General features: G+C 40.8%; 2 protein-coding genes across 3 annotated transcripts; one reads left to right on the forward strand and one right to left on the reverse strand.

Annotated features, from left to right (window-relative positions):
* Window positions 1–12,302: 12,302 nt before the first annotated feature.
* Window positions 12,303–99,352, reverse strand: lcor (ligand dependent nuclear receptor corepressor). Of its 2 annotated transcripts, none has more exons than XM_078273896.1 (7): window positions 99,115–99,352; window positions 47,360–47,425; window positions 39,997–40,076; window positions 34,664–34,778; window positions 29,351–29,821; window positions 23,483–23,573; window positions 12,303–16,630 (listed from the first exon to the last, which is right to left on the reverse strand). In XM_078273896.1, exons 1-7 carry the CDS (start codon window positions 99,209–99,211, stop codon window positions 15,490–15,492), a joined length of 2,061 nt encoding a protein of 686 aa, XP_078130022.1. In that variant the 5' UTR covers window positions 99,212–99,352; the 3' UTR covers window positions 12,303–15,489. The 2 variants fall into 2 exon arrangements, with proteins under 2 accessions (XP_078130022.1, XP_078130033.1); XM_078273907.1 differs by having other exon boundaries at window positions 99,119–99,138.
* A 3,791-nt stretch (window positions 99,353–103,143) lies between these two features.
* LOC144532925 (uncharacterized) lies at window positions 103,144–124,868 on the forward strand. The gene is made up of 5 exons (XM_078273921.1): window positions 103,144–103,264; window positions 105,801–105,872; window positions 118,129–118,243; window positions 120,655–120,764; window positions 123,599–124,868. The coding sequence occupies exons 2-5, from the start codon at window positions 105,806–105,808 to the stop codon at window positions 123,733–123,735; spliced, it is 429 nt and encodes a 142-aa protein (XP_078130047.1). The 5' UTR covers window positions 103,144–103,264; window positions 105,801–105,805; the 3' UTR covers window positions 123,736–124,868.
* The last annotated feature ends 17,086 nt before the right edge of the window (window positions 124,869–141,954 follow it).

Here is a 141,954-nt window from a genome sequence, read left to right on the forward strand (position 1 = left end):
CAAAGCATGAAACCGCACACACAAGCAGGTGCACACACACACACACACACACACACACACACACACACACACACACACTATCTAAAGAGGGAGTCCTTTTGGAGCCTTAGGCACAGTATGAGAAATAAATATTTGATAGGAGGATGACCTACTTCCTGTGCCCTGAAAAGTTATTTGTCTTCTTCTGCCTCCATCCACGGCAGAGGCCTCACTCTTTCCTAAGGCCCCGCAGCAGAGAAAGCCACAGTAAAGGAGAGAGAGAGAGACTTATGTAAAAAGTGAGAGAGAGAGAGAGAGAGAGGAGGAGAAACAGAAAGACAAAAGAATTGGATTGCAGAGCGAGAGCTGAGCTGGAGAGGGAATACATGTTCGATTGGAGTTTTAGTCCCTCAGAGGAAGAGATAGTCCACTGGTTGAATTACATCTTCAAGCATCAGGGCTACTGGCTAAATAAGACGGATGTGAAGCCCAGTGACGCAAGAAAAATATGATAAGTTGTGTCTTTCTTCCATTTCCTTAGCCGGATAAAGATCTTTTGTCTACAGGGGCCACCAAAATCAACACACAATGAAAGTATCTTGTAGTTGCTTTGAGATGATCGCATCCACACCAATTTCTCACCAACTATCATTCATATCACATCAATAATTAAAGGGGAGACACTACAGGTGAACAGGTTAAAACGTTTTACTAATTATTGCCAATCTTGGGCTACTAACAACGTTTTTTGGACCAAAAATTATTGCATTTATTTGCAATTATTGTTTTTATTTTACAGCTTAGAAATCTACACACGTCATGTCGCCCCCATGACAGGTCAAACACTCTCTGACTCTCAGTATGGGGATACAGTAGATCCTGGCCTGGGTCCACTGCAACATTACAATAACAGCTTTTATATGAATGCATCAATACTGTAACAAGGGGGTCAGTGTTTCATAATGAAGGATTTTCTCTTGGATAGTTTTACTCATGTAAATATTGTGCAGGATGTTAACTTGTAAAGGAGTATTTTTCTGTTGTGGTGTTGATACGAGTAAGTGAGAGGGATGCTGGGGGTTGTTCCCTCAGAGGGGCGGTACTTAACCTTTGAGGACCTTTTGCTTATTCAGGCTGTTTACCCAGGGAGGGGAAGGGTCAGAGGTCAACCATGAGGCTCGGCCCTCCCTGCATTCAGTCAGGAGTGGAGGAAGAGATGTACAGTACGGCCGTCTCAGAAACTCTCACACACTAACTGGAACTTTCACCTCTTCAACATAATAACACGCGGGACGTTTTATTTTCACAACAAAATTTATTAGAAGAATAGTGGTTTTGAAAAGAAGGTTCTAGCATCCAGTGAATACTACCTCACACAACATTACAGCTGAAATGTGTGGCAAAAATGGCAATTTATTTAGTTTTGTTTTACCAAATTGAATATAACATAACCAGTAAAATATTTTACACATGCACAAAGACAGATCTAATCAGCGCCGCCTGACGTTCAATGCAAAATGAAGTTTAAAAAATAACAGTAGGAAATAAAATCATCATCTTTCATGTTTTTGTCCAACAACAACAAAAAAATCACGGACATTATGAGACAATTTATTATTCATCAGCCAAATCAGAATATCAGATTTAGCATTCAAAACAGGGCGAGAGAAAGAGAGAAATAAAATAGTGCAGTCAATCAAACAGAATTATTGTGATCCTTGTTAAGTGCTCATTTACACGGACATAGATAATATAAGCCTAGAAGAATAAAAGTCCAACTCACAAGGTACAAAATAAGAACAAAAACAAAACAAAATTATTGTACATAAATAAAACTACAACATGAGAAAAATATTTTTTAAATTATACAATTTTTTTTTTTGTCAAACTGTAAACAGTAGATATTGAAAAAATGAGGTCCATTTGGGGTATTTGGAGAACCTGTGTGTAAGTGTGTAGGTGTGTTTATATGCGTTTGTGAGAGGTACAGTCCAAGTGGGACCAAATCGTGAAAGAGGGCTTGGGCGTCCTGAGCATCGGCACAGCGACCCCCCTCCCCCCACAGGGCCCGCCGGACTGAAGGAATGAGGTATATCGTCAAACCCAAAAACTAAATCTCAGCGGGAAAGAGGAAAAAAAAAAAAAGCCCAACAGGCCCTGCAGCGGGGCGTCCAGCCACCCGTTAAGAACCAAGATGTGATAACGAAACGTTAGAAACCTCAGCAGGACAAAAAAAAAAAAAATCAAGACCTCTTGTTTGGTTTTACCCAAACAAGACACACTTCCTGCGTTTACCTAAATATTTCCAACCCAATCAGAGCTACGTCTATCCCAAAAAAAAATCAGGTTACTACCAAAACCAATATCAGGAATGTAAAAAGTAATCTTAAGAGTTCTTACAACATGAAATACAACTTCTTTTTTTCCCAAGAGTCTTAACACAGTTTTCACCAAAACGTCCACTGATTTGATTGTTGTAAGAGGTACAAAATTTAGGCAAAATACACTCCTGTCGTCCCGACCAGGCCGATAAATAACTGCTTTTGCATGACTAGTTCTTATTACGTACTCTAAAGTCTACAGGAGACTTTCCAAAAATCCATGGCATGGACCAAGCTGTGTGCAGCAACACAAACAAACAATCACAACAGAAGAAGCGTGGCTGTCTAAAAGAGTCAAAGAACAAATTAGATCAATTTCACCGACAACTGCAAAAGCAGATCTTTCTGCTCCGGTTTGACTCTCCTTGTTCCTTCACAGCTCTACAGTTCGGCAGGTTTTGATCACACAACGTCCAGCTGAGCTCTGACATTTTGTCCTGGTTTCCGTTGCGGTGAGAGAGGCTTACTAAGTATTCCCTGAAGCGTAAGAAGAACTGAAGGCAGATCTGTCACATTCCTCTGTGTTGTGTGTAACTCCATTAGCGACGGAGAGATCAAACTTAGCACTTAAACCAGACGGATCCCTGAACGTAAACCAACATACTGCTGTGAGGGATTGTGGAGGCTTAAAACACTGTTAAAAAGCCAACCCACTGTTTTGTGCGCTTGTATGAATGTTTTAAGAGGTCAGCCTGGTGTAAGTCATCGTTACGTCGGTGCTTTGTAGTCACGCAACACCAAATGCCAGCGTCGATGCTCGGCACAGAGTAAACGTCATGGCACCTGACACAAGTCAGCTAGAGAACTAGGGTGCGAACAAGGACTCTGCAGTCCTGAACGGAGAAGAAGATTAACATTCGTAAAATACTTAAAATATCCAAAGATCAGAAAAAGAGACAGAGACAGCTAAAGTACAAAAGGAGAGATGTAATCCCGTGAGTAGAAAATAAAATAACAAAATTCTGACGATGAGAAAAGCTGCATCTGATCGTTTTAAGATTTTGGCGGGGTAATTTCTGTCTTCATCAGAATTAAGGTTGATCACTGCTAAAACTCGGTGTAGATTAAGTACCTGAATAAGAGTGAGAGCAGTGTTGTTGAGGGTCCCTGAGGGTGTGCGGGTGATGTCATTTGGGGTCTATAAGTCGCCCAGAGATAGGCGTCCTTTCCTACAGACAGCCAGGATACGTTCAGAGATGCAATTCTTCAAACTTGTACACGGTTCCATTGGGTACAGGTAGATCAATGTTCCTAAAAAAAACTGCTCTGAGGCAAGAATATGGTTAAAGAAAAACTGAGGAAAAGCCACACAGACTCACTCACACATACTTTTTTTTGTTACTTTACATGAAAAAAAAAAAAAAAACGATTGAAAAAGAGCTTTAGCCAAAAACCACTACGAAAGCTGTTGCAGTGACAAACAAACATCTTAGGTGCTCCTTCTTCTCAGGAAAGGGAATTTTTTAATCTTAGGGGCAATATTTCATATTCAAAAACATCAGAATCGGTCCTGCGGACAACATCCAAAAAAAGCGCTTTTGGATTAATCAGCCTCTTCAAACAAAAAGGACTGATACAGGGGTATTTACAGCAGCATGCAAAAATATCGAGAGGGTCAACCAGCGAAGCGTAGAACGACTTCATTGTCTGTTCAACAGGGTCATCACCTAAACCCCCCCTCCCCCCCCCCCCCGTCTTTACTTTTCTAGACATAAAAACACACAAACCGTTCCTCCGCAGTGCCTTCAATATACAGTTCCACCTCACCTGCGAAAAAGACAGGCAAGGGTTGATGGGTAAAGCAGTTCTATGTACAACTATACTGAAGACCCCCACCTCCCCCCCCCCCCCCCCTCCCCACAACCCCTTCAAACCCCCAAATGTGACTCTCACGTCCATGTCATCTTCATAAATAAGTCTCTACAGTGTCCACTTTAGAAAAAAAAAACATCCCCCGCCCCCCCCATTTTCACAGAATCAGGCTTGAAAAGACTACAACTACACTAGAACCTAGTTTCACTACTACTCCTTCTGTTAAAAAAACTCAAGTCGCCCTGCCCCTTTGCCCTATGCTACATTATGGGGAAATAACAAGCAAGAACAGAGTGGGAGTGACTTTACCTAACATACTGCACTGGACTTCTGTATTAGTTCCCTGAATCATCAATGGAAAAGGCTCATCCTCTTCCTTTTCAAGATAAAAGTATATGACATTAGAGATTTGTATTTACATATGCATTTGTGTTTGTGTCTGTATTGGGCTTGTATAGTTATATCTATGTGCACATATAGAGTATTTCTTATTCTTAAATATGTATAGTTAAATTAGAGGTTACTTGTGTTTGCCTTTTTTTTTACATTCAGTTTTTAACAACAATAAAGACTAGATAAGTAGATAAAGAGGTACAGAAAAGGAACAACGTAAGGGGTTGTGTGGTTTCAAGTGTTCCACGTATTGGCCTTCATTCTTTCAGCAAATCCACTTTTAAAAATCAAAAGACTGTATTTTTTGTTCCGATGCAGATCCATCTTTTGAAGCGATTCTAAGAGGATCTTGTGTGGATCTTTCCGAGCCGTTTGGAAGTTGCGCAACGCATTCTCATGAACGGGTTCATGAATACTTATGAAAACGTATGCACAACAATTCGTATGATATCCTTTGAAATTACTGAGACTGCCATGTGATGACCGGTCACATGACAGTTAAGTTTAGCGGTCTTTACAGTTCAATTTAGCCGAGAAACAGTGACTGTGAGCCGGGTTACAGAGCACCGTGAAGTGATGGTCGTTTCAGAGGCCGTTGCAGTTGAGTTTAGACGACAAAAAGTGACGTGATGCAGCGAAAAACTAGCCTGGGAATACCCTGACAAACTTCCGGCAAATTTGAGATTTGCTCTGCAAGACAGTCTGGCCAAGAGCCCATTTCCAATTTTTCCAAATCGAGGCACCAATCACAACCGTTGAGGCGGGCTTTACACGATGACGATAGCACAGCGACGGCAAGCAGCTTTTTGTTTACATTCAACATGACGGCCACCGAAGCGCAGCAACCCGTTGACGCCGCTGTCGCTGCTACATCACCTGGAACGTTGGTCTGATTGGTTGAAGGACTATCCAATTGCGCCCAGAGGCATTTGAGCGGCGTCAGTTGGTGACGGCCCTTTGGAAATGAGCTGTGGATGAAGCTTCCCCAGACCCGCTCTCAGTTACAACTGGTGTCAACCAGGCTAGCGAAAAAAACAGTGAAGTTTAGGCACCAAAAACTAGTTAGGATTTGAAAAAAAAAAAAAGAGGGTTAGGGTTACAAACACCCGTTTCCTGGCTGACAGTCTTGTGTTCCATCCACCCCGACCCTGTCCCTACGCGGACCTGAGCGGTCTTATAAAGCAGCAGTTACAGTGGGGCATACAGTAATAAATACGTGGAATACATACGAATTACAGTGCATTACTTTTCGTATCCATATGTACGGATGGTTCATGAGAACAGCCTGATTTCAGATGCATCAAATTGTCTCAAAAACAACCACCTTTCCGTCTTTAAATGAGGAACGCAAGGTGGGCTGCGAAAAGAGACCAAGAATGATCACAAATCAAAAGATCGATCATGTGATTACAGATGTTACTGGTTCCATTTGACGCACTTGCTGCCACTTAAAAAGCTTTACCGGCGTGACGGTGATCACGTGACATGGAACCTGTGATATCTGTATGTGAAACCAAAGCGGTATAAAAAGCTATGGAACCTCCATTGGGCGCTACGCACTGCATGGCAAAAGAAGCAAGATGGGGGAGGGGGGGAAACAAAGACAAAGGACAGGAAATGAAAGTGCCCAGGAGATGAATGTTGATGGTCAGGATCTGACAATATGTGGAGGTCATCAAGGTTAGATGGATTTCTTTTCTGAGGTATTCTGTGTTGTAAGTTTTTTTTCTTCTTCTTCTTTACATTTTTGCACACCAAGAAACACCAAGATGGAAACTATTATCAAAGAGTTAAAAGAAAGAACAAACACTCAGCGTTACTTTCTCCTGAACGCGGATTCAGTCAAAGCGCTCATGTTTCTGTTATTACGAGCAGCTTTTTCTTAATTCGGACATTCGGGAAGGCAACAGTCCCAAGTCTTGTAAGTTAGATCTGCAGAGGACCAACCAGGTGGACCATTAAGTGAGCTCCGTGTGAGCCTCCCCTTGCTAAGAGTTAATCATATTTACAATCCTTGCTGTTTTATAAAGCACTGAAAAAAGTATTTGGCTGAAAATAATGTACAGAATCAGTCAAAAATTATAAAAAAAAAAGACCCTTTTAAGTGGTGTTGTTCTGGCTTTTCATGAGTCAACTTCTGCCAGATGAGTTTGAGGTTGTTCCATCCAAGAGTTTCTGAATAGTTTCTGTTTTGGCAGTGGGAATCATCTGCATGACATTTAATCTTCTGTACTGCCAAACTTCCTGGCTGAGGACCGAACTCCGGTATCTGCTCGCCGAGTGCCGGTCTGTCTGACCTGACTATCGATCGTGCTCATAAGCTAGTGTTGCTCCTAAGCTCTATAAATACACCGGCTGGTGTGGTTATCTGCATTTAGTGTAGACTTCACAACTGATAGGTAACAGAGGAGGTATTACACGGCCGTCAAAGACACAAAAGCTCAAATGTTGCTCAAAGACTGCAAAAAGAAGCTACAAGAGGATCACAGCAATGCACTGGCGATTCCAACAAAACACAAGCCGATTTTTTTCCTTGTTTTTCAGTTTTTTGAAACACAGAAACTCAAAAGTCAAGCCCATTACCCTGAAACATCAAAACAAGAGACCAGAGACATCATACAACATTAATGACCAAACCTTTAAAATCAGCAGGAGAGTATATGAAACTTTCACCAAGCCTGAAATATTAACCAACTGCCAAAATACTGTGTATATGTGGCGTGTGAGTGAGTGTTTTTTTTGTTGTTTTTTTCTTTTTACAAAAAGGTTCTCAAAATTGCAGAGGATAACAACCCCCTGTTGCTGCAGAAAGAACTTCAAGCCCTGTCTCAAAAAAGATCTAGATCTAGATCCTCATCAGAGGAGAGCGGGGCAAAGCCTCTGTGAAAAGATAAAAGAGAAAGAAAAGAGAAAAGTAGAGGGAAGACAGTGTTCAGAGGCCTCTGGGTCGTTTATATAATCCCAAGAGGTGGCAGTGAGGTTTATGAAAAGGTCTGATGGGAGGTGAAGGACCTGGGGCTGCCCAGAAACACCCCATCTCTCCTGGGGTAAACGAGGGCCTGTCAGCCCCAAGGCTCCACGCTCCGCTGCCCAAAGATGCCGAGAGGATGACAAATAGTTAGGGGGCTGTAAATGTTTACATTTACAGAGGTGCAGTGCCCCCGCATCGTGCTGAAACATCTCCAGAAACTTCACACTTTTGAGTGACAAGACAATTAAGATCGGACACATTTTTGAAGGGAATAACGAGAAAAGGAGGTGGCCATGGTCAGCAAATGCTCGAATGCAATGCAGGAGATGAACCAGTGTTAGCAGAGCTGGATTTGAGTTCAGAGCAACAGAGACCAGCTGGTCCATGTAGGTGGCTCTAAAGGGCCACAAAACACCTCCACAATGCTGCAAGATTGTCATGGCAACACACAAGGGCACCTCATGAAATGCACTCCATCACAGAGCATTTTGACCACATTTCCTTTACTAGTCTGTCTTTTAGTTCTCTGAATTTCCTGTTCAACCTGCACTCAGCTGCATCAGATCTGATATTTGGTCCCTAATAATCCCCTTCCCCCTCTCTTAAGTGGAGTTTCAAAGCAGCCGTGGCTTTTAAACGTAGACGCCATGTGCCAAAGTAACGCTCGTTTGCGAAGTGACGTTCCATTAAAAGCCTGTTGTTTAACTGCGGCGTGGGGGTGGGGACGGTGGCCTTCAGTGGCTTTTATTCTGCCATACTTTACTTAGATTTCATCCCTGCACTCCCATCAACCTCCTCAGACTGCCAAGTCTATCAGACTGCCATCTGTAAGGAGGGCTTTCTGCCGAGGCGGAGGGGCGAGACGCGCGCCAGCACCGCCGGCTCGGCGGAGGCGAGAAAAGCCAGAGTGAGAAAATGTCTGCTGCGAGTTTTTCACAGTGCAACATAATCACAGGGGGGGAGGCAGGCTGGGAATTTAAGCCAACAAATTTGACCTGAATCTCACGACATTTTTTTTGCTTCGACAAGAAAATGTTGATCTCCATGATTTCACTCGGGTGGTTAGATTACACGTGATTAAGAAACCTACCCTAAACGATTACATTTTAGATTGTGATTAGAGTCTCCAAAAAGGCACTCTTGATTCCACTGATTGAAGAACAACAAATATATAATCACGTCCTGTATAACATTGAATGCGTGTACGGCGTGTGGTTCAAGCAGTAGATGACTGAGCCAGGATGGGAATCTTTGAATAATGTCAAAGTACAGGGAAACCAGGCGGCAGTCAGCAATTTAACATTCAGCCACATAAAGATATTCAAAATTTAAGCTGTAATTATCACAATCTTAATCTGGTTTCCAGAAGGTTTTGACCAATAGGTAACACCAATAGATTAGAATAGAGTGAAGGTGTCTGTTGTGTTGATTGCTGCAAATGAGCATTATTCCAGAGGCGTGTCTGGCCTTTAAGATTTGTACTCCGCTCTGCTTTCAAAGCCAGACTGCTACTGAGCGACTGCTTGTCACAATCTCACAAATGCTTTGACATTTACAGCACTTGGCATCACACTCCCTGGCAAAGGAGATGCACATTTTAGATCTGATCTGTTAGCGCAGCTTTGACAAATGTCTGGTGGGGTAAAAACAACAGCATGGCGAAGCTTAGCTTATGACACACGAGCCAAATTGTAACTGTCAGTAGCTGCGCCAATTATTATCTTTTTAAAAAAATGGCCCTCAAAGTAAGATGGATGTTGTTGCAAGAGAGAGACAGTCTTCTTGAATACGCAGTTAAAAGAAAAATGTCTCAGACAGAGATTTAAGCGTAGTCCTGGACTGACAACTTCAGTCAAAGTCTCTGGAGATGTTCTTTGCAGTCTTGCATCTATTTTGTAGCTTGTTCTTGTGTCTTAAGATGGAGAATTACATTGTTTAAGCTACAGCAACCTCGATGGACCAGCATGCAATGTAGCCACAATACACTTTGTTATCTTAACTGGAAAATCTTTGTGTTTTGTTTTTTATCACAGGGAAATGTGGGATTTCATTCTTCAAACTCAAAGCATTAGGCTTTCTGAATATGAATTAAACAAAATACCGTGAAAAGGGACAGTCGCAGTAAACCATTAACACATTTTTTCAAGATTGTAGATTTTTAACACTTCTAAATTCAATTTCTTGTTTAAAACAGTTTAATTGAAGTCAAATGTGCTTTTCAGCAGATGGATAAAACACCGCAGGTGTCTTTGTGTTTCGCTCCTTTGGTGGCAGCTCGTACACACAGAGGCCTGTAACGGCATGCGTCACTCCCAAAACAACTGCAGGAATCACAGACTGGTCACATAGAGAATGGAGGAAAGACAGATTGGTAGGTTGATTTAAAAGGAAAAGAAGAAGAAAAACAGTTTTTTTTTTTCCACAGAGGCAGTGCCTGCAGAGTCCCAGATCAAAATGAGCCAGCAGGGCTGATGTTCTGCAGGCTGTGAACAAAACACACCCACCTGCTTCTAAATGAGAAACGGCACACTCCCTGCTTCATAATTATACATATAACCCACCCACACAAAGTGTGGCTACCTGATGAGGAGGGAGAGTCTGTGTGTGTGTGTGTGTGTTGCTGTAGGTGCGTCATGTCTCTACGTGCTCTTCCACGGATGTACAGTATGTGCTAGAGAGAATACAGCGTTGTATTCACAGAAACCTGGCTTCTGGGTTTTAAACAATGTGTCTTTTCTTGTTTTAGAAGAAAACAGAGAGAGGAAAAGAAGATGCCATCAGAATAACAACAGTATACGAACGACGACAAGAAACAACAATTATTCCAAAACTCCTTCCGTCAGTTACATCTAAAAATCTGGAAACGAGCCGTACTAAAAATCCTGATTCTTCTTCTTCTTCTTCTTTGTGTGTCTGTGTGTGTGTGTGTGTGTGTGTGTGTGTGTGTGTTTCTAATGTACAATCAGCTGCTTTGAAGTGGTCGGACCTGAGGTATAAATGACAACCAGATGTGCAGCGTGACATAAACAGAAGAAACCTCTCGGCAGAGAGGAGCATGGCAATCGTATACATTATGGGTCTTTCTTTCCTGGTAGCACGCAGCATCACATGCCATCCTGAAACAAAATAGCACGTCATGTGGCGTCTACTAAGTGAGGTTACAGTAGTTGCTGCTCGACATTTTTTTTTCTTATTGACATTGTCGTTCACTCAGAAGAAAAAATAATCCAATCAAATAAAAAAAACAACCTGAAAAGCAAAAGAGAAATCGATTGGCTTACCTGAAAATGCAAAAACAGTAAAATAAATACACATATATTCATAAGTATATAGTTTTTCTCATTTTCATCATATAAAGGTACATTTTCCTGTGTGTGGTGTGTTTTTTTTTTTTTGGAATGCAGTGTAAAAGATTTTGGATGTATTGTTCTTTTACAAGACAGCAGATAAAGGAAGGTTAACTTGCCCACCTGTCCCCCCCCCCAATCTCCCCTCTGGGTCTCTGATTTCTCTGGGTGTGAGAAATAAAAAATTAAGTCAAGTTTCAACCTGGAGTTATGTTACACCTAAAAAACACAATAAAGCATAAAATAAAAGAAAAAAATAAACCCTCAGTTAACAAAAAGACTGTTCTTTCTCAGACCAGGGTGGGACCGACCTCCTCGCCTCCAGGGTGAAATCAGACAACTGAATCCCAAAATGTTTTGACTTTTAGAGGAAGAAATGAGAGGTTTGCAGCCCTCCCATACCAACCCCATCCAGTGTTAAGAACAGGAATAGCTGTAAAGCCCCTGTGGGTCTTTTTTTTCCTCAATCTGTTGCTCATTATATACTTCTATAAGGTTTTGTTGTTGCGAAAAGAAAAAAATACCTGAAAAGAGGTAGGGTGGCAAATATTGGTCAGTCAGACACTTGAAGCGTCTCCCTCCTCCCTTTGCAAGAGGGAGGCGAAACAAAGAAAAGAAAAACGAACAGATAACAAAAGAAAAGAAAGAGCGGAGGATACTATATTTCCCAGAGTATCAGCTATCCCTTCGCCAGGCTCCCAGGTAAGGTATACGTAAAAGTACGAGGCACAGAAAGGAGTCATTATTCTGGGATTGAGGTATAGCACTTTGTCTCTGCTCTATAGTTTTTTTTATATGTTTATACGTCTATAAATTACGTCTTGTACAGGTAGTTAAGTCTGCGCCATTTTCCGACTGACAAATATTGCTGCCCATCCCACTGGCTCGATCCTGAGACATTTACAGTACTGAAGGCTACTGTCGCACGCCCGCGGCAGAAAACGACTGCGTTTCCAATGCAAGCAGCGTAAAGTCAAACTAAAAGCAAAAGAATAAAAACAACAGTCTGGTAAAAAAAAAAAAAAAAAAAAAAAAAAATGAACTTACAGTGCAATCTTTTTTGCAGATGACTGTTCTGGTTTTGTAAGTTTGAGATATTCATTTCAGTTCACTACATTCATTATGCGAGTATTTGTTAATATATATGTATATAAATAGATATATACTGATCTCTTAAGTATATAATATAGTATGAGGTTTCTTTAAAAACAGCAGTGAGACTCAGTTGCAAGAAGGAGGACTTTTTTCGGACAGGGGGAGCCGTTAACCACATGACTTTAAACAAGAAAAATGAAATATAAATAAATATACCTCAAATGGCATGCACCTCAGTAGATAAGGGCAGGCTGAAAATGGGATTTTTTTAGAAAGCATTGGCAAATGTATAGCAAGAGCCACATGTACAGTAAGGGTCAAGAATTTCTTGAAGGAAGAGAGATTTCTTTTATTAAAGGATTTAGAGATTTGTGTAAATTATACACAGAGATAGTTTGGCCCATGAGGAATTGCCCCTCTCAGGGGAATTCGTTCTAAGTGCTGTTGGAGTTCATCCATGCAAACTTGTGCATTAGGTGCCAATTACACTATTTCTACACATTATTTTTTTAGCACAAATCAATGCTTTACATGAAACAGGTTAACAGGCTTTTCTTCTTTTAAAAGAGGGGGGCACACTACATCACGTTTTGTCTAACTGTATTCACAGCTGGCTAAGTGAGCAGTAGCCATGCCTTTTATCAGAGGCGTGTTCATAACAAGTGCTTTATATCGTCACTGTTGGGGCTTCGATCCTGTTTTAACTATCAGATCAGTGCATTGTCCTCCGCTGGGTCCAACTCAACGTGCACAACTACCCTTTTAGACACTTCGAATGCTGAGCATTGTCAAAGTGTTGGGACGCATTTCATGCATGATGGCCCCCGGGAATATTGTTGTCCCAGAGGGTCTCTTCTAAAGCTCTTCTCATTGGCCGTTCATATCTGCCAATCAAGCCAAGGGAGCTACAAAGCTTAAGGTGGATAACCAATCACCACAGAGAGGAAAATTAGGATTGTATGCAACAGGTAGTATTCTAATGCTAATTAGATTGTGATTCATTCATAACTTAGTAAGAGTTTGAGATTAATTGTGTTGAAATCCTCCAAACATATATTCAATTGGTCCAACCCCAAAATCAGCCAAAGAAAAGTGGTGCATGCCATTTTTAAGAAAATAATCAAAGAAAAAAACCCAATCAAATAAATAAAATGTACAATACATTTCAAAAGGAGTGAATCATCATCATTTCATCTGAGCAGAGAGGTACAATTCTCATGTTAAAAATCTCACAGACTGGGTGAGCACCGGGCAGTGTTAGGAGCGAAGAGCAACATTTACCACAGAGCACAAAAACATTTGGACCAAAAAAGCTTTTGGCATCTCCTTCAATCTTTTCCTGATGTAAAATCCCAGAGGAGCATTGTTTTCCTTTCCACCTGTCGCCTCTGAGGGATATGCTTTCCCCGCCTTGTACAACGTGATGATAGTTTTTCTATCTCTATAGTGGCAAGGGGAGGGAAAACAACGAGACAACACTACACAAAACTCAACTTGTTCAATCTGTTGACCATTTTTTTCTTCCTTTTTTCTTCTTTTTTTGTCTTTAATCGTGGAGGTCATTGAGAGGAGAACAAAAGGAGTAGTTTGGGTCCAAGCTGCAGCTTTCCGAAAGTCCTCACACACTAAAGCTTTTTTCTTCCATCTCTGCACTCCTGATCGCTCCCTGCTCTGTATCCCACAGAGCAGAGCTACACTACGTGCATAACCTCAAACAGCTTTCTTTCTCTTGTGTTTTTGCTTACTTTTAAAAAGTGCTATTTTAGAAGTTTAGCGCCTTAAGTTCGATCCCCAAAACCATTAGCATTAGTGAGAGGCGCGTCTTGTCCTCCTGTCTGTCTACTATAGGTCCAACAGGAGATAACCATATTTGAAACCCACATCATCTGTCTCAGTTACCCTGAGTTTAAAATAAAAAAAGAGGAGAAAAGAAATCATCCAGAATCAAGGATTGGCTTTTACATCATCAGTCATAATAATTTATAATATATTAAATCTGCTTTTTCCTCGCTTCTATCAACTACCCCTCCCCACTGCATATTGCCCGCCCACCATCCCAAAATGAACCCTCTATAAATGCACATTGTCGTTGTAAACTGCCGTTCAAACTGTCTTTGAGGTTTGAGGGTGAAGAATATATTTTAAAACTTGTCAGCTAAGCCGCTTCTGCTTAGTTTGATTAGAAAAAAAGAAAAGAAAAAAAAAACATCAGCAATGTTAGCTAAAGACTAGCTAAAACGCATTAGCTTAGGCTAGCTAAAGCCTTGTGTAGGAGCTAGATAATCAAGTGGATAGCAGCAGAGTTTCACATTCTGATCCTAAAAGGCCTTCATCCAATAAAGATCTCCATGTAAGGGATGAGCTCACTTCAGCAAGCGTTTGCAGGGCAACCTGAAGGTGGCTCCAGCATTCCAGGATCAGCAGTGAGACACTGATGGAGGTCCATGAGGTAGCATTCGCCTTAAAAACAGCTGATCCATAATCAGATTCCCCCTCAACTTGTCTCTTGGCAAAAAAAAGAGGGTTTTAGAGCTTCCCGGGATCTGATTATGGATCAGCGTACGCAGACGATGTGCACCTCTGACCCGTTACAAGGTTGCGACTGGGCTTCAGAGACAGACCATAATAAGTGCATGATGCATGGGCAACAATGCCGAGGTAACCAGGTCTGTAAGCGCCAGACCCAAAAGTGTAGTGCAAAAGAAAGCAAAACAAATCAAATGAAAATAAAGGAGGATAATAAGTTGATTATAGAAGTCAGTAGTGTCCACGAAACTCACAAACATGCATCCCTGAATGACTTTTGTGTGTCTTTTCTCATTCAAAAAGGACGGGTTAATGTTGCTTTCGTCCACACAGAGATTAGCAGAATATCTTAAGGAGGAAAGAAAAGTGTTGCAGTTAAAGCGTCATGGCTACCTGGCAATAAGAGAATGGGTTTTGATTCAGAACCCTGGTGAGGAACATCAATGGTATGATTAAACCTTACAGTTGGCTTCAAATGTAATAAACAGTTCACTTACCAATTTTCAGCTAGTACTCCATGAGAGAGGGGAGCAGTAAAGAGACTAATTTGTCAGTTTTTTAAGGAGTTAATTTTCAACCTTCCCCTTGTTTTTTTCTTCAAATTGGAATGGTCCAACGCCCAAACTGCATTTATAAGCAGCAATGGATCAGTGTGTCAAGTTCAGAAAAGAGGGGGATCGGGTTTTGGGGTTTAGGATTATCAGCATGCGTATGGAAATTTCATTAATTGTCATTTAACTGTCTTTAGCTGCATTTGCTAAGCCCCTGGATATAAAAGCTAAACAAATCCTTATACAGCATCGCTAAAACGACGCTAGTTTAAAACCATCCGATTAGTTTATCTCCAGTGTGTTTTAAGAATCCTCCTCATATTATCCCTGCGTTTGTGCTCACCCAGATACTGCTAAGTAAATTGGCACAAATAAAGCCCCATCCATTTTCAAACTACTTAAGTCATTGACTGAGGTTTACATGTGTAAGTCGTTTAGTCGATTGGTTTGAAATTGTCATCAATCTCTTCTTTTACATTGTCCTTGAGCTCAACAGCAGCCAGCGGCGGGCCGTTGTCTCGTGGGGTTGCGGTTGGCATGTTCTCCGACTCCGCGAGAGGAAAATCCTGGCCTCCTGCTTCCATCTTCATCATCAGCTTGAGCTTCTTCTTTGGGGGGTTCTTCAGGGTTCCCATGCGCTCCTTGACTTTGTACTCCAGGGTGCTGTGTGGGATCCCGTACATGTTCTGAGCCTTGGACACACTCATCTTCCCGCTCATCACTACGGTAATGGCCTCCTCCAGGATCTCTGTGTTGTACTGGCGATAACGGCCCCTCTTCTTCCTCGGCTGCTTGGAGTTTGGGTCCCCTTCCACGTCGGAGGTGGAGTACGCTGGCCCGGAACTGGAGTGGTCCAAGTCCGAGCTCCAGTAGTCAGCCGCCCCATCCAGCAGGCTTCCAAGGCTTCCTCCCCGGCGGTTCTGCTTGGGCAGGATGGCCCTCAGCTTCCGACTCAGGTTGTTCTCCCCATGGCCACCACCCCCAACCCCCATGGCACCATAGCCGTACAGATCAGAGGCATGGGAGTCCCAGGAGAGATCCATGCCCCGAACTTGAGGGATCTTTAGGTCGACAGGAGGTGAGTGGCCCTGGTCCCGCTTGCCTTCATTGTGGTGGTGTTGGGCCTTGGACACCTGATTGTGGTGGTGATGGTGACTTTTAAAGGAGAAGGCTCCGTGGTGGTTGTGGTGATTCTCCAGGAATGTAGGGAGGTCTTTGAGGTCACTGAGGGCCCCGCTCAGAGCTCCACTGGCCTGCTTTAGCTTCATCAGGCCTTCGAGGTGGGCCTTGCTTCCCCAGAAAGAGGAAGAGCCCTTTTGGCTGAGCAAGGAGTAGGTCTGCGCATGATTGAGCAAGCCGGCTGATTCTAGATTAGCCAATGAAAGAGCAGCAGGCTGGCTCAGGAGGCGGTGCTTCTGGCTGAGGAGCTCCTCCTTGATACGCAGCGATTGGGCTAATGGAGGCTTGAAGGAATTGGAGTTGACGTAGTTCTCCCTCAGTCCGTCCCGCAAGCTTCTCTGCAGCAAGCCGTCGTCATCCACCTCTGGCAGGGTATGTTCCACTTTGATACATCGTCTGGATGGAGAAAAAAGAAGAAGAGGACTAATCTTTATTGGATAATACTAATTCATTTTTACTTTTTCAGACCCTTAAATATAACAATCCAAAAAGACAACATCACTTCTGGATTTAACCGTTCACATCTGAACACACCAAAACATACGCAACCTTTTACAAGGGGTTGTAAGTAGACATTGCTTCGTTCACAAGCAATGTCATGGCTTTGCATGTCTTGCAAAGCCATGCCTTGTTTTTGATGATTATTTACATTTTAAATTGTGATTTCTTGAATTGCCCCATGTTGGATAAACAAACATTCTTGCCAAGTACTGCTCTGCGAGCATCTTACATTTCAATGATTCAAATTTCTGAAAATCCTCTCTGCTTCTGAAACAACCGCTTACATGCAAAGTGCCTCCACTTGAACTGCTGCAGCCAATGTTCCTACTGCGAAGTAACTATAGCAACAAAATTGCTCCCATAGGTTTATAATAACAGAAAATAGCTTGTCAAGTCAGCGGATGGCACAGGGGAGAAAAAACTTGAGAGAAAGATCTCTTAGTTGGAAACAGTCTGAGCTACTGTGCAATGTGGAGAGTGTTCAGCAGGAGCTTTAAGACAGATTAGCACAGTGGGCGGTCTCGGGCTCGTTGAAGACAATACAGGGTTAACGAGAGGCTTTGGAGTCGGCACTCTTAACAGAGCGTTCTGTTACAGAGAGCATACAGTCATCAGGGAGGCTGCGCCCGACAGTAATGGTGGATCTGAGGATTCAATGTGGGCATACATTTGTAAAAGTAAAAAGAGCAAAGAAATACACATACAGTGGGGCAAAAAAGTATTTAATCAGCCACCAATTGTGAGAGTTCTCCCACTTAAAAAGATGAGAGAGGCCTGTAATTTTCATCATAGGTACACTTCAACTATGAGAGACAAAATGAGAAAAAAAATCCAGAAAATCACATTGTAGGATTTTTAATGAATTTATTTGCAAATTATGGTGGAAAATAAGTATTTGGTCAATAACAAAAGTTCATCTCAATACTTTGTTATATACCCTTTGTTGGCAATGACAGAGGTCAAACGTTTTCTGTAAGTCTTCACAAGGTTTTCACACACTGTTGCTGGTATTTTGGCCCATTCCTCCATGCAGATCTCCTCTAGAGCAGTGATGTTTTGGGGCTGTCGCTGGGCAACACAGACTTTCAACTCCCTCCAAAGATTTTCTATGGGGTTGAGATCTGGAGACTGGCTAGGCCACTCCAGGACCTTGAAATGCTTCTTACGAAGCCACTCCTTCGATTGCCCTGGCGGTGTGTTTGGGATCATTGTCATGCTGAAAGACCCAGCCACGTTTCATCTACAATGCCCTTGCTGATGGAAGGAGGTTTTCACTCAAAATCTCACGATACATGGCCCCATTCATTCTTTCCTTTACACGGATCAGTCGTCCTGGTCCCTCTGCAGAAAAACAGCCCCAAAGCGTGATGTTTCCACCCCCATGCTTCACAGTAGGTATGGTGTTCTTTGGATGCAACTCAGCATTCTTTCCCCTCCAAACACGACAAGTTGAGTTTTTACCAAAAGGTTCTATTTTGGTTTCATCTGACCATATGACATTCTCCCAATCCTCTTCTGGATCATCCAAATGCTCTCTAGCAAACTCCAGACGGGCCTGGACATGTACTGGCTTAAGCAGGGGGACACGTCTGGCACTGCAGGATTTGAGTCCCTGGCGGCGTAGTGTGTTACTGATGGTAGCCTTTGTTACTTTGGTCCCAGCTCTCTGCAGGTCATTCACTAGATCCCCCCGTGTGGTTCTGTGATTTTTGCTCACCGTTCTTGTGATCATTTTGACCCCACGGGGTGAGATCTTGCGTGGAGCCCCGGATCAAGGGAGATTATTAGTGGTCTTGTATGTCTTCCATTTTCTTATAATTGCTCCCACAGTTGATTTCTTCACACCAAGCTGCTTACCTATTGCAGATTCAGTCTTCCCAGCCTGGTGCAGGTCTACAATTTTGTTTCTCATGTCCTTTGACAGCTCTTTGGTCTTGGCCATAGTGGAGTTTGGAGTGTGACAGTTTGAGGTTGTGGACAGGTGTCTTTTATACTGATAACAAGTTCAAACAGGTGCCATTAATACAGGTAACGAGTAGAGGACAGAGGAGCCTCTTAAAGAAGAAGTTACAGGTCTGTGAGAGCCAGAAATCTTGCTTGTTTGTAGGTGACCAAATACTTATTTTCTTAGATAAAAAATTCCCAATAAAACATCTAAGTAATAAAATAATGTACAAACCTTTTCTGAGGTTTTCACACAAATGTGATCAGATCACTTTTTTTGATGAAAGCAGGTCGAGGAGCTATATAAATACTGTGACAGTATAAAAACGCAACTCATTGAATTCTCTGTCAGTCCACAGACAAAGGCACAAAGCCCATATTTCAGAAAATGTGCCTTTAAACGAGCCGTCAGGGCTTTTGTAACGTTGTGATGGCACAACTATACAATATAAATGTAGAAAGTGTCGCATCATTGCTGTTACAGTCATTCCCCGGCTGCAATGACGGTGCAGAGACTCCAAGAGTGCAGATGCAGATCACTCGGAAATGCTGACCAATCAGAGCAGACTGGGCTTTTTCAGGAAGAGACAGGCGCTACAACGGAGTGTTTCAGACAGAGGTTGAATACAGGTATATAATGTTTTTTTTTTTTTTACATTAAAGCATGTAATGTTCTAGTAGAAACACAAAATACAAGTATGAACCTGAAAATGAGCATAATATGGGACCTTTAAATTAAAAGCCAGTAACCTGTAATGCACACAGTGTGTGGTGTGTGCTTTAGGGATTGTCGGAGTTTCAAAGCCTGTAATTCCACCTCCACAATACCTCCTCCTGTAGTTAATATTACATGAACTGATCATTAGAGACTCCTGGTGAGGCTCGGGGCCTTAGGGTCTCAAGGACCCTCAGGCAGGAGTCCTTTCCTAAGGGGTTTAAAGTGCTGTTTCTAATTTTACTTTTGGTCCAAGTACCATTTTGAGGTTTATTCGCTGGGCCCTCGCTTGTAGAGTGTGTCAGCAAGCTTCAAAATCTGTCTGCAAATGGATTACATTAAATGGAGACTTCATTCTCCTGGGAAACTGTCAATTCCTGGGAACATCGAAACATTAATGGTGACCTCACCCTGCTCGACTTGGTGAAAACAGGTATGACAATCAGTAAAATATTAAAAAAAATTAAGAAATCTCACTTTTCTTTCAATCTTACTAGAACTCCTTAACCGACACAGTATATTGAACAATTGAACTGTTCAGAATGATCCTTTACTGCAATTTGTTTTTACAACTTGGGTCTTCATACTCAATTCTATCAGTCGTAACACTGCACTTACTTACTAATTGCTGGGATCTGGAAAAATGGGCACAAGGTCCAAGGTAGCAACAAACAGGGGCTAAACTTGTTTACAAACCGCCGCATATCTAAATATATACTGTACATATTGTATGAAATGTCGGTAATAATCCCTCATTGGACAGGAAAATTGGGTACTCACAATACCTCAATTATAGAAGGTAATATAATTTAGACCCAGAGTGTAATAGACCAGAAATATCCTTTCAAGCCCCTGGTTAAATGGCAGGTGGCTGCTGTTGCTGCTCCATGGATAACTTCCTTTCTTTTTCCTTTCCTCCGTTTGTTTTAATCCAAAATTAGTGTGGTAAACACTGGCTTTGTTTGGTAGCTTTGTATCTAGGCAACACTTGCTTTCAGCAGGAAGTGGCCATTTGGGATTCTAGTCAACTGTAATGTCAATGCAACACTTCTCCAATCTCAGTTCAGAAAGCAATTAAAGGTGTATTTACTGCTGGATCAGAGAGCCCACATGGTGGGCGCAGCTTTTCTATGCCCACGTCTTCCACTACTGAAGCTTCGCCGCAACCCGGCGTTGGGGCCGCTCTGTTTCGAACCTCTACTGAGCCATCGCATTGCTGGAAATGGCAGCCATGATTAGCGTTGATTGTTTATTCCCTCTCAATACAAGAAGCAAGTATGATGGCTACTGATTCAAACATGACTTCAAGGCAGAGTACATATTAATCAATAAATGGCCGTGCTGCAATGCTAAGGATTGTCAATAAATGTACTGACATGGAGACAAAAAAGAGAAAAGCAGCCAAAAGAGAAAGAGAAACCGAGCAAGGGCAAGGCCCTTTAAAGACCTGCAGAGGTTTACTTTAACAAAGTTGATTATTAAAGTTAACACTTCCAACTACCAACAGATTGTTTATAGCCTTTCTGCGACCTCTGAAACGTTATCTACCTAACACCACATATTACTAAAGTGATAGAAAGACGCACAATGGAATATTAACAACCTACAGCACAATGGGGAGACAAAGCAAAAAAGATTTAGATGAGAGTCAAACCCAGTTCAACAGAGCTGCTAGTATTCTTTCATAGGTTTGATATCCTAAAGCAGTAAAATCTTATAATATATAGAATACAGTATTTGACTATTGGGCTACATTATATTACTGACTGAATACATTATAAACCCATTCAAAGTTTATAAACGTTTAACACTGACACGTTCAAAAGGTTTTACAGTTTCAGTTGTTGACAACTTCATTGTCATAAAAAATCCACAGAAAAGAAATGAAATGCGTGGCTGATAAACACGGATATCTGCAACAGCTTTTGTCTCTTTTCAGGTTGGAGAAACATATTGCATTCTTCAGTATGGCATGAGCAGAGGTGAATAGAATGCTTACAAACGTAGTGTATCGTCCTTCTGTTGGAGGTTAAACTCACGCCCTATGGATCTGCTTTAAGCTTCCTTTATGAAAATGTTCAAGGATCTTACTGGTGCTTGAGCATGCTTTCTCATATTTACCGCATTTGATTTTAAGTCTTTTGGAAGCTGCTCTGTGGTTGTTGTGAATGATGCATTTGTGTGCTATGAGAATGTCACACTTTGATTTGAATACCTTGTTTGATACAGGAAGCAACAAAATTGACATTCTGTTTCATTTTAGTTTACTTTGGGTTTTTTTTTTTCTCCATATCTTTGGACGACATCATTTTACAACCTAAGTATCAAATGTTGAAGCTCCCCACTGGCACTTGAGAACACCGCACACACAGCTACACAGAAACAGAGAATCTTGCATCCACGATCATGAGTACTGGTTCTCAGAGTCACACTTATCATTCACAAGTGGCATTACATAGTGATGCCGACAGCTACATACTGTACATGTTCAATTATAGCTGCAGTATCAAAGTCAAGATAGTCAAGTCACAAAAAAATCTGATGGCCTAAAACAAACTGTGAACAGCTCTCCACCTTAACCAATAGTTAACACTAGTTTACAACATGACAGGCTACTTGACAGTCACAAACGTTGGGATGTCCTAAATCTGAGCCATAGCTCATACCTGAAAATCTGTACTGGAGCTACAAAGTGGAGCCTAGTAGTAAGCACCTGGATTTTTCCCCTAGAAAAATAATAAACACACTCTCTTTTTGTTGTCTTTTAATTAACAAAAAGATGCAGTGTACTCGTAGCTTGTTGCATACTAAGAGCAGAGGTAAAGTAGACTAGGGCTGTTCCCTCTTAAGGCCGTTACAGACCAACCAGACGGCCGACCGTTGGCAGAAAAGGCAGTTGGACTGATCAGTCTCACCGAGTTGGTCAAAAAAATGCCTCGGAACACACCAAAGCGACGAGACGTAGTACGTCTCCATAACAGCAGGCGGCGCTAATCTGTATTTTCGCCCAAAAAATGAAAACCGGCAGCTGATTGGACAAACGCCTCACGTGGGTCTGGCTGCTGCTTCCGGATTTTGTATTTTTCAACCGGCCATTAATGGCGACTCATTCAGAATACGATCTCATATTTTTCTAAAATAGTTCACCGAAACGGGTTTTTGAAAACATTTTAAGCGAGAAATAGGCCATGCAGTTGAATCTGCTGATGAATCTGTCTTCATTTCAGATCGACAAAGGTCAGTTTAAAAGATTTTCGTCAGATTTTGAGAGGCTTAGTCACGGTCATCCCACTTGCCATTTCCGGGTGAGTCCCGACTGCCCTGTCTCCGACTGAGCATGTCAGGTCAGCCAAAATGAAGGCCGACAGCTCCTCCAACGGACGACGGCACGGAACACACCGAACAGACTCGAGTCACTGACCTCGCCAGACTGTCCAACTGCCGATTATTCGGTTAATTGGTCGTTTTGGTCTTAGTCGACTAAGATTTCTTTAGTCAATTAGTCATGTTTTATGTTTTTCGCATGTTGTAGGACTTATTTTTAAGAAACTTATAAGCACATCTCTGGTTAACGATTCTTTGCTGAGAAACAGAACTGCCGTTAAATTAACTAATCCGATTTAGAATTTCTTCTGTCGAGGACAGCCCTAAAGCAGACACCTCCGAATATTTCACAACCATTATTGAGGGTTTCAGGAACCCCAGGTAGGGAACCGTCTTTGGTTAAGTCTGATGGGTATCTACATCCCCATGCAGGCCACATTTATTGGACAACTTGGCAAATATGACCGAGTTAAATAACGACAGCTGATAAAGTCTGCCTGTGATGGCTGTCATATGCTTTCGAAATCAATCTTTCTCAGCTTGACTGCGGTTTGGCATCTTGATCCCGATCTTGCGAGTGTAACATCCTCCCCTCAGGCCAAATCTCCTCACACCATTTGGTGTTAGACTGCCAAGTGCTCTCTGGCAGGAGCGGTTCAGAAACGCAACAGCCGTGACTGCTTAAACCTCTCCAGTGTTGTTTTAGGCACATGACTGCGCTGCTACGTGAACAGAGGCCAGTTTGACTAATCCTGTTGTCTTACCCTTTGACCCTGGGCTCAGGGGAGAAGCCGGGGAAGGTTTTGAGGTTGCCTGCGCTGTGGTTCTTCTTGGTGGAGAGGTCCAGGACGCCATCTGAGGATACACAAACACAGGAAAACAGATTTAACACAACTGAGGTCAAATCCTTTTCGAAGCATTACCTGCTTTAAAGAGTCAGAGTACAACACGTCAAGTCACATACCTAAATACTTCTGATCATGAATGTGTTGTAAACTGAAGGTTCATCATTTTGTATGCTTATTAAGCAGTATGTAGTACACTGCATTTCAGAGGAAGGCCCTTTTTTTTTTAATTAATTTGTCTCAATCTTTGTTGAGTTTATGAAGTTTAAAAGTTGTAAACAAACTTTAACAACATTTCCTGCTGCTGTCCGATGCAAAACAACCCAAAATGGACACTTATAAAACTAGTTCACAAACATTTCATACTGTACAGCGGAAAATGTGAAAAACTGTGAAACCAATTTACAGTCAATACATTTATTTTCAACCCCCAGTTTTTATGCACATTTTCATTGCAACAAAATGCGACTAAGTGCACTGGAAAAAGACGCCAACAGTTTTTCTCGATGCATTCAACTCCTAATATTCACATAACAGTAGTGGATGAAAACATGCATTATTTTGCTTTTTTTTGGGAAACTTGGCTAAATGAAAATGTGATGGAAACTTGACTATTACTACTTCAGTATTAAATGATTCAGAAGCTTATGTTATGTCAACAAAGTCACATCAAGGAAATCTGTTAATTAACCTTCACAAAAATATATCCTTAGAAAAACACTGCTCTTTCTTGCTTTTAAACATTTGTCTTGTCAAGCTTTTGCTAGGAAATGTATTCCATAAATGAAATTATGACTTTATAAATGAGCTTTCGGTCCTTCATTTTGTCAGAGGTAAAAATGAATTACAGGTTGTGGATCAATGCCCAGTTTGAATGTTACTTATATCCTTAAGAAATATTCTTACCTCCACTGATGAACAGTATCAAAAGTCCGTGCTTAGAGACCACCGTGTCAATAGTGTATTATGTCTGTTATTTCTGATGACATTTATAATGTCTTCTTATACAACAATAATAATGATCTGGATCACAATCAAGATTTAAATAACCTGAGCAGTTCACTATATTGGCAATTATTCTACATGTTAATTTTGTGTATTACTGTAATTATTAGCTAAGAGAATAAATGTTCAGATTATTTACCTTTAAAACAACACTCTTCATAATGAAGGCGAACAAAATGAACCAGAGGGAAAAGGTAACAAAAGAAGCCTATTTCAGATAATCATGTGTGTTTATGAGAGTTATATATGAGGTAGTCGATCTGTTTGTACTGTTTATTAATATAATCTATCGGCATCAAATACATGTTAACAGCTTCTGTTAAGCAGCTGCCAGTTTATGCGTTGTCTGCATATGAAAATGACTGAATTAATGAATGAATGAAGTCAAGTTTTTTTCCTTTTTCTGTAGTTAGATGGCAAAAAAGCTTGAGATACGTTGTGTATATTCTGTGTGCTACAGAACAGGTGGGCTCTCTGTGGCACTTTAGCAAGGAAGTCTGGAAAATATGGCAACATGCTGTGTGAAATCTCAGTTTATTTGTGAATATGTTTGTCAGGCAAATCAGGTCACCACAAACACATGCAGAAAAGATATATTATCATGTGTGGGGAATTTAAAGTTGGGTGAAAATTAGTTTGAACTGATGAGTTCGTTTTTATAAAAATCTGGTTATTTTTCAGTCAAAATTTGTAAAAACAGAAAAGTATGAACCTTATTAATATTAGAGTTTTTGTAAATCATTCATCTTTTACCAGGAACCTCACTGTTTTAGTTTTTCCAGACTTTTTCCTTTCATGACTAGAAAGCTTTCACATTTTTTGGGGTATGCAGTAACCCTGCAAGATGGAATATGGATAAGATATTATTAGTATCGTAGTACCATAGTATGATGGTTTTGCCAAACAAATCTCAAAATGATTGCTTTTTTTGAAAGTCTGAAATTGAAGAAAACAAAAACATTAAAAAGTATACACACAGAAATGTAAATGCATAATGACAAATTCATCCCAGTCATTGACCTCTGTGTTTTTCTTGTGTAATCCCTAAAGTGCTGCCGACCTTCTGACCCCTCTAACACAAACAACCCTATATGAGCACAGGACTCGCTAATCTTCAGAGGATTTCTGTTGTTTAATCGGACAAAAAAGAAAACATTAAAATGAAAAACAGAATCCCTGTACAGCCCAGAGGAGACAAAAATACTGTAGATTAATCTCATCATGTAAATGGTAGTATATATACACATTATACACACGTGGCCCACAGTTGTGAAATTGCAACATCTATTTGAAACTGTCTTGTAGTACCTATTCCTGCCTGAATGTGGGTTAACACTAAATATCCCAACAGCCCAGACTCTAAACTGTATCATAGCAACATTTTTGGAACTAGGATCCAAGGACCATGTATGCACAAAATATTTTGGCTCTGACATGAATCTTAATCAAAATACACTCGAGTCACAATATGCCCAGGGATAACAACCATGATAAATTACACTAATGAGGTCCTTCTCTGAACTAATGAACACGTAAATTAGCATTTCCATCTACGTTAGCATGCTTGTTTTCATAGAACACATTAACAACTCTCTATGTTTCAGTATTAAAGAGTTAAAGGAAAAAAAACTCATCAACATGCAGATTTACGCAGCCAAGTAGCTTCATATATCATAAACTGCAACTTCACACTTACAGTGTGATGGTTTAGTAATGTTTTGTTGTGAAGTTATTTTGTTTGCTAGAATTGAGTCACCAAAATCCTCCGTCATACTACAGGACCTTATGTACTGAAGTATATAACATAATTTTTAAATAGACTGTGAAAGTACTGCAACCGATGTGACAGGAAAACATGCTACTTGCAGGGGTCATGAGATATGATAAACGTGCACATATCCCCAGATCCTTTTAAATGTACTTCTGTCACTATCAAAATATGTCTACATGCGATTAAAGGTCCCATATTGTAAAAACTTTTTTGATATCCAAGCAGGTCGAGGTGCTATATAAATACTGTGAAAGTATGAAAATGCTCAATCCACCGAAAAACGCACACAGCCGTGTTCAGAAACTGTGCCTTTAAACAAGCCTTAACAGACTTCTGTACGGTTGTGATGTCATAACTATGATATATATAGGTACAAAGTGCAGCTACAGTGCAGGTACAGTCGTTCCCCACCTGTCATGACTTTATGAGTGCATATGCGGAAGAAATGCTGACCAATGAGAACAGACTGGGGTTTTCTGTGAGGGGGGCTCAAAGATAAAAAACATGTTCTAGTAGAAACCCAAAATACAAGTATAAACCTGAAAATGAGCATAATATGGGACTTTTGATTATTAAATGTTTTGTCATTATTTTATTTCCATAATTTATAAATTGGTTGAGTAGGCAGTCAGACAGTAAACTGCAGAATATCTGATTTTGTCTCGAACCAACTGAGAAACATGTCTGGCTCTTAAATAAGCAGCTAAGTGCTTCGCTTTGTTTACCTGCTAGTGTTTAACTGTGTCTGTCTGCTGTTTGCTGCTGGGCAGGTAGTAAGTGGGTCTATCAGAGCCTGTTTGCTGAAATAGCTGCCTGCAGCTGCTGCTGGATACAGAGTCGATGAGTGCTGGGACTGAACCGTAAAATAAACGGGCCTTAACACCAAATCTATGAGATACAGTAAAAGAGACTAAAACAACATTTGAACGTACATACATATGTTCCACAAAAACAAGTTCCTCCCCGAGGCTATTTTGCAGGGGAGCCGTTGTCCCGTACGGCGCTCAGCGCCACCCAAGACAATTGTGATTGGTTTAAAGAAATGCCAATAAACCAGGACACGTTTTTCTCCCATTCCGGAATGCTGTGTGGACTAGCCATACCCTCCTCCGTAGCACTGTGGAGGAAGGTCTGGCAATGCGAGACTACATTTTTCCTAAAATTACATCTACTGTGTAATTCAAACAATTGCGTGCCTGTGCTTACAAGATACAGCTTTGAGGATAATCTGAATTTGTCCAAACGGTGTGTCTGTGTGTGTGTGTGTGTGTGTGTGTGTGTGTGAGTGTGTGAGAGAGTGTGTATGTGTGTGTGAGTGAGTGAGTGAGTGAGTGAGAGAGAGAGAGAGAGAGAGAGAGAGAGAGAGAGAGAGAGAGAGAGATACAATGTGCAAGCATGAGGTGGATGTATGTGCCTAAATCTTTTTTTTTGCAAAAATTAAGGAGGCTTACTGTAAGCAGATTCCAAAAAGCTGGTATTAAAGTGGGTGACCGGTCACACTGTGGTTGAGGGTTAAAATAGCGAGCTGTGGCTTCAACTCTGCAGCCTGCTCGGTCATCGAGAGGCCTACCCCCTGCTGGTTTAGTTTGATTAAAAGTACATTGAGCCTTGAGCTACATGCCAAAGCTCAGTATAGTACTGCAAAGTCTCAATCCAAACGATGATTGCTTTTCAGTGATCTGTGCATGAGCCGAATGTGTTTAATGTGAGTCTCGATGAGTAGAAAGTGTGTCCGCTTGCTGTCAAAAAGATAAATATGACCATGAATCAAGAACACAAAAATGCAGAATAATCATAGTACAAAAAAATAAATCCAGAAAAATGGACCTGAACGAGATGATTAATACTATGATAAAACTTGGATTAAAGACTAACTTTGTGCAAACTTAAAAAAAAGCTTAAAAGCTTAAATTCTAAGCTGAATTATAAATGTGTCAATTTAAAAAAAAAGTAAAAACCTGAAAACAATGGGAGTTCCTTGTGTATACAATCTTTCTCTTTTTCAAAAGCCATTTATCTTTTATTTTTAAAACACCCAATAACAACCAGTAGCCACATTGAAATTTCGATGGACTACCACCACATTACTGCAAAATGTACAGATAGTTTAATTACTGATGATAAGATGCTCCTGATTACCGTGTGTGTGTGTGTGTGTGTGTGTGTGTGTGTGTGTGTGTGTGTGTGTGTGTGTGTGTTTACAGTAGGCTAACCGCTTCAAATCTTTTTTAATTTACTATTTTTTTTATCCTTGTTGGCTTGTCTCCTATTTCTTCCACTAGTTCATCCTAAACAGTTTTTCCTGTGTTAAACCATTGTTTTGAAAAGTAATAACCTCTATCAAAATAGGTTGGATCAAAATCTTGGATGTTAATCCAAGATGTGTGTTCTGATCATTATATTAAGCACTGTAAAAATAGACAATGTTATCAAAACAACATTACAAAGTGTTTCACAGATGATTAAAACTGGCATGACAATGAACACCGGAAATGTCAGACATGTCACATGAAGAAAAAACTGGAGTCAAACACGGCAAGAAAACATTAATTTAAAGCCTGTATGAGATGTTGTAAAGACAGCGCTCCTCATAAGCTCCTTTAAATCGATAATTTAGTAAAACATGACACTTACAAGTATATATTTTATTAGTATTTAGGCACATGTCACAATTGTACAAATGTGTATAACACTGAAAGTTGTGTGTCTGTGTGTGTGTGTGTGTGTGTGTGTGTGTGTGTGTGTGTGTGTGTGTGTGTATATATATATATGTGTGTGTGTGTGTGTGTGTGTGCATGTTTATTAACCGCAATGTGGGGACTATATATACACAGTGACATTGTGGGGACTGCCCTATTTGGGAACAAAAAGCTGGTGCCATGATGTTATTGATTCTTTTTTTGTTGGTTTAGGTTATTTTAGGTTAGGGAAGGCCTCCAACGAATTAATGAAAATCAACACAATGTCCTCCTAATTGACAAACACGAGTATGTGTGTGTGGTTGCTCTCACCCTGCTGGCTGGGCTCTGGGTCCGCCTCGTTCTTTTTGACAGAGAGGTCCAGCGGGCCGTCCTGGTCAGCCATGAGAAGCTTGCTGAGGACGGGATTCTGTGTGGAGGCAGCAGCCTTACCTCCTCCACCGTTACTGGCTCCTGTACCGTTGCTGCTCTGGGTGCAGGCGGGTGCTGAGGCAACAGCAGCGGCCGAGGTGGGGCTGAGGCCAGGTCCCGGGGTCGGGGATGGGGAGGAGGAGACAGACGATTGAGGGGAGCTCGGCACGGGCAGGGGCCCATGCGGGGAGCATGGGGCCACGACCAGAGACGCCGCTCTCGACAGGCTTTGGTCCTTCATGGTGCCGTTGGGCAGGGGCGAGTCGTCCTGAGTAGTTTTTGAGGTATATTCGGCAGCGAACTGGCGGATCATTCGCTGCATGATCTCACGAGCCACTAGAGGAATGTGAGGTTCTGAGAAACTTGGGAGGTCTAGAGAGAAACGAAACAGAGGAACAAACATGTCAGCATCCCGTCCTCCAGGAATTCTTTCAGTTATTACCATGTTTATTTATCCCATTTCATCATGAAAATGTAATCCTGATGCTATGGTAAAATAATCCAAAAATCGCTTGGAAAAGCGCTTAATCCTGCCTATTGACCACGATAAAAGCACAAGGATATCAGTGTGTACAGCAGATAATTTTGCCTGCCATCCCTCAGCTGGAGCTTTCATACCTTCTCCCTAAATTTACCTGGGATTCTCTCTTGTATTCACCTTTACATTAAGCACTTAGTAACAACTTAAAATTGTATATCAGATCAATTTATGCATGACGGTTCAGCCATGATTTGTTCTTGAATTATTGTGTTTACCAGAATAGAGCTGAAGAACACTTAATTAATCAGTCGACTGACAAAACATTTATCACCAACAACTTTCATACATTACAGTTAGTAAAGAGAAGGTGAAGTTTTTGATGATATTAAACTTTGGACAAGCTGTTAAAGAACAACAAAACATCCTTAGTATCGCACTGTACTTATACAGAATAGTATCATTTGATTATCCTCTTGCATTCCTGATGTATCATTAATCAGAGCATTTTGCCTGTTCCATTTGTAAAACACATCTATCCATTACAGTAAAATACACAGTATAAATAAAATAAGAATTTCAAAGTGCAACAACTACCAGGAGACCCCTAGTCTACACGCTATACCCAAACTTCCCATTATTACCTGCTACAAAACAAACCCACATCAAAACACTGTTCATTGATCTCATCGGTTAATACACATTGGGGAAAACAGCGACAATGACGACACTCATTTGTTATTAATGCATTAATCTGGCATTGTCCCAGATCAGTCAACTGCACTCATCTCTTTATAACCAGCAGCTTTATTATTTGGATACTTTCATGCGTGCCATTGAGTCAAACCCTAAATCCTCCAAACAATACATTAGCCCAAAAATCTAATCCTGAAGATATGCTGAAATAATTCAAAAATCACATACATTCTGCACTTTATATACAGCACTTAATCTTTCCTATTGAGCCTGGTTAAGGCACCATAATATATGTGTGTGCAGGTACCTGCATGCCTTACACTTCTGCTTTCCCAGCATGATTCCTGTTTTTCTTTTTAAACTCTGTACTGTTTCTTCAGTTATTTCAAATTATAAGCCAGTTTTTCTAAACTCATTTGCACCAGTTACATAGCTTGATTGCCATTTTATCACAGTATGTGCTCCAACTTAAGGAGCCATAAAGTAAGTGAAAAATACTGTAAAACCACTGATTATGCATTTGAACTTTTTATTCTTGAGGGCCAAGAATAGCCTGAGGCTCTGCAAAGAGTGGGCTCAAGGCTGAAGACTCTTCTTAATAAAGAGTTTACAGTAGGCTGACCGCTTCAAATCTTTTTTAATTTACAATTTTTTGACCCTTGTTGGCTTGTCTTCTATTTCTTCCACTAGTTCATCCTAAACAGTTTTTCCTGTATTAAACCATTGTTTTGAAAAGTGATAACCGCTATCAAAATAGGCGATCTTGGATGTTAAAATACCAGTATGTGTGTTCCGATTATTATATTAAGCACTGTAAAAATAGACAATGTTATCAAAACAACATTACAAAGTGTTTCACAGATGATTAAAACTGGCATGACAATGAACACCGGATATGTCAGACATGTCACATGAAGAAAAAACTGGAGTCCAACACGGCAAGAAAACATTAATTTAAAGCCTGTATGAGATGTTGTAAAGACAGTGCTCCTCATAAGCTCCTTTAAATCAATAATTTAGTAAAACATGACACTTACAAGTATATATTTTATTAGTATTTAGGCACATGTCACAATTGTACTAAAAAAAAAAAACCTGTGTTATGTCAACTTACTATTCAGTCATTTGCAAGGAGGTAGGAAAACTATGAACTGTTTAATTATTCCAGTATTTGGCATATATAAGCTTTCATTTCAGTTGTGTTTTAGCTATGATGTCTTTTTTTTTTTATCATAAAACTGTCTTTAGATCAACCACAGGATACTGTACAGCTGTGCCACAGACCTGTATGTAGGTGTTGTTGCCATGTATTGCTTAATCCCTTGTTCACAATGTGTAATCCCTGCCACTAAAATGAACCTTGTTGACATGGCAATAAAAGAGCTTGACGTTCTGTTGTCCAACAAAGACTCAATAAATTCAAGCAATTAACAGAGTCCCTAAGTTCTTATAGTATGTAAATACACGGTGTGGCCTTTTGCCCACTCTGCCACAATTAAACAAGCTTTAAATGCAAAAAAAACAGGAAGCAAGTTTGCTGGAAATGTTCCCTTCATTTAGACAGGTGCAGGTTTCATACTGCCACCTTGGGAAATCTCCTGGGGAAACCCCAGCGTACACTGAGATGTATGCTGTGCCTGCTAGGAAATGGCCGTTGTGTAACACTACGGGTCTTTGGAAAGGTACACAGGACGTCTCGTCCCATTACAACAAAGCAGAAGTGAGTCCACCCTGAGAGAGGAAGCTTCCTGAAAAAAAGACAAAAAACTATTATGCCAGATTTTTTAAAGGAGTTTTGTGTTACTTTCTGTCAGCATGAGAAAAGAGCATGTAGGCAAACTCTTCACTGGACTTGCAAATGCTTACAAGTTGGGCTTACAAGTTGTAGATGCCTATGTACCTTACCTCTTATGAAGTTAGTTGAAAAGTTAAATAAGTGAAAAACAACTTGCACCAGACAAACATGGCAGTATTGCACTTCAGCAAAAAATCTGTCCATTTTAACTACATCTTTGATCACTTTTTTGTGTTTTAATACAGCTGATTACACGGTATAGTTATAATTGTATGTCTTTAGGTTTAGGTTGTCAGACAACAGCACAATTACAATGTGTGTGTCTCATCCTGCTTATGCCTGTGTGACTGTTTATTGGTATTTATATGGCACCTCCACAGGCAGCTTTGCCTGTGTGAGTGAAGCCAGATTGATTAGGGCCGGGCATTGATTGGTCAGACATCTGCTTCCTCCCTCCCTCCAGCCCGGAAAAAAACACAATACAAGCTTCCGTCCACCAGACTCAGCGCTCCTCTGTCACAAAATAGCTGCCTGCCACAGGACAGAACATGATACACTCCCAGTTTTGAGGAAATTATTATGGCAACTCAGCAAATATTCTAACTTTGAAAGGGTGCTGCACCAAAGCTGACAATGCATGTCATCCATCACTTTTGAAAGTGAAACCAGGACTCTAATTTCTTTTAGTTAATACATTCACTGAGCAGTTTGGTCAACTCAGAAATCTCTGGTCTATGTTGTTTTATGGTAACTATTACTTGTAATTCTTTGCATCTATTACATCAGTAAATCTTTAGCAGATTATAAATAACAGAAACCCCTGTATAATTCAATACAGTTCAATAGCAACACAAACGGCATACTCCAAAATGATCATCAAGTTAAATCAAACACTAAAACACTCATAAAACAAAATAAAACAATCATAACAATGTCACAGTTTATGGAAATGTCTCCTAAATGGCCTAAAGGGAAATCAGCCCCAACAAGGCTCAAGGTTGCTGTAGGTTTGCATCAACCAAGGTACAGTTTCATATTTGGCTCTCAACATTAAGGTAGTAATCCTCATGTGACTAATTATAGTTTGTCCTACAGGGAACTCATTTTTGATCCGTAGTCAGCCTATACGCTCTGTGACACCTTTTAAAATACTGATTAGGGCTCAGCCTGACTATGCTTAGCACTTTGGTTACCAGTCTTTAATATAGTTTTAGCTGTGTTCATGTATTTGTGTAATGTCTGGTATTGTGGTGTTTCTCCTTAGGATGAGTGCACAGTCAGCCAATGTGTCAAAACTTGCTATCACTTCCTCTATTTTGAAAGTCTCCACTCTTCCAAATTCAGCACTAGTTTCTCGTCCTCAGCTCTCTACCATGTAAAATAACCTTTTACAGAATTTCCCAAATGGCCTCTCACAGTAACGATGGCAGTGTTTAGTACAGTTCGGAAAAGTGGGTCGGCCTCTCTGGCCCAGATCTTAACCGATTTAGGGTCTACCTGGAGGGCAGAAATGTCTTTGTTCCAATTGTAAAACTTTGAAAAAGTAACATGTGGTGGCCCTCAGGGATCGATCCCTGGTCCCCTTTTTATCCGAACTGCAGATCACACACAACTTCACACATCATTCTCCAACATAGAGTACTAGTGTGTATACGTGTACTCAACATGTGCATGCTACATAGTTGAGTAGTTGAGAGTTGCACTCAAACCACTATGATTTTATGAAGCAAAATGATGACAATAACATTTGTCATGAACGCTGTTTTATTTTGTTAAACATGGATAGGAAATTAAACTATGTTTATTTATCTTTGGAGGCAATGGCCAATTGTATTGCAATCTAAAGCAATAAAAAGCAGAATTTCTGCTGTGGTCAGTTCCAAAATTTTTCCTTTACTTTCCATAACAAAAAAATATACAAAAGATATTCTTAAAAAAAGATCTGTAAATGGTCGGGCCTCAACTCCAGTCGGGATGGCAAATAATTCAATTCAAGAAATGTTTGAAATATATAATACACTCTGGTATTATATTGCCTTTTAGCAATCTCTTTTTTTTATTCCCCTATATTAACTGATTTCCCCCAGGAATTAACCAAATTTTCTCACTTAACTTGTCTGAAATACACCTCTGGAAATTCTAAGATGATTAAATGACTGATGAGGAGTGTGTGTGTGTGTGTGTGTGTGTGTGTGTGTGTGTGTGTGTGTGTGTGTGTGTGTGTGTGTGTGTGTGTGTGTGTCACCTTTTCTATGGAACACAGCATTGAGGAAGTCTTGGGCCTGTCTCTCCAGCCGGCTGATCCGAGACTGCTCCGACAGCACCTGGCTGCCTCCACCCTTCTCTACGCTGTGCCCGTCCTACACAGACAAACACAGATACAAACAAGTGAGTAAAGGCCAGTTCTGTCAAAAAATACACGTTTAAGAAATGATCTAAATGGCATGCACATCACAGAAAACAAATAGATTTGCACACCAAAAAGCTCCGGCTCTTTCTCAGACTCTGTGGGCTCTAAATTTCACTACTCACAACTTAGAAATCCTAACTGGAAAGAAACCTCTCACACACAATTACATCACATGCGCCACCAGTAGTTGTTTCTTATGATTGTTTAACCACGTCCAGTTGTAGATGTTCTGCTCAGCTCTGTGAGCCAACAGAATATGTGTTTTAGCTGCAGCTACATGCAGGCCTCTCTATCCTTTGACTTGAAATTGTTCTGCTCCAACTACAGGTGCACATAATGATACTTTATTTTTATTTTTTACAGACACCACCAGGAGAAGTGGTGGCTAGACAGCTGACTTTACTACTAAAGTGTCACTGTTGGATGTAGGCCTTTTCAAGCTGACAGCCAATCAAACTTCCTTCAGGATATTTAAGCCTGATGAGACTGAACCACCAATGAGAGATTATTATGAAAGAAACAGAAGCCAAGAGAAAATATGAATTCAGCTTCTCTGATTTGAAGGGATTAACACCACTCTTAGTGTGTGTTGCCATTGTCTTTACAACATTAAACAGGAAATGTAGGTGTGTATGTGTCTGTTTGCGTCAATGCCAAGAGACAAAGCTACAAACTGAGATGAAAGTGTGTTTTAAAAAGCTTCCACTATTCCATCCTCTATTTATTTTACCCCCTCAATTGTCTCTCCCTATCTGCTGGCAGTTTGCATGGCTTCAGATCAATGAATCAATGATTCCCGCCCACTGAAGCTCCTCTGGCATTTCACAAACAACAGAGGGAAATAACAGTGAGGCAGAGAGAGCTTTCAAGCGCCGACAGATGAATAAAAGATTGTATTGAGTGAGAAGTGGAATACAATTAAGGCTGCAGCAAATTCTCTCATTAGTTGTCTTATTATGACTAGCACACAATGAGTTGTTAACATATTTATTGACCAGTCAGACAATACAGCCGAAAAAATCTCCTGAAATCCCTGCCAGGATTTGTTTAATTGATTTTGCTCTGTTGATTGATTTTGATTTTTTTTTCTTCTTCCATTTAAGTCTCATCTGTAATTTTTGCACGCAGGATCTTGGTTGTGCTTATATACATTTTATAAACATACCGCGTTCTGTAGCAACAATAATGTGTTGTTGTGCTTTATTAGCATTAGCAGAGAGACAGAAAAAAAGGGACAAAGAGACGGAGACAGAGAAAGAGACAGATGGGGGTTGATGGAGGGGGTTGGTGATGAAGCAAGGATGTTTTTAGGAGACAGATGGCCGACCTCCGAGGTCGGACTGGGGTCAAGTTGAAAAACAAGCAACGGCCGAGGGAAGGACGCCCCCTCCTAACTTCCTTCCCTCCCTCATTCACTTCTTCAATCACATCCCAAAAATAAGGATGGAGATGGAAAACAAGGACAAGAAGTCCTTAAAAAGTACTTGTAATGGAAAGTTTGAACATTTAGATTTCCAACTGAGCAAACTACCTCTGCTGATGAAGACTGTGTGATGGGATTAAAAGCTCCAGAACAAGCGAGTATGCAGACCTTGAGTTGGGATTGTTTTACCAACAACCAATGAGAAGAAATTCCAGTTTAAAAGCATCAGATAACTGTTGCACAAGTTTTAAGCAAATTTCTGCAAAGTAAAACTGAATCAGTGTATGTTTCACTCAACTACCTTTTATTGAAAAGTATTTGAGTATTTAATAGGATCAAAAAGTTCATTAACGGAGGACGAGTGACTCAATCTTTCATTGCTGCTTGCCGCCTAACATTTGAGTTCTCTCTCATTTTATTAATTAATTTGTCTCTTTATTTACATTCACCTTGTGGCATTTATAACACCCACTAGCAATGTGACGAGCAACACAGGCGTCTGGGATCAAACAGGAAACATTGCAGTAACCCCCCCCCCCCACACACTTTGTGTACAGAAGGAGACGCAGAAGCAGGTACCACATATGTGTGTGTAGTAGTCGGTCCGATACACTCATTAATATTCTGCTCTGATCACCTTTTAGCCGATGAGAAACTCTGAGAGGAGGCACAGGCCTCTCTGCGGCTGTGGGAGTCTCACTAATTTACACCCATGTCACCATCCTCCTCCTTCCACACACACACACACACACACACACACACACACACACACACACAAACACACACACACACACACCTCCAAATCATGTCGAGCTCCCATCAAAAGATAAATTGGGGTCAAGACCATGATGGTTGAACAACACAAATAACAAGTATGCTGGCGGAGGAGGAGAGACAAAGATATGGAGCTTTCTAACAGAAAACTCACAAATGGCGGCAGACACAAATAAAAAAATATATATAATTGCGCAGTTTATAAAAATAAACTAAAATAAACTTTTGTTCATTAGTTTCTGTAAAACTTACATTTTGCTTAAAGTGCTCATATTATGCCGATTTTCAGGTTCATAATTGTATTCAGAGGTTATATCACAATAGGTTTATGTTGTTTAATTTTCAAAAAACACCATATTTTTGTTGTACTGCACATTGCTGCAGCTCCTCTTTTCACCCTGTGTGTTGAGCTTTCTGTTTTAGCTACAGAGTGAGACATCTCACTTCTGTTCCATCTTTGTTGGGAGTTGCACATGCTGCAGTAGCTAGGTAAGGACTACTAGCCAGTCAGAAGCAGAGTATGAGGGCGTGCCCTGACAGTACCTAGGTAAGGACTACTAGCCAATCAGAAGCAGAGTATGAGGGCGTGCCATGACAGTACCTAGGTAAGGACTACTAGCCAGTCAGAAGCAGAGTATGAGGGTGTGCCCTGACAGTACCTAGGTAAGGACTACTAGCCAGTCAGAAGCAGAGTATGAGGGTGTGCCCTGACAGTACCTAGGTAAGGACTACTAGCCAATCAGAAGCAGAGTATGAGGGCGTGCCCTGACAGTACCTAGGTAAGGACTACTAGCCAGTCAGAAGCAGAGTATGAGGGTGTGCCCTGACAGTACCTAGGTAAGGACTACTAGCCAGTCAGAAGCAGAGTATGAGGGCGTGCCCTGACAGTACCTAGGTAAGGACTACTAGCCAGTCAGAAGCAGTGCCCTGACAGTAGCTAGGTAATGACTACTAGCCAGTCAGAAGCAGAGTATGAGGGCGTGCCATGCTAGCAGCTAGGCGAGCATTATAACGTGTGTTACAAAGTGACCACGTTTGTCTCTTGCCTTTGGGGTGGACTTTGGGCTTTTTCAGTTTTTAAACCTATAAACGTGCACAAAAAGATATATAACACAATAAAGGAAAGGGAAAAAGCTAAAAAGCATAATATGAACACTTTAAAGGATATTTTGACATTTTGAGAAATGTGCTTATTTGCTTTCGTACTGACAGTAAGACTAGAAACTACAGCTGGGAGTCGATCATCTTAGCTTAGCATAAAGCGTCGAAGCATGCAGGGGGACCTACTAATCTAGGTCCATCCAAAGGTAAAATAAATGAATAAAAAAATCGCACACCAGCACCTTCCAAGTAGGGTCACAAACCCAACAAGTCCTCCAAACCATACGACAATATAGATCGTTCATTCCTACCCTTTAATACAACCCACAGGAAATACGACCCACACGTCTTTAACGTTGTAAAAAGTTTGTAGTTTGGTTATGTTTAGGCACAAAAACTACGTAGTGGAAAAATATTGTGGTCTGGGTTAAAATCATCTGTCACGTTACTTAACTTCCAGTTACGCACGTGTAGTCTCGCTTTGCCAGAACCTCCTCCAAAGCGCACTGAAGGAGGGTCTGGCTAGTCCACATAGCATTCGGGGATGGGAGGAAAACGTGCTCTTATTTATTGGGATTTTAATAAGATGTGCAAAAGAAAACTCAGATTAGACAGATAGTCTAGCTAGCTGTCTGGATTTACCCTGCAGAGATCTGAGGAGCAGTTAACCATAGTCCTCACAAATCCACCAGAGTTTAAAATTCCAACACAAAGAAAGCGGAAGGAAACGGAAAATACATGCATCCGGCGGAATTTCCTGCGGCACTGTAGCAATCCCGGAAGTGTAACGTCAAGGATACATACTACGCACATGAGACAGAATGTGATGCAGTTCAGTTTGTGCCTTAAAGTTAAAAAACTTGTCGTATACTTTTATTTTCAAACAGGACACGAACCCTGGTCTCCTGGGTGAAGACCATTCCTGTATACACAAAATTTGCCACTCTTATATTTTGTCACCTAGTGTCGCATTGTCAGACCTTCCTCCACAGCGCCGCAGAGGAGGGTCTGGCTAGTCCACACAGCATTCCGGGATGGGAGAAAAATGTGCTCTGGTTTATTGCAATTTCTTTAAACCAATCACAATCGTGGGCGGTGCTAAGCTCCATACGGAGCAACGGTGCCTCTGCAAAATAGCCTCGGGAAGGAACTTGTTTTGGTGGAACATGTGTACGTTCAAAAGTTGTTTTAGTCGTGCAACAGAAAACTCAGATTGGACAGATAGTCTAGCTAGCTGTCTGGATTTACCCTGCAGAGATCTAAGGAGCAGTTAATCATAGTCCTCAGAAATCCACCGAAGTTTAAAATGCCAACACAAAGGAAGCCCAAGGTAACAGACATGCGGCCTAAATGAGGGACATCAGGCGGAATTTCCAGCGGCACCGGAGCAATCCCAGAAGTGGAACGTCGTGTAGGCTATATAGACTATTTGTCACCTTACTTCCTACTATGCTTCCGTAATAAATACAGAAGACCACTAGAGGACGCCGCCACTATAAACGTTAACATGAGTTGTAATTTTTGCCTGAATAAACGACTTATAGGAGCGTTTTTCGGGGAAGGACAATACAGAGGTTTACATTACATAAAGCATTTCTAGTTTGTTATACTAACATTATTATGTAAAACACAATGAACAATCCGATAGAAGGTGTACTGCTAATACCTAACAGGCAGTTATATGTGCTGAAGAAAACCCCTGTAAAAATGACGAGAATATGCAAACTTCACACACAGAAGAGCATGGGTCAGCCCTGGTCGGTTTGAAGCCAGAACTATGATGCTGCGAGGCGGTAACACCCATCAGTTTCTTCGATTATGGCTTTAAGTGTTGTCTGACAGGGAGACAAAATGTTGTGATGTCTCCTACCTTGACTTTCTCGCGTCTTAAGCAGCAGAAGAGACAGTTTTCATCGAAGGACCAGTCGAACACTTCCTCGGGCTCGCAGTCTGGATAAGAGATGGAGACAGAAAGCAACGGGTTGAAGCATGACAAACTCAAACTCCCATAATCCCTCCATATCTCCCAACTCGATGCACAAAGTCAATGGACTTTGTATGCCTAAACAGACTTCAGCAAACTTATGAAGTTGGGGTTAAACTTGCAAAAACAGATGACACACACACACACACACACACACACACACACACACACACACACACACACAGCAGGTATTAGTCCTGTTTTGAAGTAAAGAACAGAGTTCTGAAAGAGATTTGGTGGCATGAAATCAACAGAAAGAGCAGCAAAAGAAAACTTTTTCCTAGATTCATACTTTGTGTTTTTATTTGCACTGTGTGTGTTTGATTCAGTCTAAACATCCAGGTTGAATCTTAAAAACCAGCTGTAAATGAGGTGTATATGAATCAATCCCAACACACCGTCTGTTTTTACTCAACATCCAGTCAAGCCTGCACAGAATGACAGCTGAGGGGCCACAAACTACGAGAGCAATAACATGATTCACTTTTAATCACAGCTAGGCCTGTCACGATAACAAATTTTGCTGGACGATAAATTGTCCCAGAAATTAATGCGATAAACGATAATATTGTCGTTCCGAGACCATTTTCATCTAATATAATGATATTAGATGATCATAACGATATGATCATAATAATGCAGGTACACCTTTTCAAAGATCAATACACTTTTATTTCTAAAGAATATTTTACACTGCAACTGGAAGACATTTTAAATATCCACAATATGTCTTTGATCTCCTTTAGTATGTCGTCTTTCACGCTGTTGGACAGTTGTGGAATTGCTGTTTGTGACACGTATGTTCTCCCAGGCAATTCGTACTGGCTGTCAAATGTTTGCAGCATTCCTCGAGTGTTTGTGCGATAGACTACAGAGTCTGTACTACATTTAACAATTATTTATTAAACACTAAATATTAAATTTAGATAATAATATATAATTAATAAATTATATTTATCTATATGGCTATCTGTCACATGGCGAGTAAATGTTTGTACCAAAATAGTTCTGTTTTTCAGTCTTCATTTTGCTGAAGGTACAGCTACTTTCATCTGCTCCTCTGCTGTCTGCGGGGTCGGGCCGACACACACACACACACACACACACACACACACACACACCAGAAGCATAAGGCAGCTAGTTGCACACACCAGACGCCAGCCAGCACATCACTTCTGTTTACTGATAGCTATCGTTTAATTAATTAGCTAGTAAGTGGCGATTTTTGGCAGCCAGCCTTCCAAAAGAAAGCACAATGAACCGATCATTAACCGTTGACCGACAAGCAGGTAACGGAGTCTCAGTTCACCGTCCGGGAGCCTCTGACAAACTGACAGCTGCATGCTTGTTCCGGTTAATGTTCTGTGCATTGTCGGACACAGGCACCCACTTTGCAAACCGCTTGCGAGACTGACAAGTCCACAGCAGCCCGTGGCGTTTATGTCCGAGCCTGTCTCCACCGCCTCCACCTGCAGATTGTCAGCTGTGTGCTTTGGAATGAAAGGGAGAAAACAGGACGCCGAGTAAAGCTGCAGACACACTGACTAGATGGCCGACCCTCGGCAGAAAAGGCAGTTGGACTGATCAGCGTCACCGAGTTGGTCAAAAAAGTGCCTCGGAACACACCAAAGCGACGAGACGTAATACGTCTCCATAACAGCAGGCGGCACTAATCTGTATTGTCGCCCAAATATTCTAACCGGCAGCTGATTGGACGAACGCGTCACGTGGGTCTGGTTTCTCCGGAAATTCAAAGACAGACTGTCACGGCGGCTTGTTCAGAAGACGATCTCATATTGTACTAAAATAGTTCACCGAAACGTGTTTCTGAAAACATTTTAAGTGAGAAATAGGCCGTGCAGTTGCTGAATCTGTCTTCATTTCAGATCGACAAAGGTCAGTTTAAAAGATTTTCGTCAGATTTTATCTTTGAAGTAAAAAAAGAAATTCTACAAAAGGGAGGGAAAAAGATCGATAAAGAATTCTCAAAGAAGGCCGGCTTGCCCAGGGCCAGGCCAGCTCAGCGGCGTCTTTCTCCCGTTGCGTCCTACTGTCTCTCGTACCTACACCGGCCCCCGCACCCTGTCCCTTCTCCCCTTTCTACCTGCCTGCACACTGTGCGTAGTGCTGCTGCACATGAAGAGAGAGGGGAGGAGGGGCTGCTCCTCAGTGAGTCACAGAACAGAAGAGAGAAGAGACTGTTTTGGCGGCCACAGGAGAGAAATACCTCGCGTGCCCGCTGGACAATACCGCGACTAGCGACAAATCTGCCGACTTTCTGTAGAAAAGTTGTAGTTGTAGTCAAAGTTTTTTTTGAAAAAAAAATGTTATCGTGCAATAATTGATTTATTGACTATAGCGACAGGCCTAATCAAAGCCAATGATTAAATTACAGCGATGACTAACTTCATATGTCAAGTATGCTGTAAAAACTGGACAAACTACTGATTGACGGATGAGCTCAATTAGATATTGAATACATTTTTGCCTAAACACTGCATAAATGCCTGTGTGTGTGTGTGTGTAAATGTGACTGTAATTATGACTGTTATTATTATTATATAATTATGAAGTATTCATGCCCTAAAGCCCTATTTGCGAAGAAGCCTGCATTCTGTTAAACATTAAATGATCAGTGGGATGAAGACATTCACTACTGTCTCCCGCTAGTTCAGTGAATTCACAAATATACATAGGAGTCTTCTGGATAATTTACTATACTACAATAATATAGTAAGTTTGCAACGGTGGTGAAGAAACAAAACAAATCCTAAAAAACAAAAAACAGCCAAAAATACGTCTAGTTCGATGGAGTTCTGAAAGCAGAGGTTTATCTATCGTCGGCTCCCTCGACAACAGTAGATCTTACGATATGATTAGAAATCCTGAAGGCGTGTGTGCAAAGTCTAAGTTTTGTGCATGAATGAATGCAATAAAAGTAATTTGTTTCTGTCCAGTTTCTTCAGTTTATTTTTATTGTAAGCTGATTTTCTTTGGGTTTTTGACTGATGTCAACAAGGACTGAGAAGACAATAGATTGGTATTTATATATATATATATATATATATATATATATATATATATATACATACATATATATACATACATATATACACAGAAATAATCACAGTCTTAGCAACGTTGGTTGCTCATATCAATATTAATCAGTATTGTGTCAGGTTATATACAGTACATGTGTGCGTCCATGCATTTTACCAATATGCTGCAGCACCTTCAGAACTGAGAGAGAGAGAGAGAGAGAGAGAGAGAGAGAGAGAGAGAGGAGACTGCTGTGGACTTGGTTACAGTTGAGCTGTTGCCATGGTGCTATGCTGTCTTTAAAAACTCTCAGTTCAGTGTGAAACCACAGAGTGACAGAGACAGACACAGAGAGAGTGAAAGAGAGGAAGCACTGAGAAAAGAAGGAAAGGAGTGTGTTACAGACAGCAGGAGGCCGAGTTAGCTCCACACACAGAGAGAGAGAGAGAGAGAGAGAGAGAGAGAGAGAGAGAGAGAGAGAGAGAGAGAGAGAGAGAGAGAGAGAGAGAGAGAGAGAGTCAGAGGGAGAGTCAGAGAGAGTCAGAGGGAGAGAAATAAAGAGACAGAGAGAGAGAGAGACAGAGAGAGACACAAAATCAATATGGTCACAATATACTGTGAACGTAACGATCAGAACCTCCAAAATGTAACCCTTTCAGGAACTTAGAAATGTGTTTCATCAGCCCTGAGGATGAAAGCATGGTGGAACATCTCATCATCCTTCACTTGACTTTAACAGTGATGTACAAAAACATTATGTAAGAGATAATGTAGAGCGAGCCGGTCATTACTGTGAATTAGAACCCAGATGGGGTTATGCAGGACCCTGATGCTAAAAACACCAAAAGTATTGGTTTACATTTTGTACTACCTCATCCGCGAGTGCCATCATCATTTCAAGTCTTAATTGTGAAAAGAAATGTTATTTATTTGATGTTATTATCCTCTGGAAGGTCTTAATCAGCCCGAAGTAGAATCGAGTATTCAACAAGGCCGTGCAAGGGCGTAACTTTGGGTTCAACAGGGGGGGGTGAGATCTCGAAATTTTGAGCATATCAAACACTTCATTTCCTGCATTCTGGTGAATGTTTCTGCAACAATTTGTGGTGCAAATGTCTTTATTTACGTAAAGGAAATGATATACGGTTTTTGGGGTAGGTTGCACTGGCCAGTTTTGATTATGGGGGGGGGAGTCAAACTTTCGTTTAAAAGCATATTTAGGACGGAAACGCCACTTTTGAGATTTACCGTATTCTCGTTTTTCGGTCAAATGGCCTTTTGAATGGGAGAGCTAAGGGCACTTTTATGCTAGCCTCAAAATAGCTATTTTTAAAACACTAAGGAGGCTCGACACAACATGAAACTTTGCTCGACGTATCACCAGGGTCTCTACACCTTAACCAAAGCATTGACAACATTGTTTGTGTACCCAGAGTTTACTAAAAAGAAAGGTTTTGAACAACTCACCGTAGCTCTTGTTGTTATGCCTATGAGGCTTAAACGGAAGTTTGACTCACTGCATTTTGGTGGGAGTTACGCTTTAAGGAATTAAAACTTCCAAAAACATTAATGTGTTCCTTTTTAGAAAGCAGACGACTTCTGCAGAAATCACAAGAGGAACCACACAAGGTCTGGCTGCACGGTAGTTTTCTATGTTTGTGTGTGTGTGTGTGTGTGTGTGTGTGTGTGTGTGTGTGTGTACAAGTGGCAGTTCATACATGGCGTGTTCCTTATAGTGCAGCAGGTCACATCTCTGTCTTTTCCAATCACAGTCCACTTTCCTCTTACACTGCTGTGAGACGTGCAACAGATAAAAGAACAGTCTATTACTCTTTCCTCCTCTTCCTCTTTCTATCGCTGTAATGAAAAGGTCAAGGGTGAGCTGTGCTTGAGCCCTGGTTGTGCCACTTACAACATCCCTGGGAAGGCACCAATTATCTCGAGTCCCACTGCTAACGTGACCTCACACCCTCACAGTAACCAAGTTTCTGTGTGTGTGTGTGTGTGTGTGTGTGTGTGTGTGTGTGTGTGTGTGTGTGTGCGTGCGCAAGTTTGTGAGCTTGAGGAAGATGTTGACCGTTAACATGAATCTCTAAGTTACCACTCAACAGTCAGTGTGTTTACCAGGGCTGTAGTCAAGTCCACCTAGTCCAGGACCAGGACTTGTCGAGATGAAGTCAAGACCAAGTCCAAAGAGGTTCAAGTCCAAGTCAAGACCGAGTCCAAATAAGAGACTTAAAAAAGAATCCTCTTCAAGATCGCTTTCTTGCAAGTATGCACCTGAAAATGAGCATGACACGTCCCCTTTAATGTAAAACGCTCGTGATGTCGGTGTGTGTTTGCGTGTGAGTTTAAACTTGACATGCACAGTTTTCACAGTCTGTAGCTCCGTATGTAAGCAAGTGCCGGCTTTACTAAGAGAGAGAAAATGTGTGTGTGTGTGTGTGTGTGTGTGTGTGTGTGTGTGTGTGTGTGTGTGTGTGTGTGTGTGTGTGTGTGGTGTAATGCTTGAGTGAAAACGACGTAGACAAGCCAGAAATATTCAAAAAATGTCATAAGTTGGTGGGGGTCACATGACTCCAGCACACCATGTTGACCTCGTTTCTCCTTGACAGGACGAGAGAGAGAAAGAGAGAGAGAGACAGACAGAGAGAGACAGAGAGAGAGACAGAGAGAGACATAGAGAGATAGATAGATAGATAGATAGATAGATAGATAGATAGATAGATAGAGAGCGAGAGAGAGCGAGAGAGAGAGAGACAGAGAGAGAGAGAGAGAGAGAGAGAGAGAGAGACAGACAGAGAGAGACATAGAGAGAGAGAGAGACACAGACACAGAGAGACAGAGAGAGAGAGAGACAGAGAGAGAGAGAGAGAGAGAGAGAGAGAGAGAGAGAGAGAGAGAGAGAGAGAGAGAGAGAGAGAGAGAGAGAGAGCTGGGGGTTTAGGTGAGATTGGTCTTCGCTCACTTTATTCTCATGACATTCATGTTTAATTAGTGTCACTCGGAGCAGGAAAGTGGATCAGAGGACAGTTATACATGCATGTGGCTAAATACTGTGCATTGCAAAAATGACCTACACATAAATAAATGACAAACATACCAAACCCAGGACAGCTCTTAACATCCAGAGGTCTACTTCGTACATAACTAAGACTTAATGATGCTTACAAACACAAAAGTAACAACTATTTTTTTTTTTTTTTTAAATGTGTACACCAGCCACGAGCACCCAATCAGAAAGCTTCCTTTTTTAGCTGGATCCTCCAGTGAATAGCAGTCAAAGAATACAGTTTCAATTATCTGACTACACAACCAATACAAATGAAACGATTCTTGTTTTCTTGCTTTATTGTTTACCATATGATGATGTCGTTGATGATGATGATGGTGATGAGTCAGATTTTTTCGAGTGGCAGAGCATTTTGCAAACGGCAGATTGCGTGCAGCCGCAGAGGAACAGAAGCCTTCTTTCTGCTCAGCAGTTTGCTTAAGTTTGTTACAAAAAGACGCCCTGAGGCATGCTCTTGGCAGCGCTTCGATGTGTTTTTTGCATTTTTTTGCAAGAAGAACAACATGTCTTTCCAGTTGAGACCAGTCAGAGATACAGTACGTTTAGAAACCAGCTTCACATTTACATTTTCCTTTTCTCCAGCTCTGTTTAGTGACATCTGGCTGGTTTTTTCAGCATGAGTTCGGCATAAATTACACATGGCGGTTGTATGAATTAATCACACTGTTATGTATTCAGAGCAGTTCTGGCAGTATGGTCAATAAATAAACATCTGCAAGATAAATCAATAGATAGAAAGGCCGATGATGCTTATAGTCTTTTTGTTATGTTCATTAAACGTCCAAATCGTCTCTCACACTGAACAAACAAAGCTTAGCGCATGCAGAATAACGACTTTTAACTAAGTACAGGCAGAATGTAAAAGGCATTCCACAGAACAACAAAATCTGAATAATTTCAGTCCACTATTGGCATTAGAACATCAATATTATTTTCCATTTTACAGATTTGATTTTGTTCATGTTCACGGTTTCTAGTCATTGCCGTTTCATTAAGTGTAAATCACTCTGTAATTCAGTTTGAAAAGAAAAAGATTTCTTTAACATATATTTGTCATTTGCATTGCGACTAAGGTTGTTCTCGATTTGCATAAAGTTGTATTTGCGAAAAGTTGTTTGTGTGTTGGAGCATGTTTACCTTGGAAAAGGGTGATATCTTTGACTAGTCCCGGCCCGAACAAGCCTTCCAAAATGCTTTCAAAGCCTATGAAAGAGAAAAGAGATGTGATGTTAATGCAAGCTGACATGTTTACCATCAAAACGACAAATGACAGCAGCTAAAATGCCATGTAGACACAAACTGAGGTAAAAAAAAAAAAAAAACCTTTATTTTATCTTTTGAAGGCTAAGGAAAATAAATGACAAATAACATATCCCATAGGGTATATTTTGCTGATGCACAGCCTCCACTGCTCTCCCCTAGCAGCAACAAAAACAAAGCAGCAACAAAACAACAACATAAAACTGGAAATAGCAGCACAAAGCAGTTTGTAATCTTAAATCGTGAGGGTGTGACAAAAAAAAAATAATTATAATCACTCTCACACACACACACACACACACACACACACACATGCATGCGGATTTAAAAAAATACAAACAATCGGTCAAGGCAAATTTGGGGTCCCCGTTTCCTCAAGTTTATGTAAAAATGTTTGGGCCACACACAAACAGAAACAGGAAATATCTACAACCACGAGGCTGGGTGAGCGCCTATAATGCATACACAGACAATAGACGCGCACACACACACAGACGTGCGCCTATACAGACAGGGTGTGGAAGCATTTTTTAGTCACTATGTACACACACACACACACACACACACACACACACACACACACACACACACACACACACACACACACACACACACACACACACACACACACAGACACACACACGTCTTTCTTCTCAGCTCTTTAAGCAAATTAGTGCCGTACCTTTAATACACCAAGCTAATGTCACTCACTTTTTATTAACTGTAAATACCCTTTTACTGGTGTTGCCTGGCAACCGCATACAGAGAAAGATAAATACATATTGCAATTTTCAACCTGACCTCCCCTCCCCCCTCTCCCACCTCTTCCACCCCCCCACAACTCTTCCTCCAATAAATGGAAATGGAGGCAGATACAGAGAAATAGAGACAAAGATACGTGTGTGTGTGTGTGTGTGTGTGTGTGTGTGTGTGTCATTTTTTAGCATAGAAAGAAAAGGTTACACACATAGCACACATACACATATATGTATATGTGTATGTTCTTGTTCAAGTGTAGCCACTTATCAGGCCACATACTTAACACTGCAGGAATAAACTAGCTTGATAAAGCCACAGCCTGCGTATAGAAATTTATTTAATACATATAAAATCATTACGGCTGACCTCTGACAGCAGCAACACAGCTCCTGCAGCACCGAAGTGGAAGATTCAAGATTCAAGAACTGTAGGGGTGTTTTTATAGGTTTTAGCCCAATAACTAGTGACTAGTGACTAAGTCAGTCACAAATTCTGACTTTTACTTTATGCGACTGACTTCCTGGCTTTGGGAAATACACTGTACTGTCTTTAAAATGTAGGACAGGATGTTGCTTTTCAATGTGTTAGCAAACAGTTAGGAGTTCTCTTTTTAAATCTGACCTTGTGGCAGTTTTTCCCTCATTTTGCATTTGTAATATGGAGGCTTATATACTTCATTTTGGTGACTTTTTATGCACTAATTGGTGCAGGATTAGCTTGTCTGCTGGTAGCCTAACGAGCTTACCAAGATCATGTAGCACCTTTTTCAGTCCGCACACACACACACACACACACACACACACACACACACACACAAAGTTAGTTGCGTGGATTGTTATGGATACATTAGACATTAGATTGTTTTTTGGAAAGAAAAAAGTAGTTCACAAAAAACAAAAAACAAAAAACTGATTTTAAAAAATAATGGACCTTTGGCAGTGAGGGGGGCTTTGAACCCCGCCTTTCGAACCCTGCCTGTCTACGGGTTTGTGTCTGATGGACAATATACTAAGTAACACAAGGCGTTGTGAGATCTTAGGGCACGGAGCTAACGTTAGGGTAGAGAGGCTGTGTAACATTAAGAAGTGACAGGGCTGGGAATCAAAAGAAGGATGGGAAATACTGTTTTGGAAATTGACATCCACCGAGTCAAAATGCTTATCTTATCAACAATTAGTTTGTTCCTATTTTCCAAACAGCGTCGCGAGTTATAGGAGCTTCAGCTGGGAGCTTGAACTGTGTTCAAAGTTGGTCAGGGGGGATGGTGAAAGTATGCGGCTGCAAAAACCCATTCACATCCTGTGGACGTTAAATAACCTACAAGGGAGATAGTCAAAACAAGCATGGAGGACTTTTACACTGTAGTACAAAGATGGAGCTTGTGTCCAGGTTAAACACATGCTGCAGTAATACAATAATCGTGTTGTCACTTCTCAGTCAGCACAATATTGACATCAACACACACTGAGGAGGAAGAAAGGATGCAGCTTGTTTTTTCACCTGCCAGCTAAATCTGGAAACAAACCTGTGCTGTTAATATATAATAAATTGCAATATTACAATATCACAGCATCACTGGCAATTCCCAACCATACCCATTTCTACAAATTGTATAAACTTTTAATTGTTGCAGATTTTCAGTTGGAAATAATCAGTGAGCATATTCCTGATTATGGACTTAGATACGCAGAAATGAGTGTGTGTGTGTGTGTGTGTGTGTGTGTGTGAAATCCCTAATTACCGATCATTTAGTTTTTTCAGCTTGTGTTGGCCCAATGCCAGAAACAGTGAAGTTGTGTTCCAGCCAGACCTATCATGTAGTAATGGTATGATAGACACACACAGAGACACAGACACAGACACACACACACACACACACACACACGTCACAAAGTACCCTTAAATCTGCACATGCAAAATTCATGCGGCCTACAAAGGCAGCTTTGATAACAAAAAAAAGGAAGCTTCAAAGAATTTTCAAAAGCTTCAATTCTTCCATCCTCTCCATTTGCCAATGTGCACAGAAATACAGCTTTCTTTTCAAGTCAGGAGGGAGGGGGGGTTGCAATGCTGCAGCGTGAGAAATCAGCGCTGGAAGTCAAAGTTACACGGGCCCCGTGCTATTTGGGCCACGAGATGGAGAGCGTTTTCATATTTAAAAGGACAGGTCAGTCACAAATGCATCTCCAAGTAGGGGATGACTCCCCCGCGAGGCCGAGGCTGTGATTGGACGGATGAGATCGAGGATGTGATTGGACAAATGAGATTAGGGGATGTGATTGGCTAAATGAGATAACGGCGACAAAGTCTTCTGAGCCATGGGCAAAAAGCTCCAGAAAAGTAGGTCAGTTAGTGAACGCATTCTGGGCCCAAAAACATTCACACGACACGGTAGAGACCACACACACACACACACACACACACATCTGGGATTCTGTCAGTGTGTTATGCAAAAATGCATGTGAATGTATATATACATACAGACACACACACACACACAGAAATGTCCCCAATCTCTGAAAAACCTCCATTGTGTCACTTCCTTTCACTTCACAGAGTTCTACAGCGCAGCCAGGAGCAGCGTTACACAAACTTAAAGACTCACACACGCACAAAACACACACAAAAATGCGCACAAATACACGCATGGAGGAAATCACATGATGTTGAGCTAATCCACATCTGCACCAGGAAGGACAAAACTTAAAATATGTGATTATAAAACCTTGTTGATTGAGGATCTGCTGCTGGAATATTATTCCAATAATAAAACAGAGGTGGATTATGTAAACACACACACCATTCAAATTTCGAATTGAAGCACATGATTCCTCTTGTAACTGCTTGGTTTTATTTAAAGCTAAAATATCGTTTATATTTCATGAGTGGCTGTGGGTCAGGTGCTAGAGTGGTCGCTACTTAATGGAAGGTCGGTGGTTTGATCCCTGGCCTCTGCAGTCAACATGTTCAAGTGTCCGTGGGCAAGACACTGAACCCTAAATTGCTCTCCATGCTTTTCGAACCACAAGCAATTTTATTTTTGAATGGAGAAAATTTCATAAATGACCAAGAAAAGGCTATATTTATCTGCCTCGTTATGGACATGGCAACAATCCAAGTACTACATTGAAACATGGAAGAAAAAAATAAACAGAAACAGTCCCAGTGCTGTTGAGAGCAACCGAGCTGCTTTAAATGTGTCAAATCAAAGTGTGAGAGCACACACGCGCACGCGCGTGCGCGTGCGCACACACACACACACACACACACACACACACACACACACACACACACGCGCGCCTTGGAAAAGGAACTCAACACTGAAGAAAGCATTGCAATCTATCCGCGAATAAAAAGGGAGGCAGAGAGGGAACACACAGGAAAAGGGACCTGCGTTCGGCTTACTTGTGACCATTGGACCTAAGCTATATTTAGTGCTGCATGAGCATTAATAATTTAGCATGACTAAAGCTATTAGAACTGGGCCCCTTGCCTGGCCCTAAACAAATCAATACCTAATTAACCCTAACAGGGGCCTGGGCTTAAAAGAAGAGGAAGTGAGACAACATGCTGGGGAGAGAAACAAGCCAGGTAAACTTCACCTCAGACCTGACATCATTAGTGGTGATTGCATTCAAGTCTTTACTCCTGACAACCTGGCGAAACTTAATCATTTCTTTTCACGGTGACTTCCAAAAACATTATGATTAGAAGCAGTGGAACTCTTCTAGCCCAATTAAACAATAATTGGCAGGTTATAAAGACAGCCCTGTGAATTGGATGCTACTAATCAGCTGGACCAATCAGTTGACGTATAAGCCACTGATGGTGAAGTACGAATTAAACAGCTGATATCCAGCCAGCTGATGCGAGCACAACTTGAACTATGCCTGATCTTGGTCCGTTTATGTGCAGTAAGCATATTGAAGAAGTTAAAACAAGCCTTTGATTTTTAAAGGTTAATAAATACACGTGAAATGAGGTTAAGCTGGCCCTGTTCTTTCTGCAGCCAGTTTATTATGCTAGCCAAAGGCCTGAGACATGCATGTACACTTAAGCCCCTTTTTACACACACACTTGAACTTATCTATACATTACGGGGGAGCAGTATGTGAGAATGCAAATGTCCAAATCAGTTGGACTGGACATTAAACAGCCTTTACCCTGCCAGCTCCCATCTACAAAGTATGTGTAAGTCTGATTGTACCCCATGTGTGAATAGAGCAGCTCATTGTCTGGAGAATTCACAGCAAGCGAGGGCGTATTGATGCTGTTTCTATCATGTTGTTGGCGTGAAACCCGGAAGAAAACAAGCATCTGAGGTTGAAGAAGGGCCATTTACATGAAGACGGTTTATCTGAAGAGACGACAGGATGACGGCAACGGAAATGTTTATCTGAAGAGACGAGAGGATGACAGCAACGGAAATGTTTATCTGAAGAGACGACAGGATTCTGGAAGTTCTGTCGATAAGGGCCAACGGCAAAATCGTCGGACAAATTCAAGGAACGGCAAATGACTTGGTTGTTTATAACCCAATTACAAACCAGCTACCTATCCACGGTGTAATCCGCTTCATGTCCTGCCTCCTGCACGCTCTAACCAGGCACCATCCCTGACCTAAACCAAACTGAGTATTTCTAAGTGCTTTACAGGTGCGTTCCAATGGAGCACTTTTGTACTCCATGTCTATGACCTAAAGTTAAAATAGATTAAAAAAAATGGTTGCCTCATAAAAGTGTTCCAGGCAGCAACTCTATGTTGTATGTATCTTACCGAGATTGTGAACTATAAAGTTGTAGTGATGATTGTTTTATCCATGATGGATTAAGCCCTAAAGATCAATGCTGCAACAGACCTCTGATATTTGCAATCCAATTAGCTGCAGCCATTTCCACAGAGGCTACTTAAAAAAAAAAGAGCTACGAATAACATTTTTATGTGTAGTTCTTTGCACTTTGACCCTGAATATAACCTCCACGCAGCAATGTATAATCCACTCTGGTGACAGTGAGGGACACGGCAGGGGGAGTCAGGATTTGGAATGACACGAGGACATCACATGACAAGTCAGCAACCAGAAACACTACAACAGAAATTTACTGGCAGACTAATCTATTCTTTCCACACATGTTCCATATTTACAGTGATTTGGATTCAACTCAAAGTGACTACATGTTTGCTTAATTCAGCGGTAAGTACATTGGACTGTTAAATGATACGTCATAGTTGATCTTTTTTATGTCTGAGCATGTTACTTTGCATGGTCTTTATTATTAGGATGGCCATTTTGACACACCACCAAAAGGAGCATGAAGAAGATTGCTATCTTCTGCTTAGAGGCTGACATTTTTTTCGGGAATCCTGTGGGTCACGGGATATGGTAGTCAATTTCAATATTCATCAAGTGATTGGGATGAGACGGAGAAAAAAAAAAGTGAGCGGGACTGAAATCAACAAAAGTCAGTTTTTACATTAAACCGCAGTTCTAATATGAATAAATGCTGTTTTCTTTATTTGAAACAAAATTCTAGTCATTATGTCGTATTTTTTTTATTATTTTTTATTCTCTCCTGTCTGCTCTGGTGACTTGTTTCAAGGGACTGAGATGGTACGGGAGTCATTCATCCAGGATTGGGATGGGACTGGATTTTATTTGTGTGTTGGGATTAAAAAAAATCCACTCTCGTGTCACCTTCTGCACATGATAAAAATGTGAAGATTTAGAAATGTATAATTTCACTGATTTCAACTGCTTTTACGCTTTATCTGTAGGCTACCAACATCATTAAAAATGCTGCTGTATAAACAACCTAAACCAGGAGCTAACACAAGCTAGTTCGCTACATGCCCAGCCTGAAATGGCAGCAGAAACAACAAAAGCACAACATTTAGCACCATAGTTTTTGTATTAAGACTTGGTGGACCAAAGGAGAATAAACACTACACAGGTGTCCAGAAAAACATGTCCAAAACGATGCCCATCTTTAATTTATTTTAGTTTATTTAAGGATCCCCACAAGTGCCTCTAGCCTTCCCGGGCTCCTGAACAAAGAAATACAATACAGACATACAAAAAAGTACGGACAGCGTAGGATAAAAACAAACATGCTAGACAGATACACAAATGAGAGAAATTAAAGATGAAGTAACAGTAGAATTAAACATGAAAACAGAGGAGAAAGACACGCAATGCTCTTTCTGCTTTAAATGAGTAGCCAGTTGTTAGCTAACATGCTACAGCTTGACATTTTGGTGACTTTTGTTTGAAGTTTTTGTTTTCTAGTGGCCAAAAAAAAAATCACTTTATGTACCAAGAAACAGAAGGAAAAGGCAAATGTAGCATACAGCATTGTTATTGTGGCAGTGGCTACTTGCAGTCTAATATTAGCTAGGCTAAAATGAGCCATAGTCTGTATGTGAACGTAGCTAAGTAGCTAGTGAACAGCTAACTCACTAGTAAGCAAGCTATCTTCCCCTCTAATTTGGTAATTGTCATATATACTGTATGTACATGTTAGCACATGTTACAACACTTTCCATTTGTGTGTTTTCTCTCTTTGGTAATTTATTTTCTTAGAAAAATGCCTCTGTAGCTAAAGTGAATCTGTTCCTGAAAGCTCTTCTTTATTCTTTGGGTGGCTCTTTGTTTTTGTGCGAGGTTCGTGACAATGTTCTCAGATGTCGCCCCAAGGACCGGCTTCTGGTTTGACTGACTGGATGATGACTGACTGACTGCTGGACAGAAATTAAATTCAGTTTGACCTTGGTGCCTCAGTGGAGATTAAAGGGTCTGATTTCAAGGCTGCAGAAGACACACAACCAGCAAGATAGCTTTAAGTCACTGCCATCTGTTTGTGTATACAAACTGTTGTATGTTTGATTGCAACCTTTTGGGTGACATTTTGCAATAAGAAAAAAAAAAGTAGTTAACATAGGATTAAACGTTGTTGGACCAAGGAAATAGTGATCTGTGTGTTGATGCAGGTGCAGATCCAAAGCAGATTAAAATGGTCTATTATTAAAACAACACGTTTAGAAGGTTTGCGCTCTCTTGAGTGATCCATGGTTTGTGTCATGCAATAAAGGTTTCTGTCAATTAAAAAGTCTTAAAAGTGTTGTCGCTTTTAATTTAATTAGTCTCTCCTGCCTGAAAGTATGTAAGCAGCACAATCAATAATTCATCTCAATCAAGCCTGATTGACTTTATTTTACACCATAAACCAATGGTTAAAAGAAATAGTAGCCTATTGTATGAAAGCAATGCTCTATATTTGGATACGTTTTGTTAACCAACTCTAAACTCTTCTTGTTAAGTGAAATGTTTGAGTGCCGAGACTCACAGAGCAGAGGGAAAGAGTAGTGATTCTCAAACATCTCAGCAGAGGAGAGATCAACCAAATGTTTTTTTTGTCTGCAGGTAACAAACTTCAGTTCATCTGTTGAACCATTTTTCTTTTTTGTCTGTGTAAGAACAAATACAGATATAAAAGCTTGTTTACCAAAAGTCACAACCACCTTTGGCATATGAGCAGTGTGTATATGTATGTATGCATTTATGTCTATGTGTGGGTGTGTGTCCGGGGGAATGAGGGAGAAAATGAATAAAGCAAATATGTGCATGATTGGCCAAAGGCGTGGTAAAACACAGAGATTCAAGCAAACTACAGGAAACACTCACACACACACATAAAATTGAAATACACAGCCTAAATGCAGTGTGTCGATTCAATCTGACGGCTTCTTGACAAACCAAATCCCTAATCTCATCTCATCTCATATCTCTCTCTCTCTCTCTCTCTCTGAAGTATCCGGTGATGAGCTCAAAGGAGGCTGATGTGCGCTGGCAGCTATTTCTGTGACTAACACACGACCATCGCACACACATGCACACACACACATGCACATGCTTGTTATTGAGGCAGAGACCCTGTAAAAGCAATCAAAACTGGGTGGTGCCTCTGAAGAAGTTTAATCAGCCCAAGAGTACCACCATCACACCGCATACCAAACTGTAGATTTGGAGGTTTGACATTATGTTGCCATGGCGTCACACTTTCAACATTTGAACATGGTCATGGCTCGGGGAAGAGAAGGGGGGGAAAAAAACTAGGCCAAGCTCTCTGATTGGTTGACGAATGCCCCCCCTAACATCAAATAGCAGCACACTGGATGACTGCATGTGTGCAACGAATCACTCTATATACACACACACACACACACACGCAGATTTTGCAAATACAAACGATTGGTCAAAGCAAATTTGGGGTCCCCGTTTCCCCATGATGCACTTGGGCAGGCTTAGACTCGGGTGTGGTGCTGCTCTAAATCTGCACTCCTTTTTTTCTGTTCGCTCTGCTCATCTCTGCAGCCAAGCAGATGTCACAGCGGGAGGAAAGAGAAATAAGAATCAGTCCAATTACTCATCTAATTCTCTAATTATTTCATTATGTGGTGGAGAGCAGGATGAGGACGGTCTCTGTGTTTCCTTTCGCCCTCTGTGCTCCGTTCCTGGTGACGACACCTGGAAATATTTCAAAGTATTACCTTTCGGCACAGGACCTCTGCTTTGAGTTCTGGTTTTCCTGCGCAGATTTGATTGCTACTTGCTTCCTCTTCTTTATTTATTTGAGCGCCAACACAAACATGCATCCCCCTCTCATTTTCCCCCTTCTCTCTCCCTCTCTCTTTCACTCTCTCTGCACCCCGTTAGATGATTTGGCTGTTTTCCAGCCAAATACTTCTGATTGCTTCCGAACCACAGAGCCGGTTCTGAATCAGCGGTTCTCAACCATCTGGCTCTGAGCTCCGAGAACATGGTTAGGGTAACGATTATTTTCATTATCTCGATTAATCATCTGGTCTATAAAATGCAAAAAAATATGTGCATCCAAGATGATGTCTTAAAATGTCTTTGTTTCTTCAGTCCAAAACCCAAACCTATTCAGTTTTATATGATATAAAACCAAAAAAAGCACAGGAAACCATATTTGAGGGCTAAAAACAGCATTTTATGCCATTTTGTCAAGACAAATTACTTTAAGGAATAATCGTTAATCAAATTAGTTGGTGATTATTTTTCTGAGTCAACTAATCGTTGCAGCTTTAATGCTGATAGTGTCTGCAGATTATTTCCATGGTGCCAAGATGAAGTTTTACAAGAAAAGTCATACATCTATCTTTCTGGTTTAGAAGAGTGTTCACATGACTGGGCAAAACAAGTCACAAAAGCCGGAATAACACTTTGAACACACGTGATGGTTAGTGATTAATGTGCCCAACTGAATTTACTGATAATGGTGCCAAGAAAAATGATTGGAGATCCTTTGGATGAAAACAGCTTCCGGGTCAGAGGGATCGAAGGAGAACAATGAAATGCAAGCAAATCAACTCCAAAGTCAACATTACTCAAGGCTCAGAGGCATTAAAACCATCAAGATCAAGATGACCCCTTATCAATTAATCCAATAGGACCAAGTTTTGCAAAAAAAAACTATGGCAGATCATGAACTACTACAACTACTATTTCTAGTCATAATTCCCTTATCTTTATTGTGATTGTGATTGCACACACTGCTTAATGTGTGTTCTTGCCCTTGCTGTGTGAAGTACTTTGTGATAAAGCATCAAAGCACTAAATCATTAAATGTCATTGTCTCACTGACAAATGAACTGTCAACACGCCAAAAACCTACTCTGTACTCTGCCGTATAGGTCTTTCATTGCGCTACAAGGTTGCAATAAAGAGTCAAAAATAACATAAAATGAATGCCATAGCGAGCCAACAATAAGACAAGAAATGAAATGCAGGCAGTTTTGTAATGCCCAGAGACCTGGGTAAAGTTTTTTTTGCTCATCGACCTCGTCTTAAATCCTTTTCAGTCAGAGGAAGAAATTATTCACAGCAGGAATTAAAAGAATCTCAAATATCAGCTTGCAGCTGTGGGGAAGAAAGATGTAAAAGAAAGAGAACAGGGTTAAAACTGTTACGGACACAGAGACCTTGCCTTTTAAAGACCATCTCGCTTCAATGCACCAAGGGCTCCAAACAAGCACTCAAGATTTTATCATTTCTAAAGGGCAGCAATTTGCAATTCACTGGAAACAGAACCCTTTCAGATTGAAGAGGGTGACTCAAGGCCGTCCTTCCGCCCTTGAATTCTTCTATGTTTTTTTTCTGTTTCTGGCTGACATTGTCACCCCTCCTAATGGACGCCAAAAAAAACATTCTTGGCACAGCTGTAGGTTTAAGCTAGATCCACCTGCTCAGCTTCCAAAAGGGAAGTCTCCACAGAAGGAGAACAAGCCTTGTGGATTAGGGTTATTTCCATCACATGTGCTTTAAGAGCAGGAGAGAAGCAGGCCAGGGAAGACGAGCCTCAATGGACTTGATAAAACTGAACAACGGAAAACAATTATGTGTAATTTGCTTTAATTATTAATGCTTAGTACTGGGGAAATAACAGTTTCAGCACAGCCCAGTGAACAGGGAAAGATGAGATAAGATCTTCATTCTTTCAAGCATTAGGGATAATTTCCTGAAGTCTCAGCTAAAGGCTAAGTTCACCCAAATTGTAACAAAAACGACATATTCACTCACTTACATCGTGCAAACGGTTTTGATTTGACGAGGTTTCGAGATATCTGTCTAAGATGTCTGCCTCGGCCCCAAGACAGCACCTTTATAAATGCAACAGCCTGAAGCACTGTCGACATTTGATTCACATTGGTATGTTCGGATAGGATCTGAATGTCCTCTGGTCCTTTCAAATCAGGTCTCTTGTGTTTTCAGAATTAATTTATGCATGCATGGTTTGGATAGGTTTTCCCCAGGTTTGTTTCGAATGAGGTCAAACATTTTGGATTGGTGAAGCCCCTTTTTGGGCTTTCATCAGCAGCTGTTCGAAGTAGATATCACAACCAATGAAAAGCCATTGTATATAGCATTAGAAATCTCATATGTATCAAACCCTGGCCAATTAAAACCAATTCTATTATGATTCCATTGGAGGTAAGTGAGAAAATGTGTTTTGTGTTAAGTTTGGATGAACTAACTTTACAAACGCTTTGTTTGAAAGTCTTATGATGTTATAGCTGTACCTTTATTGTCTGTTAGAAAGCATGTGTAATGAGCACAAGTTTCACACACGTTTTCTCTTTTTACAAAGGCTGTCTGAACGGATGCTCAGAGCGGAGGATTGTTTCGGGGCCGTGCAGACTGTTGTTCCTGGTTCATCGCCAAAGCCGAGACCTTTGTGTAAAGACTGCTTGTTCTGGCACGTGGCAAAGTTTTGGCATCGCAAGCAACACTTTAGGAAAGTTATGTGGCGCTGTCACACAAGTCAACAATCGCATGCGGAATCTCCTCGTTAGCATCAAAGAACTGTAAAGCCGAAGCCTTTGTCCGCTTCATTATCTCCTAACACGGAGCCTCTGAGCCCAATCTTCCACTGGTAATTACTATCAAGTTCTTTGCGAAGGGAGGTGGGGATTTGACCAAGTAAAGCTCAATGGCTCCACTGTGTAACATGAGGCATTCTACGATCAAAAGAGAAACATCTGGACTCAGATGGTAAGCAAACAAGCCTGACATCTAATCTTGTTAACTGAGCTGAAGTCGACGATGTGTGCTGCAGCATTCACAACTTCACCATCATTATGTAGCCAATCTGGAGCTCTTTCTTAGAACTGGATTATATTTTCTGCATACACGAGTGTTCTAGGGGCCCGTGTGGCGTATATTTGGTCATCAGAGGGTGTATGGGTAGGCTCTCTGCGGACATCCGTGTTCGGTTTGTTTCTAAGCAGGATTACGGAAAAACTACCGGCCTGATTTTCATAACACTTGGTGTAGCATGGGCCAAAAAAGATCAAATTGAATTTTGGAGTGGAACTGAATCACTGGGTAGCTACACACATTTGTAGTGGAACGCATCTTCCAAGCGGACTCCAGAAAGTAGAATAACCAGAATTATGAGGCATCCATGGTGTCCGCATCTGTACGTGTACGAGAATAATCCAGGCTTCATCAGGATGGGTTATTTTAAGCACTAACCCGAGTCTAGTCTTGACGCCATCAATATTAAAACGACATTGCAGTGTAGAGTTTGTCATAGTGGTCAGAAATCATTCCATTTCTTAACAGTATGATAGGCTGCCGGAGCTTTTCCTGACTCACATTAAAGGTAACAGTGGTGGCTGAGAGAGAAGGGAGGCTTTTATTGTGAAGCATCTACAGGAAGTGTTGAGTTTGCATTAGTCTATATCCACGACGATCCACTTCAGGGATTGCTCTGGAGCCACCGGAAATTCAGCCGGATATCCTTCTTTTCGACCGGATGTCCGTTACCTTTTTCTTTCTTTGTGTTGGAATTTTAAACTCCGCTGGATTTATGAGGACTATGGTTAACTGCTCCTCAGATCTCTGCAGGGTAAATCCAGACAGCTAGCTGGCCAAGTTCCTTCCCAAGGCTATTTTGCAGCTGCACCGGGGCTACGTCCGGTGTTTAGTGCTGCCCAAGACGATTGTGATCAGTTTAAAAGAAATGCCAATAAACCAGAGCATCCATATCCCATCCTGGAATGCTGCGTGGACTAGCCAGAACCTCCTCTACAGCGCTGTGGAGGAAGGTCTGGCAATGCGAGACTAAGTTTGAATTAACAAGTCGATTTATTGTCATCATTTTGTTGAACACTTCAGTCCAGACCAAGAAATCAACAACTACTGGGCAGGTTTGATGAAATCTGCTGTGGATATTCATGCTCCCCAGATGATGATCACTACTCATTTCAATGATACCTTTCCTTTTCTCCAGTCAGCATTTCACAAAACCAAAGCCATCTCATGAACGGGTTCCTATGATTACGTACGAAAATGTATGCACAACAATTCGTATGATATCCTACGAAATTACGGCGACTGCCGGCTAGTCACGTGACGACGGGTCACATGACAGTTACGTGTAGCGGTCTTTACAGTTAAAATTAGATGAGAAAAGGTTACTGCGAGCAGGGTTCCGGTCACCATGAGGTGCAGAGCATTTCAGAGGCCATTGCAGTTGAGTTTAGCCGACAAAATGTGATCGCCACGTGGCGACGACAGTTAAGTTAAGGCACCAAATGGCTTTTTTTGAAGATTAGAAAAAAAGATTGTGGTGTGGATTAAAACATCTGTCTCCTTATGCAGTACTCCCGGCACATGAACACACGTTTCCTGGGGAAAAGTTTTTCATTTTGTAGCTATATCTACGAATGGTCCATGAGCCTGTGAACACTCTGGGAAAACACATCTAGATTTACTTTCTGGATCATTTAGATTTACCTGAATCAAAATGTATTTAGCATCATAAAGTTCAACACTTGAACGTTGTGAGACAGAGTACTCCCACAGTTTTCTATTGGTGGCTACCAAGCAGGTCCCACTAACTTTGTCACCTGAACAACTCATTTTTTTGTCTCTCCAGACTCAGATTTTTTTCCCCCCAGAGATTCAAATCAGCAATGTTCTGGTCACAAGTCAAATGAGGCTTGAAATCCTCATTTTGCATGTTGATGTCTCTCACACTGAACAAACACTTCCAGGAAGAATGCAACAAAGTCCTTAAATGTTTACCACAATCTAAACTTGGGATAACATCCCCTAAAATAAACCAATGACCCAGAACAAAACAAGGACATTAATTCTCACTGCATAATAAAGTCCAACATGTTTTTTTCTGAAAAAAAATAAGGGTTTGGACTGATTTCACACTTTTTTTATGTTTCCATGCATGAAAATGTTGTTTTCTGCCAGCAAAGGAAATCCTTCAACACAGTTCGTTGTCAACAAAAAGCCTTCTGTGGTGAAAACAGCTCCTTACATGCAAGTAAACAGAAAATGGGGAGAAAAGGTAAAGATATACTGCTGAATATGCTACAGATGAGCCAACACACATACTAACAGACAGTAATTACACTTATCTTTATGTTGTTTTTAGTTTTTTAAGAGTTACATCTTTTTTTGTATGTACAAATAAATACTAAGAATGTCCAGATTGTTTTGAAAATGATAAACAACATGAATGAGCTCTACTGTTAATGCTACTTTTCTATAGCATACAACAGTATAAAAATAGAAAACTAATTACTGACTAACTAACTAAAACTAATTTAGGTACTGGGCGTAAAAAAACACCGGGAAGTGTCCTTTAAGGCAGATGCAGTCCTGGAGCAGAATAAACTACTGATCCCAAAATATAATATAATAATCCGACAACAATATTTAAGAGGTTAAACCTTTCGACAAGTTAAGGTGATCGGTCTGAAGGACTCAGTGGACACTGAGCTGTAACTGTAACACACACACACACACACACACACACACACACACACATCCAATGGGATTCAATGACTCACTTCTCTCTCACACACACACACACACATTTAATGGGATTCAATGACTCACTTCACACACACAGCATTAAAAAAACTATTTGTTTTGGGGCAGCAGAAGCATAAGACAGCGTTACTGCACTTAAACACACACACACACACACACACACACTGGGATTCAATGACTCACTTCTCTCACACACACACACACACACACACACACACACACACACCTATTTGTTTTGGGGCAGCATAAGGCAGCTAGTTACTGCTCCTTTCTGATCCTATCCCATCTTCTGTTTCACACTCGACCTACATTTCACTTGAATTAAAAAACTGGCTCTGACCAAAGAGACAGATAGAGGCGGTGACATCATGCTTAGAGAACAGCTGAGCTACTGGACAGCAGAAAATCCAATATGTGCAGGCAGGACCTCGGCCACCAAAGGCACTGTTGGGGGGGCAACACCTCCCCCTCTTCCACCCTTCGGTCCAAACACAGTAGCAGAGGGGTGGGATGGTGTTTTGTTTTAAGCTTTTAATGCCAGTGATTAAAGCCAGAGGCGAGGTTCGAGGTTCTCCGCTAAGCTCAGAATAAATGTGTTTTTTTTACGGCAGAGCGGAGCCGAGCGGACAGATGAGGGGCATCGGCCGTCCGGAACAGATGTGATGATGTTTAATCTTCACTGGATGCATCTTATTCTGGTGCACTCACACTTTTAATGAATCTTACGTGGCATTTCTGCGGGGGAGATGGAAAAAGTGAGGATGAAACAAAGGCTCCAGATATAATTAAACCAAGGCCATGGTTCCTGAAGACACAACATGACTTGTGGCCGATCTTGCTGCACCAGAAGTTCTTTGAGATCTAACACAAAACTCCTGAAATGGAGGGACTCTGAGAGTGACCATAATGGTGGCATTTTTTAAGTTCTAGATGTCTCACAATTTGTATTTTCATTGCAGCAATGTTGTAGTCAGAGATACGCGAGAGCACAATAAAACCTGCTGATAATGTCTCTAAATACCGTATTCCCTTCACAGCACTACACACAAGAATATCCACAGTTTGGTCATTAGAGGATGAATGGTGTAGCTCATTACTGAGATTTTATAATTTACCTCTGAGTCTCTACGGAACAAAAAGGCTCCTGCTGCCTGCAGCTGTTGTCGTCTTCAGATGTCTTCCCGTCTATATCTCTTCAGGTACATATGAATTCCCAAACGTGTTAAAGTGGGTTGTAAGTGTTGTGAGTAATCCACAAAAAAAACAGCCTTATCGGGGAAAATAGTTGCTGAAGAATTAGAGTAAGACACAACAGTTGCTTGTTAATATTGTGTCAGTTTTAGTCTACATCCTCAATGTTCCTCTTCCGGGATTGCTCCGGTGCCGCGGGAAATTCTGCCGGATGCATGTATTTTCGCCGATGTCCGTTACCTTCTGCTTTCTTTGTGTTGGAATTTTTAACTCTGGTGGATTTGTGAGGACTATGGTTAACTGCTCCTCAGATCTCTGCAGGGTAAATCCAGACAGCTAGCTAGACTATCTGTCTAATCTGAGTTTTCTGTTGCACGACTAAAACTACTTTTGAACATACACACGTTCCACCAAAACAAGTTCCTTCCCGAGGTTATTTTGCAGCGGCTCCGTGCGGAGCTTAGCCCATGACGATTGTGATCGGTTTAAAGAAATGGCAATAAACCAGAGCACGTTTTTGAGCTGTGTGGACTAGCCAGACCCTCCTCTGCAGCGCTGTCGAGGAAGGTCTGGCAAAGCGAGACTATGTCAATTTTAACTACACCAAATCTCGGCCACGCCTTCAAATGACAGAAAACAAAAGTATTGAGTAATCTAATTAGGAGTGGGGTTGAAAGGATGCACCTTTTTTTTTTTAAGAGACAGCTCAGTTATTACAGCTGATCTCAGCAGGTCAAACCTGAAAAAAATAACCCAAACATATGAATATATGTGTTATGTTTCCCAAAAACCTTATTTTTACTTGTCACAATAAACCACCTGACTGGCCTTTTCAGATTCATCCATACTTACTACCATTTTCACAAATCCCCATTTAAAAAGGAGTGTAAACAGCTTTATGTGGATGAAATGTGAAGAGGAAAAGATGTGATGGCACAAAATCCGCCCTGCAGTTTGGTTTGGTGACACAGCAGGGTATCCACATCCTTCACAACCTGACCGAGCGCTGAATCCTAATGTGTGACCCCCCCCCCGACCCTCATTGTTCGGTACGAGCACCACTACGCCTGCATGACAAAAAACTACAGCATTACATCTTCCTATATTATCCTTATAGTGCACCTTTCTGTTTATGTTTTTTACACTTTTCCCTCTCTCTCCTCTATTGATTATTGTTTTGTTATTGCCTAGAAAAGCCGAAGGACAAGCCACTGACATTTCTTCATTATTGATTTTTTTTTTTTAATTCTACATTGTTTTGGGTGTTGTATGTCCCGCTGAGTGTTGGGTTTGAAGGTTGATGACTAAACCTCTTTGGCCGTCCCCGGCTTTCCTCTCCCCCTTGACCCGCCGGGGCACGTGGGTAAAATTCCTTATGAGATTTAAATGTTGGATGAGACAAAAGAAAGCTAAAGGGCTCCGCACACATACACATACTCGCTCATGGAGGCCTTATGTGATCATTGTAGTGCTACATATACAGAGTATGTGTGAGGGTTAAAGAGCGCGGACATAACGGAGGGAGGATGGACCTTCAGCTAGAGACACATTACACACACTCTTTATACCTTTTCTACCCTTTCTTCTCCCCCTCCCCCTCTCAATAACACCCTTTTTATTCTATTTATTTCCTTTAATTCATTCATTTCCTATAATTACTCGTTCACTCCTTATCTCCGCCCTCTCCAGTTTCTTTTCTGCCTAAACTACTCCTTTCCCTGCCCCCTGTTTGGTGAATATTTATTTTTCATTTTTCATTCAGTCTCATATTATTTTATTCCCTCATTGAACCATATCACACTTTTTATTTCGTCTTTATTTGCTCTCTCTCTCTCTCTCTCCAATATAACATCCCCCCCATCCATTGTTACAGCTGTACCATCGCTGACTCGAGAGACGAGACGCTCCGACAATAAACCTGCTTAGATGGCTCACACAAAGGCCACACACACACACACACACACTCTTTAAATCTCCGTTACAGTATGAAGAGGATTAAACAATGAATATGTTATTTAAGGCTAGAGCAGAATCGTGGTTAGGATTTAAATCACTGAAACTCTGTGTTTTATTATGAGATGGGATTAAAGCACTGTTTTCAGTACTCACATTACTTTCTGTATGTGTACGTATGAACTGCCGTTGAATTAGCACAAAACAGCTGCACATGAATGTAGACTTGTTGGAGACTTTAGTGTGGCTAAAATACCAACACTGTACGCTTACTGAAACTGGAAACTCTTATTGTGACATATACGGTCATTCATTGGCTCCTATCACACAGCCTTTGTCATTATTTGGGAGTTGGCGCGCATGATTCACTTTGAGTTAAGACACACAGTTGCATTATATCAGCTTTGGAGAAGGAAGAGGGACGTCTTCTTTCTTTACTGAGACACAAAGGATGTGATGGAGCAGCGATTGTCCACGAGAGAGAAACTGCCCCGCTGTGAAAGCTCCATACGTCTCCTCCCCCTCTCTCCATATACGGTTGGTGCAGCCTTTTACTGAGGCCTCATGCTAACTGCCCAATTGACTAACTCTATATTTATGTATGCACGTGTGTGTGTGTGTGTGTGTGTGTGTGTGTGTGTACACACACACACACACACACACACACACACACATATATATATATATATATATATATATATATATATATATATATATAAACTGCCCAAGATCGCTGAGGAAGATTAAAGCAAAAGGCCGTCCATGTCCGGCAATAAGCCAATGTAAGCGCTACACTTGACCCTAAAACTCACAGATGACCACATGTGTAGATGTGAAGGAGGGGGGCAATATGATAGGCCTCCCTTGGTGCCCCCCCCCCCACCCCCCAAATATATTGGGCTAGAGTGCTGTCAATCTGACAACTGTGATTTCCATTGGATCAGAGTACTGTCACTTGGCCGCCTGTTCTGCCAATTTTCCCAGCCCTTGTCACATGACCAATTAATGTTTCCATGATGACTTATCAAAATGATATACCATGGAACAAGCACTGGAATAGTTTCTTTAAAAAGTGGCTGAGCCTATAGAAAATGTGTCTTGCATTTGGATATAATAACATTCCATTCCATTACTAACTTAATAACATAATTTGTTTAAAATGAAAACAAGTGAAACTAATGATGAATGGGATCTTTTATTTAGCAGTATTACATTATGTTGTTCAATCCTATCCATTATTTCCTATATTTCTAAGCAGATTTTCTATGCTGTATTCTGATAAATACAATACAATTATTGATCCTCCCCTGTGCCACCCCACTTAAAAAATCCTGGAATCGCCCCTGGTCATTGACTTTAAAGACAATACCTATCAATAATGGACAAGAAGGAGGTTAAAGTCTCATTTAGAGATGCACCGATTGACCGGCCGGTGACCGGAATTGGCCGATTTTATAGCGATCGATTATCTATTATCTATTATCTATTTAAAAAATGTTCTATGTTCTATGCAAAATGTAACATTTTCTATTAAAGAAAAGATAGAAAATAAATATTTGTGTGTGCTGTAAAGTGGTTAGAAAAAATGAAATCGGAATCGGCTAAAAATCGGTATCGGCTTTTGACCTGCAGTTTGCAGTGTACATTCATCACAAACGTCGGCACATAATGGGCTTAACGTAACTTTAAAAACTTCAGCAAAAAGGTAATTCATAAGCTAGCTGTCAGGTGAACACCCTGCATCTCAAAGAAGTTGAGTTTTTAGGAACAGTACTGTATATATTTGTGTACTGACTGTAATGAGTCCAAAAACTGTCAAAAGCTGGCATTAAATACTTTTTTTATTTTATTTTGCCAACTTGCACGGTAGGGCTGGGCAATATATTGATATTATATCGATATCGTGATATGAGACTAGATATCGTCTTAGATTTTTTTGGATATCGTAATATCGTGATATGGCATAAGTGTCTTTTCCTGGTTTTAAAGGCTGCATTACAGTAAAGTGATGTACTTTTCTGAACTTACCAGACTGTTGTAGTTATTCTATTATTTGCCTTTTCCCCACTTAGACATTATGTCCACAATACTGATGATTACTTATCTAAACTCTAAGTGTGAAGATAATTTGTTAAAGCACCAATTGTCAACCCTACAATATCGCCGCAATATCGATATTGAGGTATTTGGCCAAGAATATCGTGATATCTGATTTCCTCCCTATCGCCCAGCCCTATTGCACGGTGATCATATACGTATATGCGGAATTAAATTATAATTTAGCCACTGGTATACCTTATTTCATCAAGTTTTTGTGTTTCAACAGTATTTAAGAATGTTGACTTCTTTTGTTAAGAGGTTCGTATCGTTTAAAGCAGGGGTCTTCAACCGTTTTTAAAAAATTAAAAGATGTACAATTTGGCGGCCCCCCTGCAGTAACACTGAGGACCCCCTAGGGGCCCCGGACCCCCTGTTGAAGATCTCTGGTTTCAAGGTATCTAAAAAAAAGTATTGTTTTGGTATCAATATGGAAACCTAGGTACACATCGGTATATGTTCTTGAAATATTGCAAATGTCCTATTGAAGAATTAGGAAAACCTATAAGTATGTTAATTTCATTATTAGAGCTGCAAAGATTAATCGATTATTTGTTAACTATTAAATAACTATTTTGATAATGACAGTAAACTGAATATCTTTGAGTTTGACGACGTCATCTTGGGGTTTTGGGAAACAATGATCCACATCTTTCACCATTTTCTGACCATTTTACAGACCAAACAACTTATCCTTTCATCGAGAAAATAATCGACAGATTAATCAACAATGAAAATAACTGTTAGTTGCAGCCCTGGTCAATATAAGAAATGGTTTCATTGGCCAGGAGGTTCTATAGTTTTGTATAGTGTCTAACAGAGACTGAAAAGTTGTGTTTCCCAAATAAAAGAAGCTAAGACCAGAACAGTGTTTGTTTGTGTGTGTGTGTGTGTGTGTGTGTGTGTGTGTGTGTGTGTGTGTGTTTGTCTGCAGTAATGTTTTTGGCACAATACGGTTTCACTGGATGAATTCATTTGAAATCAACTAAACAGATCAGACTCCTAGACTGTAGTGTCAATCAGTGCTCATGCACACGCATTCATTCTCCCTTGTGGGGGGAGGGGCTTAGGAGACCGTTTTGGGCTTTAGCGGAAAGGGGGGGAGGGACTGAGAAGTTGTCGACGTTCAAATTTTTTGGCTAAGTCCTGGATCTTCACAATCCTACCTACGGCACCTTTAACATTTAAAATCACAAAAATAAAAACAAGTGAACAGGTGTCTACACTTTAGTAACCTACAGGCTTTATCTATTTACATGTAACTACGATTACAAAAATGTATTTCTCTAATCATCATTAAAAAAAAAAAAATCAGTAGGAATAATAATAGCATTTCATTTCACCCCGGGGGTCATTGTGTCTGCTTTTGCAACTTGACCCTGCTTGGTGTTCAACGTGGGCGTTAAAAGGTTTGATAAAGGCCAAACACACACTTGCGCATGTAGACATAAATGTAACGATGGTATAAAACACGGTAATATAGCGACGTACTCTGAACGCTGAACACTTCACACCAGTCTGACTGTGCAGGAAAGCTGCGGCTCCGTCGGCCCCGAGATGTGAAACCACGACACTCTGAGAGCGCCTTAATGGAGAAGAGAGAACGATTCTACTGAATCCCCCTTTCATCTGAGTCTTTTATCAAAAGCATCTCACAGCAGAAGAGTGTGGAACTGCTATTTCTACATCTATTAGCAGCCAACAGGGAGGAGTGGAGGGAAGAGCAGAACATATCACGAGGAAGAAACAAATGGCTCAGTTCAAGGGTCAGTTCACCAAGATTGCAAAAAAGACAACCCTCCCTTAAGGCCGATTTATGGTTCTGCGGAGGCTCCACGCAGAGCTTTCGCCGTAGCCTACGTAAGTGGCCTGGTGTTTATACTTGTGCGCTGGTGTGTGCATTGGGCTGGCGTGTGTGTGTGTGTGTGTGTGTGTGTGTGTGTGTGGGCAGTGTGTTAGATCGAGGGAGAAGTGAGAGAGTGACGGCGATTAGTTTTGGAGCAAGTAGCGACTCTAGAGCCATAGTGAGAGAAACAAAGTGTCTCCTCTGTTCTTTCTGACCACGGTGGGAAATCTGGAGCAGGAGACGTTAACCCTCTCCTTGATTCCATGTTGTTCATGGAGAAGGAGAACCAGGAAATGAGTCGGGGAAAATGCAACGCTACCACGCCACGGCCGAGCGACGTGCATCGCTGCGACGTGTAGTTATATTTTTCGTGAGGTGCACGTCAAGCTACGGCGTAGGGTCCGGCGTAGACGCAGAGGGGTCTGCTGGGGTACGCTGTCGATTCGACGCAGAAGCATAAAAGGGCCTTTAGTCTCGCTTTACCAGACCATCCACACGCTGCGGCGCAGAGGAGGGTCTGGCTAGTCCACACAGCATTCCTGGATGGGAGAAAAACGTGCTCTGGTTTATTGGCATTTCTTTAAACCAATCACAGTCGTCATGGGCGGTGCCAAGCTCCGCACGGAGCCGCTGTAAAATAGTCGTCTGGATTTACCCTGCAGAGATCTGAGGAGCAGTTAACCACAGTCCTCAGAAACCCACCGTTTTAAAGTTTAAAAGAAAACACAAAGAAAGCTGAAGAAATTGCGCATACATGCATCGGGCGGTATTTTCTGCAGCACCGGAGCAATCCTGGAAGTGGAACGTCAATGATATAGACTAATCCTCCCTTAACATCTAATAGTATTTAGATAGTTTAGGTTTTATGTGCTCAGGATTAACCAAACTCTATTTCACTGAGGGCCACACTGGAAAATGAGAATCACATCATTGGCCAGACATGTTTAGTTTATTGACATGCTTTTATTAAATCGAAAAAAAAAAGTATATTTTTGACTGTTTTATTGCTATTGTTTCACATACTTTCACATTTAGCCCACATAAAGCCCTAAAAAAAGACAGCAAAAAAACCTAAGTATGTGTGGGAAGTTCTGAGTCTCAAAGTCGGCAAAATCTGCCAAGTACTGCATCGAGTGTTGCGTAATTACAGAAAATTGCGAGGGGCCGGATGTGGCCCGCGGGCCTTGAGTTTGACACGTGACCAAGACAGATTCATGCCACCATCCTAATGCAATAGAGGTGAATTGAAAATGTAGTTGGTGGTCCTCTAAGCAATCTTTTAAATCACAGATTATTAAAATTACAAAATATGACTTAGAACTTCAGCAAGGAAATCAAAAGCAGCTGCATTGTTAAGCGTTTTAGTAGAGAGCGTCTGCTTGCTTATGTAAATACATTCACACACACACACACACACACACACACACGATTTAACATCTTTTAGCCTGAACAGCATCCGACAGATGTGAGGATTGGTTGAAATCTGGGTGAGTTAACGAGGTCAGGAGGCCCAGGGCCAACGGGACAAAGACATATTTTTGGACTTCGTCATGTGTGTTTGTGTGTTAGATGTGTATACTGTGCGTTTGCAGTCTGTGCGTGTGCGTGCGTGTGCGTGCGTGTGAGGTTCTTGTTATCATATGATTTTCACATGAAGTTGCACTGCTACATTTTGACGGACAAAGGAAGCAATTCACAGAAGGGCACATTAGGAAAGGATGTATGTTTTAAATAACAAAAATCCCCCTAAAACACACACATGGATGATTGTCTACTGTTATTATTAGGAGCTGGCTGATGCGTTCACTGACCTGCACCTTTAGCTTTGAGTATAGGCATGGGCCAATTACCGGTTTCAAGGTATACCGCGGTTTGAAAGAGTCGAGGTTTCAAAACCACTAACATTTTCTGTCATACCGTTCCTACGTTTTATGAGCGGTCAAGGACAGAACGTGCAGTTTAGTAATCTGTCTCCTTGCCAGTGTGCAGTGTGTTTAAAAAATAAAAAACGATTGTATTCAATGGAAGAAAATAAATAGTTTTTTTTACCAAGACATTTAAAAAAAACAAAAACATTATAAAGCTGTAATTGCAGTACCGCAATACCATCTAACCGTGATATTTTTGCTAAGGTTATCATACCTTATCGTATACCGGCCCATGACTATTTGAGTACATGCATATTTTTCAGTTGGATTAAAGACATTATTGTTTTTGTTTTGGTCTGTAAAATGTCGGAAAATGGTGAAAAATGTCGACCTGTGTTTCCCAAAGCCCAAGAGGAATGTCTTGTTTTGTCCACAACTCAAAAGATATTGTCCGCGATGTCCGTCAACGGGCTCACTGGCTCTCTCAAAGCAGGATGGACAAAATCCTGAGTCGTAACGGATCCCAAAGACGAGACAATAAGTTGAAAACTGGGACTGTGTCATGGGTTAAACCTGGGACATGAAATTGTGTTTTTGTGCCTCTGTGCGTCACATGATCCGGTCAACGACTGCAGGCAGAATGAAATCAGTCGGCCCGCCATCAGTCTGCTCCACCGACATGGAGACGACCAATTAAAAGAGTCAAGTCATAGTTTCATATTCCTTCACTCTCTCTTCACATGAGCATGAGATATAGACAGCGTCACCTTACAGAACAAGCTTGTCTATAAACATTTTTTTTAAGGGCTACATTATGCGTTACTTCACCCTCCTGTTGTCCTCGGGTCAAATTTGACACGTTTACAAAAACTTTCTATATCAGAACTATGACAAAAGAATGTTGAAAAAGTGACAAATGTTGGAAAAAGTTACAAAAACGCAGGAAAAGAAATCGACAAAAAAACATTTTTTTTAAATGCTGAAAAAAAAAAGGGACAAAAAAACCCATTAAAAACATTGCCAAAGGTGACAAAAACTTGTTAAAGTGCCCATATTATGAAAAAAAATCACTTTTTCTGGGATTTGGGGTGTTATTTTGTGTCTCTGGTGCTTCCACACACATACTAACTTTAAAAAAAAAACCCATCCATGTTGTTTAGAGTGAGATACGGTTTCTGAACGTGTCCTGCCTTCAGTCTCCGGGTGAGCAGGTCAAAATCTACACGGCTTTCTATGTAACTAGCCGAGACGAGGGGCCTTGGATAGGGTTGGGTACCGTTTGAATTTTTACGATTCCGATGCCGAACCGGTACTTTTAAAACAATTCCGATTCCTAAACCGATTCTTGAAAAACTGAAAAATGACATCAAAGAAAGGATCTTTTATGGAGGGTTTTTTTTTCATTGAAAATTATTTAAATGTAACAATATATTAACATTTTAAAGTACTTAGATATATAAGTAAACCTAAGTCACCTAACACATAACTACAATAATTTAACAAATAACAGTTACACTATTAATAAATAACAACTAAATAAATGTTGAGTTGGTATGCCAACCAGCTTCAAACTTTAGCAGTTCTTTTGCAAAACAATGACCATATTTGCCTTCTCTGGCAAGATACTACACCTCTCCTGACGTATGGCATGTCCTGCACAGGAGAAAACTCTCTCAGATGGTGTCCAAGAGGTCTGGACACACAGGTATGAGTTTGAAAGGGCAGACAATTTGGGGAGGCTGTCCCGCCTCCCCCACCACCAGGCTACAGGGTCTTGTCCTGAATGATAGAGTAGCAGAGCAAGTGTAATATGTTTACTAGCGATCACGTGCAGTGAATGGTTAATATGCCTTTACGTCCGTTTTGGTGAGCCCAGAGGGAAAATATGGCATTTTAAAAGTAGCCTACATTTACGATAGCTAGCTAACAGTAGACTACAGAGAAAGTGTGATATTTTTACGTTCGTTTCAGAGCGCGTACAAAAAGCCGTCTATGAGCAGTGATTGTAGAGTGCATGCCGGGGGAATAGCGCAGACACGCGGTTCACACCGCGAGCGGGCACGTGCGCCACTCGGCAGAAAAGGGAGAAAGAGAAGAGTCTGCCGCTGTCCGGAGCTACAGAGTGAAAATATTTCAGTCGGAACCGAAATTTGCGTTGTAATCCGGTCCGAATACTACCGTTTGCGTAGGAACCGGATCCATAGTGGAACCGGGTTTGGTACCCAACCCTAGCCTAGGGGGCTAACTGTTAGCATGCTAGCTCGTTCTCAATGGCAAAACACTGCTACAACACACACAAATTCACGCTAATCTACAAAATAAACTGTATAGAACTACTTCCATGTCCCTGTTCTGCAGGTATTCCACACAAAGTTGGAAGTGCGCCCTCATTTAGAAGAAGTCTCCCGGCTAATCCTGCCACGTACAGGCTGAAGTTGCAGAAACAGCTAGCTAGCTCAGTTAATCCTTACCTAGCTACTGCGCATGTGCGACTGACAACAAAGATCTTACAGAAGTTGAGATGTCTCACTCTGCAATGTGCAGTACAACAAAAATATGCTGTTTTTTGAAAATTAAACCTAAAGCTAAAAACCTGAAAATGAGCATAATATGGCCACTTAAAAAAAGTGACAAAAACATAATTAAAAAAACACCAAAAAAAAGTGACAAAAAAGTGACAAAAAAAATTGGAACCAAATCGCAAAAACGTCGAGAAAAGTGTATAAAAAGACAGAAATTTCGACCCAGAAAAATACAAAGTTGCATGGTCGACAGAAGACAACACAAGGGTTAAAACAGAGTTAAAAGAAATGTTTTGCATGTTTCAACAGCTGGATGGATATCGTCGCTGTCAGGTGAAAACCTTGTATTTCCAAAACCGCTGTTTTTCAGGGAATACAAAAAGGAGGCTGATTTATACATTTTATTGAGCTAAGACAAAGTCAGACGATATCGCATCGTCACTGTTTAAATATTTGTAAAAACCCACAGACAGACGTAAAGAGAGACCAATAGCATAAAATTATGAAATATAGAGGTATGAGGTTTCAACGATATGTAGGTAGAGACAACTGGTATGTTAAGAATGTTTCCTCAAATTTCTACCATAAAAGTTGCAACTTGATATAAGTCAAATTTCATTTGTAGTATTTCAAAAAGACAAAAAGGTGATGACACTGCAGTCAAAGAGTCTTAAACATCAAGTGCATCAGTTACGAAAACAATTTTTTTTTTGTATATAGATCAAATGAATATACAAAGCGGCAGTGAGAGGGTCAGTTGGGTCACCAGAATTTGGCTAAACAATTTACAGTGCTATACACATGCCCACAATAATTAAAATCTTAGGCTAAAAGTTAAGCCACATAGGCATAAAACAAGTTGTCCTAAATAGTCATGTGGTTGCCAATATACTGACTTTTTTCCTTGTGTGGACTTTTAAAAAGACTCTTGCTTGCAGATCAAAAATGGTTGGCAAGCAACCTCTTGCGATTTCAAGTCCCACAGAAGCCAAAACTGCTGGAGAAAAACCGAGAAGGCAGATTCAGTAACGACCGCTCGCACAATCAGGATTGCACACTCAAATCTGATTGTGCTCTTAGGAAATTGTGCGCTGGTTGACTTGCAGCTCAGAATGTGTGTTGTGCTCTCTCTAACATATTGTCATTAATATACTTTCATACCCGGGCAACACTGTACCCAAGAGAGCTTTAACAACTGGTCATAAATATTTCCCTTTTTGCAAATCAAAGGTCTGGTGTACTCTCTGAGAGAGAGTGAGTGTGTGTGTGTGTGTGTGTGTGTGTGTGTGTGTGTGTGTGTGTGTGTGTGTGTTTTGGAGAGAGAGAGAGAGAGAGAGAGAGAGAGAGAGAGAGAGAGAGAGAGAGAGAGAGATAGGCAGGCAGGAAGAGCAGCTCTGGAGTTCAATATTGACATAGCAGCTTAGGAACCTCATTGCATTAATATTAGATGATATTATCACTAATATGGAGGAATGTTCTCTTAGTTAGCTTCGCCTACAGCGTGTGCACACACACACACACACACACACACACACCTCAGCGTGTTAATAGCTTTATGTATCCTTGAACTGTTCCCTAAAGAACCTCCTGCCCAATTTGTCTTCACAGTCCAAAGGTGGACGGTCCAAAGAGCCGCTGATAGGCTGCAGACACACCTTAGTTCACAAAATGTTCACGACTCATTAACCACATCCAAATCTGACACACTGCAAAACAATGGGACAACAGTGTGAAAACATGCTGCATGAACTGAAAAATTTCCAGAAAAACCTGTCTTTATACTTCCTGGATTATGAACAAAAGTCACAGATTTGAAAACCCAAACAGAAAATTCCTGCCTGCCATGTGTGTTATAAGGCTTTGCTAGTTAGCTAACAATGAACACAACAGTTAAGCAAGAAGGGCACTCTGAGAGCGCAAACCTCCGCCAGGCCATGCCTTTTTCATAATGTTAATGCAGTGTGCAGTGTTTCAATCAGAAACTCACTTTTCAGATTATTCCAACGCCAGATGAATGCAGCACAAATGCCCTATCTAGCAATGTTAACGAAAGTGACAAATAATTTGTGTATCGGCCCCGTGATTCGGATACTTTTCAAACTCGAATGGGTTCGTCTTTGGCCCATGCTTCACCCTTCCACCAAGTTTCATAAAAATCGGGCCAGTTGTTTTTCCGTAATCCTCCTGACAAAGAAACCAACAAACAACGGACAAACAGAGCCGAAAACCTAACCTCCTTGGCGTAGACAATAATGGAAATAAGCTTTTTCACTATCTTGCCAAGACTTAGATGAGAGGATTGACACCACTCACATGTCTGTACGATAAAAATGAAGCTACAGCTAGCAGCCGGTGAGCTTAGCTTAGCATAAAGAATGGAAAGGGGAAAACAGCTCTGTGCTGTTGTGTGTAGTTACACTCATGAGTCATGACTGAAATAGAATTCTGAACTCTGCTGTTTTCCTTATATTACATTTCGCTGGCAACATGAAACTGTTTTGCACAAAAGTGTAATAAAGTGTTACTGTAATGCTGCGGTTTTATTGGCTAATTTACAAATGCAACGCATGCATAAACTGGTTTAGTAAGGCATGCGCATGACACTAAAAACATATTGAGAATCTTGCATAAGGATCATAATGGAGCAGTGTCTCACAAAATTGAATCAACCACTGCATCAAATGCTCCCTTGGGAATCTTGGAAAAATAAAGGAAAAGGCGGGAACTACACTGCAGCCAGTGTTTTACTGTAAATTTAAATAATACGTAAGAAGCTGTACGTCTATTACGGAAGAGGATGTGTATTAATGTATTATATTATAATTATGACTCTAAACTCAGAACTCAAATCCATTTTTCACATATGGCCCTAATCCTCTTCCGTAGTCTATTTACAGTAAAATAACTTGCATGCGTACTGTAAATAAACAATTTACTGGTGAAGCTGCTGCCAGTATATTACAGTAAATTTACGGTGAAAAGTTTTACAGTGTACGGGACTGGCCATAACATTACAGTTCTGCAAATTATTTCAAAGAGTGATTAATCTGTTTACCAAAACTATGTGTGAGGTTTTCCCGAAACATGTGACCGTGCTATAATCACATCTATGTGTGTTATAAGTCAATTTACGGTGACAGATGGGCACTTATGACCCCTCTAATAATGCATTTCTAGTATTCTTCTAGTATTCTCTATAATAATATGACTCACATGAGTTTGTCCTTGTGTATCTGATCTCTTACACTAATTTATACAAGCTTCAGCTCCTCAGAGTGCAACACACTACTTTCATTGTCACTTAACTACCGGAAGATAATATGTCCAAATTGCAAAAGCCTGCAATGATAATTAGCCGGAGAGAATGTGTTTCATGCAGTTTTTGAATAGCTTCAAGTTAAAGTCACACATCAGAAGACATCTTCCATTTGATTCACACGGTCAAAATCCTAATCTTTTTTTATACGTCAAATTACAATTACTTTGAAACCACAGGCTCCACATGGATGACCCATTAGTATCCGAGTTGCAATATTGAAGAAAAAGAAACTAGGCCGAGCCACTGGCAGTGGAAGCACATCATGTGGCCAAAATGTTTACACACCTCTTAGTTCCAATGAAAAGGAAATCCTAACAGCAAAACATCTAGATCATAAAACGGTACTTTAGACAACAGTGTTTTTCATACGGTGGCCAACCAGAGCAAACGCGCCACAACAGCCCCAAACACTTCCCATTTCTATTAGCAGAAACATGCTGCAAATACAAAAACGAGTAAAGACACAAACCCTCAAAACATGCAAAAAAAATAATAATACATGCAATGTAATATGTAAATACAATGCAAAGTTTAAAACACAGTATGCAAGTGTGAGTTTTTCTCTTCTGAACTCCAGCGGTGTCTCTCTGCTTCCATTAGCCGACTGCATTTTGAAGGTTGACTAAAAAGCTGGTATACATAAACATAATGCTCTATACTGTAGTCCATCCACTTTAGCAGTGATGGCTTTGCTGCTTATATTATACAACCATAATCTATTGTTGACCTCATGAGTGTCTAATAATGTTTGTCTGCCCCACAGTCGCATCCGGCCACAGTCTGTAATAGATTTAGTTATGTCATTTATGTATTTTTGCCGTTTCATTTTCTGTTTTACAAAAGGCGAGGAGGAAAATCAAGTCCTTAATGAATGTAATCTCTCTGCAATGTCATCTGTCATGTTATGTTGTCAATTCGGATGGCCTGGAGAACTTCCATTGTGTTGACTAGATATGCAGCGTTTTTTCAGTTGCATGTGTTTTTAGAGTTTTTTTTAAGTAATTTCTGTATTCGCAGCACGTTTCTCCAGATGGAAGTTATGGATGTTTTTAGGACATTTGCCCTGGTCGGCCACCATATATTTCTCGTTTCAAACATACAATGCACGAAGCCAGATCCATAAAGAAATGTTTTTTCCTGGAGGATCTTGACTCCCTCCACCCCCCCACTATTTTGCATCTCCCGGCGGCCTTCTGGTTTTTCTGTCGAAAACCCCGTAGTTTGCATGATCCTCAAAACTACATAACGACTATTCATCACAAACAAAACCATACGTTTTGTATGTTTGTCTGACGTCACCCAAGTTGCCAGATCGTCTATGAAACACAATCTACACAAACAATCCACACACTACGTACAACTTCAACCCATCTGTCACCAAAACCCGATTCATTGAATCGACTGATCTATGCGCAAACTGACAGGCTAGCTAGCTTAGCGTAGCCTTTGTCAAAATGGCAGGGCAGGACCATGGATATATAATAATAACATCCATGGGCACTAGGGGTGGGAATCTTCACTGGTCTCACGATTCAATTTGATTGCAATTATCCTGTCAACGATTGAAATCAATTCGATATCACGATTAATCACGATGCGTCACCTCCTCAATATTATTACATATTGTTACACATGGATTTCCATCGACAAATTCTAGTAGTCATATATATATATATATATATATATATATATATATATATATATATATATATATATATATATATATATATATATATATATATATACACACACACACATACATACACATATACACATACATACATACACATACACACACACACACACACTGTATATACTCCCCTTTTTAATGTATCTGCTCTTAAAAAGACAAGAATGTAGCGGAGTCTGAACATATGGAGACAACAGACAAAAAGGAAAAAACTGAAAAAGCAGCAACTGGAAGATTAAAAAGGTAACACCAGTAGGCAATAAAACGATTGTGGTAAAAAAAAATTTAAAAAAAAGCAGAAATTATGATTTATTGTATCTAATAGTTAAGATCAGAGGATGTTGATGGATAATCACAGACTGGTTCATGTCAAAGTGTAGTCAGGACGCTGTTTTAACCCTTGTGTTTTCCTCGGGTCACATTTGACCCATTTTCACAGTTTTTTTATATCAAAAATATGAGTTTCCCCAAAATAACTTGGATGCATGCATGTGACATTTTTCACAGGTCAAAATAATGATTACCTACATTGAATTTTGGGTGTTTTATGCAATTTTATAGCATTTGAAAAACAATGTAAAGGGTTTTAAAACAGTATATCCTGAATAACTTTGACATAAACTGTGATCCACTCAACATCCTCTGATCTTCTCTTTTTTTAAAACTCAAAAAATAAGCTATGATGTCATATAGATTAGGGTTATTGACTATGAATAGTGTTAAAAAAATTGAAGAAAACTTTTAATAAAAAGCGTTAAACGCAACGGGGGAAAAAACGCTCAAAAGAAAGTTAATTTTCAATTTTGACCCGGAAGGAGAACAGGTTCACGGTCGACGGGAAGACAACACAAGGGTTAAACTAAACAGTTAATTGATTAATTGAAAAGATAATAGTCAAATTAGTGGTAATGAAAAGAGCCGAGTTATTGTTGCAGCCTTACAATTCGTGAAATTCGTGGAACGTTACAACGTTCCACGAATTTCTCGAAGCTGAACCGTTTAGCTGTACAGCAACAGAATTTGAAGCTCACTGATTGGATGTTTCTCACCGCAGTTCTTCCTTGGGCGTTGGAGTTCACATCTTTCCTTGGGTGTTGATTAACAAAACATTTCCAACGTAGTTTCTAAGAGAGCTTCACTTCCAGTTTTTGGACAAACTCAAGTGGGCCAGTCACACCCTCACTGACTTTTACCTCCAGCCAAATATAACTCCACCCACTTCTTCCCTGCCTTATTGATGCTCCCCCCCCTCTCCACACTTTTACTACCATTTCTCTCTTCCATGATATTTCAAAAGGAATTTATCCTTCTGGTTTTGACCCTTACATACATTAATACGGTTCTCGGCTCCACAGTGCTTTCATTGTCTCATTGTCAAAACTGCAACCCCCGGCCGCTGAAATCTCAAAAAAAAGAATGCATGAGCTCTGTCGCATTAATTAACCAGAGAGAAATGGGTTTCATGCAGCTTTTTGAGCAAAGCATGCAAAATGACTACAAATTAGAGTCACATCAGAAAAACATCTTTCACACATTCTAAAAGCTAAACATCTGGACCTTTTTATTGAAGCGTTGAGAAAGCAATTACTTTGAAAACATTTGCTCAACACGGATTACGATTTATCTCCCAGTTGGAATATTTAATGCACATCGATTGCACTTTTATTTATTATTTGTGTGTGCCTGTATTGTGCAGCTTTACTCACCTAAATAATGAAATCACGTGCTTGTACATAGGGCTGTGTATTGGCAAGAATCTGGCGATACGATACGTATCACGATACATGGGTCACGATTCAATATATTACGATACTGTGCGTAAGGCGATATATTGGGATTTTTTTTAAGTATAATTTTTGAAAAACTAATATTTAAAAAAAGACATGATGTACATACAAGTCAAAGAAGTTTAATTTAGGTAAACAATTCAGTACACAGAAAATGCATCTCTGCATAGCCATCTAGCGGTAGGGGGTTTGAACACAACATAAACGTGAACCACTGTCTTACATGAATATTTTTGCACGTAAACAAAAAAAATAAATAAATAAATAAAAATAGATATTGCGTTTTTGAAAATCGATATAGTATTGCTAAATAAAATATCGCGATACTCAAGTGTATCGATTTTTTTCTTACACCCCTAGTGTGTACACATGTAGCTGCTCAAACCATTCGAGGGCTCTGTATATTTATAATAAAGAAATCAGGACATTCAAATGATCTGAACACGGTGGCATTACATCTGCTCATGTGTGTAAGAAGTACTGATATTGAAGAAGAAGAAAAAAACATCAACGGAGAGAAAATGTGGAGGAAAAGAAAACCCAACCTGCCTACGCCGCAATTAAGTCTGAGACGAAAATGTCTCCAGCTGCCACTCCAACACACTCTGCCTGTGTGAGTGTTTGTGTCTACAGACACATGCATATACTCACTGGAAAATCTACCAGAATAAAAGAAAGCTGTCTGAATATAAGTGCCTCTTGGCAGAAATTAAATGAAAAAGAATTCAAGAGATCCTTCAGCGAGCAGCGAACTTGATTGAATCCTTCATTTCTGCCTCCGAAAAAGTAGGGCCAGAGACACCGGCGAATCTAAGCGATGTTTGACAACACTCCTACTCAAAAAGCGACGTTACAAAATGTCATTTTAGACATTTATTTAACATTTCATTCATGTATTACGCTATTTTTTGTGAACCCAAGACTTTAACTCATTTCAAGCACCAAAACAACTGAGTGTAGGTACGTTTTCACAAGAGATTTGAAAAATATCTCCGCTTTAGTGCCAAATTATCTCTTTACACATTGCTCTGGAACAATTTTGGCCGTCACTATGCAGAAAGCTGAGTTTGTTTGGAACATTTTGATATGAAACACGTGGGGATCAGTTATATGCAAAAACTTAAAAAGGAGAATTCAAGAAGATATCTACAAAAGCCCTTGGACCTCAGAGGGTTTTAAAAAGGCAGAATTTTCCATAATAAAAAATGAGTGCGGACATGGAAGGCTGAAGAAAAGAGAAGACGTGAAGGAAAGAGAAGACGATTAATGAGAGAAGAAGACGTGGACAGAAAAGAAGTGAGAGTTTAAGGAGAAGGAGAAAAAAAAATAACAAGGGAGAGGAGAGAGATACAGAAAAAGAGAAGGTGAATTAAAAGAAAAAGAGAGAGAAAAAAAAGAAAGAGAAGAAGGAAAGGGGGAGGGAGAAAGAGGAGAGAAAGGATGCAGCAGAGGGGAGCAGATAAAAATATAAGTGACATTTCTCCTGACGGAGAGGGGAGTGACGGCAGCAGCAGAGCGGGGTTTGTTGCTTGACCTTCAGTTTTATTGCCCTGTGTGTGTGTGTGTGTGTGTGTGTGTGTGTGTGTGTGTGTGTGTGTGTGTGTGTGTGTGTGTGTGTGTGTGTGTGTGTGTGTGTGTGTGTGTGTGTGTGTGTGTGCGCAGCAGCATGGTGGGCTTGACACCTAACTGAGGGTGACACGGTCACACACAGAGCATAGCTGAGAGCCCCCAGCGCTGCAGCGAGCCCGGACCTCACACAGCACAGCTGGCCCTGTCACCTCCACTTATCCTGCCCGACTCAAAGTCTGCCTGTACAGTAACTCTGTGTGTGTGTGTGTGTGTGTGTGTGTGTGTGTGTGTGTGTGTGTCCAGTACAGTGCTGGGTAGTAAAAGCCAGACGCAGAAGCTTGTGAGCGTCAAGGTGCATTCAGTCAATTATTTTACTGTCCCACTGCACTATGTAAACCATAAATTATTCGCTAGGGATGCCAGCTTTGTTTTGTTCAATACAGACGACTATGAGCGTACATAAATCAGAGCGCGGTAGAGTTAAATGAAGAAAAAAAAAAAAAAAGAAGGCCAGAAAATCTTTAGGCTTCTGGCCGATGTGGTGCATTACAGCTTTTATGTAGTTAGGTGTAAAGCATCAGGATTGTTAGCTTGGGTTACTTGTAGTTAGGGTTGGGGTTCAATATTGTTTTATCAAATCTGAATTAGAATAAGAGCTGCAACGATCAATCGATTAAAAGGTCCTACGACATGCTGCTTTTTGGATGCTTTTATATAGGCCTTAGTGGTCCCCTAATACTGTATCTGAAGTCTCTTTTATATAGGCCTTAGTGGTCCCCTAATACTGTATCTGAAGTCTCTTTTATATAGACCTTAGTGGTCCCCTAATACTGTATCTGAAGTCTCTTTTATATAGACCTTAGTGGTCCCCTAATACTGTATCTGAAGTCTCTTTTATATAGACCTTAGTGGTCCCCTAATACTGTATCTGAAGTCTCTTTTACATAGGCCTTAGTGGTCCCCTAATACTGTATCTGAAGTCTCTTTTATATAGACCTCAGTGGTCCCCTAATACTGTATCTGAAGTCTCTTTTATATAGGCCTTAGTGGTCCCCTAATACTGTATCTGAAGTCTCTTTCCCTAAATTCAGCCTTGGTGCAGAATTACAGCCACTAGAGCGAGTCCCACAATGAGCTTTCCTTAGGATGTGCCATTTCTGTGTCTGTAGCTTTAAATGCTATTGAGGAGGAGAGAGGGGGGGGAAACGTGGAGGGTGGGGGTGTGGCCTTGACCAACTGTCATGCTTCACTTGTTATCAAGCCATGATGTCTCTCTCTTTCTCATGGGGGGGCCAAATTCTCTGGGTGGGCAAAGCAGAGAAAGGGGAGGTAACCTTTCCCCTTATGACATCATAAAGGGAAGATTCCAGATCGGCCCATCTGAGCTTTCATTTTCTCAAAGTCAGAGCAGGATACCCAGGGCTCGGTTTACACCTATCGCCATTTCTAGCCACTGGGGGACCATAGGCAGGCTGGGGGAACTCATATTAATGTTAAAAAGTGAAATTTTCATGCCATGGGATCTTTAACCAATTAATTGTCAACAATAAATTAATCGCTAACAACTTTGATAATTGATTAATCGCTTCAAGTAATTTTTTTATGAAAAATTATCTGATTCCAGCTCCTCAAATGTGAATGTTTTCTAGTTTCTTCACTCCTCTGGGACAGTCAACTGACTACATTGGAGTTGTCGACAAAACAAAAAACATTTGAGGGCGGCATTTTGGGCATTTTGGGCTTCTTGGGAAACACCTACAGTTGATTCTCCGATTAATCAATTGACAGAAACAAGCCTCTCAAATGTGAGGATTTGCTGTTTTTCTCGGTTCTATATCATTGTAAATGTGAATATTTGTAGTTGGACTAAACATGAAAACACTGATCACTATTAAGCCAGCAGAGACAATGTTACAGGTCTAATCTCATGCACAAATGGAGCACTCAAAGTGAGGAAGGGGGCCATTATGTGTGCTGCAGTCTTTCCGTTACCTGAGAACACAAAAGATGGTTTTGGAGGAAACTCAGGCTTCTCTTCAGCAAAACATTCTCCGTGAATTAACCAGACCCCTTTCATTTATCAGCCACTTTTGAGGATTGTGTTTGCAGAGAAAGAAAAATCCATGTATGAACTCAATAAATAAATGGAATGCAACAAATGAAGCACTAATTCTAATTAAAAAAAAAAAAAAAAGATACAAAAACGTATGAGACTGTGCACACCTACACATGTGAGCAACTACAGTAAGAGAGCAGCAGGCAGTCTGCAGGAGAAAATAAACTGGGTGAATGACAGACTTGAATGCAGGTTTTGTAGACAAAGAAACAGAAATGGCTGGTAAGGTGGGAGTTAAGGTGGGCTGAAGGTGGTGCTGAACAAGTCTGGGAGAGAAAATCTGCATCGTGGCTTCACTGAAGACAACAGGATGTCGCTAATCTAATGTCATTTTCAACTAAAGCTGTCTTTGTCAGCTTCATTTAACTTGATAATTCATCTTATTTTAGATGCATTTTACTACTTTTCACAAAAGGGTCATTCTACTTTTAAAGGATAAGTCTGGCGATATTTTTCTAATCGTCAACAAATCCCACAAAAAGACCAAAACCAACAGGGAATGTATCTACTAACAAGTATTGTGTTACATTATTGTAATGCCACACTGTTGCACTGGGTGACATGTTCCTTCATGAACAAGCCATTCGTTTTGGTAGCCAACCCTATCACTGAGGCTAACCTCAAAAAAAGAAAAGTTTATATATGTGATCTGTTTATAAAGATTTAATATAGGAACCATTGGTCTTGGGGCTGTGTGAAATATTTAGGGCATATTTAACACATTGTTAATGTTGGTCCTTTAAGGGCAAATTAGAATTGGAAATTGGCCCTAAATAACAGTATATAATTACACCAGCCTTAACCTTTAAATGGTGAATGGAATTGTTTTCCTCCATCTGGCGCACACATATTTAACATCTGTCCCATCCTGTGTGTGTGTGTGTGTGTGTGTGTGTGTTCATCCAAATTAAAGCCACATAACTACAAATATTATATCATTATATCTTTCAAACATTCTTGGTGTTAGTCAACTTTTCAATGACATTCACAGTGTAGCGTCAGCCTTTCAACATACAGCATTCACACCACAATTTCTTCAGAAATTGCATTCTCCAGTTAACTTCTGTACAGCTGGAAACTGCTGGCAGGCCTTCACTTCCTCCTCTTGTACAAAAGTCAAAAATCTCACACCCCCTCCCTCCATCTTTGATTATTTTCCGATGTTGCTCGTTTTATCATCTATATTATTCTGGTTTGTTCATCTACTTCTGGCTGCGTGGTGCCGTTTCCTCCTCCAGGCCGTGAAACATGTTGGTTTTCTGATTAAAAACTGTTCTATTATTTTTACCCAAATGGCACAAGAAAGAATCAACCGCTCATTGGCTGCCACGAATACACCTACAGCGGCCCATAGGGGACAACCGCTGCATTCAAGTGTGTCGACACAACTAATAAAATATGAGCAAGGTGAAAAACAAAACAGCCTTTTTTTTTTTTTTTTTTAAGTGTCAAGGGCAATTTATTTTTAATTGCTTTGTTGTTTTATGAATTTTAAAAAGGCTTTTTGCCCTGAAGCTGCCATTAATGTCTGACCCCGGTCACCAAACTGTCTAGCTTTCATGTGACTCTTTCATTCTTAATATATTTTATTATTGTTTCATGCTTTTTCTGGTTTATTAACATAAAAGACAACAATTCTAAAGCCACCACTAGCTGCTTGTTGAGGCTACAATACAACAAAATACTAATGTTTTCCTCAGATCTTTACTAGTGAGACCATCAGGGATTAAAAGTTAGGTTTCTCTTAACGGTTGTGGATTCATTCAAATCAAGAAGTTAATTACATTGCCTTTTGTTCATTTAATTTACATTTTCTTTAAACAACCTGGTTGATGCATCAACAAGTTTTAGCTTATTACAGATATAGGTCGGCCAAGAAATAATTTAAAGGTCCCGTGGCATGAAAATGTCCCTTTATGAGGTTTTTTAACATTAATATGCGTTCCCCCAGCCTGCCTATGGTCCCCCAGTGGCTAGAAATGGTGACAGGTGTAAACCGAGCCCTGGGTATCCTGCTCTGCCTTTGAGAAAATGAAAGCTCAGATGGGCCGATCTGGAATCTTCCCTTTATGACGTCATAAGGGGAAAGGTTACCCCCCCTTTCTCTGCTTTGCCCAACCAGAGAATTTTCTGGGCAAAATCTTGTCTGTTAGGTTTCAGAAATCGTTTGCAATTGACGTCCGTGTTAGGAAGGGGAATTTGGGCCAGATGGTGACACAAGACGAAAGGTTACGGCAGTGGTTCCCAAAGTGACCCAGGGGTCCTTGGACCACACTTTGGGAACCACTGCCGTAACCTTTCGTCTTGGAGGGGGTTCTAGGGAGTCCCAAGCAAAAAGGGGAATCATTTATTTTCAATATAATTCCATCCTTAAGTAACACAACGACAGAATGTATTTTCATCATGGGCTTCATCCACTTTGTGTAGTAAAACATCTAGAAGCAAAAATTCTATCAAATGGGGGTCTAATTTTATTCAAATTTTTGCAGCGGTTTCCTGCATATCTTCCCCTCTCCTTTCATGTCTGAGCTGTGATTAAAGGCAGAAATGCCCAAAAAAGAATCTTAAAAAAAAGAATGGGGGTCTAATTTGTGTCAGTTAAGGGGGTCCTTGATGTGAAAAAGTTTGGGAACCACTGGCTTGTGGGACACCCAAAATCATTAGACACAATCCTGTCACAACCATGAACATATACACCGGATTTCCTCGGCCATCAGCTGATTTTCTAATCTAAAAACGGTGTTGCCAGCAGGGAAATATTGCTTAAACTTGGAGAAAGCTGCATCCATTTCCCTGACAACACCAAAGGTCTTGGTCCAAACAGATGTTGGTCTGTATACGAGGAGCTTCTGCCCTGACTGTGTGGAAGAATGACAACGAGGTCAATGTTCCCCAGGCGGTGTGAGTGAGTCAGATACCCAACTCGCCCTGCAGCTTCAGAAAAGCATCAAAGGAGACGATCCTCTGTTCTGCTCTTCAGACAAAGACTGCTGTGTGGGTTTTGTTTTTTTAACGACGCTGACATCGCTGAGACCCCCCCCACCGTTGCTGTTGAATGTGGCGGCGACGGCTCTGAAAGCGAGCTCATTCCGACACGGCGGAGACGAGGGTTCGCTCACGACGTCCTGGTTAAGTGTATTTGGAAAGATAATTAACCACAGAGAGAAAAGAGCGAAGGTAGTGATCTACGCAGACGGAGGAAGAGGCAAAAAATCAAATGAACAGACAATGAAATGAAGTTGAAATTGTCAACCCCCATGAAAATGAGAATAATGATACAAAAATGATCATTCCCTCCAATATCGTGAATCATATCGCAATCTCACTCCAAATAATCCCAATTAGATATTTTCTTATATATTATATATTATGCCTATGGATCTGGGATACCCAAAATAGCCTTTCCTGTCAAATACAAAGATTTATAAAATAATACATTTTGTTCTCGCGCCACAGTTAATGTCAAATATGAGTTAAATCAACAAAACTGCTGAAGTGCTTTAAAAGTGTGTGTGTGTGTGTGTGTGTGTGTGTGTGTGTGTGTGTGTGTGTGTGTGTGTGTGTGTGTGTGTGAATCACTTGTTATGGCTGTTGAGCAGTGGGACGGTTGAAGCTTTCTCTTCGGGTCTCTTTGCTTTCCAGCCTTTGCTCCCTGCGTTCAACCAAATCACGCCATAACAACACGTTTGCAGTTATAAAAGCTAACTGAGGCAGATAAAGTGGAAGGGGGGGGGGGGGGCATATACCCAATGTCCTCCTGTTCCAAGAGCAGTTTGAGATAGGGTTGTGCAATTAATCAAATTTTGATCGCGGTTTCGATTTCAGCTCCTAACGACCACCAAAACAATGGCATCGAGAAAAATGATTATTTTTGCACATTACACTTTGCAAGTTATTTTATATTTTGTCTTGTGTTGTGAAGGGGAGTTTAAAAAAAGTTCAACAGGACAAGTAAAAGACATTTCACAGTTCAAGGTGTCATCACTGTAGATTTGTTTCACTCTCTTTCTTTTAAGTTCAATAAATGCAACATATTTCCAAAAGATATAATCGTGTTAAATAATCGTGATTTCAACGTTGACCAAAATAATTGTGGTTATGGTTTTTTTTCCATAAGCGAGCAGCCATAGTGTAACCCTGTGAGGTCTAAGGGTGATGGCACATATCTTCTTAAAATTTACCTTTTTAAAAAAGATATTTGCATATAACTGATCCCTGTGTGTTTCATATCAAAATGTTCAGAACAAACTCAGCTTTCCGTATAGTGACGCCCACTGTAATATGCGTATATAATATACTGTAATACAGTGTTTCCTCTAGGATTTTTTTTAGCAGTGGGGGCAGATCTGTCGGAACGGAACTAGAACAACCAGGACGGTCATTTTGACCGTTATGAAATTTATATGTTTAATAACTTTGCTAAATAAAAAAATACAATCCTGCTGGTACCTGACTTTTTCCTAAAAGAGTCTGTATTTTCATTTAAAATTGTTTTTATATACATTACACAAAAGGCAAAGAAAATACAATCCCTTTTACCTATTTTGGCCATACACGGTCATATGGACCGCTCGGATTTTCGCGGTTTTGTTTTTAATCTTTTGCGTGGTTGAAGATGCATCTTGGTTGCTTAGTAATAACCATAGTCTCTGTCAGAGAAACGTAACTAGCGGTCTCGAGTAACAAGTGTGGGCACCACCGATGGGCCGAAGGCAAAGCCAGAGTCGGTAGCGTAACGTAGGCTACTACAGCGTGGGTGGACTCCGTTCTGAATCAGAAGAAAAGCACCGGGCGCGCGCTCTGTGAGAGGCGCGGTACACGTAGACGGCCGGTGGCTGTCTACGTGTTCATATAACTTTTATACATGCTACAACTGGCTGGAGTCATTGCACACATCCTCTCCAAGGAGTGCACCAGCTGTAAAATGTCCCGGAGGAAGTTCATGCAGCAACTGGCAAAGCAGCTGAGAGCGGAGTTTATGGAGGAAAAAAAAAGGGAAGCGGCGCGCCACAGCAGACACCAAAACGGAGGCAGTGTTAGGTTAGGTTATAAATGTTTTTTTTACATACAAGATTTACTTCCTCTGAGGAGTTCCCAGGCCTGTTTGTTCGGTATTTTAGTAAATACGTTTTAAAAAGCTCAAAAAACTCAAGCGATTTAAATGAAATCTTTATGAAAGTTATGAACCATTGTGTTGTCTTCCTGTCAACCATGAGAAAACTAATACTTTTGTTGTCCCTATCTCAATGTTTTGGTTGCTTTTTTTCAAAGTTTTTTTTCTCACATTTTTTGTGGGGGGGTTTCAATGTTTTGGTCACTTTTTTTTTCACTTTTTTTCATTTTTCAATGTCTTTGGTGCTTTTTTTTTAAATCGTTTTTCATGGTTTTTTTCAGCGTTTTTGTTGGTTTTCCCAACGTTTGGTCTTGTTTTTTTTTTACATTTCGGCTCTTATTTCGACATCCCATATTTTCTAATATAAAAACAACTTTGAAAACGGGTCAGATTTGACCCAAGGACAACAATATCGGCGTCCAAGACTGAACTTATTAAGAGGATCTGGTTTCGGATCTGTTCATTTGCAGCAAAAACTTATTGTGTTCAGAGTTGCTCCTGATATGAACTGGTGCATCCCCATCACGACCCACAGAACAAGGGACTGGTTTTTGGTGCAAATCAAGGACGTTTTTAAGACTTTTTCCCACAATTGTCCATTACTATATTTTCCTTGTATGTGTCCTAGGCACTGCACCGAATCCAGATTTTTGGGGTTCGGCCGAATACCGAATCCACTGGTTAAGATTCTGCCGAATCCAAAACCAAATACCGAATCCTACTCCCAGTTTTTAGCTGTGACTGTCCTTCCTTTGCCGTATCTGAAGTTGCTGCATTTTGGCTGCTGTCTGTAGATTCCTTCATGCACAACTCGTATTCTTTCGGATGTTTCATACGCAAATGTTGTAACAGCGGTGATGTTGTGTATTGTTTAGGGTCCTCGCCACCACCAGACTAATCAGCATTGCAGATTGAACATGTAGCTGGACTTGAATGGCCTTCTTTTGACTGAAAGTACTGCCAAACAACACTTTTTCTGCTCACCAGTTCCATTTTCACTTTCTCACAGCCTACTGCATTGAACGCTCCACCTACGTAAACACCTTCCCGTAATCAACGGCGGCGTCATTACGTCGACCAGCGTAGCGCGCGTAGTCCAAGCGTAGGGTTCGGTTCAGTGGAAAAAAATTCTAAATTCTGCTTTTTCTTCGTCAAAAAGCCCAATATTTTGCCGAATCCGAAGCCGAATCCTGGATCCGGTGCATCCCTGCTTAGAATACAGTTTTTAAAATGATCAAGTTGTGAAAGCAGCACCGAATGTTTGGTCCGATTAATAATCGTGTTTACTCATGCACTCTTTACGTTGTTTAAGTTGAAGACTTTGCTATTCAAGCAGGCTTTTAGTTAGACAAGAGCTTTCATGGCTGGCTGATTTTCTGTACCTATGTTTTCCTTTGTATGCTTATGTCTTCTATTTATCATATTCCAATTTATTGTAAAGCACTTTGCAAGCACTTTATTTAAATGGCACTTTGAAAAGTGCCATTTAAATAAACTTTACTTCATACTTTATTGATCAGATAGTTCCTCATTTAAATAACACATGTTGCCCATTTTATTATTTTCATTTTGGTAAAGCATTTTTATGGATGCTCATGTGTCTGAAATTGGCTCTTTTTGTTAACTTAAAAAAAGATTTGTTGAAAAACATCTAGCCTTCCAGTACAAATCTTCTAGAAAGCTTTTTTTTCCTTCTTTAATCCGTCTACAAATAGAAAGTAGATCCGCCGAAAATAAAGATGTTGCTTCAATTGTTGTGTATATACACCACAGCAGTGTTCCTGTCTGAGAGGCAGCAGCAGAGTGTTTACCTGCGCCTCCCTGCGTGCTCCATCTCATGTCCAAGGCCGAAACCTAATGAAGTCCCATTCAGGCTTTTGAATTGCAAATAATTGTCCATTGTTTCTGTGTCATTTGTTGTGCAAAGCTCATCCATCATGAGTACTTGCAGGGCTTGTTGTATAAAAGCAACATACGTTCCTAAACCCTCCCTCCTCTCACCCTCTGCCTCGCCGTTTCTCTCTATTGTTCTAAGTCGCCTATCCATCTCCCTCTTTGAGGAACTACGTTTCCCAGGGTGCACACACACACACACACAGATTTTTAAAGCACTTTAGCATTTCAGCTAAATGCTAAACAGTGGCCGGAGCAGGTACTTTACACACAGAGTTTGGTTGATTTAACTCATATTATCATACATTAACTGTACCGCGAGAACAAAATGTATTACTTTATAAACTTTATATTTGACAGGATCAGCCATTTTGTGTATCCCAAATCAGCTAAGGAAGGTTATTATTAATACCTGGCGAATATGTGCTATCCCATTTCAAAGACCCTTATAGGAACATTATCTTATGTAATTAACAGCTGCGAGGGGGTCTCTCAATGAAAACATAACGTTGCAGTCAGTTTCTCCCGATTACGGATTCCTTCAGTGTTCATCGTTCAGGAGGTTTTTACTGAAAGCCGAACATCTTCAAAACGTCTCGTTTTGTCTAAAGCAACATTCCCAAACCCAAAGATTATCAAAATAGCGCTTATCATTTTTCTGTCGATCGACTAATCAATTAAGCGACTAATGGTTGCAGCTCTAGACTGTAAACTTCTGTTTGTCTGTCATGACAGGCATTTATTTAGATGACAAAGTTGCAGATGACGTCTGAAAATGATTGGGAGCAGACGGTTGTATTAGCCCGCAGACTGTCCCTTTAACTCTGAACCGTGACAGCTTAGTGCTGCTTAACCGACTGCTCGGCTCCATTATTATCTCATTAGCCGGGTTCCTCTTGTTCAGGAATATCAAGGTGCTACTTAGTATTAATGCGTCGTTAATGGCGGTCTGAAACGACACACGCTTTTATTTTAATTCCATTAATAGTGAACTCTCGGGGAGATTTGAGCCTTTCCTCATTAGAATAATAAGGCATTCCCTGAGCCTAATCGTCACAACTGCACGGCTAATCACGAGTCTCACACAGCTCTTTGAAGAAGTGAAGGCTGAACAAAGTCTCCTCACTTTACAAAAGTGTCCACACACACACACACACACACACACACACGTGATCAAATACTTTGAGAAGCACATTGCTCAAATATGACCTTCCACACAAAAGCAGCCATTATGGAAGAATAAGGAGTTCACAAAAGGCGGGACCAAGTGAACATTCCTGCTGCTATAAGTGTGTGTGTGTGTGTGTGTGTGTGTGTGTGTGTGTGAGTGTGCGTGTGTGCGTGTGTGCGTGTGTGTGTGTTACCTGACCTCCTTGGTACAGTTTTTTGGACACTAACGCCATGCGGGCCCATGCACGGTGTGGAGTTTGTGTATATACAATGACAAATATAACACACATAACAAAAGGAACTCACACTCACACACACACCCACACAATGGAATGCTTACATACATTTTGGTTTGAGCGGGGACGCTGAGTACAAAGTTTAGTCAAGGACTTTTGATTGCTGCCTGGTGAGACTGAAGGAGAGAGAGAGAGAGAGAGAGAGAGAGAGAGACACACACGCACACACACAGGAAGCTGAAAAAAAACTTCAGTTTATTAACCACAGTCATTAATCTGATAATGGCACCACTTTCATCTAAACTTTAACAACAAACTTTTCGGCCTTTTATTTGGTTTCAAGACTCTTAAACATTTCCCTTAAACACTAATGAAAAGCTTCCCATCCCCATCAGATACACCAGAAAGTCTCTGGGGAGGAACAACTGCATAACACTGGCAAAATTAAATAAGCTTTATATAAAAGATTATTTAAAAAAAAAAAAAGAACAACCACCACAAAAAGGGCCTTTTTTAAGAAGTCAGTCGCCTTCCTCCTCTCCTGACATTTTAAACTAGTTTGTTATTTTAAAGCTGTCTCTCTGCTTCTTTAACAGGTTGAATAAAAAAAGCGGCATTTTCTGAAACAGTTGACCAGTTTCTCAACAGCCACGTACCAAGGCTCAGTCCTTACTGCAGCGGCCCTTTGCTGCATGTCTTCCCTCTCTCTCTCTCTCGGCCCGCTTCCCGCTACAACTGTCAAAATGCCCCAAAAAAAAATTGTCTTTAAAAAAATGGGTGTACTCCTCAGAAACTAATTCAGGCTTGGAGCATGAAAAGAAGCCAGGTGTGTAACTAGAACGCCGGCAGTTTGAATCTTTCTGAGAGTTTAGATAAAGGTGTGTTTGAACAGGAGGCAGGACATCGCTGGAAAAGAGCACAGAGCTCAGAGGACGGACACACACACACACACACACACACACACACACACACACACACACACACACACACACACACACACCCCTTCTGTCGACATCCACTCAGTGCCAGTGGTGTATTTTGCTTTTCCACAGATTGCGTCCACCCCCAATCCCAAAGAGAGCAGTCTCTCTCTCCCACGGGGCTCTTGGTTGGCATGGATCAGCCCCCGAGATAGCTCCACACACACACACACTTTTACAAACATTACTGGCAAGCATGTAGGGGTGTGTGTGCATGCTTAATGAAGAGGGTACGCTGAGATTTACAGTGTTGGCACCCAGTCAGACTGCCCACCACCTCCCAGATAAATGTGCCATGTTTTGTTTTCCTTTTGAAAAAAGCTCATGAAAAGAATTAGCAAGATGAGAAAGCGGCAGGCAGATCTCTCGGGGCGTCCATCTGTCCATTACTGAAATAAAAGCCGTTTGCTCAGAGAGGGAGGCGTCGCGGAGGGACGGAGGGATTCTGTTGACTTGATAAGATGAGGATTTGACTTTGAGTACATTGGGGATTCGAGGGGCTGGATGGTGGCTGGATACAGTCAGACAGACAGACAGCTCAAGGGATCAACACAGCCTTCATGTCGACCTGTATACACTGTGGTGACTGAAGGTGAGGTAACTCATCATTTTGTTACAACAATGGCCATTTTTGGCGTGTTAAAAGATGGCAGTTTTAGTTTTAGTTTCTGCCTTCATTGGCAGATTTATTTTGTAGAGAATTCTTTTTCTGAGGCAGCTTCTTTTAAGGATGAGCTAAATGTTATGAAACAGTGCTGTATGATCTGCTTTACGCTGCCATTTTGGCCAGGTCTCTCTAATGTATCTCAAAAGACTTCCTGGTGCAATAAAGGTTAATAAAAATTGACCAGCACCTTGCACTTGAGTTATGGCCAAAAATGTGTCACCAAAAGCTAATCAAATGCTTGAGTTTGTGCCAAATTTGAAGAAATTCCCTCCAGGCTTTTCCTGAGATATCGGGACGTACTGACGACCAACCCGAAAACGTAATGCCTCTTGCCACTGCGGTCGCCGGTGGGGAGGAATAATAAAAGAGTAAACTTGCTTATGGACAAAAAAAACAAACATGAAACATACCTAGTTAGCGAGGCCAGGTTAGCTATTCAGCCTTACTGAGCTTCCAAGTTCAAACTAGATAGTTATTAGCATATATGCTACAACATGCTAGTCCAGAGGTCAGCAACCTTAGGCTCAACCACTGGAACACTAGCAATAAGTCGTGTCCATTGGTTGGAGCACAGCCCGTTATTTACGGTAGTTTGATTGACTTTTTCCCCGCCCTACTCTACCTCTGATTGGCTAGTACTCGTTGCCTTCTTCACAGAATGCGGCGCAAAAGGAAAATAAATGACACTGCCTGAACGGGCTCGGTAAATGATGGCAGGACTTAATGCTGATATGGCACACTGAATTACAAGAACATTTTAAAATGGCATTTCATATTACAAAAGGTTGCGAACCCCTTTAGTAGTCCATAAAAGCGCTGTTTCCAAAGGTCTTCGTTTGTGCTCGTCCAGACTACAAAGCAAACAGTTTTCAAACCAAAACAGGGGCAGCAGTGTTTCCAAATGTCTCCGTTTTAGGGGCTCGGAAACGCCAGAGTAGTGTGGACGCGAGGCGTAAACAAAGCAAAAGATATTTGTTTTTTTAAACCAAAACCTACTGTAGTAGTGTAGATGTCGCCTTGGATTGCTGGTCACTATATGGACACTCAAAAATCTTCTGCCAGTGAATGGAATACATCACCAGATAACCACTGCTTCCAGAGCTTTAGACCATATAAAACCAACCAACGTCAGCTCAACCCGGTGGCATTATTACTGTGTTCGGATACGCTCTCGCTTTTGAGAAGTGTTGGAAGTAAAAAAGCAATCTGCCACTCAGACTCACACCTCTCTCTTCCTCACAGTCTGTCTCTCTCCAGCACGGCCACAACCTTTCAGCAATCAAATTAGCTGCACTCTCCTACCCAGAATATGTGCCAAAAGGAATTGGCAGTTGGGCTATAATTGCTACCACCTAATAATGTTAACCTTTGTATGGCATATAGGCCCTACTTTATTATCAGTACAGCACAGGGTAAAGTGATGAGGCTGGTGGTGTCGACAAACTGCATCCTTTCAAAACACTGTAATACACTGGAAGATGTCCACCTTTGAAAAAGAAAAAAGTTTTGGCTCATGACATAATGTGATTTAATTTCAATGCCAGTACACATTTTTGTGTACGAATAAATAATAATAATTTTCTTATAATTTAGTCTTATTTTGGAGTTTGAAGGTTTTTCAAATTAAGAGTTTCAAAAACAAAACAAAAAAAAACTGTGCCTTTTTTCAAATCGACAAAAAGCTGCAACTATTTGTCAATGAATTGATTAGTCTATTTGCAATAACCCTTTAAGTCATTTTTCAAGCAAAAAATACCAAACATTCCCTGGTTACAGCTTCTCAATTATAAAGATGTGTCGCTTTTCTTTGTCTTATGTGATAGTGAACTCTAATTTTTTGGGGTTCTGGATTGTTTTTCACTACTTTATGACATTTATTGTCTAAATGATTCATGGATTTATTGAGAGAATCATTGCTACTTGCAGCACTAATAACATCTGAATATCTGTTATTTCACATAAATGGCCGAAATTCATAAAGATAGCCCAAAATGAATACAAGCAATGTCAAAACTCACTGTACCTGCAACGCTTTTTACACACACCACTTTTGAAAGCAAATTCTTCAGCTGGTCAGAAGACAAACATGTCTAATGATGTTCCAGTTTCTCACAGTTTCAGAGCCGATTATAGCCTTTAAACAAATAAACATGTCAGACTTCAATCTGACTGCTGATAACTGCTGCTGCACTCGGCCCTAAAACTCCTCGCGTATAGCAAACCAGTGAACGGCAACAACCATAAATATGAAGAAATAACACACACACACACACACACGCACACACACACACGCATCATTGTGATATCACCACATGGATTCAAGGTGCACACTAGTGATCTTACAGTATGTTCATCATGCTTATGATAGACATCTCTGTCAACGTTAGTATCTATGTAGTATTCCTTGGGACTTACGTCTCACTCGGATATCTAAATAACATCCTTACGGGTTTATTACTATTATTAGGTATACAGCACTTTTTGATTAAAGGGTATGCTGTGAAAGTTATCAAATTTGGACTCCAATGATCACAATAACAACGTAATCGAGAAAAACGATCATTTTTTTGCAAGTAAACTCTTATTTTGTCTTGTGTTCTGAAGGGGAAATCAAAAAGTTCAACGGGAAAAGTATTTAGGGGAATGTCACGGTTCAAGGTGTTTTCACTAATATAACCGAGCATCTGCGAAAGGGCATCTGCGACCCCAAATGAGTTACACTTTTAAAAAAAAGGAGCAACACATCATCATCTGCTGCTTTTAACTACCACCCGGTGACCCACTTAATCCTTAAAACAGCACTAATTAGACTAGAAATGAAAGCAAAAGCAGGGCACAAAGCAGGCAGTGCATGCTATCAGTAGTAATGTGAAGCTAGAAAATAGGCTAAATTTGTTGAGTAAAAAGACACTCGTGTAATAATCTCACATGAAATGACCAAACTGTTGTGAGACAAGTGGAGGAAAGGGACGCCTTTTTGTTTACGCTGCTTACTGTGATTCCTTACGGCTTCATGCTGGAGGTCAGAGATTACCCAACCTCTTAAGTTAACACTACATGCTCTCATTAGAAGGTTTTCTTACTAAAAAGCCCCGCTAGCCTATAGTCGGATTCAGGCCATGTGGGTTGTTATAAAGGGTGCGGATGGATAAGTAGGTGACAGTTCAACGCGCAACATCTGGACACAGAAGTGCATCCAAAAAACAAGTGCAGCCGCAACACCCCTGACTCTGATGCTACTCGGGTGGTGCTTATCCCTTTATACCGCCGGTAAAAGCCAGATTAAGAGCCGGGCAGAGAGCCGAGGAAACCCGGAGAGGTTAGGAGATCTGACGCTAAGAGTGGATCATAATCTTGCCATAACATCAGGATAGGTCGATGTAACCGGATTAAACTGAGCTAATGAAATACAACAGAAACGGTGGTGGAAGATGAGGAGGAGGAGGAGGAGGAGGAGGAGAGGGGGGAGGGATTTGTATGGATGAGAAAATCCAAAATAAAAGCCGACATGAACTAATGAGAAAAAGCAGGGAGGAGGTCAAGAACTGGATTTGCATTCGTTTTTTCAACAAGACAAAGCCTGACACATGCCACGGCCGCTGACGTTAATTGTCCCTGCAGTGCCAAAGAGATGCTGTACTGTCATAAACATTACATTTTTTTTTTTTTTTAAATCATGAATATGTCTTGATACAAACTGCGCCGGACAAATCTCAACCGCAGAGTTCTCCACAGCATCCAGGAGCCCCGGCCGTTTCAACAAGTACCAATCCGGGTTTAGAGGCGAGCGCTAAGGCATTTCTCCCTGTCGACACCCCCCCCCCCCCCCTATACCTTCCGCCTAAAATACAAAATTATTCCCCCAATGCAGCAATGCGCGCTCCCAAAAGCCGATTTCCAGGGAATTGGAAGGGGGGGGGGGGGTCATGTTTGGAGATTGAGAGCGCGCAACGTCTTCCCTCCCTCCCCCCACCACCACCAAAATCTCAACCCGGCGGCGCGCACGCGGGCACAAGCGAGCCTATAGCGGGGAAGCCGATTGGCTGAGGCGCAGCTCCATCTGCACACGTGACTTTGCCCTGCTTACAATAAATAAACAGCTCTGGAATAATGTATTAAAAAAAAGAAATCTCCAAAAACACCGACACTCTGAATAAAACAACACTCAGCAACAGCTCACAGACACAAAGTCTGCAGGTGGAACACCTGCCAACATTTCGGACATGAGCCCCAAAACTTAGAGCTGAATATTTTTTTTTTTGGATATGTCCGGTGGAAGGCAGGCAGCGCCAGGCAACAGTCGTGCGTAACAAGAAATGACAGCTTCATGTAGAGCCTATAGGTTTTTCCAATGGACAGTTACAGCCGCGGCTCCCTGCTTCAAAAGAAAAACAAACGCAAACACACAGTTACCGGCACCGTCCGGCCGCCCCGGACCGCGCCACACATACTCTCACATACAATGCCAAGCGAGCTTACCTACACAGTGAATGAGTTTGTGCCTCCAAGAGTCAAGTTCCTGCCGAAAGCCGCGCCTCTCTACCGTGCATTGCTGCCTTTTGCACAGACTCGCCATTTTCTATCGGCCCCTCCCGTGGGCGCGCACATACTGCTGGGTGCTTCCCTGCGCGCACGTCACCGGTGGTTTTTATTCTAGGGCTGGGTGGAGTGAGATATGATGGGGACGGGGCTGCAGCATCCCCCCTTCTATATCGCTCGTTTGTCCCACCCACCAAAAGCGCCCTCCCTCCTCCTTCTACTTTCCTCCACCCCCCCCCCCCCCCCCCTCCCAGCATCACTGCGCGAGGATGTGCTGCCATTGGTCATTTACAGACATGTTTGTCTGTTTTAATGTTGTGTAGCAGGGCACAAAGCACATGGCGCCCGTGCTCCAAATTTGCCATGGCTTAAAGCTATGTGTGTCAAAGGGCGCGGGTGTGCCGGGGATTTAAAATGCGCACAAAGACACTGCATTGTTTACATTCACAGATATGTTACAGTGCACCTCTCAGCGCTGTAGCCTAAAGTGTGTGGACAGTGTATACACAGAGGCATTGTTATAAAAAAAAAAAAAAAAACATGTCCCGAGTATCATTTTATGAAAACAAAAGAGCCTGCAGCTCTTTGATGTGACTGTAAACCACACTGTCCGAAAAATCCCCCTGATGTCCTTGTGGAGGCTCACATCGACCAGGAAACCGACGATTCGACCAGTGACATCACTAATATTCATGTAAACAAATATTCTCATTGAGCCAATTAAAGGATTACTGCAAATTCTCTGTTAAGGGATTATGTGACATTTTCTTGCTAATTGGTATTAATGAAATTAATGAAACGCTCAACTATTCAGCTATTTCCACCCATCCATTGCATCTCGAGTGTGTTTTCCATGGCTGGCATCCACATGAAATTTTCCATAACTGACATTTTTCAAAACTCTATGTCCAGGATTTTAGAAATACTGATGTGATGAGTCTAGTACCACTAGTAATGTTTAGTTCTAGTTGGACAATTTATGGGTTACACTATTGTGTTGTGGCTGCTGTAATATGTTTTTCTTTATTATTTTTTGTGTGTGTACAAAGTAAAGAATGTTGTGTGTGGACATTGGACCGGAAGACGTGGATGAAATTACTTTTGTATTTGTGTCATGGAATTCCGTGTGGGATGGGCCGCTTATAGTGGCATGACACGTAAATAAAATATCATATCATATCATATCATATATTACCCTCGCCCCCCAAGTCCACAACAGTAAAGGAATCACCCTAAAAATGTATATTGTAAACTCCCCAAGGCATAGGCGTAATTTACAACCCCCCCCCCAATAATCCAAACTGGCCAGTGCAACCCACCCCAAAAAACTATTATAATAAATTTACATAAAGTCATTTGCACCATACATTGTTGCCGAAAAAAATCACCAGAATGTAGAAAATGAAGTGTTTGATATGCTCAAAATTTCAATTTTGCTCAAAAGTGGAGATCTTGCCCCCCCCCCCCCAAAAAAAAATAAAAATAAAAAAAAAATAATAAATGTTGAACCCAAAGTTACGCTCTTGTCCAAAGCAGGGCAGTGGCAGTGTGGCAGTGCCTAAAGGTCAGAGAAAAAAGCTTGTGACCAGGAGGTCGTTGGTTCAATCCCCAGCATGAGGGGAGAGTGAAAAAGCAGCCCTTAAGCAATCCCAACTGCTCCAGTGGCGCTGCTCAGTGGTCAGCAGATCAGACTGTGATTATACTGGGCAGGTTCCAGGTGTGAATGTAGCCTTGCATTGCCAGACCTTCCTCCACAGCACTCCATAGAAAGGTCAGGCTAGTCCACACAGCAATCCTGGATGGGAGCAAAATGTGCTCTGGTTTATTGGCATTTCTTTAAACCAATCACAATCGTCTTGGGCGGCGCTAAGCGCTAGACGCAGCAACGGTGCCTCTGCTAAATAGCCCTGAGGAAGGAACTTGTTTTGGAGGAACATGTGCACATAGGTAGGCGAGCGCTGGAATTGAAATCGCAGTCGAGTATGTGATGAGAATTTTTCAAAAAAAAAAAAAGATGAATATAATTTGATTGTCGGTTCTAGCTGGGAGGATGTTTCCCAAATCGACCGGAGTTTAGAATGCCAAGTCAAAGAAAGCGGTGAGGGACATCCGGACAAAAATGAGGGACATCCGGCAGAACCTCCAGCGACACCTGAACAATCCCCTAAATGAAACGTCGTTGATATAGACTAGGCTGAGGCCACGGTGCCGCTGCAAAAAAAAGCCTGGGGAAGGAACATGTTTTGGCGGAACGTGTGTACGTTCAACGTTTGTTTTAGTCGTGCCACAGAAAACTCAGATTGGACAGATAGTCTAGCTAGCTGTCTGGATTTACCCTGCAGAGATCTGAGGAGCAGTTAACCATAGTCCTCATGAATCCACCAGAGTTTAAAATGCCAACGCAAAGAAAGCGGAAGGTAACAGGATATGCAAAAACGGACATCCGAAAAGAGTGACATCCAGCTGAATTTCTGACAGAATGAGAGCAATCCCGAAAGTGGAAGGTCGTGGATATAGACTAGTGTGAATGTGATCAGGGTCAAAGGCATAGACAGTTAAAGAAATGGACCAACAGATCCCGTTGCTCTGGACGGAGACCAGTGAAGGATATTAGAAGCACATTTCCGGTGAACGCTGAGCGTTACTGCGCAGCCTCCAACTGAGAGAGACGACGTAGATGTGACGTGAGCAAGCTGTCTGAAAGTTGTAAGCCTGTCTGCATCTTGCGTTTTAATATAGCCTTTTCTTATGAAAACAAATGATAGGAATAAAATCCAGGACTTCATTGTTCCATCCCTGGCAAAGTTTGAGAGCCTATATGTTGTATTTTATGCATCTATTGAAATATGTTTTATAAATCAACCAACTGAAACAAACAAAGAGCAGCAGTTATTTCATATTCATGTCCAATGTGTTTGTTTGTTTGTTTATGTATGCACCAAACACAAGGGCAAATTCCTTGTAAGAACTTACTTGGCAATAAACCTTTTTTTTCTGATTTCTGATTCTGGGGAGATCTTATTCTCTTCCTCCAAAATTTGAATGACCCCATTATACGATCTGGAAAAGCTTGATGAGGGAGCAGCTGGATTAATGTAGGAGCTGGACTTGTAGGCCGTTAGATTGTTGGATAATTTAAATTATAATAAAACATCACATTTCATAAACTACATGTGTTTTGTGTGCAAAAATCTTATTTATAAGCAACTAGTAACCAAAGCTGCCAGATCTATGTAGTGGAGTAAAAAGTACAGTATTTCTCTCTGAAATGTAGCGGAGTAGAAGTAGAAAGTGACATGAAAAGATAAGACTCAGGTAAAGTACAAGTACCTTAAATTTGAACTTAAGTACAGTACTTGGGTAAATGTAGGATACTAGTTACATTCCACCACTGGTAACTAGCAACAGTTAAATGTTTGCCATGTCTTATTAATGAAAAAAAAGTTAATTAGACCTATAGGCTATTAGTTAGTATATTGCTTAATAATCCAGTTTTCCCCAACCAAACCAAATTAGGGCCGTTTTGTTGCATTTGGGTCACCTTGATTCTTTTTTCCCCCCTTAGCGTTTTAGTGAATTAAAGCCTTATTGGCTTTGAATCCATATCACCTCATTTAACAAACCCTCACCACCTAGCGCCCTGTGAGGACAATAAATCAAGTTACATAAAACCCGCCAAAACACGGGTCTAATCACCAAATTGAAACATGAAATGACACAGTATCATTAGGAGGAACCTCGCTGCAGTTTTATAATCCTACAGAGACGGTGAGCAGCGCATAAAAAAAGGCAAGGGCAAACGCTTTAACGGAGGAGCACTCCGGCTAATTAAGCCATTAAACCCTCTGCCCTCGACAAAGATGTCTGGACAGCTGGAGAGAAGCCAATAGGAGGCCGCTTTGAATCGAAGTGGAGGAAGGGCAGCCAATGAGACCGCGGCACCTTGCAGAGACGCTGAGGCTGCTGCGCTGCCAGGGAACTAGCAGTGAAAAAAGCGAAATTGTCGCTGAGAGGAGCAGAAATCCTCCAACTGCCGCGTTGTTTTCAGTGATGTAGAGAAAAAGGACTGAGTTGCTCTTTAATAAAACAGGTAAACTGTTTATTTTATTACTCCAGGACAGCCCAGTGTGTGTGCGTGTGTTTGTTTCGGAGGCTGACAGCTTCATGCCGGCAGGATGAAAGGGATTAGGGCGCCGTTACTGTGGCAACATTAGACGGAGGGATACACCATAGATCCTTTCCTCCTCCTCCTGTCTAATATGACATCGTGTCTGATGGCATTTGATAATTATTCAGCCTAATAAACGGACCTTAGATGTTTTCTTTTTCACTGTGAAGCCTAAATGTTTCTCTAATGTTCCTGTCGGCGGTAGTTTGTCTATATAACATCATTTCGAGACAATAGAGAGGAGAGGAAAGATAACGTTAGCCCTCAGAGAGCCACAGTAAACAAAGCTGGTTAACAAATGACAATGGATTTGAGTAAAACTGAAAATGGAAAGTGTCAAACAGCTACAAAAACACAGACAGGAGACGCATAAGACGCCTAAATGAATAAAAACACCTCTGCTGTGCCAGTGTGTTGCTGTCATACCACTGCTGGAGTAGGCTAGGCTGCTAGGCTAATAGTAGGACACATGTCCAGGGGGCACAAACAGGTGAGGGATCCTAAAGTGAAGCAGTACTTTAATAGTATATTAGGCTATTGCATCTGCCCTGGTTCATGCTGCCGTACTCCAATTTATGGTAAGTTTCTCTTGAAGAAAAAAAAAAAAAGAAAAGCCCAATAGAGATAGAAATGTTGCTCCACCACCTGTACTGGTTCGACCAAATGGAGCAGAGAGAGGGAATCGGACACACAGGGCACAGGAGAGCTGGGGAGCCTCAGCCTAGTCTATATCGACGTTTCATTTAGGGGATTGTTCAGGTGTCGCTGGAGGCTCCGTCAGATGTCCTTTGGCCGGATGTCCCTCGCTTTCCACTTTCTTTGAGTTGGCGTTCTAAATTGTGGTCGGTTTTGGAAACATCCTCCGAGCTAGAACCGACAATCAAATTATGTTTATCTTTTTTATTTGAGTAAAATTGTCATCACACACTCAACTGCCATTTCAATTCCAGTGCTTGCCTACCTACATGCACATGTTCCTCCAAAACAAGATCCTTCCCCAGGGCTATTTTGCAGAGGCACCGTTGCTGCGTCCGGCGCTCAGCGCCGCCCAAGACAATTGTGATTGGTTTAAAGAAATGCCAATAAACCAGAGCTGTGTGGACTAGCCAGAACTTCCTTAGCGGCGCTGTCTAGAAGGTCTAGCAATGCGAGACTAGCCTCAGTCTGACTCCAGCCCTATCCAACACCTTAGAGATGAACTGATGCTGAAATGATTAGTCAATTAACAGATAAATCAGTCAGCAGAAAATTAAGAGTCAATAATTTCATAAATGAAAAAACAAAATCTTAAACATTTGCTGTTTCCAGCTTCTCAAATATGAGGACTTTCTATTAATCTGTGTTTTAAATCACAGTAAATGTAATCTCTTTGGGTTTGGGACTTTTGGTCAGCCAAAACAAGTCATTTGAAGACGTCACATTAGGCTCTAGGAATTTGTGATGGGCATGCTTTTTTCTGTGATTTTATGGATTAAACAATTATTTGATTAATGAAAAACATAATATTTGAGAGGTTACTCTTTAATCTTCTGCTGTCCCACTTGGAACTTCAATTGTTGGCCAGGCATTTTGCCCAACATCAGTGTTGGACCTCATTGACTGTAAATATAGCTTTTTTTTCTGAGCGCCAGCATCTTTTATTTTTATGTGGCTGCATGCGGCCGCCTAGAGAAAAAGCACTGCACCCAACACACTGCAGTGTTAAAAAATGCAAGTAACCCATGGTTATGGCGTCAGATTTATGTCATATCTCATGAGTGCGATAAATCATGCTCCACGAGCAAACTATATCATTTCACACGTGCAGATATCACTCCTCGCGCACCAACATCACAACGGATGAGAGACACATACAGTCCTTTATTTACGGTGCTATCCTGCGCTTAATCGTTAATAAAGACAGAAAAACTGTTCTTCGGCCGGGACACCAACTCCGAGCTTCTTGAATGAAAGCTGTCAATCAAGGTAAACTAAGGAGGTCCGTGAGTGATATCGCCGTAAAAGTGACCAACCATAGGAGGGCCAGTGCCTCCTTGGTTTCCGCCCCCAAAATTCCAAAGTCAGTTTCATGCGGCGAGCAGAAATCAACTTCGCGAGCAGAGTTTACCTGCGAGAGCTTGTATGCCTTCCAGCGCTTCCACAGCAGACACTCGGGGCCATTCTTTCCCTCTCCCTATGTTTTGTTTCACGCTCACAGCTGCCTGTTCACTCTCGATTGTTGTATCGGTGCGCGAAGAGGGATATCTGCTCGTGCAAAATGATATAATTTGCTCGTGAGCATGTTTTATCGCACTCGCGAGATATGATATAATCCTGACGCCATACACGGTTGGTTAAAAGGTGGACACATTGTTAGATGAACTCTCAGCTGTGCGTGCGTGTGTCAGAATGTCAGAGCTACAGGTTATTTGGTCCATGTCTTGATGATGTTTTTGTGTGTTGTCGTGTGTGCCAGCAGGACCCATGACCCTGACACGAGGTTCCTTCAGCTACTCCAATGGCGAGGAGTACCACGGCGAATGGAAAGAAGGCAAGGCCGACCTGTTCACTCTCACTCGTCCATCCTCCATCACTGGCTGCATTTGCATGCACAGCAGAAGGGTTGCTATAATAGGATTATGGACATGTCCCCGGCACTTTCAATGTCGGTGCCATCCGTCCGCCACGCTTACAACACGTCTTAGTTGATTTGAACGCATCATAAGTAGGCGGGTGTGCACGGTACTCGGGTTGCGTCAGTTGATTGATAGACTCATATAGATACAGTGTAGACAATAAGAAAATAATATACTGTATAGTAAAAATATATACAAAAAATATAGGGAGGAAAACTCAGTGTAAGATCAGTGTATTAGTGGCATTAGAATGTGCCAGAGGCCGCCAAATTTGGGCTATTACGGCCAAAAATTACACTACCCCCAAACATCTGAGTTTCCTTCAATCATAAATTAAATGTAGGTGACTTGGAATCCACAATTTGGTGAGACAAATGGTAGAGGATCTTTTCAATAAAAATACTCCTCCTGAACAATCTGCCCCCCTCACTTTGGAAATTACAGCTACGCCCCCGAATGGGATCAAGACGATAATGCACGCAAAGCAGAGCCCGTGTAAATAACCACACTTGTATTTGATTCATGTAATAATGCTCTTGAGGGAAGTGAGCATAATCACAGTAACGTACGTGGAGTACTTAAGACTTTATTTGCCACCAGTTGGGACCTGTTTGCATCTTAATTGCATTTCTCGCTCATAGGTTTCTTTGAGTATGTGCTCGGCTCACTGTACGGACAGGGGGAAGGAAGTCAGCATAAAACTATTTCTATTATAAAGACCATGGAGACAAATGCTGCAAAGCATGGATATCTTAAAGGTTTTTGGTGTGTGCAAGCACTGTCGCCTGCCCATTTCAACACATTTGGGTCCATTGAATAACTAAAATAAATACTTACTGTTTTAAGAGTAAAAAAAAATTTTTTACTCTTATTTTGGGATCTCATTTAACCATTATTTAAAATATTTGCCTACTACTAGGGATGCTAATTTAGAGGGGGGTTTTCTGACCGATGTCGACCCTTGTTAACCGACAAGCAACACAGCGACCGAAAGAAGTACTCAGCGGTCCGTGGCTTGTGTCGTAGCCTGTCTCCGCTGCACCCACCTGCGAGGTTGTCAGCTGTTACCGTCTGGCGTACTCTGTGTGTAGGATGGCCAATTTAACCCGCCAGTCCTCGGTGATGTCGTGCCACACGTCATGAAGTTCTCCGCTGTGAGCACCGTCCAGCAGAGAGCCAGGAGCAGAAAGAAAGAGCAGCTTAAAACGCAACTTGCTAGTGCAAAGTTTGCTAGTTCACTAGCAGTTAGGAAATAGATTGTATCGCCTATTTTTTTATTTTATCATGCAAAATGTTTTTAAATAACTTTTGTTTTATTTTTGTTTTAATATTGTTTTTAACTGTTTAACTGATATAGTATTAATCGGTCAAAATTTGTGCCGTCAGTTAAACGTGTTATTAACGGCGTTAAAGCAAACCCATTTTAACGGCGTCAATTCTTTTATTGCGAGATTAACGTTCTTTTTGGCCTAGCAAACTTTGTAGTTTTTTTCACATGCTGTTACAATAACTAGTAACGTTAGAAAAACTACAACACCACACCGGATCTAGCTAGACCGGAAACATAACAACAGCACGCCGCACACACTTGTTTGGGCTCGCGAGCCGGCCAAAGAGTAGTAGGCTAACGTTATGTTTTGAGTGGATGGCGAGCGCAAGACGCCGAAATGGATGCCAATAAGATTCGGAGGAGGGTCTGGCTAGTCCACACAGCATTCCTGGATGGGAGAAAAACGTGCTCTGGTTTATTGGCATTTCTTTAAACCAATCACAATCGTCTTGGGCGGCGCTAAGCTCCGCACGGAGACGCTGCAGAATGGCCTCGGGGGGAACTTGTTTTGGTGGAACGTGTACGTTTCAAAAGTAGTTTTAGTCGTGCGAGAGCAAAGTCAGATTGGATAGATAGTCTAGCTAGCTGTCTGGATTTACCCTGCAGAGATCTTGAGGAGCAGTTAACCATATCACGGAGGTTTCTGCAGCGTTGAAACGCCTCAGCGATGTTAACGAGGCGTTGTCTTCCTCCTTTCCCGGTCATACAACTTCTTTTTTAATTTCTATTCTTCAGTCCTTTTTCCTCTTTTGCTGTTTCTCTGCCAACTCTTCTTAGTGATGACTCCTGGCCCGGACTGCACATTCACATCCCCCCCTTGCCCCCATCACTCGCATCACTCGCTTGCTGATAGGCTGGAATAGTGTTTTGTGGCTCTTGCGCACCTTTCTGACTGTTTTCCCTTTACAGAGCCAGGGCTGTGTAGGAACACCGGATTGTTTCAGTGCACACAGAAACTAAAGAGCTAGGTGACCGTGAGGAGATATTTGATGAAGTATATTGGATTTACATTGCTTGCTACCACCTTTTAAGTAAGCATCATGTGTCCATCAATATAAAGTATAAAGTTGTGAGATTAACAGAGTTTATTTTCAAACCTCTCATTACAGTCATAATCCCTCAGACAAGAAAACAATAAAAACCACAGTTTGAGTTTGATAGCATGACAGCAAACTGAAAGAGCAATGTAAGCTACATACCACAGCATCACAGTGCAAGACGGCGGAGCCTTGAACAATGAAATAATTTAATCATAATCCAAAGTGTCTGTCAGCTCCTTCTCAAATGAAAGAACAGATAAACTGTTCAGTCGGTCTGTGAGCGTAATTGCCCTGTGGCTTTTGTTGATCCTGTGCAGTTTGTTATTGGAGGGGCCGCCACCAGCGACCGGAAACTTGACAAGGAGTTCAAATGAGCAGGCACAACGTGGCATTGATGTGCGATCCCATTAAACATCCATGGGTGGGACGGACGATACCAGACGTCTAAGAAATATAACGATTTCTTTTTTTAATTTGCGGCTAACTCATAGCCTGACATTTTTTATTATTATGATGAGTGTGCCAGCTCGAGATTTCGATGGCACAGGCAGACCGGGCACATCCGTGGCTACACGGGTGAACTAGTTGGCTTTTAAATGTACCTGCACTCGCATAGATTGCATCTAACGGGAAGGAAAAATAAAAATAAGGTGTAAAACTGAAGTCAGTAACTATAGGAACATTTTCACACGCAGAGCATCTGGTTAGTGAGCCCTCTGAGATAGGAAATCACACTACCTAAACCAGTATTTTCAGTTTGACAAAAACACTCAAACAAGCTTTAGGGCAAGGTTTAACAAAGCATAAAAGTTTGGCACCAAAGTGAAGCGTGAAACTGCAGGGAGGGACATATGGTCTCTGCACTGTTAGCAGAAAAACTGCTAAACCGGTTTGACTCTGATGCTCTGATATGCTCAGGTTTGAGTTTTTTTTAGCACAGACAGTTCTAAGTTACGACTGGAGAAATGAGTCCACAAATAGAGCTGATGCAGATCTGTGTAGGCTGTTTGGAACTGCCAGGATTTCTTGGCATTGTGTGACTTTTTATTTTTAGTTCAAGAAAAACATACTACATATTGAAGATAAATAAAAAAATATTAAAAATAATTCCTCTTAAGCTCCGGACGCAGCGAAAGTGGCTCTGCAAAATAGTCTCAGGAAGGAACTTGTTTTGATGAAACATTTGCACCCGGCAAAAGAAAACGCCACATGTCACTGTATAAGTGTATAAAGTATAAATATTAAATGAAGTTAACTGTTCACACAATACAGTAACGTGAGCTATTTAAATGAGAATGTTGCACAATCTAAATTTACTTCAAAACTTGCCATTTTCAGCGTGTAGCGTTAATCGTCAGAGGTTCTGGTTAATGTGGATCGATCTGACCGGAGTTTAACGTAAACACAAAGAAAGCACAAAATGAGGGACATCCGGTGGAATTTGGCGTGGGAACCAGAGGGTCACTAGTTCAAGTCCCCGCATAGACCAAGTACGGAGTGCGGGCACCTCCTGGGCACTGTCTAGGTTCCCTTGAGCAAGGCACTGAACCCTCAACTGCTTGGAGCACCACCCTGTAAGGCAGCCTGCCTTTGCATCTCTCCACAAACATATTGCATGTGTATTGGTCCTGTTTGTGCATTTGTGTGTGAATAAATATATATATAAAAAACACAGTGAAAAAAATGAATTTCCCCTTGAGGTATTAATTAGAGATGTTCCGATACCGATACCAGTATCCAGTTTTACTGCCTAAAACGCTGGTATCGGTATCGGGAAGTACTGGAGTTTATGCACCGATCCGATACCACGTAATAAAGCCCTAAAGAAAAAATACGTTCAAGTAGTTTATTTATGTTCTTTTTCCGTTATAACTGACTGTCAAACTGGATAATAAAAGAAAGTTCTGTGGCGTTCATGTTTCACAAAGAGTTTAACCTGAGCCAGACCGACAACAAAGATAAATAATATCACATCCATACAGGGATAGTAGTATACAGTTGTTAAAACATAATGACACACTGGTATCGGATCGGTACTCGGTATCGGCCGATACGCAAGTTCAGGTATCAGAATCGGTATCGGGAAGCAAAAATTTTTATCAGACCATCTCTAGTATTAATAAAGTTTACATTATAATTATTAAAAGCTGAGGTTGAAAGTTACTTTTTAACATTGGAAACAGCAGTCGAGGGAAAAAATCTCAAGAGCTTTGTGTAGTTGCTGTTTTGGACCTTTTAACCCTCTGAAGCCTACGCCTGGGCACAGTTTTATATTTTTGCCATTTCTGAGTTGTATCCAGTGTTACACGTATCAATAATTTAGGGAACCTATCCTTTCTTTTCTGGTGCAGTGTAAAGTCGTTTTGTTGAATAATTTCACTTTAAAGTAGTTTATGTTCTTTATCCATTATGACTGATTGTCAAACTGAAAGAAAGTTCTATGGCGTTCATGTTTTACAAAAGGGTTTCTAAATATATATTTCTTTTTACGCACTGGTATCAGATCGGTACTCAGTATGGGCCGATTCACAAGTTAAGACACCTTGTATAATTCCATGTCTAAACAGAGCTAAAGTACTCCTGGGAATGTATTTTTTAGTACTTAACATACCTTTTCCTAAAACACAATTGTTTTCTGGCATTTTCAAAATATGTGTGTACCCATATTACAGTGTATTGTGTTGACTTTAACACTACAAGCTCAAATAACACTGCTGACTTTGCTCTGTAATATGTAACTGTGTGTGTGTGTGTGTGTGTGTGTGTGTGTGTCTGGGTCTGCACAGCCTTGTGGGGCCCAAAATGCTGGACCTCACAACTTTAAAGGGCTGTTTGAGGGTTAAGACTTGGTTTTAGGATTAGGGTTAGAATGAAGTTATGGTTAGGGTGAGGGTAAGGGTTAAGGTTAGGGTAAGGGGCTAGGGAATGCATTATGTCAATGACGGGTCCCCACAAAGATAGTGAAACAAACGTGTGTGTGTGTGTGTGTGTGTGTGTGTGTGTTTGTTTGGGAGGTGTTGCCATGAGCACAGATCCATGCATGCAAAGTCACTGTTTGCACACAAACATGTAGTGGTGTGTTGGACAGAGGTCTACGGTGTCACATGAATAATTCAGCGGAGCGATGGGTGAAGACAGGCCCAGAGGCTATCAGGTTACAGGAAGTAGGTTGGGTACATGCACAACAGCCAGGGTACAGCCAGAAGCCATTTACTCATGTACTTCAACCCATGCAGTCATTTAACATCTATGCATTACCGCTATCGATTGACATAAAAGCCGGACAAATTCTGCTAAACTGTAATTAGCCGGAGACCGTGACCCGACACGAGATTGAGGGGAGGGCGTTACAAAGGAGCTGAGTGACAGATTAGAGTCTGTCTGGCGGGATCAAATCCGAAGAGGAAATAAATGCTGCAGCGGCTTACTGATAATCTGTCCCTTCAGTGACGAGTAAACTGTTACAGCGGCCTGTGAAGCGCTTTCACTTTTGGCACCCGATTTCATTATATTCAAAGAGCAGCATTCATAAATTGATACTCCTCTAATGCTTGATGGAAGACGCTGTTCTTTAGGGCTGGAACGATATGTTTTTGTCCCGACTCGATTCTTTCACGATACATAGGTGCCGATTGGATTCGGAGTATTGCGATTCCATAGTTTTGGTTGTTTGCGATTTTCTTTTCCTTCTTTTACAAAAACAAAACTTGAATAATTCACTTCTAGAGATAATATATCATGAGACTTAATAAATAATAAATCACATGTCAGTCGGTCTGACATTTATTTATGTCATTTGTAAAGAAGAGCATAACATGGATTTTCTGCTTTCACTCTGTTTCACTGGAAACGGATATGATGTAGTCGCCGTTGGCGGTGCCGTATACACAGGAAATATTTAGGCGAATCGTATGTAAAAAAAAAAAAAATTAATAAAAAGAAATTGATTCCAGGGAACGTGATTGATTTTAAAAATCATTGCCAAAAAAAAAATCACGATACATAACGTGAACTGATTCTCCCCCCCCACACACACACACACACACACACACACACTCCTACTGCTCTTGGTGTTTGTGGCCAGACAACTGCGGCCTCGTTGACATTCCACAGATCAGTCATATTTTAGCAGTTAGTCTGTGAAATTTTCCGCCTCAGGTTCTTAGTCGCTAGTCAAGGCTCCCACAGCCTGAAGAGTTGGATTTAAGTCCCTGTTGGCCCCCTTTTTTACCCATATATATATATATACACACAAACACACACACACACACACACACACACACACACACATACATATCTGCACATATGGATACAGGATGTTTCAGAGGACTCTGAAAATGGAATGCAGAGCTCCAGATTTAGCTTCTGCCTTCTCCAAATCTCTTCCCCAAATCTCCCGTGAAAACCCTGCTGAGAGCAGCACATTAAGCAGCCCCGACAGATGGACTGCCTAATTTACTTTGCCATTAGCTGGGAGCAAGGGACAACACTCTCTAAGCTCACCCTTGCCTCACCCCCTGCCTTCCCCCTCCTGTAAATCCCTATCCGCTGTCAAAGGCCCTGACACACCAAGACTACCACCGGCGACGGCCACCTGTGGCGTCGCCTCTCGTCAGCCCTCGTCACCTTTGTTTGGGCCAAAACATTTGCACTGGAACACACCGCACAGACTACAGCCGACGGCCAAGTACCACGTACGTTTTGCGCATGCATGCAAGGAAATACCTCCCCATACCAGCAGGCGACTGTAATCATTTAACAAGGGACACTGGATACCTATGCTATGATACCCAGAATCGGCAGAACCGAACAGAGCCTACGGTCCCTCTGTTCACTCCCTCTCGGGAAGACAGCAGTACCGGGAGATGGCTAACTGAACTGTGCCTCTCCCGGGCTGTCATCCAATCTCTCGGCAAAGAAGTCTCCCCACGGTGGGAGCGGAGCGACCGAATGGCCCGTTATACACTGGTTACCGTAAAATTAGACAAACATGTCACTCATCAGGCGATAGCCATGTGCTTTCCTTAGATTTGACAAGAGCATGTGAATTAAACATTAAGTTCTTACATTTTACTGATTTAGAGGCTGGCCGGCAGGCTGGTAAGCTAGCTTGCTTGCTTCCTTGCTAGGGGGCTATGTGTTTAGCGGTGGGGGAGAGAGGCCAGAGGGCGCAGAGAAAGGTCTATTACTGTCTTTATATTAAATATCACGGTGTAGGATATTAGTTTATTAACGTTAGTTGATTATGTAATGTGTAGGTATGTAGAGATCTTTTTAAAGACATGTTATTGTTGGAATAAATATGCCTAAACAAGTTATGTTAATCTCGTTGTAGGTTACGTTTGCCATCTTATGGACATAAAAAAAGTGTGCAAAAAAAGTAATTCCAATAGTTTGAACCTGTGTGTTTTTAGAAGGAACATGCGAACATAATTTTTGACCAGTTTTGATAGCTCTATGTTTATTGGATTGATTAGATGAGATAAAAAATGAAAGGAGCCTTGGGTGTGCCTGTCACAATGGTTTGTTTGTTTTCCTCACTCTTGTTTCCAAGCTGAACAGCCAATCAGGTCGACGCCAACGCCGCCAGCGGCCCAAAAAACAGCGGGACACACTGCACAGACTAGGTCCCTAACTAGGAACGACGGCTCGGTGTGTCAGGGACTTTAGGGATCCCCATCCACACACACACACACACACACACACACACACACACACACACACACACACACACATGCACACACACAGACAGAGACACAGACACAGACACACACAGACAGAGATACACATGCACACACACACACACACACACAGACAGAGACACAGACACACAAACACACACACAGACACACACACACACACACACACACACACACACACACACACACACCAGATCTTTCTTTCTCTCTGCCACTTGGCGAGCTGATAGTAAATCCTTTTCCTCGCCTGCGGCTGCTATGAGGAAACCAGGACCTCCTCAGCCCGTTTCCAATCGTGCCTCACATCCAGTTCTTCTCCCGCTATGTCCCGCTGGGCCTGCTAATAGATGTTGGCATGGAGAAATGTTCACTTCTTTCCCTCCCCGTCTCCTCCGACTGCCACCCTCCTCTTCCTGGAATTTAGTCGCAGAATTAGAGGGGAGGAATTAGGTCTTACCTCTGTGGGAACATTTTAAGAGGCAAAAAATGAAAGAGAGAAGCATTTAAGCACCGATTATGATCCCCCTGAACTGCTAGCTCAAACATTTGCGTTAGAATAGTACTGTACCTGCCTTTTAAAATGTTTTTCCCAAGAAAATCGCCACACACCTTTCGGTAAGCGTCTGAACTTCTTTGATGTGGTATTCATGCTGAGATTAAACCCTTTACTCGTCTGAAGCTTATTGGATGTTTTACTTGCATTTTTGTGCTCATTGTGTATCTTCACACTAACCAAGTATGTGACAAGCTGTAGAAAAACACGGGCGTTGCGTGTGCGATATTACCCATATATTTATCTAATGTAAGGTGAACTTGGGTGTTTTGAAAGGCGCCTCCAAATAAAATGTATTATTATTATTTCTGAAGGGACGTTTTGAAGCTTGTGGTTGGGGTTTACTGTTAAAATATCTCAAGGGAGAAAGTTTGTACAACAGGCTGAAGCTGAGTCAGCATTGAACACTGCAGCTGACTCTGATTGGCTGAGAAACCTGTCAATCAAGCTGACATGCTTCCTCATTTACACTCCCATTATTAGCCTCATTATGTTCATAAGAAGTTGTTTAGTTTGACCACAATTTGAGTTTTGAGCATCATACCACAAAGCTTGTTCAATTATGTTTCATCATCAAACAGTATTTCAAAAATATGATCTATTTTTAACTTTTAAAGACACAGAGACCATTCTACATTCTTTTATCTCCGTGCATTGCTTATTGCAAAAGGCCTTTTTACTTGTCTCAACCCATCATCTATTGATGGACTACAGACTGTACAGAACTCAGCTGTTATTTAGACAAGCAATAGGGAGAAATGTATTAAAAAGGATCCACTGTGTCCGAAATGTCAAAAAAGGCGACAAAAACATCAGAAAAGGCAACAAAACGTGGATAAAAGTAGAAAGAATTTAGAAAAAGGCGTCAAGAACATCAAATCAGACACACACAAGGAAGAAATGCACTTTGGATTTCTCAAAACATCTGGCCTCATTCACAAATGTTTTCTTTTGTTTTTCTCTTATTTGTTTCTAAAACTGAAAAAAGAGAAATATCTAAATAATTCTACATCTGATTCGTGAAAACAGGCACAGACCACTGATTTGATCGTACCCATGTGAAAAATCTTTGCGAATCAGGGTTGTGCTTTAATTGGACGTTCCAGGCAATATCCCATTAAGAAATGCCCAAAACCAGTGGAGCCGCTGTGTAAGTCCCACTGCAGATATCAGGCTTCACGGTCGGGTAGTTAGCCACTCAAATGACATTTATGCTGGGAAACACGTTGTTTTAGGAGTGCACAAAAATATTTCACATCATGTTCCATTGTCTAATAACATTGAGCAAATCACTGATTACTTTCTTTGTACCGTGCTAGGACAAACAATTTTTGAAAAGTGTTTAAAAGTACTGACTGTGCGTGAATATTGTATATATGCTATTTTCCTGTCTAGAGCTGTTTTATTTGTTACTTTATAGCCTAGAAGTCACCACAAACCATAACTAGAAGGACCTCTGCCAAGGCCTAATGCCTCATCTCGCAATGTTAGTGAAAGTGAAAAATACTCTGTGTTTCCGCCTTGTTTTTCGGATCCGCTCCTGAATGTAATGGGTTCTTCCTTGGCCCACGCTACACCCTCCCACCAAGTTTCATGAAAATCGGGTCAGGAGTTTTTCCGTAATCCTGCTGACAGACGAACAAACCGAACTGAAAACATCATAATCTGTGTGTATCAATCGCGACCACTTGTAAATGTTTTTATCAATCAATATTGATCATAAATGAGTTAAGATGACACTGCATGAACTAAGGTGACACTTTGTTTTTTTTTGTTTTTGATTGATGATTGATCAAAATAAACTAAACGTTCAAGCATAGAATCCATGGTTACACTTTACTTGAAGGTATCTACATAAGAGTGACATGACACTGTCATGAACGTGTCATAAACATTATAAACAAGTCAAACGTTTATGACATAATGCTAAGTGTCATTCGTTTTTTGTCATGACAAGTTATGGTTAGACTTAGGGATAGGGTTACTGTGTCATGACAGTGGCATGTGTTCATGACACTGTCATGACACTCTTATGTAGAGACCTTCAAGTAAAGTGTTACCAAATCAACTGTTCTTTTTGAAATATTGATGGATTTCAGTAAGCATTTTATTCCAAATGAGACTGACCTCTCACAAGATTGTTTTGGTTTGCAGTTCTATTGTCCGTTCTGGTTTAAGTGTGGGACTCCAACATGTCTGTGGTTGATATGCCCCGTGTCCTTTATAAAACATGGTCTGAAGCTTTGTCTGTACTATAGTTATTGGAGGATCTTAGAAGGCCAAATAGACTCATGTATTATCAAAGTTTAGTTTTTTTTCCCATTTGGAATCATTCAGTTGTTATTTTACTTCATAACTGATTATTGTCGTCTTGGAGGTTTCACTGATCTCCATTCAACACACATGGGAAAAATATGACTACTGAGATTGATGTGTGGCTAATTAAACACCCTAAATATACATAAACACATTAAAAAAAAATAAAAAAAATAAACCAACCAACCGACAGAGCGAGCCATAGAGCTAGTGGTCACAGCTAATAATAAATAATATGATAATAAATAGAAATTTACAATGCCGACATTACTTTGTAAAAATCTGTAATGCTCTGAGATTCAGTTGAGTTACAGCTGCATACATTCCCAGTTAAATAGAATAGTTGTGTATTTTTCGGTGATAAATATTTGCATCATGTCTTCACACAGAATGATCGCCCACTCTATCTTTTGGTTTAGTACCAGGGTTTCCTCCAGAAAAGTTGTTTAGCTCGGTGGCAAGTGTCTTTTTCGTCGACGAGGGCCCGGCTGGAGACAGTCCCAGACTGATGGCAGCAGTAATGTAGAGCCCAATAGTTTCTATGATAACATAATCATCCAAAGAAAAAGAAAAAATCACGAAATTAAGAATTTTAAAAAGCTATAAGAGAGATTCCATACATTATCCTACATTAAGTCACCGCAAAAAGCTAACTGGAGATTTGAAAGTATGATTACGTCTAAGTTTCCAACCGTTCTGTCCCTCATAGGCTAACTGTAGTTTAAAAAACGTCTTAAAAGTAGATAAAAGCTTTAGTGCGTAACTTTTTGATATTAATGAACGTCCGTTACATTCAAGCCATTGCCAAATGAGTTGCTACAAAGCTAATTAAGACTATCGGCTCCACACAACGCTCTCTGTATTTCACGTGCACGTGCATGATCACGGAAGACTTGTATCATGTGGACGCACCGACAATGTAAAAATAATAATTTTCCAGTGGATTAGGTCTGGTGAGGGTCAATTTAGGCCAATACGCTCGGGGAAAGCCTGAGTACTTTTTAACAGTTTCATAATTATCATCATCACGCCCAGTTTGTTTTTCTGCCCATTCTTATCGTGCCTTGTTGTTTTGGTTTCCTGTTACCGGTTGTTATATCTTTTTTTATGAGCCTCTTGGGAATTCCATATCTCACCTGTGGAGTTTAAAGCCAAGTATTTTTTATTTTTATTGTTTTAAATAATCAGTTGATTTGAAGGAGCGAGCTCAGCTGTATGTGTTTGGTGTTGCAGGTCTGCGTCATGGCCTGGGACAGCTGACCTTCAGCGACGGGACGTGCTACACCGGACAGTTTGAGAACGGCCTCTTCAACGGCTGCGGGGTGCTGGTCTTCCCCGACAGCTCCAGGTCTGTGCTTCCCTTCCTGCTCACCGCACCCTTGACCTTTTAAAATGAAATCACTTTTTAGAAAAATGATCTGGAAGCTCGAAACTAATATTACAGTATACAATACCTCTTCTGCTTCATCTGTTTTTTATTTTTAGTTTGTCGTGGTTGTGTATGTTTTATGCTTCAGTTTCCTGTTTTATTTTGTAGTCTGTTTTCTCCCATGTCATGTATTGTTTTACTTCCTGCCTTGTGTTTTCCCACCTCTGCCCCACCCTGATGTGTTTCACCTGTTCCTGATTTCACACACTCGTTACCTCTGTTGTCAGAGCATTGTATTGTGTGTGAGTGTGTGTAAGTCTACCCCCTTTGTCTTTGTTCCAGTTTTTTGTTTGTTATTCCTGATCTTTTGGCTTCCTCTACGTTTTGGAACTATTTTTGCCTGCTGTCTTCAGGACTCCTTTTGTTGTATCGCTTTTTATTTGATTAAATCCTCAAGCTCACCACTGCCCTGCTGTCTCTGCATTTCTTGGTCTGCCATTTCCCTAAACGTAACTAATTTTTAGCCAGAAAGTTTCTCTAAAATTTTAATTAATTAATTTTTTTGGCAAACCTTCTGCTTGGTGTCAGGTGTCTGCTGCAGTCATGGTGGGAGACTATTGTTGTGAATTTTTTTCATCATCATTTAATATAGGCTGTAATCTATTTTTGTTGAATTGATGAATCGTTTTGTCGGTGGGGTCTTCAACGTTTTATTAAACCAAGGACCCCTTAACTTAAAGAGAGATGGAGCAGGGACCCCCTACTGCATATATTGTATAAATTGAGTTGCATATTAAACTGGGCCTACAATAATGTATAGAGCGGCCTAAAGCCTTTATACATACCTTTTTAGTGTACAGAATACTAAGCTATTAAATAATTTTTGGCATGTCTTTATAAATCATGTTTTAATGTTAAACCTAAATGTGGCAGAGTTAATCTTTAGGATAAACTGTATCTGTGGATGGCTTTAGTAGAGATGGCCCGATACCATTTTTTGCTTCCCGATACCTGAACTTGCGTATCGGCCGATACCGAGTACCGATCCGATACCAGTGTGTCATATATTTTATTATGTTTTAACATAATAATATGTATAGTATACTACTATCCCTGTATGGATGTGATATGATTTCTATCTTTGTTGTCAGTCTGGCTAAAGTTAAACTCTTTGTGAAACATGAACAAACACAAACAATGAATGCCACAGAACTTTCTTTTATTATCCAGTTTGACAGTCAGTTATAACGGAAAAAGAACATAAATAAACTACTTAACGTAGATTTTCTTTAGGGCTTTTTTACGTGGTATCGGATCGGTGCATAAACTCCAGCACTTCCCGATACCGATACCAGCGTTTTAGGCAGTATCGGAGCGGTATCGGAACATCTCTAGCTTTAGTGACTACCTTACCTTAAGGCCAGTTAGCCTCACATCAATGTTTGTTTTTTTTACAAATAGGCTGATTTATATATGCTAATAATATATTGGATTCATGTTAAAACATTTTAGTTTTCAAGAAAAAACTTTAAAAAAGGAACAATAATTTGGTTAAAAAACAACAACAGAGAAGGTAAGAAACGTAAGGGACCCCTTAGCTGAGCGAGAGACCGAGTACTGCTTATCGTATACAATTGAGTTGCATGTTAAACTGGGCCGAATGGATGAAAATAAATGGTTATCATTTATACATCATGTTTTAATGCTAAACATACATTTGGAAGGCACAGTGAATCCTTAAGCTTAACTGTATGGCTACCATAGTGGCTACCGCACCTACAGTAAGGTTATCTTCAATGTGTAAATCATTTTTTCACAATTAGGCTAATTCATATTTTATATTAATATGTTGGATTCATAATAATGTACTGAATATGTTAAGACATATTTAGAATTACTTAAAAAAAAAAAAAAAATTGAAAAAAAACCCCGGGTCACGGACCCCCTGTTGAAGATCTCTGCTCTAATATAATTCCACAGCTATACTTTTCTTTAATTATTATCAGAAAATATGGTCATCATTACACACTCTGTGACCTTGCCTGAAAACATTCCTCCCCACTTCAGATTTGTTTCTTTCATTCATACATTCTTTGGATGTTCAAGTGTCTGTGCCTGTTCAGGGTCATCTGTTGTGTTGTTAGTTAACTAATTATTCATTGCCATTTGTCACTCTCATACCTAAAATTCCAAACATTCCAGACCAGTATTGCTACAATGTAGATCAAAACCTCAACTATCGCTCATGTCGCTATAAAGACATTCCTTTTGCTTTTAAAAAATGTCCTTCCTCGCCGTCCTCTCAGCTCTTTTCCTTCATCCTTAGATGAGTCCAAATAACTGGAATTTAAGTTGTGAAAATGTGTGTTCATGTGAATTTTTCTTTTTAGGTATGAAGGGGAATTTGTGCAGGGCAAATTTCAAGGCGCCGGCGTCTTCACTCGCTTCGATGGGATGAGGTTTGAGGGCGAGTTTAAAGGCGGATGTGTGGACGGCTACGGTAAGACTACACTACTCAACGAGAGTTTGTTTTCCTGAGAGAGGAACAGGTCTCGAACAAAGTTAATTTCCTCCTGATGTGTCCGTCTGAAAAATGCCATTTTAGTGTCCCAATGTTCAGGAGATATGTGGCTTGTGAGAAATGGGTCTAAGGATTTATTTTGGATCTATGGGGCGAAAGAATCGCTCATAATCTGTGTTCACGTTGACTTCTCTTATTGGAAACCCCCAACGTCTCCTTCCAGGCAAGGCTGCCTGGAAGGCACTAGGATTAGGCAATGGTTAGGGTTAGGGTTATGGTTAGAGTTGGGTTAGGTGCCTTGAAGTCAACGGTCGCAGCGCTGCCTAGAAGGAGACGTTGGGGGCTAAACACCATTGAGCATGGGCCATTCTGCATAATGAGTAATTTTACTGTTGGTACTTTAACTCCATTTTGATGCTTACTACTTACCACCACTTACGTAAAATGTACTTACACTTATTGTACTAAATGCAGGATTTTAACTTGTGTCAGAGTATTTCTACACTGTGATATTGCTACTTTTAGTTAAGTTACCTATCTGAGTACTTCTTCCAATGTTTGAGTGCAGTGATGCAGGTAATCATCACTGAAAGTAAACATTTAAAACGGTAACAGGAGGATGAAGCATCAGACAACAACATTTCTTAAGGTTTACTTTCTTCACTTTAATGTTTTGTTCAGTTTTTCTGCTTCTTATAATTAAAAGTTTGTGTCACTCATTTAGGGAATAATATGTATCTAATTTGTAATCTCACACATGGTTTCTCTCTCTCTCTCTCTCTCTCTCTCCTTTGTTCTGATACCAAATGTTTTAAATACTTTTTTAATTATATTAAACAGTGAAACGTGTTAATTGTCTGGACTGGAGTCCCCCGTGAGTGTGTCTAGGCTTTGAGTCTCTGAGGTAATCAACATGTTTTTATTCATGTCACCATGACAACTGGTTCATTTTCGTGCTTGTAAAAATAGAGATGGAACATAAAGATTCCTTTAGGTTGAGAGATCTAACAACCTGAAATCAGGAGGCGGGGCGAGCAGTGTTTTCTTTTTTTTTAAAGGAAGGGCTTCATTCGGGTTTTTAGTTGAACATTAACCCAAATTCAAGTAACGGTTAACCATAACCCATTATTAGACAGAAGGAAGAAGTCAGCTGTAGGGCTGGGTACCGAATTCAGTACTTTTTAGGCACCGACCGAATTGCCTCTAAAGTATTGATTATTGAAAAATGCCTCGTCATTCAATACCCAATTTCAATACCTAAGTAGTATATCTGATCAGCGTCAGTGAGCCAATAAGCACGCAGCATGCTTCTACCAAAATCTAATAATGTTGGTGATTGGCTGTCTAACGTTACACGTCGTAGAGACACGCAGAAAAAAACTCTGCGTTTCGCACAGAGACGGGGCTCACATAGTAGGAGCTGAAAAATAAATGAAAAGATTTGTGCTGTAATGCTGTAATTTCTTTTTGTTTTATAAAATTGGTATTGAAAAAAAGTAGTCGCAGTCACGGTATTGGTATCGATACCGGTATCTAAAATTCTTTGAACTGACAGAAGATTAAGGTGATGAAACATAAACTAGATTCAGAGTTAATCTCAGCTGAGTTGAAGCTATAGTGCGTAGTTTCTGTCGCCCCCATGAGGAATTCTAAGTAATGACAATAAAACTGTGAGTGCGTCCACATGATACAAGCCTTCCGTGACTGCGCACCCCTCCCCTCCACGCAGTTGCTAGTAGCCAAGGAGGACACGGGATTAAAAAAAACATGGACTCTTCAGAAGAGGTCATTATCTTCACTTGAGTTTCTGCACGGGTATCACCGGACGACACAATCTTCTGAACATAGTCATACTGAGAAATCCAGAGAGAGTTGTGTGGAGCTGATAGTCTTAATTAGCTTTGTAGAAACTCATTTGGCAATGGCTTGAATGTGACGGACGTTCATTAATATCCAAAAGTTACGCACTAAAGCTTTTATCTACTTTTAAGACGTTTTTAAAACAAGCACCAAGAAGGATTTATACATTAAACCAGAACCTCTCTGAAGTTTTAAGGAATTAATTGTCAGCACATCTAAAAGATTTCTTCCCTTCGGTGTTGGTAGAGTGCAGGAAAATAAAAGTAAAAGTGTTGTGTATTTTGGGCCACTATGAGATCCGTAGTTGAGATACACCTGATGGATTGTGGGTAACTTTAGCTTCCGTTGTTGGTGTTAGCCATGCTGCTGTGACGACATGCTGTTGGTCTCTCGCACGACTAAAACAACTTTTGATCGTACACATTTTCCACCAAAACAAGTTCCTTCCCGAGGCTAATTTGCAGAGGCACCGTTGCTCCATCTGACGATTGTGATTGGTTTACAGAAATGCCAATAAACCAGAACACGTTTTTCTCCCATCCAAGAATGCTGTGTGGACTAGTCAGACCCTCCTCCGCAGCTCTGTGGAGGAGGAAGGTCTGGCAAAGCGCGACTATCCCCCACCATGCCTAAGCCACTGGGAATTACTGTATTTTTATAATGTATGTTAAGATGTTTTGTCATATTTTCAAATGTCCAGTTAGCTTTTAGCACTGACTTAACATAAGGGCCCTATCGAATCTGTCTTGCAGCTTTTTTAAATTCTTAATTTTGCGATTTCGTCCATGATTTTGTTATCACAGAAACTACTGGGCTCTACATTAACGCTGCCATCAGTCTGGGACCGGCCCCAGCCGGGCCCTCGTCGCAGAAAGGAACCTTTTTATGTCAGAGTCTTCGCTGTGTCCTGTTTGCTTTGATGAAATATGTCACAAGAAATCTGTCTGGTCCAGGAGTGCTGACGTTGGGCGGCGGCGGCGGCCAGGAGGGCCTGTTTGAGACCAACCAGCTGATGAGGAGGGAGAACAGCCAGGGAGCCGTGCAGAGAGCGCAGGCAGCAGCCGCCAAGGCCCGAGCTCTGGCCATGTGACCCGGACTACATCACCCACAGTGCCCCAATTCCAGGATCCCCATCCTCTCAGTTAGAAGGGCTGATTATATTATTCATGGAGAGATTGCTTATATTCTTTTCTTCGGTTTCCTTCTCATGTCAGTAAGATTTAGCTCTTTTACATATATTTTATTTCTCTTTCCTGTAACATCCAGTATTATCTGGAGTAGAAATTAATGGCTCCAGTTTCAGTTCTCCAATTCTCTTTTTTTGCATCCGATTAGAAAGCCACTGATTCAGGATCAGCTGAGGCCAAACCCAGATTAACTGCTCAGTCAACACAATGGTGCTAACCCTGCCTCAGGCTCAGCTCATCTGACAAAACACATCTCTGGATTCAAAAGTGCATATGGAACTTCCAGTAAACATTGATTTGGTGTTTTTTTTTAAATGAGAATACATTTTGATTTCCCTTAACCAATCACTAGAGACCATCCTATGCGTCTGAATCTAACGTCATTTTATGTCGACACCGATGCGTAGCCAAGCCAACATACTGGTTTCGCTGGGGTTTAAAAGTGGAGCGGAGCGAAGTAAAAACAAATGATACGACGTTGGCCGATATTTAGGCGGCTTATCGAGACCGCAGCGATGTCATGTCACGATGCAAGACGAATCAGTCAACTCGGTGGAGTGGGCGGACTCAAAGGTCTAGACCCAGGCAAACATTAAAGCAATTAAAGTTATTAAAATAACTACAACTCCAAGAATTAATTCAGATCTGTAATTATCCTTTGTTGCCTGAGGAAGAAGGATTGTTATTTGTGACAGTGTAATTAATGTTTACAACCTGAAAATGAGATAAGCTGCAGAAGATAGAAAATATTATTTATAATAGACTAAAAGTGTCTGACATGTTGACAGTTGTGGCTTAAGTAGCTTGTTGAGGTCACCAATTCAAAACTAGTTATTAAGCTTAAAGCAGTGATAATAATAATAATTAAAAACAAAAGTAATTTGTACAGAGTGTGCCAAAATTAAACATAAATAAATGCTTTGATTAATAAATTAATGTTATTAAATGTACCAGAAATGTAAAAAAAGATGCATGTAGGTATTCATTAATTGATTACAAAAATGCTAAAATAAATAAATGTTTAAAAGTCAATAAAGTAAGTAAGTAATTGATACGGGAATTAATACAAAGGTAAATAAAAGACAAAAACAAAGATTTGTTGTAGAGACTAAATTAAGCCCAGTTCAAACTCAGACAATCAATCCTATTTTAACCTTTGAATGACCAAATCAGTGCGTTCTGGGTTTCCTGCACACCTTAACATTAACAAGCTACTTCCTGCAACTTGTGGAAGTCCCATTTCAAAACTATAAAGTAAATAAGCTTAAAGTACTGATATAATCAGTGTTGGGAAGGATACTTTCAAAATGTATTCCATTACAGAATACATGCCCAAAAATTTAATTTGTAACGTATTCCGTTACGTTACTCAATCTGAGTAACGTATTCTGAATACTTGGATTACTTCCACATTGAATTGTTTTTTATAAGTAGGAATGCGGCCATCACATACAGCTTACTAAACAGGCCTATTCTGGTGTGTTCTTCTGGTCCAACTGGCTGAATGTGTACCTGAACAAGCAGCTAGATTGTTGTATTTGTAGTCCCGAACTGCAAACTACAAAAATCTAACCGCAGTCTAAGCTACCACGAGCTAATTCTAGCTAACGTTAGCTAGCATGTCAAACGGGGCCAGTCAGTCTTTCAACGGCTCTGGAGCTAGTAAATCAGCACGTAGGAGAATGTAAAGTCGCACGCCAACTATGAAATAGCAAGGTGACGAGTAAAACTACAGCAGACGACTACCCTTGGCTAATTAAAAAAAAAAAACTTACTTTAAGATGCTTCTTCAGGTTGGAGGTGGAGTAATCTGGACGCTGAAAGGAGGTCGATTGCTGGTAAGCAGAGGTTGCACTGCAGTGCACAGTTATATTTTGTTTTCCCCGTTCTTTCTTTAATGTGAAATGCTGTTTGAATTTCCAAGATAGAAACACATTCCTGCCCTGGCTCTGTTGTTCCGGCTCCATCTCTACCTCTATCAGTGATCACGCAAATAGCTCATTTTTTCGTTTTTATATTGGGGCTTCTGGGAAATGCATGGAGTTGCCTTAATTTATTCAGAGTGAATAAACTCGTGAAACAGAAGTATCGTCATGTAATCCATTGATTTCAACAATATAACTGTATTCTAAATATCAACTATTTAAATTGTAACTGTAACGGAATACAGTTACTCATAATTTGTATTCTGAATACGTAACGCCGGTACATGTATTCCGTTACTCCCCAACACTGGATATAATTGCATTAAAAGTATGGAGGACGGAAGCGGCCATAATAAAATAAATAAATGAATATGCCATTAAAAGTACCAAAAATATGAAAAAATACATGTAGGCATTAATTCATTGATACATTTTTTTTTTTAAATAAATGCAAAAATTAATAAATAAATGTAAAAGTAAAAAAAAAAAAAAAAATGGAAAAAAAAATAGAAAAGTAAATAGGAGAATTAATACTAAAGTAAAAAAAAAAACAGAAGACAAAGATTTGTTGTAGGGACTACATTCAGCGCAGTTTAAACTCAGATTATTAACCTTTAAAATGCCAAATCAGTGCTTACTGGGTTTCCCGCCTTCCTGTTAAAAGACACATTTGTTCTAACATCTGACCTTATTGTTGCTCTAATATCTAAATATTAGTCATTTCGTTAGTTAGTGGAATGTCAGAAAGGTGTAGATCTTGGCTTAAGTAAACGTGAGCGGTATCTTTTGTTGTTTTCTTTCACTCAGTGCCGTTACAGCTCAGTCTGATCCCAAATCAGCGGGAACATCCTCCTCAGTGCCAACCACACAGTGCCAACAGGCTGCAGCTGATCCAGAATCAGTGGAGGGTGATGGAGGTGTCGCAGGCTGCAGTTACTGAGTGCAATTTTTTTTTTGGAGGTGCAATCTAATAATAACGTGCAATTTCTACCTGAAAGCAAGATCCTTTTACTTCTGGAGATGAGACGCGGGCTGCCTTGTCTGCAAGAGAGGCTTTGAAACAGAGGCCTGGTTTCAAATGACTCTCCGAACTGGAAGGGTTTAATTCCAGAAATACATTTTTTTTTTTTTTTTTTTTTTAAGTAAAATAGACATCTTGTAGGCAAAAAGTCTAAAATCATTTGTAATTTGTTATCAGGAGTACACAATGTGCTTTATCTTAATGTCAGGATGTACCAAAACAAGACCTTATCATTATTTTGGATGCTTTCTCCAATGTTTTTGAAATCAAACTCTTGCCAGGGAGGAAAAAGAAGAAGAAAAAAAAGAAAAAAAACGCCCTTGCTTGCTTTATGCAGCTTTCCCCCCCCCCCTTCTCATCACAACCCTAATTAATGATGTCACTTTCAATGTTTAGTGTTTGTGTATAAATCACCAAAAATACCCCCCACCCCCCTCAGAGGAGAAAAAAAAGAAGGTGTAAGCTTCACTGTTGTGAACTTAAAGCTTGTGATAAGCTCTAACACATATTTCATGCGTGCTGGGCTCAGCGTCTGTCTGTATAAGACCGGTGTGTAGACGCTTGTGTGTGTGTGTGTGTGTGTGTGTGTGTGTGTGTGTGTGTGTGTGTGTGTGTGTATAGTCATATAGTCATATAGTGGGTGGCGGGTGGGCGGGATATTACATGGGAAATGGAGTTAATTGTCTGTTATGTGATTATCTCCGAGTGCGATTAATTTAGGATGTGGTTCGGGGGGGCTGATGTCTTCCCCGCTGACCCATTTGACAGCGACATCAAAGAAACTAAACCGATGGAGGCATCTCACACCTTTTAATTGGCTCTGGGATCGGAACAATGACACTGTTAAATGGAGTTGACTGCCTTTAGCTGAGGTGGTTTTTAGACCGGGGGGGGGGGAAGTCTTTGACACTGTGTTATTACCAGGCAAAAGCCTTGTGACTCTGTGATAGTGATTGTTTTTTTTTTTTTTTTTTTATATGTTGTTCTGTTATCGAACTCAACGAGCGAGTGTTCCCTCAGTTTAGGGATCATGGAACCCTTTAAACACACACCTTAAAATCTCAACTTGAAAAGTTGCCGTTTTGATATTAAGGTTTTCACTCAACAGCAGCAGCCGCCGCCGTCATGAGTCACACTGTCTGATTTCATGTTCCACTGTGATGAGTCTCCCTGATGAAATCCACCCTAAAACAAGAATTCACTCATTTCCTTTCCACCTCCTAGACAGTTGATCAAAACGGATCCGCCAAGCTCAATATTGAGACACTTTATCAACCAGGAACCGCAGGAGGCAACTATGAAGAAGCCTCAGACTTAAATGTATAATCAAAAGTGTCTCAGCAATGGTACACAACAGACCTGGGCTGTCTTTTTAAGCAGGGGGACACAACTGTTCACAAATTGTGCTGATATTATCAAAGATTATTGGAATAACATATGACTTGTTTGTTGCAAAAAAAAACAACTCAACTCATCCAATGTTTGCTTAAAGGAACAGTTCCAAATTTTGGGAAACACTCTTAGAGTTACCACTCATGTAGGGGGGGGGGGGGACTGTAGTCAACCAGAGAAAATCTTGGTCGACTGGATTACTCCCAACTCTTAAATCAATCGTTTTTTTTCCTCCATTTTGTTTCATGAGCCCATTGTTTATTGTCTTACCCAACATCAGATGAAAACCCGAATATCAATTTTATCTTATTGGAAAGCTGACATTTTCTTTTCAACATTCGCCTGAGCTACAGAATGCTTGCCCTTTAATCCTGTTTTTTAGGCTTTGTGCTAAGCTAAGCTAAACACCTCTTGGACTTCAACAGGGGGTCCTCAGAGTCACTGCAGCCCCCCTGCTTCCAAATGATAGTTCATTTTTTGAAAGTTTTTCTCAAAAACTAAAATGTCTTAACATGAATCCAACATAGTATTAGCAAATATAAATCGCCGTATTTGTGAGAAAAAAAAATCCACACTGAAGATTGGCTTACTGGCCTATAGGTAAGCTAGTCCAAGCTAAGGCCATCCACAGATACAGTTCATCCTAAGGATTCACTGTGCCACATGTATGTGTAACATTAAAAGATGATTAATAAAATCATGCCGACTATTTGAATAGCTTAGTATTCTATGCACTAAAAAGGTATGTATAAAAGCTTAATTATACTGTTTGTAGTAGGGTGTCCCTGATCTGTCTCTCTTTAAGTTAAGGGGTCCTTGGTTTCAAAAACGTTGAAGACCCCTGGCTTAGAAGGTACTGCAGCTCTCTCTCACTCTCACTCGACACACACACACACACACACACGGACTGCAGCGTGCAGTTCAGTGTGGCGCTGACTCGCGCAGATTCAGAGTTGAAAGCAGCAAGCAAAACCTAACCTTACTTTTAATGATTTTAAAGCGAGGAGAAATGTTCTCCCCTCGTCTTAAAATGGTCATAAATGAATACAAGAGCAGCCTACTTCCTTGATTACTGCTGCAATGAAGCGCTTGGTTACGTTGTAACCTTGGTCCTCTGAGGAAAGACTATTTTTCCAGTCATATTTCTTAATCTAATTGAAGTTTTCTTTAAAATAGTGTTAAAATCTCGTCTCGTTCTCGTGAACCCAATCTCGTGCTGAGTGTCCCGTCATTAAAATATGATTAATAAAATCATGCCGACATATTTTAATAGCTTAGTATTCTATGCAAAAAAAGTATGTATAAAGGCTTTAGGCCGCCCTACACATTATTGTAGCCCCAGTTTAATATGCAACTTCATTTTATACAATATATATAGTAGGGGGTCCCTGATCTCACTCTCTTTCAGTTAAGGGGTCCTTGGCTTAAAAATGTTGAAGACCCCCCCCACATAGAGTATACAATTGGTACCAATCTTCTCATCTGACTCTGGGTAAGACAACAACAGACTGTTCCTTCAAGTTTAAACTAAGGTAGTGTATATTATAAATACAGTATGTTCCAACCATAGGCTGTTAATATGAATAATGATATTTACAGTCTATGGTTCCAACCTATTTAGATCATCAAACTATTTAAAAACAACAATGAAACTTTCTGTGACTATTGTGTTTGAGAAGTGATTTCAAACAATCGGAGGAGACTTGATGCCTTTTAAACAGGTTATTTGAACAAAAACATGGCTTGATTTTTCGTCTTCAGTGAGGCTGTATGACTATGTCTTATTTACACCAGGACTCTGTTGTTGTTGTTGTTGTTCTTTCTTTAACAATCTTAAGTTGAATGTAACATTACATGTGTTTTCCTGTTCCTGTTTTTTTTTAAGAGGCAAAGAGAAAATGTTTACCTATTCTACACACACGTGAAGAGCAGGAGATGTAATCAGTTTCCATTCGTTCCACAGTGTTCACCTCTCACACACTCACACTTCAGCCTGTGCCGGCCTGATGTCTGGCACTAAACAAAACCAAAACCATTCCCGTAATCACCACTATAATGAGAAAATAAGGAAAGCGCATTCCATGTCTCAGTAATTGTTGTTTAACACGTGAACGGAAACAAAAGTCATGAACGACACAGAAGGAGTTTAACAAGTGCCTGAACAAAAAAACCTTCTTCTACTGTGCTTTGGATACTTTGAATACTGCCTGACTGTTTTAACAACTTTTTCTTCTTAAGTGTCAATGTTTTTAGTTTTAGTTTTTTTTTTTTTAAAGCTATTTGTCTTTTCTCTGCTTGATGAAATAAGAAAGGCAGTGTGGGGGGATGGAGGACAGTGGTTGATCAGAATGTTATCACACCAAACTGTTGTGACGATATATAGGTTGTTTGTTCCTATACCCTAATACAACCCACATATTTAAACAAAAAGAACGAAACAGTCGTGGTTTTAAACACGTGGTTAACGCTGTGAACCGTCGCAGTTTGGTTACATTTCGGCACAAAAACAAAAAAGGTTTGGGTTAAAATAAGACGTTACTTAAAGGGTAACTACAGTTTTTTTTCAACCTGGACCCTATTTTCCTATGTTTTTTGTTTGTTTTGTGTGTCTAAGTGACCGATGGGAACAACCATCTTTGTTACTTTGTTAAAATACTGGTCCAGTATTAAGAGAGATCGCTGCAGTCGGCAGCAGAGAAACAAGCTACAATCTAAGATAATAGGGCGATTGTCCAGCTTGTATTTACCTTCACAAAAGGGCTCGTTCTGCCACTGACAGGCTCAGATTAATATTCTAAGTGTCTGACAACATTATGAAAAGGATTTCAAAGGAGGTCGACCTTTCTGTTAAAGAGTAAGATCCTTTTTTCAAACATAAAAACATCCGCGAAATTGCATTTGCTAAACCCACCAGACTCCATGTAAATAAACAGTAATTTTAGCATCGTAAAATACACTTCATTCAAAGTTGACAGAAACAAAATAAAACTATGAAAAGCCGTTTTGGGTCGTCTTTCCACTTTTTTAACCATCACTACTCTATTTGGTTGAAATACACACATAATTTACCAATTTACATGAAAATATGTTGGCTCTATACAGGCTTTAAGTATTTATTTTTTTAAATGGAGTCTGGTGGGTTTAGAGCTAGCGACTTCAGAGCTGTTTCTGGTTTCAGGTCTCAAAGAGGTTTTTAAAAGATCTATCTCTGAAGGGATCCTTTCCATAATGTTGTCAGACACTTAGAATATTAATCTAAGTATTTTAGTGGCAAAAAGAAAACACTTTTAGTGGACCAAATTGATGATGCACAATTGCCCTGTAGGGTTACATTACAGCCTGTTCTGTGGCTGCCGGTTACAGCGTTCACCCTTAATACTGGACCAATGTCAAAGATTGTTGTTCCTAACAGTCACTTACACACAAAAACATAGGAAAATAGGGTCCAGGTTAAGGAAAAAACAGTAGTTACCCTTTAACTTCTGGTTACGCATCATGTGATGCAGAACGCAAAGAAGCTCTGTTTGTTCCACTAAGTTAAAAAAAAAAAAAACGGAACACGAACCCTGGTCTCCTTGTGAAAGTCCTGTGTTTGTTTGACCCATCCCTCCCATGGATGTATTATAAGACCTGGATGCAACGTTAATGGTGGAGCCCCGTTCATTCCTATGAGAGTTGCTCAGTGGCGCATCAGCCAAAAACTGAATATCCGCAGTAGTGTTTTCTCCCGCTCGGCCCAGAGACTTTACATTGGGGTAATGTCACAGGTTTTTAAAATCGCTTTTCTCTGCTTGAGGGGAGTTTTTCAAATATAAAAAGTCCATGAAATAAAAATTCAGAATAGAGAGAGTGATACTCCACCTTTTTTGCAGTTCGAGGTGTCCTGTCAACAGTTTTACAGGCGTCTCTTTTACAATAGTGGCCTATGGGGGAAATCCTTTCTGAGTCGCAGAGGGATTTTTCGTTAGAATACCGCGAGTGGCAACTGGACAAAATCAGCGGAAAGGCTGAGCGCTGTTTGTGGGGGCCTGATCCGGCATACGCGGAATTTGGCGCTCTTATACTTTATCACTTTACTTCCTGCTTTGCTACCGTAATAATTAGGGAGGCCACTAGAGGGCGGCACCACCATAAAAGGTAAAAATAATTGGAAATTGCTGCTTGAACAAACGACCTATAGGAGCGTTTTTCGGGGGGAAAGAACAGTCAGCACTCCCTGATGAGTAATGACACGACCCACCGACTCACTGCCTTCCTTCCTTTATCTGCACTGGGCTCAGTTTTAGGCACAACAGCTGATTTCAAATATCTGGAAGATGGAAAGTAAAACACTAGATGTACCTTCACCTGCATTAAAGCTTTTAAAATGATACAATTATTCAGGAAATGTTTTGATTTTTAACAACAGAAGGATAAAAAAAAAAATGAAATGGTTCATGTCCCACATTATCTAGCTGTCACGGTTTTATTTTGAAATGCACCATACTTCAGATTTAGTTAAAGGGGCACTCCACCAACCCTGATGACATGGGTTTGGGGCTAGAATACTTCAACATTTGTAAGTTATGTGCTACAAACATACAAAGATATGGGGTTTGGAAGAGTCTAATCCATTCGAATCTGAGCATGAAACCTAACTCATACTAGAGACTAAAAGTCACGATATCTCGGCCTCTGCTGCATCAGTTTCAACACGTTCTCAGACTCATCTCGTAAAATATGGACGCTTGGTCAGGTGCCTTTGTCGTTCTTATTGACGCTAAAAGTCTCCTTTAGCGCTTCAAGTAAACGCGCTTGGTCGAGACTATTGACGCAGTTATGTTTTTTTTTCAATTAAGGAAAGGGTCGTGGTTGGGCTTACGGTTCCGTGACACACGGGAACTACGGGACGGCTGGGTTTAGAAAAGGGTCGTGGGTGGGCGTACGGTTCTGTGACACGCTGCAGGAAAGAAAAAAACGACTATAGCAAGCGTGTCAAGAGGGACGCAAACCCTACTCTCCTGGGTGAATGTCCTCTGTTTGCCCCATCCACCACCCCCAACCAGCCTCCTTACGCGGAAATTTGCCCTTACATACTACTCTCTAAATCCTATCTAACTGCTGCTCTCCCCGGTGCGTTACACAAACACGCTGAAAGACGCCTTTTTCGTCGCATCAGACGCTGACAGCCACTGTCCAAACGTCCTTATTTTACGAGTTCGGAATGAGAACGGGTTGTCAGTTTTGACCATTCTTTATAAAGCAAAACACTACAGAAGAACAGGATTATTGCAAAACAGATATCACCATGAAAACCTTTCCCCAGTTCTAGAGACACAAATAGATAAAGTTTAGTCAAATAAATTAGCCCAAAATCTCAAAACTGAACAGCGCATGAAAAAAACATGTTTTTGTCTGCCGTGTCTGGCCTTAAACTATCTCTTGGAAGTCCTCCAACCGTATAGAAGTCCAATACTAAACTAAACTTTAAAGGGGATAAAAGAATGTACAGTACTGATCTCTGATTGGCTGACAGGAGCAGTGCAGTTTCTCTAGTTTAGCTGCTGATTAAATGGATTCCAGTAATTGTTGATCAAAGGGACCAGATCAGGACCAAATCCACGGATGATACATTTACCTGAATTACTGTGCGGAAGGGATTCATTTCTGAAAATCAAATTTTTTGTATTTGAAATTGGTTAGAACAAAGTAATTGTTATTCTCGCCCTAGGCACGTTTGCTCAGTTGTTATCTACGTTATAAATTCAAATCTTATTTTACACAAACTGAAATTCATTTCCTAAAATGGGCCACCTTCAGTTGTGAGTTCACAATATTGTAAAGACAATCTAAGATCCACTTCTGTGTTTTTAAACACATAATCTCACAGTCTTCACTCAGCGAATGGAGCAGGCTCAGGTGTCACAACTGACCTACATGTTCTACATTGTACAGCTCTTATCAAAGTTACATGTTCAGTCAGGAGTTTTTTTTAAAATTATTATTATTATTATTTATTCAGATGACAGAAATAATCTCTCTAAATCAAATCTAGATAATGTGGGACCTTTGGAACAAACCCTCTGACACACATGTTGTATGTTTCACACGGGGCATTGTCCCCGTTTCTGCACCTTTAAAAACACTGACCGAGCATCTGAACACTGAAACCTGTTGTCACAAAGCCATAATATCACTTTGGTCGTTTTCTGATGAATTTGTTGCAAGATGATGTCACGTGAAAAGAACCAGTATTTGTTTTGTTTTTCTAAAAATGGAAATGAATCCAGAGAGGAACAATAAAGAAAAGAAAAATGCATGAAATTCAACTGGATTACGAGCTTTTTTTTTTTTTTTCATGTTGTGGTTTTTGCCCGAGCAGAGGTGCACTGTAAACCTTTGATGTAAATTCACAGCTAAAATCTCACAGTATCTTACAGTTTACATACTGTGAATGGCAATGCATTGTGGGAGAAAATCATAATATTACAGCACTATCTGTGAATGTTACAGATTACAGTTATTTACTGTCAGTGCATCTTGGGAAAATAAAGCAAAAGGTGGGAACTACACTGCAGCCAGTGTTTTACTGTAAATTAAAAGAATACGGTAAGAAACTGTCTATTTACAGTAAAATAACTTAAAGTTTAAAAACAGAATACTCACTGTAAATAAACAGTAGTTTACTGGTGAAGCTGCTGCCAGTATGTCACAGTAATACGGTGAAACATTTTACAGTGTATGAGAGGCCGCTGGGAGAAACATTGAAACCACAGTTAATGACAACAATGAAAGCACACACACACACACACACACACACACACACACACAGTCATAATTCTTTTCATAGTCACAGTTAATATTTAATAATAAGCTATTGCACTGTTCAATCCCTGCACTGTTCTCTTTTGCACTTCCACTATTGCACACAGTCTACCATAGCACCTTTATCTCTTTACATTTCTGTGAGTGGTTTTTATGTATGTGAGATATGTGTGTGTATGTGTGTTTGTTGTGTTATGTTTGTCTAAGCTACTGGATGCCTAGAATTTCCCACTGGATGAATAAAGTATCTATACACACACACACACACACACACACACACACACACACACACACACACACACACACACGCGCGTGGCACTATCTTTATGGGGACCCGTCATTGACGGTATAATGCATAATGCATTCCCTAGCCCCTTACCCTAACCTTAACCCTTACCCTCACCCTAACCAGAACCTCATTCTAACCCTAATCCTAAAACCAAGTCTTAACCCTCAAACAGACCTTTAAAGTTGTGGGGTCCAGCATTTTGGCCCCACAAAGCTGTCGGGACCCCACAAGTATACTGTATTCCCGGTTTTTGGACCCCACTAATATAGTTAAACAAGAACACCCACACACACACACACACACACACACACACACACACACACACACACACACACACACTGTATGGAAGGATTTTGAACTCTGATCACACGCTTGGCAGGTCTAGTGATTATTTGTGGAGCTGGGCTGTCAGAAACCCCCCACCCTTCCCCCTGCTCCATCTTCCCCTCCCCCCCACCCACTCTCTGCTCCGCTGTCACTAAAATAGCTTTAAGGTGTGTTTAGGTTGGACTTTAACCCCTCTGCCTATTCCGTCTCCTTGGCAACCGTCCAGAGTTCCCTTAATTTGTATCATCTCAATTCTAAGTGCTGCAGCAGTTTTGCCTGTTTGCCCCTAATCATAGAGCCTGTTGCCATGGCAAAGTATTTAAATATGCTCTGCAGATCATCTTAACCTAACACACCACAAGTGGCAGCTGTTTTCTTTTGTTCCTTGGCCTAAAATAAATGTATTCCTCACTGACCCAACCTCATGCTTCATATCTGACTCACTTTTTAAGAAAATCTAATTTTCCAATGTATTTTACATTGTCTCTTCCCTTGCTATTCTTCCAGCCTAATTCCACAGGGAAGGATCTCATATTTTCTATTTCATGCCTTCCTTAAAGAGAGAAGGCTTTGTCTGTTATCTTATCAGCGGAGCTTCACGGCTCCCAAAAGCTTTGGCCATGTTTAGAGAGGAAGTGCACGCAGCATACTGATAAGAGAGGCCCAGGCACTGCAGGGAAACACACTGTCACTGCACACACAACTGCAAGAAATAAAAACTGCCATTATCACGAAAATAAAAAAGGAGAAGAGGCACACATCCAGCGCAGATTTTGCCTGGTTTTAATTGCTCTGGGTTCCCAGCGCTTCACAATGGCACATTTGGGAGTTTGTGTTTGAATGTACACATGCATGCATGAGTGCCTTGGGGGAGGTATATAATATTCATCTGCTAGAAAGGAATTCAGCAGCTCTTACTTTTCCACTCTGAGCTGCTGTTAAGAACACTGATTTTACATGAAATGTCTGTTCAAAATCCTGAAATGTCATGGTGCACGGACGATGACCGATTGGCTTGGTTGTTTAAATTTAATATTTATAAGTTGGCGACTTTTGTTTCTAAAGCTTGGCAAAAAAGACTAGAAGGTTTATTTGAGTTAGGGTATATGGTTACTTTGGCATCTGGTCCTTTGTCCTGGGTAATGGTGTCATGTAAGCCCGTGTGGGCTGGGCATATTATGCAGCGTTCCAGGCAACCCGTAACTCGTGTTTTCACAACCTTAAACCCGTGAAAGTGCCCTGGAACGGCAGTCAAACCCGTAACTTACTACTCGTGAACTCGTACCAGATCGCTGTACTCCCAGTTACAGTTTTTGACGTCACACACACACATTGGCGACCCCTGTTGATGCTGTACAGACGCCAGTGATTAACAGTGAGAAATAGAAATAAATAGGCAACGTAAAGTCATTCCGCACATTGTAATCAAAACAATACACATACGATTGTGTACTACTACAGGTTGTGTTCATTAAATGAAGCCCAAAATATGTTGCCGACTAGAAATTGCTAGTATCAGCGAGCGCTAGCTAAAGCCAACGGTAGGTAGCCGCTAGCTAACGCTAACGCTAGCTAGAAGGGTTTGTCGTGACTTTGCCTGAACGCTACCAAGTCGTGAGTCGTGACTTGAAGTCGTAACTTACGGGCTAAAAATTGTGTCTGGAACGCAGCATTATATTGTATGCATGATACAATATTAAAAAAATATATTGATTGATTCATTCATTCATTCATATAGATTAAAACAATAAAAACATTATTGATTGAACTATGAAGCCTTTTGAAAAAAACAATAAAAAACAGAAAACTTCCTATTATGATAATTTATTTGAATGAATCTGAACACTTTTCATGGACCACACTGAGAATCACTGCTGTCAAATATTCTCAGGAGGAGTTGGTTATTTTCTCTCATTTTAAACTGAATATAATTTGTGTTTGGACAAAACAAGATATATGAGACATATACTGAGACAGTACTTTGGATATTTTGTAGAAAAAAAAATTGGTAGTGAAAATAATCATTGGTTGTGCCCCTATGTACAACTACATTTTCCCAAAAAAAACTGTTTTACATTTACACTGTCAAACATCAAATATCAAATTGTAATTCCCCCACTGGGGATTAATAAAAAAGTATAAATTAAATTATAAGCGCATTTGCCATTTTGTAGTATCTGGTAGTATCCGGTATTTGATCATTTTTATATTCTAAATTAAATTATCCCACAATGCATGCATTCAAAAGATGGTCAGTAAGAGCTAAATGCCATAATAGTTTGCACTTACAGAGAAAAAAATGCATATTTCCATGACTGACCGATGACAGGAATGATCTGAGGAGTGTCCAAAAGTGCTTTGAATTGTGCACAGCATTCCTCACGTAGGGTAATCTGAAGGGTGAAAGGGTTAAGACACAGCCTTCATATCATTAAACCATCGATCACGATTATAAAGAGCCACAAAATTCAGACCGGTTCATTTTGCTCTAGACACGATCGAGTCAAGTCTTTTTTAGCTCTCCCTCAGGCAAGTCATCAAAGCACATCTTCATTTTAAGACCAGAACAAATTCATTTTATGGTTATATTTTAACATTTCAACATGCCACCGCCTTCTCGCTGCAGGTGCTTCAGGCACAGAAGGAAATTAGAAGGAAAAAAAAAAAGAGTAGCGCGTGAGCAGATTGAAGGAGGGCGAGAGGGATGGAGTCCCATGTGTTAACGTTGCAGAGGAGGAATAACGCAAAGACCCGAGGAGAGGAGGAGGAGGAGGAGGTACCCAGGGACGTGAAGACATGATCTACATATTCACCATTTTGAGACCCATCAAGGAAAAAATCCACACTTTGATGCTCAGAAACGTCTCAGACATCTGCAGTGTTCAGTGGATCCCAGCACCATGTTTTTGTGAGACATGTTGGACTTTTTTTTGCTCTTCAGCTCACAAAGTGTTTGAACTTCAGAATCAGCCTTCAGGTTACAGTGTGGCTGGAGAGGGAGATGGTGACAGCAGAGTCAAAGGTCTGCAGAACCGCACCTTTGAATTCAAAGTCCAGCAGTCCATGTGTTGCTGCTGCTTTGACTTCTGAATTAATGAAGGCGTCTGTGGGTGAAGAAACTGGTCTCTCTGCTTCTTCTGCACTGGATTTGTACTTGTTGTGGTTGAAAAGGGACAAAATAGTAGGGCTGTGTATTGGCAGGAATCTGGCGATACAATACGTATCACGATACATGGGTCACGATTCAATATATTTCGATACTGTGCGTAAGGCGATATATTGGGATTTTTTGAAATTATAATTTTAGAAAATCTAATATTTAAAAAAAGACATGATGTGCATACAAGTCAAAGAAGTTTACTTTAGGTAAACTATTCAATACACAGAAAATCAAACTGCCAGTTTGGGATTGTGGTTCACAGGTTCTTAGTGAGCAAATGTGTATATGCTAAAGTAGGCCATAGTTCAGCCGTAGCTACATTGTTAGCTTCTAGCAAAAAGTCAGGCACTGTTAGGCAAGGACACTAGTGGTGTGTCCCAGCATAGCCATCTAGGCGGTTTAAACACAACATTAACGTGAACTACTGTCTTACATGAATATTAATGCACGTAAACAAAAAAAAAACTGAAAAAAACAAACGATATTGCGTTTTTGAAAATCGATATAGTATTGCTAAATAAAATATTAATATAATACTCAAGTGTATCGATTTTATGATTAGACACCCCCCCCCCGGTCCTGATTGGTGCATCTGAACAGGAAGCTGTGGATTTTTGCAAATTGCACTACAGGCTGTAGGTGGTGCCAGAGGAGCTGGATTTATTTTTTTTATTACCTGCTTCATGTAGTTCTACTGGAACATAGGGTCAGTTTCAGCAAATATGACAGAAAGTTAGTTTTATAAGTCTTACTTACTGCACCTTTAAACAAAGACACCAAATGAGCACAGCCTAACAGATTAAACAAGAAACCATTCATTTAGACTGCAAACAATCCTCAATTTGCTAACAAATCGTTAAATACACTCCCAATTCACATTCGACATTTGAAATTCTAAATCAAGAAATGTCATGTTTTAATGACATGTTTTAATTTCAAAGGGGTGAATATCAGAACAAATGAACTCAGATACATGGTTTTCAAAGTAAAATATTTCAACATTAAGTATTCAGTGGCTGTTCACAGTTAAATGCTTGTGTCTCTCATTTGCTTCCACAGTATTTGCTCTCCTTATTTGCATCATCAAAACATGTCTTTGCTATTTAAAGCAGACCACAATCATTCATTATAAGGTAAACTAAAGTACAGGTTGTTCGAACAATCAATGCAGATTTTTTTCGTGTCTCCGCTAAAGACTGTCTCCATTTGAGGCAAAAAAAAAATAGGTCATGCAGCTGCTCAATTATGCTTAATTTTAGATCTGCGAACGCCCAGTTTAACTAGCTGTTAATCAGGTTGTCGTTAACGCCGTCGCTCATTGCTCCCCTGTAGCTCTCTGATTCAAGACTCAAGTCTCACTGTGAAACCAAAGTCCCATACATGGAATACCATACCACATCTATCAAATCCTTCTCCAAATCCATAAAACATTGGTTATTGACTAATCAAATATGCTGCCATAATACAGAATAAAGTGTTTGTCTTTACCGCTATAGTAGTGTCTCTGTGTGTGCATACTGTATGTGTTGTTGATGTGTTCTAATGTGTGTCTATGCACTTTTACCTGTGTCTACTGTGTGTGATACTTGTGTTATGTTTTTTTCATGCCATCAACCTGCCAGTTGTGATGATCTGGAATAGTGGTTGTGTCCTTTTACTTGTCTATGCGTATGTCTTTCTTGTTGTGCATGTGTATTTGTTGTATTGTTGTAGCGTATCTATTGTTTTTAAGCCATCCACCTGCTAGGAAAATTAGCCTGTATGGCTAAATCTGGCACATTTACACGTTGGACTCTGTACTCATGTTGATTAATGTGTGTTGTCCCTTTTAAATAAAGAAATCTAAAAAAATAAATAAATAAAGATTGTATAACGCATAATGTTTATCTACAGTTGGCCTGTTAACTGGCCCAGGTATGCTTCATGCAGTCCATCAACTATCTGTTTCCTGTTGGGTTTTTGTTTTCTCTTTCTATGTTCACTCCTAAATCTGATCCACTCTCTCTGTTCTCTTTTACATATTTTTTTAACTATTTTGTTGTGTGAGTAGTCGTTTTAAACACAGCTAAAGAATGCTACCTAGTAGCCTGGCAGACTTCTCCTTGACGTGTTCACCTATCACAGACAGGTGTAACGTTGTAACGGTGTCCACATACTTTCACGGGATTGTAAGTTCACAGCCAGAGAAGAGAAGTCCCCGGCTCGGTCTCTGAGCAGGTTTCCCATCGTTTTTCTCACATTAAGGCTTAGATGTGTGGAAGGCCAAAATGGAGAGCAAAAGATACCTTTTTATTTTTATCTGGCTTATTGTGGACGTAGTTTCAGAGAGAGAGAGAGAGAGAGAGAGAGAGAGAGAGAGAGAGAGAGAGAGATAGATAGATAGAGGGAATGAGTGTGGTGGTGACTCAGGCAGCAGCAGCTAACCACACGGAAGAAAAGAGGAGAGGCTGAGGGAGGAGGGAAAAGATGGGAAGGCAAAAAGGAGGGTTGGGGGGGGCGGGGGAATCTGGGAATCTTTTAAACTTGTTTTAATCTGGGTCGTTGCCAGAACAGTAGAGAGAAGACAGAGAGGGAGAGAGGGACTGGACATTACATGCTACACTACACAGAGAGGCCACCATATCGCCTGTAGGGCTGGGATGCAGAAAGAAAGAGGGGGGGAGGGAGACGGGGGGAGTGATAGCAAAAGAGAGAGAGAGCGGAGAGAAGTGGGGAAAAAGAGAGAGGGGGGAGGGAGAGAGAGAGAGAGAGAGAGAGGAGAGAGATGGGGGAGAGAAAGGGAGGGGAGAGAGCGAACATTGTGTTTTAAATACCTGTACATATGTATATCTAATGTCAAATTCTGTCTTAACGTTTTTTTAGAATGATATTTTTTTGTTTTTGTTTCATCTTGCCTAAGAACTTGTTTTCATATTTGCTATATTGATTTATATATTCATCCATATATCCATCCTAAGATTGTGGTAATGTTCATCTAACTGCTTATTGTGTTCTGTCTGAATATTTGTAAGAAATTGCATGTTGATGCTTTGGCAACATTGTTATTGAAACATTCATGCCAATAAAGCCGCTTTGAATTTGAGAGAGAGAGAGAGAGAGAGAGAGAGAGAGAGAGAGAGAGAGAGAGAGAGAGAGAGAGAGAGAGAGAGAGAGAGAGAGAGAGAGAGAGAGAGAAAGAGGAAACTGAAAGGGAGAGCAGGGAGA

Source organism: Sander vitreus, chromosome 2 (genome assembly GCF_031162955.1).
Source record: "Sander vitreus isolate 19-12246 chromosome 2, sanVit1, whole genome shotgun sequence".
NCBI classification, from domain to species: domain Eukaryota; kingdom Metazoa; phylum Chordata; class Actinopteri; order Perciformes; family Percidae; genus Sander; species Sander vitreus.

Excerpts from the sequence above, each read along its gene's own strand:
- lcor (XM_078273896.1), bottom strand. The coding sequence starts at position 99,211 with ATGGCGAGTCTGTGCAAAAGGCAGCAATGCACGGTAGAGAGGCGCGGC. Across the intron at positions 23,574-29,350 it reads CCCAGAGCCCAGCCAGCAGG|ATGGCGTCCTGGACCTCTCC; the intron begins GTGAGAGCAACC and ends GTGTATCCTCAG. Across the intron at positions 16,631-23,482 it reads CCTGAGCCCAGGGTCAAAGG|ACGATGTATCAAAGTGGAAC; the intron begins GTAAGACAACAG and ends TTCTCCATCCAG.
- LOC144532925 (XM_078273921.1), top strand. The coding sequence starts at position 105,806 with ATGACCCTGACACGAGGTTCCTTCAGCTACTCCAATGGCGAGGAGTAC. Across the intron at positions 105,873-118,128 it reads CCACGGCGAATGGAAAGAAG|GTCTGCGTCATGGCCTGGGA; the intron begins GCAAGGCCGACC and ends TTGGTGTTGCAG. Across the intron at positions 120,765-123,598 it reads CGGATGTGTGGACGGCTACG|GAGTGCTGACGTTGGGCGGC; the intron begins GTAAGACTACAC and ends TGTCTGGTCCAG.